Source organism: Arvicanthis niloticus, chromosome 8 (assembly GCF_011762505.2).
Source record: "Arvicanthis niloticus isolate mArvNil1 chromosome 8, mArvNil1.pat.X, whole genome shotgun sequence".
NCBI lineage: Eukaryota > Metazoa > Chordata > Mammalia > Rodentia > Muridae > Arvicanthis > Arvicanthis niloticus.
In genome coordinates this window covers 76,390,930-76,512,825 of record NC_047665.1, presented here as the reverse complement: position 1 = coordinate 76,512,825, position 121,896 = coordinate 76,390,930, and the positions used below count along the sequence as shown (strand labels likewise).

The window sequence follows — 121,896 nt, the reverse complement described above, 5'->3', positions numbered from 1 at the left end:
AGTCTGTGAACCTGCACATACAGAGGGTGTCTGCCTCTATCACTATTTACCTTACTGCTTTGAGACAGCCTCTCACTGATTCTGAAGCTGTCTGTTTAGGCTGGCCACTGAGCTCCTGGGATCTGCCTGTCTTCATACCCAGTACTGGGGATAAAGACACTGCAGCCTTGCCCAGTCTCTTATGTAGGTGCCAGAGGCTTAAACTCAGAGTCTCGTGCATACACACCAAGTGCTCTCACCCACCAAACCATTTCCTCAGGACCTATATATACCACAACTCATTGAACCACAAATGTCATAGGCTTGTTTATTACCCAGGACAATGACTGTGAGTGATTGTTTTTTAGACTCAAATAATGAGAGTCCATGACTAGGTAATTATATTTTTTAAAAAAAAATTCTACTCCTATATGTCATCATTTGGGCTTATAATTAAGTAATCACATTGGGAACTTTTTGATATTTATGTTATCTTTCTAGTATGACTATATTTCAGTGTAACCAAAAAAATTCTCATTTAATAAGAGAAAACTTTATTTTTATAGAATAATGCCACCTATAAGAAGAGACATTGGTGAACTCTAATGAAATCATCAACCTGAATCAATGTTATCAATTAATTTTATAGGATTACCAACCTTTTTTAAAAGCAGAAATATAAGAGTAGTGGAGAATCAAGGATTCCAAACCTCCAAAATCATGCCAAAGATCTTTCTAGTAACAGGAGATGGGTGTACATGAACCATGGAAAAGAGTGGATTTTTTTTTGCACCCTGTCAATTGGGTTCCACTTATGGAAACCATCAAATATTCGGTCTCCCACTGTGACAGACAATGAGATGGAACCCATCTGCTCTGAAGTGTCCTGCTAAACTGCTTAATATGAATCGAACAAACTTTTAGGTCTAACTTGTAGTGTGTAAAAGAAATAGAGGGGAAGTGAAAAAGTCAAATGGAAGTAACAGAATGCACCAAAAGAAATCAAGAAGGTGAATTATCCCAGTGGGTCATTGGTCTGGTCAGCACAGTAACCCTGCGTGTGATGGGAAAACCTTATGGATGATGCTGGCTTCCAAACAAAGAAACAATCACATTCAACGTGTGGCCCTGACTTTGACTTCATTTAGGGAGACTAGCCATAAAGAGCGCTTTGGGAACAGTTGAAGATGTTAAACATGGATGAACAGCAAAAAGGTTTTCAGAACTTGACTGACTCCAGGATTTGTGGCATATACCTGCAGTGCCAGCACATGGGGGACCGGGGCAAAGGATCAGGAGTCCCAGGTCATCCTTAGTCACACAGTGAGTTCAAGGCCAGCCTGAGCTGAGTAAAACCTTCCTCCCCAGATCTCTCCACAAAAAGCTTCACTTCTGAAAGTGAAGAGCGTTAATTTAAAAAAATATTGATAAAATACCCGTGTTTTTATTTAAACTGAAAAGGCAATCAAAATCATATTAACAAATGGTCCTTGGATGGTAGGAAAAGAGGTTTATTTTCTTATTTTGTTTCCCCAATTTTCAGTTTACTCACTGAACACATATGGTTTTGTACCACTAAAAATACACAGCGGTGGGAGCTCACTGACATTCAGTTTGAGGCCATGCTGCACCTGTAGCTGATTACTGGAGTCATTTTTAAAGACTTTTAACAAATTATTTTTAAGAGCCAGGTGTGATTGCTCTCACCTATAATCCTAGGAGTGAGAAGGCAGAGGTCGTGGAACTTCAATCGCAGCGTGGTCTACCTAGTAGGTCCACCTAGCATGGCCAAGCCTTGTAGGGCTACATAGTGAAACTTCGTCTCAAGCAGAGAAACAGAAATAAGTATACCGCCTGGAATACTCTAAGGACTCAGCTGAGGTCTTCAGAGGACACAAATTCGTCTTTGTAGCAGTCAAAGAAAATGCCTTAATCATTAATGTTATATTTTAATATGTTTATGTGTCCACAGAACTCGAAAACAAATCTTCAAGTGTGCAATACCAATCAATTGATAAATAAATAAAATTTAAACGCGAGGGAAGGTCCCGCAAGAAGTGCACAGACTACAGGAAATCCATGCGCTACAAAATCATCTCACAGCTTCAGCCAGTCCGACCTCTGGTCTGCTTTGGAGGTAAGAGCACAGAGGGCCGCTGCTGCAGATACGGGGTTTGTTTCCAAGAAATTTGCGGTGGAGAGCTCCAGCCACAATAAGCAGGGCCAGGGCCAGGCTAGTACATGACCTCGTATCCACCACTGAAGTCATCATGTTCAAAACAAACATCCCAGCTTCTTTATTTAGCAGTTGTCTGACCCTGAGCGCAGATTCTGAACTGGGAAGTCTATGATCAGACTGCTTCAGACATCCTTGAGAGTTTTAATGAAAACTCTGGAAAGCCCTGAAAGCTGTTTCTGTCTGGCACCCAAAGGCTCCATGGCTATCAGCTCTCTGTGCAGTGTTTGTTCCCCGACTTGCAAGGACTCCATCATTTAAGTACTCACTCACAACTACAAGTCACCCACCAGCGCCCCTACCCTTTCCAGGAGAGAATCTGTGCTTGGCAGCAGATGGCTTCATTCTTATTTATTTATTTATTTATTTATTTATTTATTTATTTAAAATTTCATTTGCGTAATGACTGATTGAAGCAGGGTCTGACTGGGTAGCCCCGGTTGACTTTGAACTTTCAATCCTCTTGTCTCAGCCTCTTGAGTTCTGGGATGAAAGAGTATGCTGCTACACATGGCTTTGGTTGCTTCATTGTTGCATTTTTTAAAAAAAGAAGAAAGAAAAAAGAAAAAAAAAAGGAAAGAAGCAGGTATGAGAACCTGACCTCCTGTTCCAACCATCTAATGTTCACAAATGCTTTTATCTCCCAGTTTCAGCATAACACCACAACAAACCCTGCATCCCCTTAGGACCTGATATTGAACAGAAATCTTACAGATATTTTAAAACAAGACAAAGAACACAGAAAACACTCCTCATCTGCCCCCTTCAGGTAAAGATTACATTTAATAATACTTGAAGACAACTGTTTCCATTATTGTGAGATTTTTGCTACTGAAAATAACCTGTACTATCAACTGAAACTTTTTTAAAATTTAAAATATTTGTGAATTCGATTTTTGATCCACTTTACAAAAAGTTTTACTTTGTAAACAATTCAATTTTTGATACACTTTACAAAATCCTCCCAAAGAGTCTTAGTGAAATAATGTTCTTTATGAAAATTAAAAAACATGGTTATTTACTAGGTTTCAAGAATTTATTGCTATCAAGGGATATTTTAAAATGTAATTTCAGCAAACCTTTTGCATAATTTGTGACTGGGACTCAAAACTATAAGTATAGTCTGAAACCCATTCCTTATATCAACCTGTGTCTTGCTTGAAATGATTCTTAGAGATGAGGACATTGCTTACTAGTAATAGGGAAATATTAAACTATAAAATTCATTAGCAGAAAGAAATTAATTCAGAATTGATAAGCAAATTCAGAATACAGTAATGCTAACAAAATACTTAAAATCATAATAATTTCTTAGAAATTATAGAATATAAAGAAATGTAAACTGTGACATCAAAAAGGTGGGAGTATTAAAGTATAGAATATAGTGTGTATGTGTATATACCTGTGTATGTGTGTGTATATGTGTATATACATGTGTGTGTATGTATGTAAATGTGTGTATGTGTGTGTACGTGTGTATGTGTGTTTGTATGTATGTGTACACGCACCTATGTGTGCACACACAAGAGTGAGAGTGCTTCTGGGTACACTGGAATTCATAAAGTGGGCAGAAATCCATGTTAGATATCTTTCTCAATAACTCTCCACCTTATTTTTTTTTGACAGGGTCTCTCACTGAACTTGAAGCTCACCAATTTAGCAATGCTACCTGGCCAAAAAGCCCTGGGGATCCCTCAGCCTTTCCCAACACCACAATGCAGTGCTGGAAATCTGAACTCAGGTCCTTGTGTTTGCAAACAAGTACTTTCCTGACTGGGCCATCTCCCCAGCCAAGTTGAGCATTTTTATGTGTCATAGTTATCCACTTGTTGGCCTGTTATAATTGTTATTAGATGTTCTGTGTAAGCCTCATGCTAACAACAGAACAAAAACCTATTGGAGCTTAACTGGAGATGTCACCACTGAAAACAAGCCTTTAGAATCTGAACCTGGATGCTAGTGTTTAGATCACTATTACACCCTGGTTTGGAAAAAGAACATGAAGCAATTCAGATTTACATTGCTTTCATGAAAATATAAGTTGGTAATGTCAACAGTTTTTATTATTCATTAAGGATATTTTGTGGGGAAAAGTATTTTTGTATTAATGGATACATAACATTTCAAGTCTGTAGTTAAAGTACTGTTTAGTCTATCTTTGGTTCTGTTCTTTCTTCTTGCTCTGGGACTTGAACCCATGGCTTCGCACAAACTAGACAAGCACTCTACCACTCTGCTATGCATGCTCTCTGGTTTTGACATTTGAAAGCTTTCCTTTTTCAGCTGCTTTAAAAATGTACACAACATAGCAGCACAATGTTACACCTACTTACAAACAATTACTATAGATTATTAGAGCAATATTCTTTTCAGACAAGTGGACAGTCAAAGGATATGGTGGGTATTGCCCTAGAGCGATTTTTCTCAGCATATGGCTCAGAAAAATCATTCTCTGATATCACTGTGCACCTGTTACACACACACACACCACAGAATACCTAAATGTGCCTGCTGTTTGGGACTTATGGCACGCATGGATACTGAGTGCATGTGTACATGTGTGTACGTGTGTGTGTGTGTGTGTGTGTGTGTGTGTGTTGTGTGGTCCATGTGTGCCATGTTTTGTATGTGAGGGTCAGACAACCTCAGGTGTCCATGTTTGCTTCTATGTTATTTGAGACAGTCCTTTGGTCTTCTTGTACTTGGGTTGACTGGCCCACAAACTTCCTGAGAGTTTCCTGTCTCTGCCTCCTATCTCACAGAAACACTGGATTACAGATGTGCAATACTAAGGCCAGCCTGACATGGATTCTGAAAACAGAGATTCTGGCCTTTATGCTTATGTAAGCATTACTCATTGAGTTATCTCATCCTTCCCACAGTGCAGCTTTGACCTCAACACTTGTTCTTTGTGACTTAACGCCATTCAGACCTCGAGGAAATGCTTTTACAGGTCACTGGCCTTCCACCCTCAAACTCAAGCATGATCACACTCTAATGTTGAAAAGATTTGCCCCACACAACCAAGAACACTGGAGGGAAGCATGACTTCTGACAACAGAGAAAAGCAACTCAGTGAGTGTATAAAGCCATCTGCACAGAAAGCATGAACACAGTACAGCCTTGCTGAGTGCAACATGATTCCCATCCCACTGCCCATGGTGATGGTGGTGGGGTCCATCCCATTGTCCATCTCCAGGGGGCAGGGTCCATCCCATTGCTCATCCCCCATGGTGGTAGGGTCTAGCCATTGCCCATCCTCGGAAGCAGGGGGTAATATGATTTTTCTTGCTTTTGCAATGTATGTTTCTGGAGGGAAGTGGCCAATCATTGCAAGGGCTGCACCTGGCAGCAAAGAACACCAGGTGATATTGATGCTGGGTGTAGCTTAATCAGTAGGGGTCTTACCTTGTGAGCCCAAAGCCCAGTACTGCATAAGGAGAGCATGAACATGCCTGTAATTCCGGTACTCAGAGGGAGCAACACCATCATCACTTTGAGACCAGGTTGGGATACACGAGGTCCTGTCCCCCAGAAGAATATGATATAATTTAAAACATCATCACAAGTAAATCAAAAAATATTCAAATCTAGAGAAGGAATTCATGAGTCTGATAACAATACAATTCACTGAAGCCAATTGCTCTTAAAGCAAAAATATTTTAAACTTTAATAAAACAACTAAAAAATATTTAGCATTACTTAAATTATGTGCTCATTATAATTTTCCTTTTCTCTGATAACTTGGTGTACCATTTCACAAATGATACTATAAACATAATTTTATTCTAAAATTCTCCATGTTTGTCTCATTGTCTATTCGTTGATGAAAGCTGTTTTCGGATTTTGAACACTTTCCATAGATTTTACACTTGTTTCTAACCCTTTAAAACACTAATCATGAAGGAGTGTTGGTTCTGATAATACAATTAGTTACTTTGCTCAAAGGAAGATAAAAATACATTTCATGATATAAATACATTATGAATGGTTATTTATGCCTTTCAACTTATTTCTCACTTAAGGATTTTAAGCCTAGCCTCAAATACCCAGATACTTACAGTAAGTAACAAATTTATTTGTGTCTTAATATTTTCCCAACAAAAAACCCCAATTTGCATTTAGATCTTTCCCCAGCATGTTTTATTGGTTAAGAAATATTCTATTTAGTAGTACATTAGTTTGGTGTATAACTTGTAAATATTTAGGCATATGGTGTGTGGGCATTCTATTGCTTTCTTGCCTTGGGTTCCACCAATGTTTAGCTGCAGGCCTGAGTGGTGGATAGTAAGTGAAAACAAGACAAAACAAACAAAACAGACAAAACAATGTAAGGAAGACTTCCAAGTTGACAGCGTTGCTTGTCAACAGGATATTTGCATCAAGATGAGGCCACTTGTGATCAGGGCTGTGTCTGCTCACAAAAAAAAAAAACAAAAAAAAAAACAAAAAAAAAAAAACAACAACAACAAAACATCCTTGGAGGATCTCTGGGACCATTCCAAGGCATACTGCTTCTCATTTTTAGTGGGAAGGATGGTCTTCACATTGCAGGAACCTTGGGATGTTCAGTTATTGGTCTGGCAAGTAAGCTCACAGTTAATGTGAACATGTGGTTCTTGTTACTATGGTGTTGGAGCTGCACAAGCCCGTCTTGCTCCATATGACAATGAAATGCTATTTGCTCCTCACCTATGCAAGATATCACCTGCAGAATGAAGAATGAACTGTGTTAGTGACTTTTCTACTGTTAAGCACAGAGTCCAAAGACATGCATCTGCCCATTTTCCTGCACCTCTGGAATTGCAGGGTCCAAATCCCAGCTCCACTGATGCCCACCTTGGGTAATCCTACCACATAGATCTAATGACTTCATGCCCTGAAGGGTGGCAGGGCAAGTTGTATGAGTAGTACTATAGCAGTGTGTGGGAATACAGTCAGTGCTATGTATGGACAATTGTGAGTTTTAAAAATATCCTACATCACATGACCTACAGAGTCAACTACCCTGGGCCCACTGGGGCTCACAGAGACTGAATCACCAACCAAAGAACATTCACAAGCTGGACCTACCTCCCCTCCATTTGTAGCATATGTGAAGCTTGGTCTTCATGTGGGTCCTCTAACAACTAGAACAGGGGCTGTCTCTCACTCTGTTGTTTGCCATTGGACCCCCTTCTCCTACCTGTACTGCCTGGTTGTGCCTCAGCAGGAGAGAGTGTATTTAGTCCTGCTGGGACTGGAAGTCCCAAGGTTCCGAAGAAGTAATGTTGGGGAAAGATTTGTAAGGGCAGGACTGGGAGTAGAGGAGAGAAGAGGGCCATGATTGAGGTGTAATGTAAATAAAAAGTAAATCATGAAAAGATGTACATCCTTTATTCTGTTTCTTGTCATCAGAGTCTGGAGGAATGGTGCCAGAACAAATGTCCTGGAGTGACACCTCTACTCTGCAGACATTTAGATATTGATAGGTCCACTTATCCTCAACTGAGACCATTACAATTGCCTCTTAGTTAGAGCAACACCCTTTCTCCTACCCAGAGCTCTCCTGTGCCTACTTACACTTAAAAATCACCAACGAAGTTGATGAAAATCTCTTCCCATTTTGTAGGCTGCTGTTTTGTGCTATTGACATGTCCTTTGCCTTACAGAAGATTTTTAATTTCATGAGGTTCCCTTCATTGATTGTTGATCTTAGTGCCTTGGCCATTGGTGTTCTGTTCAGGTAGTTGTCTCCTATGCAAATTCATTCAAAGTTGCTCCACACTTTCTCTTCAATCAGATTTATGGTATCGGTTTTATGTTGAGGTCTTTGATCCACTTAGATTTGGGTTTTATGGTGATAAATATGGATCTATTTGTATTCTTCTATATGCAACATCCAATTAGATCAGCACCATTTGTTAAAGATGCTGTCTTTTTTTTCCATTGTACAATTTTGGCTTCTTTGTCAAAAACCAAGTGCTCATAGGTGTGTGGGTTTACCTCTGAGTCCTCGATTCTATTCTATTGATCAACTTGTCTGTTTTTATGCCAATATTATGCAGTTGTTATTATTATTGCTTGAAAATCAGGATAGTGATACCTCCAGAAGTTCTTTCATTGTACAGGATTATTTTAGCTATCCTGGGTCTTTAGTTTTTTTTCATATGAAGTTGCGTATTATTCTTTCATGGTCTGTAAATAATTGCGTTGGATTTTGATAGGAAATGCATTGAACCTATACAGTGGTTTTGTTAAGATGGTCATTTTTACTATGTTAATCCTATAGATTCATGAGCATGAAAGATGCTCTTCTGACATCTTGAATTTTGTTCATCAGAGACTTGAAGTTCTTGTCATACAGAACTTGGTTAGCGTTACACCAAGATATTTCATATTATTTGTAGTTATTGTGAAGGGTGTTATTTCCTTAATTTCTTGCTCAGCCCATTTATCATTTGTAAGATAGGAGGGCTACTGATTTTTTTAGTTAATTTTGTATCCAGGCACTTTGTTGAAGGTGTTGTTAGCAGTAGTAGTAGTAGCTGTAGTAGTAGCTGTAGTAATCCTTTTTACAGTCCAGTTGTTATCCTCCTCCTGGTGCACCCTTTGACACTTCCTCATCCCATTCTTCCTCCCCCATCTCCAAGAGACTGTCCCCACACACTTACACCTCTTCAAGCTTCCCCACTCCTTGGGGCCTCAAGTCTCTCAAAAGTTAGGTGCATCTTCTCTCAATTGAGGCCAGACTAGGCAGTTATCTACTGTATATGTGTCATGGCCTTGGACCAGCTGTGTATGGTGCCTGGTTGGGGCTCAGTGTCTGAGAGATCTCAAGGATCCAGATTTGTTGGAACTGCTGGTCTTTCTGTGGGGTCATCTTCCTCCTTCACTTCTTCCAGCCTTTCCCTAATTCAACCACAGGGGTACCAGGCTTCAGACCACTGGTTGAGTGTAAGTATCTGCTTCTATCTCAGTCTTCTATCTTGTTGGGGCTCTTAGAGGACATGCTAGGCTCCTCCATAAGTAAGTCATAGCGTCAGTAATAGGCCTTGGAGCCTCCCCTTGAGATGAGTTCCAATTTGGGCCAGTCACTGGACCTCCTTTCCCTCAGTCTCTTCTCAATTTTTGCCCCTGCAGTTCTTTTAGACAGGAACAATTATGGGTCACAGTTTTTGACTGCAGGATGGCAACCCTATCCTTCTACTTGATGCCCTGTCTTTCTACTGGACGTTCCCTCTCGCCCCTGTGGAACATTTCATCTAAGGTCCCTCTCTTTGAGTCCTAAGAATCTCTCACCTCCCATGTCTCTGGTACATTCTAGAGGGTCCCCCACTACCCACCTCCTAAGGTTTCCTGTTTCCATTCATTCTGCTGTCCCTCAGGGCTTCACTCCTGCCTTCCCAATACCTGATCATGTTCTCCTTTTACCCCCCACCTACGTTCTCCCACCCAGCTTCCTCCCTCTCTCTGCCATCTCCTTCTTTTCCCTCCCAAGTGGTATTGAAGCATTCTCACTTGGATCCTCTGACTTGTTAACCTTCTTCAGTTCTGTGGGTTGTATCCTAGATACTTTATACTTTTTGGCTAATATCCACTTATTAGTGAGTACATACATTGCATATTCTTTTGGGTCTGAGATACCTCACTCAGGATGGTATTTTCTAGATCCATCCATTTGCCTGCAAAACACATGGAGTCCATGTTCTTAGTAGCTGAATAGTACTCCATTGTATAAAAGAACTACATTTTCTATATCCATTCTTCACTGTGGGACATCTGGGTTGTTTCCAGCTTCTGGTTATCACAAATGAGGCCATTACCAACATAGTGGAGCATGTGCCTTTGTGGCATGGTGGGGCAACTTTTAGGTATATGCCCAGGAGTGGTATAAGGTTTCCAGGTAGAACTATTTCCAGTTTTCTGAGGAACTTCCAGATTGATTTCCAGAGTGGTTGTACCAGCATCTGCTGTCACCTGAACTTTTAATCTTAGCCATTCTGACTGGTGTGAGGTGGAATCTCAGGATTGTTTTGATAGCATTTCCCTGATCACTAAGAATGTTGAACATTTCTTTAGGTGCTTCTAAGCCACTTGAGATTCCTCTGTTGTGAATTCTCTGTTTAGTTCTATACACCATTTTTTAAAATTGGGTTGTTTGGTTTTTTGGAGGTTATCTTCTTGACTTCTTTGTATATTTTGGATATTAACCCTCTATCAGATGTGGAACTAGTGAAGGTTTTTTCCCAATCTATAGGTTGCCATTGTGCTATTGACTATATCCTTTGCCTTACAGAAGCTTTTCAGTTTCATGAGGTCCCATTTATCAGTTCTTGATGTTAGAGCCTGAGCCATTGGAGTTCTGTTTAGGAAATCCATCTCCCACACCCCTATGTTCCAATGAGTTCAAGGCTCTTTCACACTTTCTATTAGATTCACTTTATCTGGTTTATGTTGAGGTCCTTGATCCACTTGGACTTGAACTGTGTCCAAGTGACAAATATGGATCTATTTTCTTTTTTTAATTTATTTTTTATTGGATATTTTATTTACATTTCAGACGCCATCCCCTTTCCCCAGTTCCCCTCCCTAGAAAACCCCTATTCCATCCCCCCTTCTCCTTTTTGCTTTTACACAATTTTTTAATGTTAATCAGAGACTTTATAAGTTTGGTAATGCTCAATAACAAGATGCCCATACAATCAGAAGTGTAACCCAATACCCAACCTAACCTAGATATATCAACTATCTTTGACTGGCGGAGGTATGTGAACATCTGCCTCCATGTTCCCCCCCACCCCACCCCACCCCACCCCTGTCACCTAGCTCCTCCTCTCCTTCTCCTGCTCCTCTCCTTACTCCTCCTCTCCCTCTCCTTAATCCTTCCACCTTAGCTCCTCCTACATATCACCCTTCCTGTTAAAATAAAACCTTTCTCTCAAAATACAATTAGAACATAACTATACCAATTTGTGTCAGTAAGGTACAAGATAGACTTAATACCCAGTCTATCATTTTATTGACTAACCAGAACCTCTGTCATCTCTCCTAACTAAAAGACTTAGTTCTAGACCTGGCTTTTTTCTTGGCTTTAGAATGAATGTCAGCTGAAAACCATCCTCTCAAACCTTTTCTCTCAAAGTAAATAGCCGGGATTGGCTATGAGACTATAAGTTTTCAACCCTGTCAGAAATCCAGAATGACTGAGTTAACAAAAATTATGAAAGAGGAAGGCTGGCTTCCTCTGGGTTCTGTGAGATTGGGGGCAGAGCTGCCGCCCGGGATCTGCTTAGTGCTCGGGCCCAGACCAGAAGGGAAAGATGATGATCTATTTTCATTTTTGTACATACTGACTGCTAGTTAGAGCAGCACCATTTATTGAAGATACTTTCTTTTGTCATTGTATATTTTTGACTTCTTTGTCAAAGATCAAGTGTCCACAAGTGTGTGGTTTTATTTCTGGGTCTTCAATTCTATTCCATTGATCAACCTGTCTGTCTCTGTACCAATACCATGGTATTTTTATTACTATTACTATTACTTTGTAGTATAACTTGAGGTCAGGGATAGTGATTCCCCCGGAAGTTCTTTTATTGTTAAGCATTGTTTGCAGATATCCTGAGTTTTTGTTTTTCCATATGAAATTGAGAATTGCTCTTTCCAAGTCTTTGGAGAATTGTGCTGGAATTTTGATGGAGATTCCTTTGAATGTGTAGATTGCTTTTGGTAGGGTGGCCATTTTTACTATGTTAATCCTACCAACCCATGAGCATGGGAGATCTCTCCATTATCTGAAGTCTTTTTTGATTTTTTTCTTGAGAGACTTGAAATTGTTTTCATAAAGTTATTTTATTTGTTTAGTTAGAGTTACCCCAAGATATTTTTATCTTATTTGTGATTATTATGAAGGGTGTTATTTCCCTATTTTCTTTCTCAGCCCATTTATCATTTGTATAAAGGAAGGCTACTGGTTTGTTTGAGTTAATTTTATATCCAGCCACTTTGCCAAAGTTGTTTATCAGTTGTACAAGTCCCTGGTGGAATTTTTGGAGTCACTTATATACACTATCATATCATTAGCAAATAATGATACCTTGACTTTATCTTTGCCAATTTATATTCCCTTGGTCTTTTTTTGTTGTCTTATTGCTCTAGCTAGAACTTTGAGTACTGTATTGAATAGATACAGGGAGAGTAGGCAGCCTTGTCTTGTCCCTGATTTTTCTGAAATTTCTTCAAGTATCTCACCATTCCGTTTGATATTGGCTGTTGGATTGCTGTATATTGCTTTTGTTAAGTTCATGTATGGGTCTTGAATTCCTGATCTCTCCAATACTTTTAACATGAAGGGGTGTTGTATTTTGTCAGATGCTTTTCCAGCATCTAAGGTGATGACCATCTGATTTTTTTTCTTTGAATTTGTTTATATACTGGATTATGTTAATGGATTCTTGTATACTGAATCAATCTTGCATCCCTGGGATGAAGCCCACTTGATCATGCTGGGTGATGGTTTTGATTTGTTTTTGGATTCAGTTTGAGAGAATTTTATTGAGTATTTTTGCATTGATACTCATAGATGAAATTGGTCTGAAGTTCTTTCTTTGTTGGGTCCTTGTGTGATTTAGATATCAGAATAATTATGGCTTCATAGAAGGAATTAGGTAGTGTTCCTTCTGTTTCTCTTTTATGAAATACATTGAGGAGTATTGGTATTAGTTCTCCTTTGAAGGTCTAGTAGAATTCTACACTAAAGCCATTTGGCCATGGGCTTTTTTTGGTTGGGAGGTCTTTTAATGACTTCTTATATTTCCTTAGTTGATGTGGGCCTGTTTGGATAGTTTATCTGCTCTTGATTTAAATTTGATACATAGCATCTGTCTAGGAAATGATCCATTTCATCTGGATTTTTCAGTTTTGTTGAGTATAGGCTTTTGTAGAAGGATCTAATGATTTTTTGAATTTCCTCAGTTTCTGTTGTTATGTCTCCCTTTTCATTTCTGATTTTGTTGATTTGGATATTGTTTCTGCACCCTTTAGTTAGTTTGGCTAGGGCTTTATCTATCTTGTTGATTTTCTCAAAGAGTCAGCTTTTGGTTTTGTTGATTCTTAGTATTGTTCTTTTTGTTTCTATGTGGTTGATTTCAGCTTCAAGTTTGTCTATTTCCTTCTCCTCCTCTTGGGTGTGTTTGCTTCTTTTTCTTCTATGGTTTTCACATTTGCTGTTAAGTTAGTGTATGATCTCTCCAATTTTTTTATGAGGCACTTAGTGCTATGAATTTTCTTCTTAGCACTGCTTTCATTGTGTCTCATAAGTTTGGGTATATTGTGCCTTCATTTTTATTGAATTCTAAAAAAGTCTTTAATTTCTTTATTTATTTCTTCCCTGACCAAATTATCATTGAATAGAGAGTTGTTCAGTTTCCATAGGTATGTGAGTTTTCTGTTGTTTTTGTTGTTATTAAAATTTAGTCTTAGTCTGTGGTGATCTGATAGGATCCATGGAATTATTTCAATCTTCTTGTGTCTGCTGAGTCTTATTTTTGGACTGATTATATTGTCAATTTTGGAGAAGGTACCATGAGGTGCTGAGAAGAAGGTATATTCTTTTAGGGTGAAATGTTCTGTAAGCGGTTCAGAACTACATGTTTTAGTTAGAATAGATGACAGAGGAGCTGGTTAGTCAACAAAAGGATAGACTGGGTATTAGGACTATCCTGTACCTCACTGGTACAAATTGGCATAATTATGTTCTAATTGTATTTTGAGAGAAAAGTTTCATTTTAACAGGAAGGGTGATGTGTAGGAGGAGCTAAGGTAGGAGGAGTACTGAGAGGAAGAAAAGGAGTAAGAAGAGGAGAAGAAGAAAGAGAGGAGAAGCTAGGTGAAGAAAGAGAGAAAGAGGGGGGAGACAGGGAGGCAGAGGTTCAAGTATCTCCACCAGTCAAAGATAGTTGTTATATCTAGGTTGGTCAGTGGGTTACACCTCTGATTGAACAATTCCAAACTTATAAAGCCTATGATTAACATTATTTTTAAAAAATGTATAAATGCAAAAAGGAAAAGGGGGCATGGGATAGGGGTTTCCTAAGGGGGGTGGGGGGGGAATGGGGAAAGGGGATGCCATCTGAAGTGTAAATAAAATATCTAATAATAAAAAAAATGTTCTGTAAGCATTGGTTAAATCCATTTGGTTTATAACCTCTATTAGTTTCACTGTATCTTTTTAGTTTCTCCTTCAATGATATGTCCATTAGTGAGAGTGGGGTGTTTAAATCTCCCACTATTATTGTGTAGGATTCAAGGTATGTTTTGAGGTTTAGTAAAACTTCTTTTATGAATGTGGGTGCCCTTACATTTGGGGCATAGAAGTTCAGAATTGAAACTTTCTCTTGGAGAATTTTTCCTTTGATGAATATGAAGTGCTCTATCCCATCACACTTGATAACTTTTGCTTGAAAGTCTGTTTTATTGTATATTAGGATGGCAACTCCCATTTAGTTCTTGAGACTGTGTGTTTGGAAGACTTGTTTCCAGTCTTTAACTATGAAGTAGTGCTTGTCTTTCTCATTTAGATGTGTTTCTAGTGTGCAACAAAATGCTGAATCCTGCTTGCATACCCAGTCTGTTAGCTTGTATCTTTTATTGGGGAATTGAGTCCATTGATATCGAGAGATACTAAAATCCGATGATTGTTAGTTCCTGTTATGTTTGTTGTTGTAGGTATTGTGTATGTGACTCTCTCCTTTTGGTTTTGTTATGAGATGATTAATATTTTGTTTTTTCTTTGCTGTAGGTATCCTCCTCGTGTTGGAGTTTTTCTTTTAGAATCCTCTGTGGGCTATATTGGTAGATAGCTATTGCTTAAATTTGGTGTTGTCATGGAATATTTTGGCTTCTCCATCTATGAGAGTTTTACAGGTTATAGTAGCCTGCACTGGCATTTGTGTTCTCTTAGAGTCTGCATGGCCTCTGTCCAGGCTCTTCTGGCTTTTAGGGTCTCTGTTGAGAAATGTTGTGTAATTCTGATAGGTCTGTATTTATATGTTACTTTTCCCTTTTCCTTTACAGCTTTTAATATTCTTTCTTTGCTCTGTGAATTTGGTGTTCTGATTATTATGCGACAAGAGAATTTTCTTAACTAGCCCCATGTATTTGGTGTTTTATATGCTTCTTGTACCTTTATGGCCATCTCTTATTTTAGGCTGGGGAAGTTTTCTTCTATGATTTTGTTAAAGATGTTTTCAGGTCCTTTGAGTTGGTAATTTTTGCTCTCTTATATTTCTATTATTCTTAGATTTGGTCTTTTCATTGTGTCCTAGATTTCCTGAATGTTTTAGGTTAGGAGTTTATTATGCTCTGAATTTTTTGACCATTGTGTCAGTATCTTCAAGGTATCTTCTACACCTTAGATTCTCTCTTCTATCTCTTGTATTCTGTTGTTGATGCTTACATTTGTAATTCCTGACCTCTTTCCTAGGTTTTCTATTTCCACAGTTTCCTCCATTTGTGTTTTCTTTATTGTTACTACTTCCATTTTTAGAGCTCGGATTGCTTTGTTTAATTCTTTCACCTGTTTGATAGTGTTTTCCTATATTTTTTAAGAGGTTCATTTGTTTCTTCTTTAAGGGCTTCTACCTGTTTACCTGTGTTTTCCCGTATTTCTTTCAGTGAGGTTTTTATACCCTCCTTAAAGAATTCTATTGTCTTATTGAGATAGAATTTTAGGTCAGCATCCTGGTTTTCAGGTGTGTTGGTGTATCCAGGATTTGCTGTGGTAGGTGAAGTGGGTTTTGATGGTGCCAGAATATATTGGCTACTGCTGTTTATAGTCTTTTGCTTTCCTCTAGCCATGTGGTTATCTCTAGTGTTAACTGGCCTGGGTTTCTGTCTGGAGCCTGCCTCTTGTGTCCCTTGGTTTTCGCAGGTCTCCTGGGAAGCCTATGAACTTGGCTGTAGCAGACCTTCTGGGATGCCTTCGGACTGTTGGGGCTGTGGCCCTGTCTGTAGCAGACCTCTTTGGGGGCCTTCAGACTGTGGGGTCTTCAGAGGCACAGACAAGCTGATGGTCTCCCCAGGTGGAAGGCCTGTTGAAGGTGTTTATCAGCTGTAGGAGTTCCCTGGTAACTTATGCATACTATTATATCATTCATGCATTCATGAATAGTGATACTTTGACTTCCTTTTTTTCCAATTTGTGTTTCCTTGATCTCCTTTAGTTGTCTTACAGCTCTCAATAAAACTTTAAGTGCTATGTGAAATAGATATTAGGAGAGTGGTCAGCCTTGTCTTGCTTTGATCTTTATGGAGTTACTTTAAGTTTCTTTCCATTTAATTTGGTATTGGCTGTTGGCGTGCTGTATATGGCCTTTGTTATGGGTAGGTATGTGCCTTGAATTCTGGATCTCTCCAAGACTTTTTATCATAAATGGGTGTTGAATTTTGTCAAGGTAGTTTTTTTTTTTTTTCAGCACAATGGAAACTCCCAGAAATCTATAAGGGTGACCCTAACTAAGAATCCTAGCAATGGGGGATAGAAAGCCTGAACTTGTACCAGGTACAGGAGCCATCCTAAAACCAGGTGAGACTTTCAGTGGAGGGATTGGGACACCAACCCAGCAACAAAAGCTTAGACCCACAATTTGTCCTGTCTACAAGATGTGTATGGGTAAAAGATAGAGCAGAATTTGAAAGAAGGGCCAACCAATGACTGAACCAGCTTGAGACCCATGCCATGATAAGAACCCACCCCTGACACTATTGATATTCTATTATACTTGCAGACAGGAGCCTCACATAACTATTATCAAAGAGGCTTCACCTAGCAACTGATGGAAACTAATGCAAATACCCACAGTCAAACATTAAGTAGAACTTGGGAAATCCTGTGAAAGAGAGGGGGTAAGGATTGAAGCAGCCAGTGGGGTCAAGATCTCCACAAAAACAAACAAATAAATAAACAACCTATAGAATTGACTAACCTGCCCACCATAGAGTATGCATGGGATGGACCTAGGCCCTCTACACATATGTAACACCTGTGCAGCTCAGTCTACGTGTGGGACTCCTAACAGCAGGAGCAGGGTCTGTCTCTGACTCCATTGCCTGCCTTTGCAACCCTTCCCCTTAACTTGTCTATCCTCAATAGAAGAAAGTGCGCCTCTTCTTACTGTATCTTGATATGCCAAGGCTGCTTGATATCCATGGGAGACCTCCCTTTTTCTGAGGAGAAGTGGGGGAATGAATGGGGATAAGATACGAATGAGGGGAGGGGAGCTGGGAGGAGAGGAGGAGGAGATGAGATGTAAAGGAAATAAATAACTCAATTAATTTAAAAAAATCACCAATGAAGATAAAAATCAGAAGAGAGCTGATGACTTTGAGTCACAGTGTGACTTTACAAGCTACTCAGTATCTGCTGCCTGCTCTGTAAGATTATGGTCCAAACACTTGGGAAACAGCCAGTATCCTCATACTTGGGACAAATGGAGACATCTCTCCACAAGCTGCAATTGCTTACCGCCATGCAGACAAATGTGTGCAAACAGTGCCTCTCTCCAATCCTGCTCTCTTCTATTCACAGGTATGAGAGGTTTGGGCTGGTGGTGGGAAGAGGGGAGGAGGATTAGATCTTACTTAGACCAGGGAAGGAGAAAAATCAGGACCTGAGCTCAATTCATTTCTTGTTACCGTACTTATTTATGTACGGTATTCTGTTTATTCTTTCAACAGAAGTCCAAAAAAATCTCTGTTGGAACCCAGAGGGCTTGGGCATAAAACTTGAAAAAGCCTGGATGTGAGAGGTGAAAACATTGTTTTTCAATCAGGCTCAAATTTCTGAAATAATGTTCTCTCTTTGCATGTTTTGGGGAAGGATGTTGGTAATATGGTTACAAAATCTTTAGCAGACACATAAAATGGTCATTCTATCATCTTTGAGCTCCCTCATGCCTGTGTACAGCTGATTTATAGATTGAGTGGATTTCGGCAATCATTACATCAGGTACTCTAAAAGTTTTTAGATGAGGTTTGTTTTCCTGTGCCTCCTTAGCAGGGTTATAAGCGAGGGCAGGATGGTGTCTCTCAAATCAAATTTGATGTCCTTTTGGGCACAGTGGTTTTCATGCAGGTTCCCCATAAATAGTTACTATTGATTGTTTTAAAACGACAAAATATAGTTTAAACTTTTGTGGGTGTTTTTCTGTATTGGGGCCAGGAGAATATGATGATCCAGAAAACAGTAATTTCTAAAAGTGAATCACCACCATTCACTTACAAAGATACAGCATTAAATCCAAACACTTTAAAATATATTGAAAACCAAGAAGGGAAAGGGGTCAAGAAGGAAGGAAGGAAGGAAGGAAGGAAGGAAGGAAGGAAGGAAGGAGGGAAGGAAGGAAGGAAGGAGAAGGGAAGGGGAGAAGAAAGGAAGGGAGAAGGGAAGAGAGGGGCAGAGGAAAGGAGGGACAGAAAGGAGGGAGGGGCAGGAGGGAGAGAAGAAGGTAAGGAAGCCTGGAGTTTTAGAAACAAGCTAAAACACTAGAAGTAACCGGACTGATCAACACAGATGCAGGTCCCAGCAGTGAGGAGGACAGTGGTTTCCAGTCTGCTTTCCAGCATCCCTGGTTGTACCAGCTTTCGTAATCCACAAGATACTTTTCTCCATCCCACCTCTCGTCACTAAGACCGTCTTGTTACCAGTTTGTTAGAGCACTGACAAAATCCTGTAAGTGCAAAGAAAGCCGCAAATACAGAGGCTAAAGTAAGATATTTATTTGTCTCAGTACCTCAAAGCTGAGAGTTACTAAGAGCCAGTGAAAGCTGTTCTCCCTTGAACAAATTCCAGACTGACCACCAGGAACTGGAGAGATGGCCCATCATTGAAAAGCACCTGCTGTTCTTGCAGAAGGCACAGGTTTGATTACCAGCACCCACATGGCAGTTTACAAAGATCTCTAACTTCTCCTCCAGGAGATTCAGTGCTGTCTTCTGGCCTCTAAGGGCACCAGAGAGTCACATAATGTACATACATACATCTGGGCAAAGTACTCAGACACATAAAATAAACATACATAAACACACACACACACACCCCTATCTGTTTTGGCTCCTAAGAATTGCTTTTACATTTTAACATAGTTGAAAAACAATGGAAAAATAATATTTGTGGCGTGGGAAGATTGCATAAAACTCAAGCTTCAGTGTCCATTTAAATAAAGATTTATGGAAACACACTAACACTCCGCCATTGACTTATGCTCAAGAGTTGGAGGGGAAGAAAGAAGGGTGTGAATGGTTAAATACAGTACTCAGGTATGAAATCCTCAAAAACAAAAGCATTAAATTTTTTAAAAGACAAATTCTGAAGAAACAAAGGGTCAGGAAGGGCTGCTGCTCAGCTCAGGTTCTCTGTTGGATACACCAAGACCAGGAAACAGCACCACTGGCTTTCAGGGTAGTCTTCCCACCTCACCTGACACAATCAACATAAACTAGTTAATTTGGCAGGAATTTCATGTTTTACTTGTCTTTTTTTTTTTCCAGTTTCTTGAAACAGGGTTACTCTTTGTAGCCCTGGCTGTCCTGGAACTCCTTCTGTAGACCAGGCTGGCCTCCAACTCAGAATCTGCCTGCCTCTGCCTCCCGAGTGCTGGGATTAAGGTCCTGTACCACAACTGCCTGACTAGTAGACATTTGTGCTGTAATACAAGAAGGACTACTCAATCCTCCCCTTCCCCCAACACAAAGGGAGGGCCACCAGGAGATTCCAGGCCAACTCAGAGGAGAAAAACTCCTGTAAGCTGCATGTGTTGCTCATATTCTTCCATTGATGGTCCTGGTCAGATACTTTACACATAGATACTGGGTGAAATTACAAAATAAAATCAGGAAGTGTAGATTGGGGGATCGTATAGAACTTTGGCACTCATTGAATTATACACACAGGAGTTAAAGTTTAAAGTCTTGTTCTCTGGAGTCCATTAGGTCCCATGTGGAGTCCTACTAGGTGGTGGTCAAGTTTTTGAAACATTACACTAAATTCCTCTTTCTTTCCTTTGTTCTTTCCCTCTTGCCTTCATTTTTTCTTCCCTCCCTCCCTCTTTCCCTCCTTCCCTCCTTCTCTCCTCCCTCCCTCTCTCCCTTCTTCCCTCTCTCCCTCCCTCCCTCCCTCCCTTCCTTCCTTCCTTCCTTCCTTCCTTCCTTCCTTCCTTCCTTCCTTCCTTCTTTCCTTCTTTCCTTTCTTCCCTCCTGCCTGCCTGCCTCCCAAGATGGGATTTGATTGCATTGCCCAGTTCTTCAACTTTCAGGCTTAAATAATTCTCAGTGTCCACAGTAGTCAAGACTATAAGCATAACCACTTTGACATAAGGAAAATTGTTTCTCAAGCTAGAATGTTGTTTTCAAAATAATTTTAGTGTTGGGGTATTGCCAGGTCTTTGAAGAACAGCAGTGTGACATTTTTCATGTGCATAATACAGCATGTACCCAAGCATACAGAAAGTTTCTAGGTACTTTGGTATCAAGAGGCTGAGATTCCTTGCAACCTATTTCAGCAACTATGAAATAAAACAAGATACACTACTTGGGCTTCAGTTTATGAATTGCTCATAATTTGTATTTTTTAAAACACATTTTAGCCATTTTTTTTTAATTGCAGTGATAAAATACTTGCATGTTTTCAAAGGGACAGGGTAAATTTGACTCATCAATAATTACTATCAAAGATGGTTATCTTGAACTCTTATTGAGTTCATGTCATCTTCCTGCTCTGGCCGACTGAGAAGCTTGAATCATGTATGAGCAGCCCACACCCACCTGTGGAAGAATGTAGTTTAATTCTATGTTCTTTACCCTTCCCCTGATCTCCAGAAATGGTTTGCAAGCTCCTGTGTTTCGTACTACAGCTATATTGTATGTTCCCTCTGCTACCACTGCCATTCTCAACTAGACTTTCTGTGGACATGTGGCCTTAAGTTTCTTTAACATCTCCACCATAAAGACAATGCTTCTAATAAAATAAAAGAAATAGAGGTATAAGTCCATAAAAAACGGGTTATCTTGCAGACACTGTGGTACATAGCTATAACCCAGTCCTCAGACGGATGTAGCAGGAGGATCCTGAGTTTGAGGCCAACCTAGTACACAATGAGACTCTGTATTTAAAAACAAAAATTAACAATTATTGCGGCTGAGAGATGGCTGAGCAGTTAAAAACCCTTGTAGCTCCTGCAGAGAACCCAGATTCAGTTCCCAGCACCCTTATGGTGGCTCACAACCATTTGTGACTCTAGCCTAGAGGATTATGATACACTTTTCTGATCTTCCCAGATACCAGGCACATACTTGGTGTCCAGACATACATGTAGGCAAATCATTCATACATATAAAATGATAAAATAAATCAATAATAATGATAAGTTCTTGTATTTATTAGCTGCTTTGTGGGGGGGGGAAGTTAATATCCATGGACACTAAGCAAGGAGAAGGTTACAGCACAGTCAGTATTTGTACAAAGAACCCCATTTTACCCCATAATGCCCACAGGAACCAACCGTACCCTTGTTATGAAAAGCTGATTGTCAGTGCCCCTGGCTCCCAGAAACACACTGCTAAAACTACTGTCTTGCTTCTGAGTTGACAAAAGACAAGCCCAACCAACTGCATTAGAACCACAGACAGTAAGCATGTCCGAGCTGTGCCCTGAAATCACAATGGTATGATATTAAAACCCTTTGGAACATAAGACAGCCTTTGAAAATTGAAGATTAAATAGATTAGAGCATCTTGGTCATTCTGTGGTGTCTGTCAGTCTTGTTAGATCAACCTATACCCTGAGTGGGATTTCCAAGACAGAGAAAAGTAACTTCAAATTAGTGAAGAGAGATTCCCTAGTGCTTTCCATGGATTAATTAGCTACACAATTGAAAAACTTTTAACTATCAATTTATGTCTCTACCTCACAAGACAATTACTAATTTCGGGAAACTTGAAGAGCCAAGCGTAAACAATTTTTAACTTTATTAAAAGGAAGGGATGGGGGCTGGCAAGCTTGCTCAATGGTTCAGAGATCGTACTGCAGAGGACACAAGTTCAATTCCCAGCACCTATGCTGAGTGGCTCACAACCACCAGAGCCCCAGTTACAGAGAATCCAATACCCTCTTCTGGCTTCTATAAGCACCCTCACTCACCAGTGTATATTCACACACACACACACACACACACACACACAAAATGCATTTTAAAAAGGAAATGAAAGAAAAAAATTTATTCAGTAAAAAACAAACCCAAGTATTACAAAAAGAAAATCTGACATATAACACACATCGGTCACGTTTAAACTTTCCAAAGATAACATGGGTAAAGGTAGAGCGAAGACCCAGCAAGGCAGTTATTCTATGTAAACTCCCCCATCCACGCATCCATAGACACATTCTTTCTTAATCAGTCACCTAAAAGCAGGAGCAAATGTAATTTGCTTTAAAAAGTCAAAGATCTCATCCAGCATGGTGTTGCCTGTCTGTAATTATAGCACTAAGGAGGCAAAAGAAGGAGGAGTCTCATGAGTTCAAAGCCAGCCTGGGCCACACATAGTCAAAACACTTCTACTGACAATAATAATAGACTAAGAAATTTTTTTAAAAAAAATTCCAAATGATGAGACACTTTTCAGTCTCTGTCCAGACAGACTATAAACACTCAACTACCAATGCTACATATTATAAAAGGAAAGGAGGCCTGTACCATTGGAGTGGGACGAGGTAGGGGAAGAGTCTTACACTAAAAGAAAACTTGAGACTATTGATCAGTGTATAGTAAGAAACATGTCTCCTTCAACCTAGTGATTGTACTGCCATGTAACTGTTTCTAGAAAAATGCTTACGCATGAATAGGAAGAGACATATACACAGATGTATAGTAATTAATAATAATAAAAACTGGAGTAGAATTGTTCATGTGGGCATGACTGAATAGAGAGTATGGAGCCTTGTGCAACAGTTTAAAAGAAGTCACAGCTACATATAGCGTACAGGAAAGCTCTCTATGATGTCACTTTGTGAAAAGACTAGCGTTTCATTCTAGTAACAAGCTATCAAGCTATTTTAAGTTCATGTGAGAGTATATGTTCTTGTATACAATGTGGTATTATTTATTAACAAACTGAAAGAAAAACTGTAATGTGTTTCTAATCATGTATGTGAAGGCACTGAGACAGGTCTAAGGCATGTACATACAGGGCGGCAACTACATTTTGGTGTGTCCTTTGCAGAGTGCAATTTGTCTAGGTGACTTGGGTTGTCTGCCATTCTTCCCTTAGGAGTTAACTTATGGGGAAAGCTCCTACTCGTCCAGAAGTTATTCATGCAATTATGTTGGAAACAACCTAGAAGGCTTGTGAGATGCCTTTCATAGTCTGCTCATAATTTCAGCTTTCCCAATTGTACTGCTGTCCTAAACCACCAACGTTGGGGCTCCACAGTCAACTTGGCTAACTGTAAAGGCATCCTGGTCATTGTTCATACACTTGCTGTCTCAGAACATCTGAGCAGAAATGGAATCTTTTATACCATTTGTTTACTCTCTGCCCATAAGTATTAACTGAGTAGGTGAGTTTTAAAACACTTTTTATCCCCTGCTAGCACTTCAATCAATAATAATTCTGAAATGTCAAGGTACCTTGGTAAAAAAAAAATATCCAAACACCAAAAGCAACTCCCCACGCACTATAAGGTGAAAACAACATTTATCTATAATTATATCATAAGTTAAATAAAATAGATGAAAGATTTTGCCAAATGTCTTTAACATCTCCCTAGCTTCAGAAATGGCAATATGTTACTTTCAGGCTTTTAAAGATACCTGAAAAATAGAGTAAGGCAAGTTTGTGGAAAACTTATTGTTTTTATTTTACACCTTAGTAAATTCGGACAAAACCAACATCAAATTAGCCAGAATTAAGTTTAGGGCTGGGGTTTTCTTTCTCTGAGCAAAGGGTCCCTGCCACATACTCCACAAGAGCTACCCTCTCCCCACCGCTGCTTCAAAGGGCAGCTTTCACGTCTGAGGCCGACAATACACCACTTCATAGACTGGGAGAGTCTAAGTAAAAGTCAATTTTGGAAAAGGTGAAATTTAATATGACGATAAAGGTGTCTGAGCTGTTATGAAAACAGATACTTCCCCTCACACACAGGCTGCAACCTGGAACATTTTCTGTGAACTGTTCGGAAGACACTTTCATTTTTAACACGGGCCCTCTACTGTCTCTCCACTGCAAAATAAACCTGAACCATTAACCGCCCCCCCCCCCAGCCCAACGGAGAAGAGATGTATTAATTTTCAATGACCTCATGTGAGACTAAGGTGTGTGTGTCAAATATATATTTGCTTAATTCTGTATCTCTTATGCGCGGGGATGGGGGTAGGGAGGTTGTGAAACTAACGTGCCAATGTATCATCAATTCCCCGGGATATTTTTTAAACGCATGTAAATACATTGAAACAGTAAAGATCACAAAATTCCTTTGTTCTGTACTACAAAGGCGTTACTGTAGTACACAGTTCCGTAAACCAGTAGAATAATATGAAATCAGAATCACATTTGCAATTGCTGCTTCGTCCCAGGGAGGGGCAGCTGGCGAGAACGTGGGTCAGAAGGGAAGGTTGCACCCCAATGCCTACCGAGCATCTTTACACAGGGACTGAGGAAGAGAATGGACTCTTTCTTCCTATGGATTGTCAACTGTACCTGCCTCTGTTGTGAAACTTGCCCGCTGAAAATCGGAGGTTGAAATTGTCAGATTTGTCCCCGGGGTTTAAGCTGCTGAGGTGGCGTCTGTGATTCAGAGCCTGCCCTCAACCTATTGAACAAGCGCAGCGCAAAAGGCAGCAACGCAATACTGCCAAGGAACATCATATAACAGAAACCCGGGAACAGCACAAAAGGCGATCGATCAAACCATAGTGCACATCTGCCTGGAGCGCAAAAATAAAAAGCCAGTCTCCTTCCTGATTTAGACTGTGCCTTGCTGAGTTTCTTGCCACTAATTGAGGAAATAGCAACTTTGAAAAATCGAGGGTGAGATTAGTTCTGGAAACCTCAGCTTTATTATATATTTTAGCCACTGCTAGACCTCATAAAAGGCGGATGTCTTAGGTAGGGCTCTCCATCAGCCCTGTGTGGCTACCGTAAAGGGAGAAAAGTCCAAATGATGCTAATTCTTTCAGATATTTTTCTTTTTTAAATCTTCTGTAGCTCTTAAAAGACACAGCCGGTACCAAGAACAGCGGGGGCCCAGCCACTGGAGCAGGCGGCTTGGTGCTCCACCTTGTGACCCTTTGAACTGTCACAATTTCTTGAAGCTTCTCCCATCCAACTCAACTGCGCAGTCTTTGGTAAATTACAAATCACATTTTAGAGAATGTGGTAGCCATTCTTTCTTCGTGCTTCATATGACTTTAGGTTCTAACCCTGGGGTGCGTGTAGATCCAAGTCTCCTCGCACTCTGTCTTTTGCACACCTGGCAACGGCAGCATGGGCACCTGAGCTCGCCTTGCCCCACCTCTGTATTGCCGCATCTCTACCTCTGCAGTGCTCTTCCCGAGAAGCAGACGCTTGCCTGGCCTTGACCTCCACAGCCTGGACTTCGCGGGCCAGCCCAGCGACACCAAAAGGGGTTTCAAGGTGCAAGAAGCTCTAACCTCCAGCTAATCGTGAGGGAAACACCTGGGGCGTCTCCGCCACCTCTTTGCTCCCGGCCTCGCTTGGGGACATTTCCGGCACAAGGAACAGCTAAGACATTGGATTTGCACCGCTACCTCTGAACTGGTGACGCGAGCCCCAGGCTCCGGGCAGCTTCTCGAATTACTCCCTTGAGCGCAAAAGGAAAGAAAGAGAGGGTCTTGTCGGGCGCTGCTAGGCGAAAGCATCCGGGAGCCATGCCCCGCTGGGAGGCTGCGGCCGCCCTGGAATCCCGGCGTGGCGGGCGGCTGCGTCTACGCGAGGGGTTAACTGCAGCTCCCGCGGCCCGGCGGGCGCGATCGCTTCCTCTCCCTCTGCCCGGGAACCTGGATATCGCGCCTGCGGGATGTTCGCGGGCTGGGCCGGGCAGTCGGGAAACATGAGAAGGTTTCGGTATTCCGGTTCCCGGGCCGCGCGCGCCCGTCTGGGTAAATAAAGCCGAGACAACGCCGGTGGCCGCGGTGAGCGCGTCGGAGCCTGCGCCGAGAACATGCGGCGGGGATGGGAGTGTGCCTAGTCCCGAGACGGAACTGCCAGCCGCTGGCTGCGGGCTCCGCGGCCACAGGTACGGCCCCGAGTCCCCTCCCCCGAGCTCTGAACCCTAGGCTCACCGAGGCTGGGGCGCCGCTGTTTCCCTGCTCTCTGCACGCCCCGGCTCTGCCCTCCCCTCCCCCACCTCAATCTGAGGTGTAGTGGGGGACGCACCCCGAGTGTAGGTCAAAGCTAGAGGGTGGGTCTGGGAAGTAGCTAGCAACCCACCTGGCAGCCCTCGCTTTGCTTTCTAATTATCCGCGGGGCAGTTCTGCAGGGATCGCGCTCTTCAGTGCTTCTAGGAGCGAATGTGGGTAAGAGTAGCGCACATGGGGTTGATATGGGGTTTGGGGGACCTCTCACGGAAGCCCGGGAAGAATTAGGAACCGCAGGTCTCAACTGCTTCGTGCCTCACGCCGGTTGCAATGGTTCAGGGCTCTCCTAGCACCGCGCCAGCAGGCGCAGAGCTGGAGCATGGCGGTGTTTGCAGGCTGTGGGAAAGGTCCTAGATGGCAAAGCTCACTAAGGCTTTGCTTGGGAAAGCGTGTTGTTGCGTTTAGGACTGGGCTGGTGGAAAGAGGTGGACTGGCATGGGGGAAGGACGATTGCACCCACAATGAGGCGTGAGTGCCAATCATTGGGATGAGGGGAGCCGCCAGGTTCCCAAACTTGCTTTGACACCGAGGCTGGGTGCGCACTCCAGGCCCATACCTGCCTGCGCAGGATTCAGGCCTAGGGCACAACGCAGCGGCCACCAGAGGTCTGACTTCACTTTTCACACCAATACTGACGGTGGCAGTTGCCTAGTTGCTGTGGCTTGTCCTAAATGTCGCGTGTAGCAACAACTGCGGTGACAAGAGGAAGGGCGGGGGGCGTTGGCGAGTGTAGGCGCTGCGTATTTGAGAGAAGCTCTCTCTGTGTATCTGTGTGTGTGTGTGTGTGTGTGTGTGTGTGTGTGTGTGTGTTGCGGGGGTTCTGGTAACGCTGTGTGAGCAGCTTGAAGCAGAACGAGCTACCCGCAGTTGCGCGCGGAGCGGGATGGGGGAGTGTCGGAGGGAGATTCTGCCTGTGGGCACGTTCTGATTCTCGCAACATATTGTGGCTGTTCTGCAGCCGCTCGACCTTGTCACGGATGTCCGCACCTGGCGGGCTAAGGCCCCTAGGCACTGCAGCTCCAGAGGTGAGCCCCGGGCTGGCCCGGAGCCTTACAGTCTTTCAAAGGTGTGCGGGTCTCTGCCATCTTGGAGGCTTCCAGCGTCTGAAATGGGCTCGAATTCCTGCGGACTGTAACCCGCAGGGACACAGGACCTGGCACCTTCGCTCGGAGTTTTCTAGCAAGATGGGGAGGGGGGGACGGGAATCTGTGACATCTTTGTCTTGAGACCATTTAATTTTCAGGTTTGGGGCTCTGTTCCTAACTTCCCATTGCCCGTATCCCACCAGAAGAATTTAACCTAAAGACGCAGGGGTCTCCGACATACGGTTCAGGATCTAGAAAACATGAAAATCCTAACACCAAGATCTAGGGCGCATTGACGCGTCCTTGTGGATGCAATTATTCATTCACGTTACTTTAAATTGTCTCTTCCTTCCAGCCTCCGGATACCCCAAAAGAGACTTTAATTTTTGTGGTGCTTAATGAAATCCCTTACTTGTTTATTCTGCTTTCTTGTCTTGGTTGTGTCTCTCTTAGAGACCGAAAGTTCCTTTGGAAATTGCTTTTCCTCAGTACGTAAATTACTCGTTTCAAGTTCCTAGAGGTGTGGGAGCTTGATTGACCAGAGCAGAAGGGTAGGGGACTGTCCCAGGAGTGCTGTATGAGTGTGTAGGTAACTAGGTATGGAAGAAGAGTGTTCCCTGGTCACTAGCAACAATACAGACTCTGCCCTCAGCTCAGCCCAGCAGCCCTACCAAGTTCAGGGCTCCTGAGTTGCAGGAACCTGGGCACTGTCGGAAGTAACGTGCTGCATCTTGATCTTCTAGAACCCGAGTCCTGCTGCGGAGCTCCTGGTGGCCGGACTCCGAGGCGCTGCGGCAAGGTCGCATGTCCCTGTCAGCCCTCACTATGAACACCATCGTCTTCAACAAGCTCGGGGGAGCCGTGCTTTTTGAAGACCGAGGCACCCCAGATCGGGAACGTGGAAGCCGGCCATACGGTGGCGTCCTGGACAATCCACACATGGGCCCGGAGGTGGGCATTTCGGATGGCCCGCCCCTCAAGGACAACCTCAGCCTGAGACACCGGAGGACAGGGTATGCTCGTGCCCCGGGGCGGGTGCGGACCCACTAGTCCGAAAGAGTAGGGGCGGAGAGAAGCGGGCGGGTGAAATGTAACAAGATCAGGAGGAGTCCACAGCTTCCCCCAAGAGAGCAGATCTGCGCCTCCTGGATCCGCATGCCTGGTTCTTAAAGGATTTACCATCTCAAAACTGGGAGGATTAATTCCTTAGAACAGTTCAAAAGAGGCTTGATAAAAAAAAAATGAGTTGGCGCCCAGTCTTCCTGTACCTTGGGGTCCCTAGTACGCCAGGACCCGGCGTAGTTTCTTGCTTCCTCTGCAGTATATGCAGCAAGAGCAGATTAAGCGCTGTGCGCTGTGACATGGTGGAGGCAAACAGATGGTTCCCAGGTTAGACCTCGGAAGCTTCCTTTTCTGTCACCCAAGGATCATACCCCGGCATGAGACTAAGTATTGGGAAGGTGGACTTCCCCAGGGTGTCTTTGGCGCACACTGCTCAGCGGGGCCCGCTGCGAGCCCGGAGAAAAAGGCTGCCGATCTGGACGCTTTCGATTCCTGGGTTTAAGAGCGTTGTCGGGGCCCGGGAACTCCGGGGCAAGCTCTCTGCTCCAATCCGGGGGTGTGCGGTGCAGAGTGTGCCCGGCCAGGTCCTCACGGTACCTAAAGCAGCCGACCCTCTCCAGAGCCACCGCACCAGCTGCTTAATTTGCAACTCAGCTGGTTGGTAAAAGAGATTAGGCTTCCTCGGGTTGTTACTACCAGTCAGCGCGGGTGGAATTGCATTTCAAAGAGTTTGAATAAGCTCACGCCCTTGAGGCAGGATCGCAGTCGCTCTAGCGGGAACTGGGGCTGGGAGCGCTCGCAGATGCGCGGCGACACCTCCCGGAGCCTCCCGGGAGCGCAGCACCCAGTGTCGGCTCCAGGGCCCGCTGCTCTGCGTGTTCCTCCTAGAAGCCTGCTTTCCTGAGGTCTTTTTACAAACCTTTAGTTGTTGGGACAATGTTTTGCGCTTTTCACGCTCTTAAAGAGAGAAAGGCCTTAGAGAGCTTTGTAGGGTCTGCTCTCTTTCCAGCTTCTCGTATTTTCAGAGCATTAAATGAAATAAACGAGAGTTCACAGAGCCTAGGCAGCCATCATCCTTTGCTTTGTTTCCGGCGTCCAGTGTGTGTTTCCTGACCACTGACGACCCACACAGCCCCAGGACCAGAACAAGAGAACTTGGAGGACTGGCCCTCCTCTGAGGCCAGGGCCACTCAATGGCCTGAAGGAGAAGAGGTCGAAAAAGTGTCAGCTCTGGATTCAGATCTGCAGTCTAGTGAATGATTTTTCCAACCACATAGCGTTCGTTCCTACACCATACACCTCTGCTTACTGGGGTCAAAATAGCTCCCCCTTTCAGTATAAATGCAAGACCTTGCATTTGGCGAGTGATTCCGTGGCCAGCTGGCTATTCAGAAAGATGCATAGGAGCGGAGCCGGTGCTCACACCGAGAAATTGTGGGGTTTCCTTTGCTTTCTTTGCCCTGACTTTGGGGTTGTTAGAGTTGAAGTGTGTAAGTGTAGACACCCTGGGTTGTTGGGCGATTGTGGGATGGAAGCTCTCTGCGGTTAATCCCGGACTGGGTGCTGACATCACAGAAATGCGATCTATCATGGAGGGCCTTCAGGCCACCCATAAGGTTCTGCTAACAAGCCCCTCTCCTCTCCTCTCCCAGGGCCCGGCAGAATGGAGGGAAGGTGAGGCACAAGCGACAGGCCCTGCAAGACATGGCGCGGCCGCTTAAGCAGTGGCTTTACAAGCACCGTGACAACCCATACCCTACAAAGACTGAGAAGATACTCTTGGCCCTAGGCTCGCAGATGACGCTAGTGCAGGTAATCCAGACTCCTCCAAAGTGGGTCTCTCCGCTAGCGGCACGGTGCTCCTGCGATTGCGCCTCATCCTTCCTAGGATGGTGCCTCAGAGTTCAGAGGCGGGTCCAAGTTTTTGCCTTCGGTTGCTACTGAGGATAAGAGCTAGGCACCGGTGGCAGGTCTAGTCGTGGAAAAGGGATTCCACCCCTATCAATCATCTCAGTGCGAATGATTGGGTCCAGTAAGAGTCCATGATGGACTGTTGCCGTTGGTTGGAGGGAATGCAAAGCCAGCTGCAGTGTGATAGGAATCTGGATTTAAGAGCAACTATAGATAAGGGGATAAGGATGGTCTACCCACTGTTAATTTCAGTCATCAGTGTGTAGTAGTTACCAGGAAGTCTACTTAGAGCACAGATTGTTGTATCCTGCTTTTCTGGGGCGGGGCCATAATGTGCATTTCTAACGAGGTCCCAGGTGATGGTGAGGACGTTTTTGAGAACCCAGGAGCCTGCAGGTGCATATTGAACCCCAAGTTAAAATTCCTGTACATGCTAAGTAAAAACAACTATTATTCAGAGTTAGGTCCGAAAACAGGAAAGGTGGGAAGGGGCTTTTAAATGCTGCTTCATCCTGACACAGCTGGAAGCCCCCGGCACTCTGCTACTGCTTTCTGTTGGTCTAGGGCAGATTGAAAGTGTCTAGTTCACGTTGCCAACCGTGCCAGCTTGTTTCTTTTCTAGTGAACGAACACTGCTTTATATTTAACTAGCTTTTTTTTTTTTTTTTTTTTTTTTTTTTTTTTTTTTTTTTTTTTTTTTTTTTTTTTTTTTTTTTTTTTTGCACGATCAGTATTTGGTCTTATCCCAGAGCAGTTACCATCAGTGTTTTACCAAGGTGAGCGGTAGCTGCAGGCAGAGACTCTCGATAACAGACCCCTATTAAATGCTTTTCTATCATACTGCAGTTTTCTTTACTAAATGTAGTGATGCAGACTTTTGGATAAACAACAGATTCAGAACGAGGAGTCCACAGGGTGAGCTGGAAAGTTCTTTATATTACAGTAGCTGGGGATTTCTTTTATATTACAGTAGCATACGCATGAAACATTTCATCAAACGTATGACAAGAGGATACTGTGCGATCCCAGATAAAACTGCACTCGATAAAATAAAAATCTCTTTCCAGAGTATTTAAGAATTACTGGAAAGTTCGACAGAGCATTTGTGTTGGCTTGTAGCAACTCTCCACAAAATTCTACCATGTATTTTTCTGCTTATTTTCAGAATAGAGTTTGAGAGAAAAACATCTGCTTTCCTTCCTATTAACAGGAAATTGTAATAATGGTGATTTGCCACAGCACTGGAGGCAAAAACCAATTTTGTATTCTTGGCTTGAGATTTATTTAGCACAGAACTGTGAACTTCGCAAAAGCAGTTTCTAAATAAGTTATTACAATCAGAAAAAAATTGACTTATGAAAATAAATGCATATGTTCCAATGTCAATTTAAACAGGCCTGTTACTTGTTCTGGACATATGCCCACTTATGGAGGAGGTGCTTGAATGCTAGCAGTGAGTTCAAAAATAAGTACAATATTTTGGTTATGATATAGCTTCACTGTTGTTCATATGTAAAATAAGTATTTGACAGGTTTTTAAAAACAGCTTTTAGTGAGAAATTTAAACTATTATATTTTAATTGTTATCTTGGGAAAACAATACAGTTATATTTTAATTTACTTATGTACTAATTTGCTAATTATAATGATAATTTTAATACAAAGAACTGCTTTCACACTTAAATTTGGTAACATTATTAGATTTTTAAAATTTATGTGAAATTTTTGTTCAAATTTTTTTTAGCCTTTTATACCACTCATAGAATAAAAACATGTAATTTTTAAGTGGAGCAAAGATTGTTTATAATAATAAATAATACATGTATAGCAATGGGTTTTTAATTATGGTCTATATGATAAATTTCTCAAGCTTTAAAGTGATAAGTGGAAAATTTTGAATGCATAAAATCACCACCCAGGGACATTATTTATAATCCAGCTCAGGTTCAGTTATTTTCAACTATGCACAATGGTATATGTAAAGAACATATGTCATATGCATATGTATACCCACACATCCACCTATCTGTTTTTATATATAGGAATTTATGTAAGTCAAACATAGATTAAACATCCAAAGCATAGTCCAACTTTAGAAACTGCATAAATTATGCAAATACTTTACACTTCTGGAGGCAAAGCTGTGATCTGAGTCAAGTTTGGATCCCTGAGAATTAGACTCTGTGTCCTGAGTCAGTCTCTCCCTGAGCCACTTTCTCCTGTGTGGCCAGCCTCCTGGAGAAGAGTGGTCTTCTCTTTGTCACAGGGTTCACCCCACAGCATGGCTCGTTCCCTGTAGCACACTATCCCTATGAATAGCTTTCTTCTGGGAAATGACATTAAAGTCACACGTAGCTTTCCAGAATGTCTCTCTGGCCATTCTAGGAAACCTTTAGCTCTGGTTGGTTTTTAGAATACTATAGGAAACATGCATAGGGAAGCCTCTTAGCTTTGTCCTATAGGATGGTGACCAAGCTCAGGTAGGACTCACCTTACTTTAATTGTCTGCAAATATGCCATGCACATATCCCTGCAGGCAGTTATGGAAAGCTGCTTTTATTTCTGAGTCCTTGGTTCATGCTGACTGCAGGGCCTCCTCTTGATTCTTCCTCGAGCTTTATAGCAACAATCTATCCTCCAAGACTATTTTATTCTTCAACAAGATGCTGTAAGTTTACACACTTATTCCGCATTTAACATTTTCCTCTGAGTGTGTGCCAGGCTTTTCCTACATAGTAATTTTAAGTTCCTTTGCCCCTCTTAGGATGCTGAGGAAAGCTGTGAAACCTGCTTTTCCTAATCTCCCATAAAGCCTAGAAAGAAAAAGGTGGAAATAATGCTTTAGTACTTTTTCTGCTCCACAGAATTCCAGAGGATATTGTTTAATACCTACAGTGTTCATCCCTTGGAAAGTGAGACAGAAATGAGTGGATGGGTCACGTGACTCTCGCTTGTTGTTACTCATTGGCCCTAACAGTTTGGCCCTAATTTGCTAGGCGTCTTTAACTCATGTTTGCATGTGGCATCATTCTTATGACATCATAAGAAGCATTTTGATCAAAATTAAGGATTTTGTGGCATGCTTTGATGTCAACAAAACAAAATATTATTCTGGGTGTAGTGCCTATCACTAACACTGCTCATGCATTATAAAAATGTGCTGTGTACCCCTTGAATAGGAATAACTTGTGTTGCTGTGTAGCAGTAGCACGTAGTATGAGATGGAAAGTTGGTGTTGTTGTAAGATCTGTAGCTCATCGAGGAATAATGTCTGGGTGTCTTGCCTCTTCTGGGACTAGAATTTCACATTCCGGGGATGTGCTCCCGTGTGCTTGGTAAAATCCAGTACTTCAAAAATTTTGCTCCCAACATTGGCATAGCTGCTTTTACTGAAAGTTGAGTATTCTAAGGCAATACTTGCAATATTCAGCAAAACCTTACATGAGACTTTACACACCATTCCAAGTGTTATATGTATGGAAAGAAGGTCATTTAAGTTAATAACTCAAACTAAGCTTCTTAACGTGGTAGGTTTAAAACTGGACAAACTCCAGTTCATTCCTCTGGGTCCATGTTGCAGTTTCTCTGTCCACATGACAAACCTAAGCACCTTTGGTGAAAATGGCAGAAAGCGGTTTTCTCTTCCAGCTTCTAGATATTCGGCTCGCTGAGCTTTCATTTTAAAATATGGGGTTTTAAAGGCACTTCTGACATTTAAATGCTGTTCCGGAGCCCACCCTTGGTGAGAAATTTTGCATGAATATGAAGGAATCAGGGGCAGGTGTAAAATGTAGAAAATTTGAGTTTATAGTTTCATTGTCAGTGACACAAGCCATTTTCATTAAGTCATGAGGAAAAGTACAGAAAAATGCAAATTCATCGATCATGCTGTTCATGGAAATCAAAATAAAACACCTCATCCTGCACCTCGCTGTTAAGTTGTACTGTACATTTCTATTGATAAAATAGAACAGCATACGCATGCTAGGATAGTGGGCATCAACTGAACTTAAAAAACAGTTTAGGAAAAGCCTTTGTGAGAGAACACAGACTATTCTGAGAATTCTCCAGTGTTACTATAATAGATTAAGTACTACAAATATAGAAGATATTAAAAGGTAGATGATCCCTAATCGTGAAAAGCCAGCTAATCTCCACGACGTTTAAATATTACTCCATTTTAATACATTAGAATCATAGTGAACTAATGTTTGTTTTTTTAACTAGAAGGCCATTCGACTCTTATTATATGAAATGTCCTGAGAATTGGGTTTTACTCTGCCCCCTGTGGGTATAAAGCAAGCTAGTGACATTCATTAGGTCTAACTGGTGCAGTCTCAATTGACTGTTGTTTAGTAAAGAAAGTAGCACAAAAACGTTCGGTGCTGAGTCCTATGAAATGTGATATAGACACAGAAGATGCCTCCTCTGTGTGAGAAGTGTAAATGGCCCAGTCACATGCAAATGGTTTTGAAGGAGCATCAGTGAGTAAGAGGCAGGCTACACAGCTATCTGCAAAGTGATTGACAGGTAGACAGTCAGTGATGGCAGGTTCACAGCTCTCAAAGATGTTAGAAAGCATATGGCCCATCTTGTGGTGAAGGCATTGCTCTTCTGTTTTGTGTTGTTTTCATGCTAAGCATCAAACCCAGAGCTTTGCACTTGCTAGGCAATTGCTCTACCACTGTGTTACATCCCAGCCACTAGATGTACATGTGAAGGTGAGAAAAAGTTGACATGAATGAACTAAGTCTACATGACATGGCATGTTTTTAGAAAATTCAGACCAAGAAACAAGGCCACTTTTCAGTATTCCATAGTCACAGGAGAGCTGGGCATGAACGGTTACTCGAGGAAGTGAATTGATTAAGTCAAAATAATGCGTCACGATTGAATTTGATAATAGTTGCTAAGATCCAGATAAAAGAACAGAATGGAGTCTAGGGAAGTTTGGGAGAATGTTTGCAAAGTACGTAAGCAATAGTCAGGGGATAGCCTGAATCTTTGGGCAGTGAGTGAGAGAATGAGAGTCGAGAGGGAAAGTTAGCGAACAAGAGACCAGATGCTCCTGCTTCCATGGTCAATGGCTGCCTTGGGTCTCAGATGATCACTTTTATTATAGGGGTTCAGGCGAGTGTGTGATGTTTGTAGATTCATGTGTGTTGATATGGCCTTGTCGAGGCCTGCACTTCACGGCACAGCTAGTATGCAGTAGCTACTCACTGTCTATCTGCCGAATAAATACTTGTGGAGGGTGCCTATGTGTAGAAAGGAAACCTGAGAATTTAAAGGTCCACTGAACACTAGCTCAGCTTGACGAGAATAGAAGTTGATGAAGACTAAGGTTTTTACTATGGCCTGGTACACAGTGCGAAAGGACAGCCATCTTGGCAGAAGGGACAATATGAATGTATCAATGTTGAATGTATGTGAATAAAAGAGGACATGCTAGACATGAAAGGGAAAATGTAATTTTGCTTTTTAAAGTAGAAATCACGGTAGTTTCATACAATATTTAGGAATCAAGCAATTCCCAAAGCTACTTATTTTGTATTTATATCCTTTATACTGTACTATAAATGCCTTAAGAGTATTTTACACAATGACTGAGAAAGAAAAAAAAGAATCTTCCAGTGAAAACATTGTCACACAAATTATTGTAGTTAATAGGAGTTTGTGTTCTGGGACAAATTCACAGAAGAAATAATTATATTTGCATAGTTTATATTTTTAAAAGCAAATATTGTTCTTTTAGCTTTTATTTCTCTGGAAAAGTTATATGCTGCTGATACCCTGATATTTTGTGAGAAAAGTACATTTTATCCTTTTGGAACTCATCAGCTCCTTGAACAAGAGTGAAAGTCATGTTTTCTTTGCTTTCAAAGATATGTGTATATTGGTCTTCACTGATGTGCGTAAGAAACAATGGACTTTCAGTTTCAAGCAGGATGCCCGTTGGCCTCCTTCTCACTGCTCCGAGTCCACTGCCTTTGGTCGGTTTGCTAGCTCCTCTGTTAAGTGTCCAATCACAATTGGCCTCCAAAGCTTGGCCCTTCACTGTCTTCATTAAGCCTCCTCGTAGCCTTCACCTCCCTCTGAGCCTGTAAGTCTCAAACCTCACCCTCCCTCTTCACCCCTGTGTTTCTCTAGTTCCTTAACTTAAAGACATTTCCCAAACAGGACACACCAGCACATTCTCAGCAGGCTCTCTTACTTTTCAAAATTTCAAGAAAAAAAGTTAGTCCACTCAGTATCATCATTAACTTCTCTACTCCTTGTGTTTGTCGAGTCTTGTATCATTTGTCCTTCTACTCCCTCTCCTCCTCTTCCTCTCTCCCCACCCCGTCTCTTTTGAGATGACGCGTCTCACTGTTCCCAAACCCAGACTCCAAAACCTGGCCTCAAGTGATTCTACCGGAGCAGGTTCCGAAGTAACTAAGACCATGGGTGCTTGCATACCAGCAACCCTGGACTTGGGTCCTTTAAGAGAAAGCAATTGCATGGCCACTATGTTTTAATGCACTGTTAATTGGAAAACTAATACCGTTTTAGGTGTCAAATTGGTTTGCTAATGCCAGACGTCGGCTGAAGAACACTGTCCGGCAGCCAGATTTAAGTTGGGCCTTAAGAATAAAGTTATACAACAAGTATGTTCAGGGCAACGCGGAGCGGCTCAGTGTGAGCAGCGACGACGACTCCTGCTCTGAAGGTTCGTTCAGGCTTTTGTTTTCCTGTTTTTGCTTCGCTATTGCAACAAGTTCGCCCTAGGTGCAGTGTTAATGACCCCACAAGAGATGGTCGTCCATAGATTGTCTTCTATTGCATGACGCAACTTCATCTTTACAGTTTTATAAAGCAACAGGAGTTATAGCCATTTCCGCTGTTTATAGATTTGTCATGTGGCGGAATATCATTTTCATCAAAATTAAATACTCTAGGGAACAATTACATAGGTTCCTGCTTCTCTTTACCTAAAAATTAATCATATATGAAAATAATCTTACATATGGCATATATTCTTCTGTTGTGTATATTTTTAATAACTAAGTGTGACAGTTGAGCAGCCGAGGAAAGTATGTACAAATACTAGGTGGTGATATTTTCCTCCCCTTAGATGGAGAAAATCCCCCAAGAAATCACATGAGCGAAGAGGGCTACAGCACCCCTGCCCACCACACTGTGATCAAAGGGGAGAGCACAGTAATAACAGCTGGCGGGAGACCAGAGTCGAGGGCAGCTGAGGACTATGTGTCACCGCCCAAGTACAAGAGCAGCTTGTTGAACCGTTACCTTAACGACTCTTTGAGACATGTCATGGCCACCAGCACCGCCATGATGGGGAAAACGAGGCGAAGGAACCATTCGGGGTCTTTTAGCTCCAACGAATTTGAAGAAGAGCTGGTGTCTCCATCATCATCAGAAACTGAAGGCACCTTTGTCTATCGCACAGGTAAGCCCATCCTCTGTTGTAATCATGGTGACCTGGGTAAGACAGATAAAAGGCTGCGACACGGAGGTTTATTGTGACAGATATAAGAAAGCTGTGGGATGTGGATTGCTATGATGCAAAACTTGATTTGTTTTAAACTGGAAAATGGGTACATTTGTTAGTAGATGTTGGCCTAGAGACTTTTTTTTCTTTAATAGTAAGGATAAGCATTTTCATTCTTACTGATAATTTTAGTCATGATGACATGATATCAGTATTTCTTTGCTGGGCATTTTGTGTGTGCAGCTGTGCATGGACCCATGTGTGCCAGATGCCTTCCTCTATGATGCTGGCTTTATTCCCTTGAGACATGGTTTCCGTCTAAACCTAAATCTAGGCTGATGCTGATAGCCAGTGAGACATAGAAATATTCATGTCTCTGACACACGAGCACTGGGTTACAGGCTCAAGCCTCATCGCGACTGACTCTTTTTATGTGGGTGCCGGGGATCAGAACTCAGGTCTTCATGCTTGTGCAGCAAGTTTTCTTGCACTCAGAGCCATTCCACCTGCCTGCTGATAAGAGTATTTAAAGGATGTATATGTTCCCTTCATCAGTAATCCATATGGTGGGGAGATGTGCTGGCCACCGTGCAAATGCTTTGCGGTCCATCTTTTCTTTTCCTTATGTACTTTGATTGCTAGACGTGATAGGAAGTGTATACAAAGTAACACGAGTGCCAGGATTTTCAGAGGGAAAACCCGCAAGCCTGGATCCTGGGGCTGTGGAAGTTTCTCTTTCCTTCCTGGAAAGTACAAGTAGGGATGATAAATAGCTTCGAAGATTTTATATTCATTCCAGAAATAGTGAGCTGGCTCTACCTGTCCAAAGCATCCAGATGGAGTAGCAGGTCGGCGAGTAGTAGTAGTCTTGACTTTAGCTCAGGGCGATTTGCATTTAAGAAGTATTTGAGCAGAGTTACTTTGGAAGAAAGGATAGGTGAGATCTACATCTCGTATATTTGCTGCTCGACTCCTAAAAACAACAGTAACAACAGTGAATGGGCGTTAATTAATATTAGATCTGCAGACAAGAAAGCACTCAACCTAGCCCAGGTGAGAAATACAACTGTGAACACACAATGCTGGCTGAACAGCACAGCTGAACCTGCAGAAGAGGTTTCAGGAGGGGCATCTCTGCCAGTGCTATAATTGTATCTACTGCCACCAATCACTGCCTCTAGTTATCCTACCATTAATCAATGTCTATAGTTATAGTGGTTATTCTAGTACCACCAATCAGTTGCTTGTAGTTATCTTACCACCAACCAGTGCCTGTAGTCATCCTACCACTACTAACCAGTGCCTGTAGTTATCCTACCACTACTAACCAGTACCTGTAGTCATCCTACCACTACTAACCAGTGCCTGTAGTCATCCTACCACCAACCAGTGCCTATAGTTATCCCACCACCACCAATTATTTTCTATAGTTATGCTATTATCATCGACAATAATGTACTGTCTCCAAGAATTTGTTGAGTACCATGTGGCCAACAACCTGGCAGGTGTGGCATCTAAATTATATTTTTAGAGAAGAATGAGGTAGAAAATTCTATGTCCCTGGAGACTTTTTCAGTCAGATTTAGTTCAAGTATTTTTTTTTTTTACTATAAAACTCATTTTTCAAGGACCAAGTCAAAAAGACCACAAGGTGGAACTTGCAGCTGAAATAAATGACCTAAGCGATCTTCTTAGAGACCAGCAAGCATATGATGGCAGAAAGAGAAGATTGCAGTCAGGGTTGCTACTTCTTCATCAACTCCCATGATAAGGATGTGGCTTGTGTATGGCAGGGCTCTTCTCTGTCTACTGGGCAGCTCTCTTTCTAATAATGGTATTTGCTTAACTCTTAGTGACTGATTAACTCACTACTGCCACTCACTGACTAACTAGCAAAGAAACACTTGGCCTTGCAACCAGGACTGCAAGTCTTTACACAGCCTAGTGCTGTTGAGGGGCCAACGTGGCAGCAGCAGAGTGTGAGGAAGGAACCCACAGTTAGCACACTAACTTCAGCCTTCACATTGGCTAAACTGAAATCTCAAGTGTCTGCAGACGTGAATAGCGGTGCATTCCTAAAGTGTCAGGACACCCTTTTAACCCAAATCAACATTTTTCAGTTTGCATCTCTAGCTCCCACATGCTAATCCCAAGCACACGGAAATACAAAAACACTGAGGGACTGGATCTAGGAAGAAGTTGAAATAATAATAATAATAATAATAAAACCCACTTAGCCAGTAATGAAAATGAAGAAACAATATATTAATATCTGACTACTATGATCTGAGCAGAAGTTGAAGCTAATTCAGAGTTTCAGAAGTATTTTCAGAGAAGGGAAAATAAATCTAAAAGAAGAACAAAAGTAAAAAGGGATAAAAATGAAAGTTAGAAAATAAATTAACCAAAAGTTTGGAGGTAGTGATAGATAAACAAAAAAAAAATGGTCACAAATTGAAATTGACAAATTCAATGACAAGGGGCGTGGTTAGAAACATGCATAGTTATTAAGCAGAAATATCTATATTTAAATTATCATGAAGGAACTGGGAGATGATTCTGTGGCTGGGGCATTTGTTACACAAGCAGGAGGATCCCCAACCCTACATGATGTCAGTTGGGTTTGGTGGCCCTCCTAAAATCTCAGCAATTGGAAGGCAGACAGAGAACCTCCAGAGAAAGGCAGCTAGTGAGACAAGCTGTGTGTGTGTTTGTGTGTGTGTGTGTGTGTTTGTGTGTGTGTGTGTGTGCTCACTGCATGTGTGTGATTGTGCATATCTGTGTTTATGTATGTGTGTGTTTGTGTGTGCACTGTTTGTGTGTATATGTGTGTGTGTATGTGTATTTGTGTGTGTGTGTGTGTGTGTGTGTGTTTATCTGTGTCTGCACTAGTGTTCTCGGCTCACAAACAAACTTCTTTATAAGTGGGACGTAAAGATATGTCTCTGAGTCCCACTGTTAGTATATAATTCAGCAGTGTAACTGCTCCCAAGAGACTGAACATTTTAACTTACTCTTGCTAAGATGACTTAATTAGACACATCTGGCCTAGACAAAACATGCAGGCCACTGGGACGGTGTGATGTGAATTAGTCATGTTTAGCTTTTCCTGTACTTGACTGAAGTGAATGTCCCCAAATAAAGGGAAACTTTTAATGGAGAGAAGAAAAAAAAAAAAAAAAAAGCTATGTTCTGATGTAGGAACTATTTGGCCTGCCTGCCATGGTTGCAGACTTGGAGCTAGGCACTGGAGTTACTGTAGAAGTACAGAAAAGGTTGTGGAGGACAAGGGCCAGCTGCCATTACTGTTGTTGTTTTTTCGTAGCTGAAGGTGGCCCTTGAAGGGATAAGATGTTCCTTTCTCCCTCATTTCCTGCATACTCAAGTGTGTCAGATTTAAGCTGGTATCTGTAGTAAGGTCCAAGTGTGTGCTAGTGAGCCCAGCAAGCCATCGGGTAAGCCTGGGATGTCACCTAGGTTCATATACTCTGGTTCTGACAAATGGTTAGTTCTGCGCTTCTAAAGTCTGTCCATCCTGCACAAGGTTCTCCTACTTTTACAGTCACCTACATAACAGGGCATGAGGGCCAGGAATCCTGTGCTTCGGCCCAGCCCACTTCTCAATGGAACTTGTGAGCATTGTGAGGAAAGATTTCAGAAGGCACCTTAACAGGCATTTTTCAATGGCTAAAATCAATTATAACAAGTCTGTATCAGTAACTTCAAGATTTGTAACTGGAGCTTTGGCCATCGAGGAGTGATGGGGCTTTGTGTGTGTGTCTCTGTGTGCACGTGAGGTTTCTTTTCGAATTGTGTATACCAGAATTTCTACTTTGGGTGCATTTTTTTTTTTTGTTACTGCTGTTGTTGTTCTAGTGTGTGTATGTATGTGCTCATGTGTGTGCACTACTGTGTGTGTGTGTGTGTGTGTGTGTGTGTGTGTGTTGTAATTTGCCGGATTCTTAGTGAAAATGTTAAGCTTTGCCATTTTGGATTATTCAGAACAGTGCTTTTCTGACGGCAACAATAGCTGATGGAATGCAGCAGGAAAAGGATAAAACAATCTACCTCTGGTCCAGCCAGTGACATTAAAGAAGATTTGAAAATTTGCCCAGTTGGGTTTTGCCTTGTAGCTTACCTATCAAATACCACCTGGGAAGGAGGTGGTAGACATGAAAATCCAAGGTAGCAGAAATTTAAGTATAAATGTAAAAACACAGAATTATATACTCTTCTGGCGTCATAATGCTTAACACTGCTTTCAGGATGTGTTCTAAGGATCCATCTTTTTTCTTCCTATGCTTCCTGCCTCCTCCTAGAGCGTCATTAAATTGCTATATTCTAGGGCTGAGATCCAACCCAGGCCTTAGGCAGCAGGGCAGCCGTCTACCACTGAGCCACACTTCTCTTCCCACTTTCTTTTAAAGACTTTTAAACTTTTTCTAGCCAGAACCCTCAGGGTTTATCTCAACACTAAGTGGACTCTAACTTCTTTGGGTAAAAAAACAATGGCTCCTTCATAGATTTTGAAAAGAGGAACTTTTTCACTTACTTATTTCAAGGCAATAATATTTCAATGAGATTTATAGACATTCTGACCATTAGGTAAAATCAGGACAATGTGATAAGATCTGTAGGTTCTTAGTAAATATTTAGTAATGAGCATATTTGCAAAACTTACAGTGCTCCTATGAGGATGCAGCCAATTGAGATTTGAATTTATATCTGCTTTATAGAATTATGTGAAAAATATAAATGGAATTATATAACGTGTCCTACCCATTTTGTAGAACTAAAAGAGGCACAGGTAGAAGAGAAAGAGACAGGGACGCAGAGTGATAGAGACAGACAGACAGACAGACAGACAGACAGACAGTCAGTCACTAAGACTCATTCTTTGCTATCTTATGGGGACCTAAGAAAGGCAGAATGAAGATGTGAGACTCTAATCCTCAGTAGCGGTGTGGCTTGTAGGTGAACCCAAGGCACCATCTTAGCTTGGAGAGTGTATGGATTTTTTTTTTTTTTTTTTTTGAGAGCTGAGTTTGATACAGATATATGTATTTTTTTCCATTGTAATACTTGAGACATAACAATACTAAATTTATACTTGTCTTAATGTAAACAAAATGTTGTGTGTTGTGGGTGTTTTTCAAAATGCAGTCTCCCCCTCTCCCTCTCTGCCCCCCCCCGTGTGTGTGTGTGTGTGTGTGTGTGTGTGTGCGCGCGCGCACGAACATCCATGGTAGGAAGCACACACGTGGCAACCAGAGAGCAGTTTTGTGAAGTTTGAGTCTCTCTTTTGCCTTTTTGTGGGTTTGGAGTTTGAATCAAGGTTACCCAGGGTACGGTGCAGGTACTTTTACCTGCTGAGCCATCTTGCCATCCATAAAGTGTGTTGAAATGCAGGCGTGTTCTTTCTCTCAATTAGGTAGTGATTCTTAGTGCCTTGCATGCATTACAAGTTCTTCCTAGCCCTGAATGGGTTTTGATAGTCTTCCTAGCACTTCAGATAGTAATATATTCACTATGTAAATGTTTCTTAAGTGAATGACTTGCTATACTTAGGATTTCGTGTGTCTGTTCTTCAAATGACAGAAATTTAAAGGTGTGTAGGTGTATGTTGGTTCCTATTTATTATCAGAACAAGAGAAAGAAAAAAAGATTCTGAATAAACATCATTTAATAAAACCCCAGACTTTTAAAGAAAGATATGTACAATTTTGAAACCAGGAAAATCTTAGATAAAATCAAGCTCCAAAGAGAAGTAAAATGAAAGTAATTGGATTTTACATCAAAGAGAAACTTTCAGGGAATTTATATGTAATAAGTGGGAGAGATTGCCTAGTTTGAAGAAAGTCCATTGATGAAGGAAACATATAGCAGAAATGTTTACTTTTATCCACTACACAGTCTTGGAGACAAGGCTTCAGACACAAAGTGAGACTGGGACCCACTCACTAAAGCTCTTCTGTCAGTCTTGGGGGTGACAAAAATCCAGAAGGGAGTTTTGCCTTTTTAACAATGACAGTTTGGGGTTGAGGGTGTAGCTTAGAGCACATAGTGTGTGTGAACACTCGGATGTCTCTGCACCCCTCACCCCGACTGATTTCAGTTACATCGTAGAAATCCGACATTTCTCCCCTTTTGTATCTTTAAGAATGAAGAGCCCATGCATTTTATGTATTTTCCTGATAAAAACAGGTTGTGAGCAGGGGACTTTGATGCTGCAGGGGCATTCTCTCTATTTAGTCCTGATTTTTCTGCAAATTTTTCAGCAAATCCAGCATGACTGGTTGGTTTCTAATGCTCAGACTTGCCCAGCAGCCGGCCAGCTCCCAGTCAGCCCTTTGAATGTGCCTGTCCATGTCAGTGTGTCTTAGACTGTCAATGTTTCCATTAAGAGACTTTCATTCCCTGAGATTTCTAAATACATCATTAGAATTCAAGCCAAATTCAAACCCTGGTGTAAAAAGGGTCTTTTCCACCTTGCTTTATGCAAAAAGAATATAGTCCAATAACTCCCACTAATTCTAAGTTTAGTTAGGTGCTTAAACTTTCTGCACACCAATGAGACTAAATAAGTGACATCAACACCACTCTGTTGCCTGAGTCTAAAGACATATAAAACACTTTTACTGCCTGTAAAACAATAAGATGTCTGTGTAATGAACATGATCCCCCATCTGTCTGACTCTCTCTCTCTCTCTCTCTCTCTCTCTCTCTCTCTCTGTGTGTGTGTGTGTGTGTGTGTGTGTCCTGTCTGTTTTCCTCTGTCTCCCTCTCTTCCTCCCTCTCTCCTTCACTTCCTCCTTCACTCCTAGTTCCTTTCTCCATCTCTGCGTGGTCAGTCACAGTTCATTTCCCCATTCTTACTCCCTTACTTCGTCTCTAAAATTCAACAGGTATTTTTCTCTCTAAACATAGCATTGGTGTTATGGAGGCTTTACTCTGGGTAAATGTGTACTTTCTGTCAGTCCTGGATATTTTGATCCTTTTAAGGCTTCATGTTTTTGTTTTCTATGATTTATTAGATTATTGATAACTGTGAGTCTCCAGGAAGGAAAGGTGGCTAATAAACTTGTTTAGCCTAAGAAGTATTTTTTTTCCTCAGAACTTTTTTTCTTGTTTTTTTGGGGAGGGGGTTGATGGAGGATGGCATGTTTCAATAGCAGTTATGTACTGATCCTGTTCTTCCCCCATGATGGCTTTGTTACAGTTTCTCTCTGTGGTACACTAAAGGGTCAGGTGGGCATGAACTTTCCTGAAGGATCCTCAAATTCCATCTCTTACTTTAGGATGAGGAAATGGCTTTGGGTGCTGTCATAGGACCCGAAAGGTGCATTTTTAGATATGAATAGCTTAGACCAATTGCTTTGGGCGATTCCAGGTACTTGGTATTTGTTTAAGAATTCTTAAATCATTAGTGTTGAAATTTTGAGAACTTAGAATGAGTGAGCATATACACATTTCTACCAACTTCATTGAACTTAAAAAAATTTATTATTATTGTGTGTGATAGGGTGTGCACGAGTACTCAAGTCAAGGTGTGTCCGCGAGTGTGTGTATGTGTGTGTGCGCTTGTGTTTGTGTGTGTAGGTCAGAGGACAGTTACGTGGACTGGATTCTATCCTTCCACATTTATGTGCTCAAGCTTTGGTTGTCAGGTATAATGGCAAATGCTTTGCTCATGGAGCCTTCTTGCTAGCCCAGGTTCTTTCTTTTAGTGACTATTGTGGAATGATCTTGTTGACATTATAAACTGTAGATTGTGATGGTCTGTCTGTCTGTCTGTCTGTCTCTGACTTTCTGTCTATGGTACCTGGGGATGATCTTCCCTTAGTAAAAGGAAATAGGAATGATTTGTAGATCATTAGTAGTTAACAGTGGTGGCCGGAGGTTTCTGTGGAGTGTACGAGTGTGCTTGCCTCTAGCAGCAATGACAGTGAGCACATGAGAGGGTATAGTAGCTTTGAAATGATGAATGAATATCATCTTCTGTCTCCCTTTGCATTTTGGGAGCCTGAGATCGATACTAGGAAAAACTCCAATACTATCAGCATCCTAGTTTGCTGGTTCCGAGGTGTGGCTTGGTCTCAGGTTTAAGCAACAACACTGCTCTTCTGTTTCCTGCAATCTTGAGACCTCTCAGTCAGACAGATGAATGATGACTTTTCCCCTGGTCGGGGAGGAGAGAGCAGCTCATGGCACCTGAGCTTCTGTAAAGGAATTTCTTTTGGGCACTTCCTCAGATCATATGGAGAATGCCGATCAGGTCTGTTTTAGTCAGGGTTTCTATTCCTGGTCAAAACATCATGACCAAGAAGCAAGTTGGGGAGGAAAGGGTTTATTCAGCTTACATTTCCACATTGCTGTTCATCACCAAAGGAAGTCAGGACTGGAACCCAAGCAGGTCAGAAAGCAGAAGCTGATGCAGAGGCCATGGAGGGATGCTACTTACTGGCTTGCTTCCCCTGACTTGCTCAGCTTGCTTTCTTATAGAACCCAGGACTTCCAGCCCAGGGATGGCACCACCCACAATGGACCCTCCAACCCTTGATCCCTAATTGAGAAAATGCCTTACAGCTGGATTTCATGAAGGCATTTCCTCAAGGAAGGCTCCTTTCTCTGTGATAACTTCAGCTTGTATCAAGTTGACACACAAAACCAGCCAGTACAAGGTCAGTTTGTGAACATTTTCTCAGATCAGATTGGGATACTCCCTCAGGTCACGTTAGGAGCACTCCATCAGGTCACATCACGTAGGAGCACTTTCTCAGGTCTGTTTGGGAGCACTCCCTTACATCAAACATGGATCTCAGATTAGAAATACTTCTTAGAGTCAGATTGGGAGCACTCCCTCAGTACTTCCAAGGGTCAGGGTCTAAGATGATGTTTAAACTTCATTAGCTCAGGACACTGGGAAGCATCTTTTCCACTGACCCTGTAACCTTGGTGTTCTTCAGTATCTTCCAGAGCTGCTGGACTGCAGATAGGGTTGAATACTGCTTCACTGCTGACATTTGGAACATTTTCAATACAGTGATAGAAGTAAACCTATCTGGTAGTAAGTGTGTGTGTGTGTGTGTGTGTGTGTGTGTGTGTGTGTGTGTGTGTTCGTGTTTGCATGTGTGTGCACTTGTACACATGTGTATCATAAAAGAAATTTTGCCTTCGAACAGTTTTCATTCAACTAAAGAAGTGGGTTGTTTGTAGCAATGCAGAGAGGAGTATATTGGGAATGAAAACAAGAACTCAAACAGAAATCAAACATTTTAAAACACTGAAAAGTGGCGGGTGACTCCTTCCGCACAGTGGAATTTTCAAGGGACAGACTGCTGTGGGTTTTCACATCGCTGCCTGTGCACTGAGAACTCCTTGTCCCTTCAGTCAAGCCAGACTCAGGCGATGGTGGACAGGCTCAGTCTGCAGGGCTGTTTGGAGCAGGAATGCCCTGTTCTGCCAAGACTGTCATTATGACCCTGAAATGTGCCCTTTTGCGAAGGCCCAGATTTCAGAGTCTGTCCTTTCAGCTTCCACAGTGATTTAGACAGCAGATGCATTAAAAAGCAACGTGGTATTTAGAATCATTTGTCACATGGCTTCAAGGCAAAAAAGAAAAAAGAAAGGAAAGAAAAAAGAAATGGCTATCTGGCCAGAGCAAAAATTCCTTAAGTGTTACTAGGCCCTATATTTCTAAATGTAAAATCCGAGGCCAGACGTTGCCGGGTGCCGGGTGCCAAGGACCTTTGCTGATGCCTTAGCCTAGAGTGAAGCGGACCACAGTGCTGCGGTGGCTGCCTGCAGTCCACGTGGCCTTCGAGAGTTACAGCGGAAGCGGAGCCTGAGGATATTATTGTTTCCCATGGTCACTTAGTTCTGGTTCCGTTTACAGGGCTTTGTTTCCTTCTCCCCTTAACTCTCCTGGGAGCTGCTAAATCTGTCTAGCGGATCACGAGGGTCCCGTGAGGGGCGCATCAGGAGTATTGTCGGTCTTATTTCAGTTGTTGCATCTCCCAGGTTCCCTTATTTTAGATCTTTTAAGAAATATGGCTACAATTTTGACTTTTTTTTTTCACGTCTTACAGGGACCATGTCTCTAACCTGTATCCTTGCCCTTTCAGATTTTTCTTAATGTATACTTTTCCTCCTTAAACTCTGCTAGGAAAATATAAATATCTGGAATCATAATGATTAACTATGCTAAAAAGATATTAGGACTATTTCACTATGATATATGATATATGATATATATGAAATATATATTTATATATATTGAATATATATATATATTCAATGTTGTGTCATCTTACTGACTCTGAAACATGATTCCTACCCTCACCTGGTAACATGTAGAGTGTAAGGCTTTCCAGGAACCCAGAGACAATCCAGGGAGCAGCAATAGCCAGAACCCAACCTGTACTCTCTTGTCCCTCGCTTTTATTAAAGTAACAGTGTACAAAGCCCAAAGAGGGACTCCACTGACACATTCCAAGTTGCATTGATATTTTTATCATAGTTTAACACCTGTAGCTTCTGCTGAACTTCCGGGGGGGGGGGGGAACCTTGCTGGGCCCAGATTTTCTCTCTAGCCAAAACCTCCTTACCTGACTGCAACAATGATCCTGTTGAGTCAGAACTGTGGCTATTGCTTTGTGTGTAATTTAAGTCCCTTTATCAACCCAGGCGTCTAGTTCCTCCACTGTGAAGGAATGTGATGACATAATCTGTAAGCTACATACCCCTAAAGTCTGTGTCTCTGGGAAAAGGATAGGGGAGAAGGAAACACACAGCTTGCGGAAAGGCCCAGCTGGATGGCTGCACTTTCCCCAGGATGAACAGAACTGGGGCTCTGAACATCAGGCCAGGAGCACATTGGAGAAGTGTTAGGTCCCATGTCAGAAAACCTTCATGCAGCAGGGAAAAGACTCCCCACCATGGGAGGATGTTGTGCCCAAGGGTGGGATAGGGGGGCTCAGAAAGTTCAGTTGTGTCTGTCATGGTGGGCTTTATTTGGTGTGTTATTTTAGATGTGTCTAGCCCACATTTATACACATCTGCGTCTATGTTTTCTCTAGTATTTTAAATATTTAAATCTAATATTTCTCTAATATTTTAAATATTTAAATTGTATAGCACTGCTTATACTCTATCTTTAGAATTTATTTTTGTAAATTATTTGAGGTAATGATCTGACTTCTGTGTTTTCTTATTTATTTATTTTCTGTTTTATTTATTTATTTATTTATTTAGACAGGACCTTAAGCAATCTCAAACTCTATACAACCAAGAATAAACTTGAACTCCAGATCCTGCCTCTTGCTCCCAAGTGCTGGCATTTAACTTGTTTTTTTCTTACCCAGTGGATAGCCAGTTGCTTCACCATAATTGACTGGACTCAGCAGAGTTCCTAACTGACTTGAAGGGCTACCTCTATTATATACCAACTTCACTAGGATGCCTACATCTAGATGATGTTGTATTTGACCACACTTAGTACACTCACTGTTTAGCCACAGACCACCTTCCCAACTCTGGTTTTATAGACCATTTTGACATTGAGAAGCATGTGTCCATTTTCATTTTTCCTCAAGACATCCTCATGTAGATTCTTAAAAATTCAATTTCCAATTGAGCTTTTGAGTAAATTTGACAAATTCCATTACAGAGTATTCTTGTTAGAAATTAATTTGATATCACATTGGATATTAGTCTGACTGTTAGCGTTACTAGTTTGCAGAATATTGTTGTCTTTAATATATCAAGGAATGTTTATTCTGGTCAACTTTTATGACATTCAATAAATTTTTTACACTTTATGTATGATGTGCATATTTCCAATGAAGCTAATTACTCATTATTCATATTTCTCCTGTACATCATGAACAGTTTCATAATTTTATCTTTCAAATTACTACTTTGGGCTTCAATCCCATCCCATTTATTAAGCATCTTGATACTGAAGTTGGTCTTTTTTATTTTAGTGTCTTATTTTCATTCTCCAGGAATGTCATCTTTTTTATCTTCTGCTACAGTGAGGAACTTAGATGTTCCTCAAAACTCTTATGTTAAAGGTGGGCTCACCAGGGTAGAGGAAATGATGGAACCTTTGGGAGATGAAGCATAGGGGAGGGAAGCTGGGCCATGAAATAGTCCCTTAAAGAGACTATTGGGATTCTGACCCTTGATGCCATGAGGTAACCTCAGTGTATTTTCTGCCGTGATGTTCTCCCTGTCCACAGGCTTCTCTTTTCTCTCTCTCTCTCTCTCTCTCTCTCTCTCTCTCTCTCTCTCCCTCCCTCCCTCCCTCCCTCCCTCCCTCTTTTTTCCCTCCCTTCCTTCCTTCTTCTCTCTCCCTCCCTCTTTCCCTTCCTCCTTCCCTCATTTTCTATTTGGTGATTGAACCCAGGCCTCATGCATGCTAAGCGCACACTCTACCAAGACACTCCTCTCACTCTCAGCCCATGTGCAACAATGGAAGGTTTAACAATGGAGGGTTTTTTAAGACTTTGCTAGAAGTCCTTCTTAACTTTTCAACACATTTACTGATTTACTTAAAGAATATTTAAAATATTAGGGGTCAGGTGACCCACTAATCGCTCATTGGGTCAAGAAGGCAGAAAAGGCATGCCCTTTTGGAGAGTTCCTTTAGCTGGTACTTCTCATGCTCCCACTTACTCCCCCTTGGTTCTGTGTGTTAATTTCTGGCCTACAGTATGTTTTGTGTTCTCTTGGAACAAGCAGCTTACAGCTTGTCCACATAGCTGGGCTGTGGTTCCCTGTCCAGATTTCTACAATAATGTCAATCTGTACCTCCTCCTCCATGAATTTCTCAACTTTTCTGATTGGACAATGATTATTTTTATTGTTTTTATGCACTGCTATGTATATATTTGATTTTGAACTTACATCCTATTATTTTAAAAGACAAATTAATCAAGCATTCCGTACACTAAGTTAAAGGGGAATCTACAATACAGATTTATAAATGCTTTTATCATAGAAAGTACTTTCTTTGTTTCAGATAGTTTTTAAAGTGAAACATTGGACACACAATTGTGCATACATATGCAATGTCAAGAAATAATACATTTAAAGTAAATGTCTGAGCTATCACAGAATTACTAATGGGAGGACAGTCAGGTGACTCAGCTGGTAAAAGCTCTTGCCCAGCAAGCCTGACACCATGATTAGAATCTCTAGAACCAAGGGACAGTTACTGGCCATGGCAGCTCAGATCTGTCACATATCCATGATGTAGCAAGAGATGAAGACAGGAGAATCATCTCAACTCTTTAGGCAATCTAGCTTGGAGAATGCAACATAGCAAGCAGGAGAGACCCTGCCTCAGCAGGGTTGAAAGACAGAAAAGAATTTCTTAAGGCCCTCTGACTCCCACATGCACATCATGGTATATACATACTGTGACACACATCCTTCACATGTACAATGACACATTTTTTTAAAAAGTAAAAGTTTTCTGGAGAGATCGATGGCATTGTTATTTATTTATTATATTTATTTATTTATTTATATGTTATTTATATGTTATTTATATGTTATTGTTTATTGCTGTTCTTCAAAAAGATACAAATTCCATCCCCAGAACCTATGTTCTGCTCACAGCTGCATACAACTCCAGCCTCAGAGACTACAACACTGTTTTTTGGTCTCTGTGGGCAGACATACACACACACACACACACACACACACACACACACACACACACACACGATGTGGCACATACACAGGCACAGAGATAAAAACAATTTTTTTAACATGATAGGCTTCATCTGCATAAACATGGTTTGCTTTGATAGCAAAGGTTTCCTACATTCCTTTTATTCTAGGAAAACTTCAAGTATAATTAATTAAATTAGGTCAGCGTGCCTGTAGTGACGGCAGTGGGGTGAAGGGCTTCTTGAAGGCTATTCTCCATAGGCATGCAGCCCTTGAAGTGTTACTGAGCATGAGGGGCTCTTCACTCTTCAGCTAAGTATTCAGCAGAACATATTAGAAATGTACTACTCTTTTTGTCTTTCCATGGAAAACTTTAAGCTCTTTAAGAGAAAAGTAGTTCAAATTTTAAGTGAAACAAGGAACGGCGAATTCCACTGCTTTTTGCCAACCTTTCAAGCAAAATGATCAATAAGCAGAGCATTAAATACCATGTGCTTCAAATGTCTTTTAGCCCTTTGTACTTGAGTTACTTTTATGATTTTAGCTAGTCCTGTAAGTTTAGCTGATGAAAGGCACACAGAAAACACAGCAGGAAGAAGAGGTCATCGTGTTTGGAAAGCACTAGATCAGTTAAAAGAGATACTCAATTTGATGTGTGCACTTGACTTGTTTTGAAAATGTCAGAAATATATTTTCATTCCCCTAGGACTTCTATTGCTCCTCTCTCCTTCCCACCTTCTGGCAATAGTGTGCATCGTGTCTGTGCAGAGCACTCCGGCTTAGATCTCCCCTGGGTGGGTTTGACTGTGACTGGTCTGAAGAAGGCTTTCACAGTAATTCTGTCTCTATGCACTGATAAGCTGACCTCGGGGTATTTTTCTGTGTGTTTTCTCTATTTATATGCCTTTTAATTAATTGACAAATAGTAATTCCATACATTTGTAAAGTACGATATGGTGTTTGGTGCATATATACATGTGGAATGATCAAATCGTGTTAACTAACGCAAATATTTATCAGTTCATTTTGGTAAGAACAGTTAAAATCTCTCAACCCTTCTGACATACATGGTACATCTATTTCTAACCATGCTGGATTCTCAGTCTTGGAATGGCTTGATCTTATGGTAATTCTAACCAGGCCTTTTCTGGAATCTCATGCTGTTTTCTCTGATGGCTGAGGTAATTTACATTTCTATCAACAGCGTACAAAAGAACCATTTTGTCCACAGTATCTCTAATGCTTTTTACCTTTATTTTTTTTATATAATAGACTCCATAACTGATATAAAGGGATTTCTTGTGGGTTTAATTTGCATTTATCTAATGCCTTGGAGACATCAAACATTTTTAGTATACCCTTGTTCTTTTGTATATTTTCTTTTGAGGATAGCCATACAAGCCTTTTATTTTATTTCATTTTATTTTATGCTTCATGGGGTGTTTTTTTCACTGTTGAGTAGTTGATGTTCTTTCTGTGCTTTGGGTGTCAGATTCTTCTCTGATATGTGATTTATACTTTTTCCTCCCTGTTCATGATTTGTCTTTCTCCTCTGTTATGTCCCTTGTTCTATGGAAATATAGCATGCTAACAACTCCACTTGCCTAATTTTCTTTCATTGCCTATGCTCTGGGGTCATATCCAAAAATCACTGTCATTAAGCCTTCCTCCTTTGTTTTCTTTTAGTGGTATTATGGTTTCCAGTCTTTAGTCCTAAAGGGTTTTTTTCCCAATGATCTCACACACCCTTTGTTGGAGATGCTGCTTACAGTGGCATACTCCAACATTTAGCCCACAAGAACAGAAAGGGACTCCCAAACCAAGCAAGGCAAGGAAAATGCCAGAGCTTGGCTTTAATAATCACATGCATGTTGCCATGAAGAAATAGCTTGGCATCCATCAGCCAAAGAATGAGATAGCCAAGGACATGAAGCAGTGTGTGTTACCTTATTAAAAATGTGGTGGTTGTGAGTCTGGTTGCAAACCAAAAGAAAGTTCTGTGCCTATGTATTTGTTTTCTACTTTCATATAATAGGTGACCATAAATGTTATAACTCAACTCTGGTGTATGATGTCACAGTCCTGTAGGTCAGAAACCTGGTGCACAACTGCTGGAGTCTCCGCTCAGGGTCTCACAGGCTAACATCAGGATGTCAGTCATTCAGCTCCTACTGGTACCACAAACAAAGAACCCACTTGCAGATTTACTCAAGCCATGGGAAGAATGTATTTCTTTGTGGTTATAGGATTGAGGTAACCATTTTCTCACCTTTCTGGTTCTAGAGAATTCTTTTGCCTCTTCTCTGGCTTCTTGCTTTTTTCAAAGACCACCATCCAATGGACTCCCTGCCAAGCAGTAATTTCTCCGACTCCCTTTTCCTCTTTAACCAGCAAAACCTTTGTGTTTAAGGGTTGCTGCCACTGTACTGCACCCACCTATATGATCAAGAAGAATCTCTCTGTTTTGGGTCGGCTAGTTGGTGACCTTAATCCAATCTACAAAGTCTATTCCCCATATACAATACAATATACTCATGCAGAACCAAGGATAAAAGTTCTGTAGGTCAATGTTTTACCTTCTTTAATGTAGACCACATAACAAGATTTTGCAAGGTTTTTCACATCCCTGCTCCAATGTATAGATGATAAATATAGTACTAACAGCAACTGAAGCCTTTTATTATAAATTATCAAAAATATACAGCTTACATACTTTTGGTATGAGCTGTCCACAAGAGCCTGTCTAGATACGGAAGTTCACATTTCTATTTCACTTATTTGTGTTCGTTTATCTGTATGTAAGCCCCCGTCTCTCACTCTCCTGGATTCTGTACATACCTTGTTTACTTTCTTAAAAGTTAGATATTATCTCATAACGTGGGGTAGGCAAAGGACACATGAACGTGCAGTTGAGCATCAGGCCATTAGTGGCAGCCTCTGAGGAAGCTGCTAGGTAGGCACGGAGGCTGGACAAATGCTGACTGTCGAGAGCAGAGCAGTAACTGCTGCACAGAGTTATCAAAGTTGTCATGCATCCAGGCATGCCTGGCGAGGTATGAAGTGCTTTAGTACATGTGTTACATCTACCTTAGTCCACACAATGACTCTGTAACACATATCACTGCCCTCATTTTTAGGATGGGAACATACTTAAGTAACAGGTTACACATGTGAGGGCTGCTGCAGCAGAGCGGTAGTCTAACTCAGGCCATTTAACTTTAAAACCTGGAGAACGTCACCAAGAGGGAAATGTAGAGGTGCTATCATAGTGGAGATGTCACCACGATGAAGATTTATCCTTGTGGAATCTTCTCACCCCCTTCTCTAAGTCTATTTCTGCCTCCTGGGTCCTTTTGCTCTCTCCACCAAAGACTTTATATCCTAGTGATGTGCTCAGCACTATGCTATCATAGTGGCTCGTTTGCCCCTCCAGAGTTGATGATCTTCTGTGTCTCTATTGAAACCTACAGACTTCCATTCTGGGAACTGCTGATGGCAGCAAGGTCTGAGAGCACTGGCAAAGCATTTGCAAGAGGGTATTGGAGTGGCAGAGATCTCAGTGTCAGTGAATATTCACAAGAACCACCGGGCACTGAATTTCCCACTGATTTTCTTACTCAGCTCCCACCACCCCAGTGAGTGGGCATCATTACTGCCCTCATTTCCCATAGAAAGCTGTCCTGGCCCAAGCTGTTGCTTCAGTTCGAGGGTCAGGGTCTAGCAAGAGAGAGAGAGTGGGGTTGGAGGGGCAAGAGACATGAAGAATGGAGACAAGACAGAAGGTCTGATCAAGTCTCTAGTCTCATTTATTGAAAGGAACTCCTGGGTATTTATAAGCACAAGCAGGGAAACACAGCTGAAGTCACTTTACCACATGCACCTTGCAGCTGGGGGCATTAAACAACAAAACAAGATATGTGAGAAAAACAAGATGTTTATCAGAGTGTGCTCAGTTGTTGTAGGCTATTGACAACAAGTCTCTTGTCAGGGTATATGGCCTGAGATGGCTGCAAAGATGATAGCCGCTTTCTGCTAGGAGTCGGCTCCCGACAGAAAGCCATGAATCTCCAGGAGATGAAGAGGGTATTTCATTGGACTCCTTGGCTACTGTGTGCATCATTCTTGAAGATTAGAATCATCCCTGAGAGTTCCTTCATTTCTGCCCTCACCTTTAGCCTTTAGAATTTATTTCCCTCTGCCCTCTGGTTGGCTGGTCCTTTTCTTTGAGAGCCTCATGTGAGCATGGGAGACTGAAGACAATGCGGTAGAGTCAGCTTAGGACAGACAGTCGGTGGCATTCTGGCCTTAGAATTCCAGGGAGAAAGAAAAAGAGTCTTTGCTGAAAGGACTGGGAATTTGGGGACATGTAAAAGCAGAGGGAGGCAAGTACCTGAAGCAACAGTTTGGCAGAGAGCTATTTAGTCCAAACCTGAGGAAAGCAAGGAAGAAAATAAAGCAAGGTGGCCTGCCATCTGGGACCAGAGTATCGGACTCCTTAGAAGAGGAACTGCTTATCTACAAGGGACAGCAAGTCTGCTAAAGGACAGGCTTGCAGGGGTTTTCCTTCCTCTCAGAGTGGTCACAGGATGTGCAGATCAGGCCTGGAGAGACCAGACTTGGAGCCTGGGGCCAAGGGCAACACTTACCGCCTTGTTTGTAGATTGGACTTAAACCTTTCATGCCCTTCTCTATGAATCCACAGACTGTGAATGCATGCCTTGATTTTCAAAATAGATTCCCAGGTTTTAAAAAGAGGTTACATTTTAAGGACAGTACAGATAGTGTTTTTAAGTAACCCCGAGGTGAAGTCCTTTATCCTATGAACAGCTTTTGTCAACTTGAGTGTTTTGCAAGCTTCAGTTCTTAAGATTGGGATCTTTTCTTAAATTTAGGGTAAAGCTGCATGGTTAGCTGTCATCTCTGAGTCTGTCCCCATGTCAGTGGTAACGCCTACTGAAATTTAACATCCCGGTTTAAGTGTGACAATGAGTGAGATGTGACTGCTATAGTTTAAAAGTCACAACAGTGTTGTCTTTATGTGTGTTGTGTGCACTAAACTTAATCTTCCTATATCGATGAAGATGGTTAGTTTAACAAAAGGATTAATTTTTTTTAAATTTTAATGCTGTCTCCAATGTTGGGACTCAATAGCGTTCCTTGGAATTGACTTTCACTCTTGGTCTATAATTAAAGCCAACGTTTTATTTTTAATTTAAAAGCTTGTCCTTGAACTAAAATAACACAGAACATTTTAAAGCATGGCTCCAAGCAGCTGTAGATACATTTCATTTAAACCACAGAGATGGCAGTTAGATTTCTCAGTGTCAGGCAGACTGCAAATTATAACTACAGCCAAATCAGCAGCGAGTGAACATCTGGATGCTGTAGGATGAGTGGGGCTGGTTCAGACTTTAGGAGTCGTCCCTGCCTTTGGGCACTGCCCACAGATGACTTAATCCTAGCATGAGGTCAAGCAGCATGCCCTTTGCCATGTTGGGCAGCGTGTGAGGCCTCCACTGCTCCTTACTGCATCTTGCACAGATGTTGTGCTCACCTCCAGAGGAGGAAGCCATGTGGAGAAAGCTACCAGACAGAAGTTGTAAAGTAAAGCCAGAACACACTGAAACGCCAAGGCTTGGGTGTGTGATAAAAATGCCATTTCAAGTGAAGGTGATTGTTTACCATGGCAGGAAAAAAGGATTACAATCTATGATTGAACTGTAGAAATATTTTTACTAAGTTCGTTTTCATACTTACTATTCTGGTATTTGATTAGCAAATCTCATGCCAGATTAGGTCTAATAATATCTTACGTTGTGTTGCACTGTGTCCCGCAGAGCACACGAACATCTGTTATTCTATTTGATCCTCATTATGACTCTATGACTCTATGAGGTAAAAGTCATAATTATTCCCATGTTCTACAGGGTGGGAGGGAGTGACCTGCTGCAGCTACTTAATGGCGGAGCCAGAAAGAGAAATGAACTCTATCAGTGCCTGACCAGGTTCATTCCGTCCAAATTTATGGTGTTTTCCATCCAGGTTAAATGAACTAAAAAAACCTAATAATGATTTGCAGAGAACTCTTGAAAATAGTAACTGAGTTTATCTGAAGCTTTTTTTTTTTTTTTTAAATAGTCTGCTGTAAAGTTTTGTAAGAGGTTCTAGAAAAATGCACGCTGTTTCCCATCTGCTCCAGCTTGTGTAACACAACTGTGTCAGGGACATCTCCTGGGCTGGCATGGCTGGTGGAGGTCGGGTGTTGTTACAGCCTATGTATGGCACCTATACTTACTAAGGCACATTCATCTAGGCTTGTGGTTGTTCTGTACACGAACTCCTGTTCTGCAGCACGTTGTTCCAGACACAAAATGGACCTCTTTCTCCAAGTGTCTGCAGCATGCACACAGTATAGTGTGTGCATAGTGGGGTGGGTGGAAAATGTGGAGAACATAAACGAGGGCCTTCCGGTCATATTACTTCCTGACTCACCAGAGACAGCACTTCCTCTTCCTCCTGCCTGCCATTCTTTCTCACACGGTTGGGAGTCAGCAGTCTCCCACAGCATAAGCACATCTCTCCTTCCTTCTTTTTTCTACCCTGCTACCTATTCCAAGGGCCTGGTTTAGTCAGAGTGGCTGGTCTAGAGGTCTGTGAGTGTCCATGTTTGTGGATCTGCTCATTTCCTTCAACTGGCTAATAAAGAGATAGGGGTAGTAAAAATAAAATAAAATAAAATAAATCAGCCCAGGCAGAAATAACTATGATTTATCCATACCAGTCCACTTGGTCTTTACCCTTTATAAAAAATAAAGTATTCATTATAAAGAAAAGCAAAACTATGTTACAGAAGGAGAGAATGGTATAAAAACATGACATGGCCAGAAAATGGTATTTTTTAGTGGATATTTATTTTTAAAGTTAAATATAATATTTTAATTCTTGGGGATTTTATACATTCCTGCATTGTACTTTTTTCATATGTATCCACCCTCTTCCCTCTAATTCTTCCTAGGTCCACTCCTAACCTCTCTTACCTTTTGTTTCTTTAATCTGAGTCCCGTTTGTGCTGCCCATATACCCATGTGTGGGGAGCCATCTGCTGGATCACAGGTGACCTACCAGGGACAATATCCCAAAGAAAACTTACTCTCCCTTCTGTAGTAGCCGTCAGCTGTCAATAGCTCCTCAGCTGGGAGCAGGGTCCAGTGTATGAGCCCTTCTTCTCCCTATGCTGAAATGCTGATTGGCTTGATCTTGCCCAATTCCTGTGAAGGCAATATCCAGAAGACATTATTTCACTCTAGTCTTTTCTGTCCATAGCACAAAGAATCTTCTCTTGTGAGTTCTGAGAGCTACATTGATATCTGAGTATAGAGAAATGACATTAGAAGGCAGTGTGATACTGTGCCCATTTAGCAAAATAGTAATAGTAGGTTCAGCCCTGGATCCTATGAGATCCCCAAATATGAGTTCTTTACCACATTTACAGTACCAGTGCTTCCTCCTGCAGAGTGGGCTATAAATCCATATAGTAGGTAGTTGGTCACCTCCATATATCAGTACCACTATTGCACATGTTGCCAGACTGGTCATTATTGTAGCTCACAAGACTCCCAGCTGAGTAGCACCATCAGGTACTATGGAAGCTGGCCAGCAAGGAAAAGCTTTCTGGTAAGTACCAAGTTAATTTCTCTTTGTCCTGTGGCCAATTTATGTGGTATCTTCAGCAATATGAGCTGATAATCATGTTCTGGTAGGCAACTAGGGCCAATCAAGGTGACCTATATTCTTTGAGATGGGTCTCTTGGACACACTTGACCAACACCTCAAAGGCATGTATTCCATACTGGCACTGGGCTTTTGTTTGGCAACTTATGCCTTCTGAGAAGTATCTCCTGTGTAGGTAACACCAAGTAAGCTTTTTTTTTAATATTAGTATACATATACACACACACATACATATAGATGCACACACGTGCGCACACACACACACACACACACACACACACACACACACACACAGATTGTGGGCTTCCTGCCAGCTCTACTTCTGACAATGAAACAATAGACAGGCAAGAATGAAAACTCGGTTCAGCTCAACTTTGTCAGCCAAGCTGGATCAAACTTCTGCAATCTGACACAAGGCAGTTTATTTTAGACATATTTAAGTACAGTACAATCTTGGGGGAGGGGAAATGTTTCCTGGTAAAAAAAAATTATCCCAATTCTATGTGCACCATAAAGTTTAAGTCGTGACTACATCAAAACCCTTTTACTTAGTACATGTGACCTCTACTATGAAGATGGGTTCTAATAACTTAGGAATTTAAGGTCTGGTATGGTTTCTGACCAAGATAGTGTCAAGCTCAGCAGAGTATAAAGTCATATCCCCTAAGGATGATTCCATTGAAAAAAAGGTAAAAATAAAGTATAGGGAGGGAGAGTCTGAGATAAACATTATGGGTAATTTGAAGGGCTGGCTTTACAGATATCAAAGGTAACCAGGGTATTTAACAACACCCATCCCAGGCCTTCTGGGTGGAAAATAGGTATTCATTTCCTCCGTTGAGGAAAACAACCCTTCGTGATTAACATTCCTGGGTTCTCCAGTGCTTATCCTGAGCACTCTGCCTTCCACAGGTTGCTTTTCAAAGTGCTGGGCTTGCTCACCCCACCCTTCCATCTCTCTTTCCACGTAACTATTCTCCCCATCATCCTCCTTTCCCCTTTCTTAGTTCTGTGGTGGATATTGATTTTAATTACAGATAGTTTAAGTGTGAGATGTTGTTCTCAGTCACCTTCCTTTCTCAGCAATGAGCGTCTGTTCTAAGTAAGACCTGGTCTGTAGCTTCAGGGTGATCTAGCAGCTGTGGTTTCAGTTTTAGCAGAGACTGGGCATCACAGAAAGATTACTATCGTCCTATTTGAATAACATACTTGACTAGCATCTATAGAATTTCTGAAAGAAGCATTTAAAGCCCCAAGGTGACTTACTGGTCCAAATGTATCTTTAAAAAAAACTGTGAGACTTGTTATCTAACCTTGTATTTCCACCTCCACCTTCCCAATCCCTACTAATAAGGGGTACGAAAATAAGTTATGGGGGGCTTTGTTCCGGCATTACAATGCACTGAGGTAGCATAGTTCACAATGACACAGTTAGACATTATGAAGGGTTAGAGGACTGAAAATAATAAAGCAACTAAAAGGAAGCATGTACTAATTAATCAGATATAATCAGAGCAGGCTACATGCATGTGTTGCTACCATGCAGCACCCTAGAAATATATACAACTATCACTTCCATGCTACACTGACAAGAAACCTGGAAGACATGGTTTAAGGGAGAAGGATTGATTTGGACATGTGTTTTCAGGGTATTTCAGTGCTTTGTGGAGAAGATGTGGCAGAATGTCTGTAGAGCAGAGGCTTGTTCCCATGAAGCAAACGGGACGCAGAGAAGGTAGCTAGAACCAAGAAGAGGCATGGCATTCCACGGTCCAACCCTGATGATCTACCTCTGCTGGCTAGGCACCACCTCCTAAATGCCCCGTAGTATTCTCATAGTGCGATGAGCTGGGGGCCAAGTCATAGCATGAGAAGAACATTCCAGATTATATTTATAAGTAATATTAATCCAAACCTTTAAAAGAACAAAATCAAGGTCAATAACATGGAAAGAAGAAAGGAAGGACAGAGCCAGGGAGAGAGGAAAGGAAAGAGGCAGCAATTGGGAAACTAGGGACAGACAAGCATCACACAACTGCTGACTCTGAATTTGAGAAGGTGGAAATCGCTGAACTGGAATTTGGGTCCTGGCCTCACTGTCCCTGCTTTGCAGTGTGGTCTGGTGCCCTTGAGGCTTCAGTGTGTGCACTGGATGTAATAGATGCTAAATCAACATGGTGATTTGCAGTGCACTTGGCCTGCTCTAGTGTACTTAGCAAGATCAGATTTATCGCTCCTCTCTCTTCTTAGGGAGAGTCATACAGGGTCAAGGGTTCTTGCCTCTCTTTATACAACTCAAGTACTACTGAGTATTTGCATTTTGGGTAATTTAGAAAATTATTTGTCATTTTTTTTTCTGGAAAATATGGATGTCTTCATCATGAAGGATGGGTTAGATAAATCTGCCTTGATATGGGAGTTAGAAGATCCTACCGGGTGTGGTGAGACATGCCTGTAATCCTGGCACTCAGGAGACTGAGGCAGAAGAACTGAGAGTTCAAGAGCAGCCTAAGCTATGTCTTCAAACCCTCTCTGAGAAAATTAACAGAACAGTTGGAAGATCTGATTTTAAGACCAAATGAGCCATAACAAAACACAAGAGATAAATGCAATTACCTGCCAGTTTAACCCATGATGGTAGCTCATTAATAGAAAAAAAAAAAAAAAAAACCAGATGAAACACAAGGAGAAGGAATCCAGAGGTGGGGAAAAGTTACAGCCTCTTAGTGGTGAAGAGAAAATACATGTGAAGAGTTGACTCAATTAATATAATAAACTAGGGAAGAAAGGGGAAATAGGAACTTAAGCAAAAGACATTTTTAGAAGTTGGTCCTACACGTGAAGGATCAGAATGCTTATGTACAAAGAAGTAACTACAGAGAAATGGGACTGGATGATCTCCTGAAGGAAACAGTAGACTTCATGCCAAGGAGCTCTGGGCAAGTCTTTCTCTGTTGTACCAAAATATAATGTTGTAGTGCAATAAATGCCACATTTTACTTTAACACTATTCTTTATTTACTGGGTATTGGGCACTTGTTCATAAGTGTTATCCAGTTTTCTCCCAGAGTACATAGGGAAGTTTATAAGGAGAAAAATCACGATGAGATGTAGCTTGATTCGGCACTACTGGGAGGGTCTTTGAAGCCGGGCTGACGCCATCCAGAACCTCTCTCCCCAACTCTCCAACCTTGTTGTCCCTTAGAACCAGCTCCTGCAAGTTGTCCTCTAACCCCTACACCCTCACCTTGGCCATGCTGTCCTCTCCCATAAATAAATAAATAAATAAATGAAACCATCGAAGATGAAAAAAACATCAGGTCTTCAATCATTCATGCTGAGCACAAGCGTGTCTGGTTTCACAGAACTGCTGTACGTGGAAACGATGGAGCTTCCTGTGTGTTCTACTTGATAAGACAACTCTTGTATGGTTCTGTGTGCCTGAGGTGTCTAGAGTAGTCAAAGTCATAGAAACGAGAGAACGTGCTGCAGGGCCTAGAGACAGGAGCTATGGAGAGATAACGTCTAACGGATGTGTGTTGTGTGTAGTTTTAAAAAGCACACTTGCTCCTTGCCTGGTCAGAATCCCCTCTCTCTGCGTTCCCTGCTGGGACCTGGAAACCCCACCTTATCCTTCATCCAGCAATTTGCTTCTGCCATCTTTATTGGCACAATCAAGAAACAATTAGGGAACAGAATTTTAGTTATCAGCTCCTCCCCCTACATCTCACCTTTTCTGTCCAATAAAAAAAAATTAAAAACCTCTTCTCCCAGAATAAATTGAAAAAAAAAAAATCATGACAAGTAAATCACACAGTATGAGGTACAAATGACATCCGTCAATTTTGTCAATTTAGATAAAGCAACCTACCATCTATCCTAACTTAAAAGGCTTACAATTCTGTACCTGAGTTATGTCCTGGTTTTAGCTTATATACCATCTGAAACCCATCCTCTCAAATCTACACCATCAATGCCAAACAGCTTGGGTTGGGTATGAGACTACAACCAGTCTTCAACCCCACCAGAAATCCGAGAACAACTTAAATATTACCTGAACATATAGGAAGCACTAAACATGACTTCCAAAACTAAGCCAACGTAGACAGCCGACTATCTGGACAATCCTCCAATATTTTAGAATCCAAGAGCATTTGACTCTGGCCTCTTGGTCAAGGATCATCTATCTGACAGACTTATTATGCAGAAAATTGAAGAGCTACTGTCCCTGCCTCAACAAGGCCAGGGATAAACTATTCTGCAACATGTGTCCTTCTCTAGACAGAATTGTCTGTAGATAAAATAGGCGACTTCTGCCCAGTGGCTGCCCTGCCACGAAAGCAACCTCCTGAAGGTAATGACGCTCAACAACCTCTCCGAACCATGAAGGGGATAGGAAGTAGCAAACACGTAGGTCTTGGGACCGATGGCTTGTAGCCTCTGCAGGTGGCTGCGAAGGCTAAGAAGGAAGTTCTTCACCCAGCAGTTGTGTTATCTGGCTAGTTTTAAAGTATTAAGGCTGTCTGGTGTTTTCCATCCTCGACTCAGGTGGGAGTAGAAAGCAGGCGGCCATATTCAGAGGCAGATGCTCACATCTAACCACTGAGCTGATCAAGGGGTTCCCAATGGAGAAGTTAGAGAGAAGACTGAAGGAGCTGAAAGAGTTGGTGGCCCCATGAGGCGAGCAACAATACCAACCAACCAGAGCTCCCCAGGGACTAAACCACCAGCCTGGAAGCAATAGGGAGGGACCCATGACTCCATCTGTATATGTAGGGGAGGATGGCCTTGTCAGGCATAGGTGGGAGAGGAGATCCTTGGTCCCATGAAGGCTGAATACCGAGTTGAGGGGGGGGTGAATTTGAGGGTGGGGAGGTGGGAGTAGGGGGGTAGGTGGGGACACATCCTCATAGAAGCAGGAGGAGGGGGGATGGGATAGGAGGTTCCTGGGTGGTGGTGGGGATGGGGTAAGGGGATAATCTAAATATAATATCCAATAAAAATAAATAAATAAATAAATAAATATTTTTTTAAAAAAGAAGAAAGAAAGAAAGAAAGAAAGGAAGGAAGGAAGAAAGAAAGAAAGCAAGCAAGCAGGCGGCCAGGGCGGAACAAGAGCAGCGGTAGCTCCAGGCATTCTCAGGAGGGATGGTTTGTTGGGCAGCTTAGCAGAGCAAACAGGAGGAACAAACAGGCGGGATAGAAGTGGCACCATAGGCGGTGTGATTTTGGAGCTAAGTCATGAGTGGCCACAGCACTGGGCAAGGAGACCAGGCAAGGAGTGTGTTTTTAAAATTACACTAAATGTGGACATTCAGTTTGAGAAACTGAAAATCTTCCTGAGACGGATGGTGGATAATGCTAGTGTTCTCAAGCTACTCACTTGAAAGATTAAAAAATGGTTAAAACGATAAATGTGTTGAGTATGTTTTACCCTGGAAAGGGGAGAGGGAACTTTCATCAAAACTCTTCCTGAGAAGGAAGGTGTTAGTTGTACCTCTGATTCAGGCTTCTCATTCATATTCAACAGGTTAAAAATGTTCACCACAGTTTGCATTGTGTCTAGATATCAAGAATAAAGTGACTACTTTGTTTCCCCTGTATGTAGCCGCAGTACTTGGGGTATTTCCGCAGTACTTGGGGTATTTCCGTATCATGTAAGATGGCGGCCATAGCATGTCAATCTCTGCCTACTCCCAATAATGATTTTTAACTTTGAAGTACTGAGTTCCAGTTTTCTGTTACCACTTGCTAACTGCAACACATTAGCAAATTCATCTGGTTCCCCTAGTTTGTTTTTATATATGTATATAAAAATAAAAAATGCAAATTTCACAAAACTGCTGTGGGTCAAACAAGGTCAGGCCCTTGAGAGCAGGTGCCCCGTTCCTTCTCCTCCTGCTATGGATACTTCCCACAATTGTAAACGCTGGATTCTCCCCTGTGGCTCTCAGCCATCTGTAAATCTGCTCACCACACAGTTTCTGCATACACTCTAAGTGTGGAAAGAAAAAATATATTCTTTGAACAATGAGTGAATCCCTTTGCTGACATTTCACCAAGATACATTCCAAACCTGAGGCTTTTTGTAAGGCTAAGAAAATATTGGTCACCTTTTTGTAAAAAAAAAAGAAAGAAAGAAAGAAAGAAAGAAAGAAAGAAAGAAAGAAAGAAAGAAAGAAAGAAAGGATGTTTATGTATCCCAGTCCTTTCTCAATGAGCTGGAAGCAAGTACACTGGGGGTTGTTACTTTGTGTTGTTTCAATTCTGGGAAAAATGAAACCAGAAAATAGAGGAGATTTTCAGATTTTTGTTAGGAAACCTTTCTTTCTCTTGTTTTTCCTTTGTTCTTTTCTTTGTTTTGTTTTTGTTTTGTGATGACTACGCCAGCATTGCTTAATACTGGGAAAGTCATAGACCTCCAGCTGCATCCAGATCTCCAGCAGACTAATTCTGGTTAGTGATTCATGGCTCTTTCTTCTGAATTAATGGGCTTCAGAGAGTGAACTTCAGTCTATTTCCTGTTTGAGACACAATGCTGACTCATGACAATCCAAATGAATGGGAAATAATTTGCATACATCGGATTTTTGTGTTTTCTTCTGTGAGTGAACGTCCATATCAAGTTATGGTTTGAAGTTTTATGGCCTGGTCCAGTTGGACGGTTTACTTTTACTTTGTAAGAACACTGCCAGCTAGGGGGCTCTTAAAAAGAACTTACTTTGAGTTTTGAGTATCAACTGACTCTTCTGCCCCTTGTCAAGGTGAACAATGACTCCTCTGCCTGTTTCCGTGTTTCCTCTCCAATCACCTTATGCTCAGCTGTAAAACTGAGTTTTTCCAGAGAAGCAGCTTTGACCCTGCTGGCTGGCCTATGGTTGGCGTTCTCCCATGTCTGGGCTTTGGGAGAAGAATCTGCATACCCTCATTTCCCTAAAATCTGGTGCTTTCACTATAGTTAGAATCTGAGGAATCTTCTAGGTCTTGGAAGACTGCGGATCACTGTTACATTAAAAGGAAATGATGCATTCTCTCGCAGAGATGGGCATGAAGACCATGTTCTTGTCTTCCACAAGTGGTGCAGATTTGTTTTCTGATATCAAAGGCAGACACACAGGAAAACACATTCCTTCTTTTATACATAGGCATAGGTGATCCTTTATAGTCTTATATTTATATATACAATATTTCATATTGCTGTCATCATCTTATAAGTACCTATTATGTAAATTCATCTATTGTGGACCTCAAAGCAAAATCATGGGGGAAGACAACGTGGGAATGTGCTGGAGAGCCTTCTGAAAAGCCTCCGTGGTTGAAATCTAACAGCTGTTGCTCCATTGTAGCAGGACTACCACCTTATTAGCTTAATTTACAGAATGCTTATCTAAGCAAAATTTGCAAGTTAAGGTAAAAGTCAAAGGCACCAAAATGAATCATCAAAAGAAATGAGTCTTGAACTCAGAGCTCCACAGATGTTGCCTGCATCACCAGAGTGCTGTAGTGACTGTGACACCCTCCTCCCAAAGAAGGAGATAGTTAACTCTATAGTACGCAAGTGTCATGCAGGAGTGTAGTCCCAGGGGTCAGTGATTGTCTCTTTGTAATGTTATAATTAAAATAAGCAACCAAGGAAATGATGATGTCTCTCATTTGTTACTCTTCAGGTACTCTCTGACTCCCTGCTAGCTTGGCAGTTCTCAACTTGTGGTTGTAACCCCTTTGGGGCGGGGGTGGGGGGGTGGGGGAGCTAGCAATTCTTTCACAAAGATCACCTAAGACCATTGGAAAACACAGATATTTACATTACAATTCATAACAGTAGCAAAGTCACAGTTACGAAGAAACAACAAAAATAATTTTCTGGTGAGGGACTGTATCAAAGTGTCGCAGCCTTAGGAAGGTTGAGAGCCACTGTCTTAGCTGTTAGCAATAGCAGCGTGACAAAAAAGTCTGCTGATTGACAGGTTTGTTGATTGATCCCTGAGGACTAGAGGTGCTTCCACCTTCTCCTCCTCCTCCTCTGTTTGGAGAGGGAAGCTTGTCTAGCTTTGGTGTGCGAATCCGACCACAGGCAATGTAAATATGATCGGCTAGAGCAAATTCTCATCTAATTAGGAACAGAGTCTGGGCAAAGGAAATGCTTTGTGTTACTGTAAAAGCAAAAATCTGCCCTTAGTGTCAGATACGGCAGTAAGACCTGGAACATTTGCCTTCTTCTGCCTAGTGCACACATGCTTCCAGCCGCCTCTGGAAGTCATTTACTCGATTCTTATTTCATATGCATGTTCTGTTCTGGGGTTTGGTGCAGAACTTGATGGAAAGTTATTTTCTTTAAGTGACAGCTTGTTTACAGAAATTCCTTGAAATCTGCATGGTTATTGAAAAGAGTGAAATGAATGTTGCCTGCAGCTGCCTGCCGCGGAGCTCTGCCACACCTTCCAAAGCGCTCCCATGCCTTGCCAGGAAATCATCTAACATCCGTAAAGGTCATGGAGACGGCTCCCTTTGTGATATGAAGAATTTATGTTTCTATTGCAAAAAAAAACATGGTGTGAATCATTTTGGTGGTTTTTTTTTTAGGTTGAGGGTACATAGTAAATTATTCCAAAATAATGGGGCCCAAATGTCTTTCCTTCCAGAAGTTTCTGTAATATCTATTTATCTGAGGGCAGATGACTGCTCTGAATAACCAGCCACATACTTTGTCATGTTAACTCCAAGTAAACACAGCTGAGCGTAAGCAGTTGGGCTACAAAGGATTCTTGAGCTTTGCCAATAACATATGACCTTGCAGAATGTTGATTTAAAAAAAAAAAAAAAAAAACTACAATCTGCTTTCAATGGAAAAAAAGAATTATTTTTTGCTTTAAATTAACAAGTGATGACTAGAAGTTTGTTGTATTCTAACTTTTAGATGCAAGGCAAATGAACATGGGCACAGGCACCCAGCAGAGCCTTCCTCCTGGGAAAGCTGTTTCCAGTCTGGTAGCAGAAAATGGCCAGGATGCTAGGCAGAGGCCAGCTAAGTAGAGTTTGTCTTAGGGAAAGGGGGCGGAACCATCGTCTCTTGTTTCCTTCAAGTCTTTGTGCTTTTCAACAGATGGAAATTGTGGTTCCAATGGGCACTAGCAAGTGAGAGCTACTGATTCATCCATTAGTTTTTAAAAGTGTGTGTGTGTGTGTGTGTGTGTGTGTGTGTGTGTGTGTGTGTGTGTGTGTGTGATAATGTGTTTCTGGAAGTCAGAGGACAGCTTTCCAGAGTTGTTTTTCTCCATCAAACAGGTATGTCCTGGGGGTGGAGCCCAGGTTGTCAGGCTTGGCTGCAACACATTTACAGACTGCCCTGTCTCACAGACCTGGTTCTGTTCTTGTAGAAGTACCTGGCCTCAGTGGGAAAGGAACTGCTAGTTTCTGGCAGAAATTTCCATCATTCAAGATGTTGGCATTTTATTTTAAAAATCACATGTTGAATGGTATTAGGTGAGCACATGGACAAATGTTCAGTTCTTTATGCTGATATGTTAGTTCACAGTTAAACCCTTTATTATCTACTTGTTCATTACTCTGTTCACCCACCTTTACTGGATTTCCACCGAGAAAAATGCCTTAAGGAGAGTCTTTAGAAATACGCTACTAGCCGAGCGAGCATCACAGTTTGGCTTAGTACCATCATAGACCTCTAATGGTCTGTCCACACCTGCACTTGAAGATCACAATACATCAAACTCTGGAGGTACAGGAATCAAACTCTGTGTCTAGCCTGCTTTAGAGGGAAACCTAGCCTTCTTCCTCCCCTCTCTAACCAGAGAATGGCATTACCAGTAATCCGTTCTCCCAAGGCACGGTCTTGAGAAATAATTTAGATTTTTTTTTTACCTCCTCCTCCCAGGTCCACTTGGTCATTTCACAGTTCCCCAGTCTAACTCCAGCCTGCCTTTCTATCTGCACTGCTACTTCCAGGTACCACTTCTTCCTTTCTCCCTTAGATCCCCGTGAGGATCCTCCCTGACTCCTCGTTCTTACATCACAGCAAGAGGAATCTTCCTAATGATCAGATAGGATCCCATTTAGCTATCATGCTGTATCCTCATACCTTTCAAAAGAGAGTCCATATTCCTTATATTGCATACAAAGCTAGACCCTTTGGCTTACATAAATACCTCCTGATTCACTCCCAGCTGCCTCTTCCCTCATCTATAGTTCAGAGAGATTATCAAAGGAATCATAACACTGCACTTTCTCTTCCCATGGAATGTGCTGTTATATTATTCACCTTAGTAACTCCCTTCTTCTGTAACTTTGCTATGTCTTGGCACTTGCATAGTGACATCACTGGCTGGGTTCATGGCATGAGGAAAGGAGACTGCTTGCTGTGGGGGGTACTGTGGTATGTCTGTCCCTTTGCTACAAGCTCATCATCCTCAGATGGCTCTCATTGCTCCATCCACACCTTCATGGCATTACCGTAAGCTCCTGCCATTTCTTCTGGGATTGAGTCTGTCATAGCATCTGGTATAGCACCTGCACTCAGTAAGTGTTTGCTACACAGTGTCTGGTGTAGGTGTCTGCTGAGTGAGCCAATGAATGTGTGGGTGGATAAATGAAGACAACATAAAGTTCTTCTGTACTTGAAAGAAGAGTTGGTGTCCAGCCCTGTTGTTATTGACAACTGAGATCTGGACCTGCCAGCTCCGAACTTTTCTGAGTTTTATTTTCCACAATGGGGAATTTTCCCCTCAGTGATAAAAACTGAGCTTAGGAACTTGTTCATTCCAGGCAAGCACTCTGTCATTGTGAACCCTCAACCCAAAAATATGTTAAATCATCTCAGTGTGCACAAAACCAAATTAAATAAATCATGTGGTTATGATGTGCAATGATTCACGAATGTTGCTATTATCATCAAAAATCATATTAATGTGTCCTGGCCCTTAAGTATTCCAAAAAAGATAAAGAAAAGGCAAAATTTTATGTACAAAATATAGAATATTTTTCTGACACTCAATAAAAGATTATTTGTTTTTCACTCAGGCAAATTCAGATTCATTAAAATATGGTTATATATTTTCTACCAAAGCACCATAGTTGGAAGAAATTCCAAGGGAAGCCAAACATTCTATCTATTAGACAAAGTGAGACAAAAACAATGTGGACTGTCTGTTCATAAGGTATTAGGAGCCCTGAATAATTTGCACATTTCTGCTCCAGTCAGAAGATCCTAGGAGCTTAACATGAAACAACAGTACAAGTAACACTGTTAGCTGCATGCGTTCACATAGGTGGTCTGCATCCGTGAAAAGTGGATGCAGAACTGAAACAGATCCTCAGGAAATCTGGGAGAAGCAGCTTTGTTAAAATGGGAACTTTCAAATCTCTCTCTCTCTCTCTCTCTCTCTCTCTCTCTCTCTCTCTCTCTCTCTTTCTCTCTCTCTTCCCCTCCTTTTCTTCTTCCCTCCCTCCCTTGTAAGGGAGGTCTTCATACTTAAAAGTTGCTGCAAGAAATTCAGAGTAAAACATTCCTGGGTATATAGCTCAGAAGCAGAGCTTACCAACACTCCATAGGCCCTGGGTCCAATCCCTGGTGTTTTGTTTTTAAGCACAACCTTCTAACAGAGTGACTGTGTTATGCATGTGCAAGCTTCTGGTGCAAAGGCCACTACAGGCGTGAACCCAGATATGAACAGCAGATTGGCAGCTGCCCTATGCCTGTTATACACACCCATCCTCGCTGTCACTGAAGATTCCTTCCCAGTGGACTGCGTATTGCGGCCGCTCACCAACTGATGTGACCTTCTCCAGGCTGTTGCAAAACTGAAGCTCCCATAATTATGCATTGTGCCCTTTTGAGAATTTTCCACACTGGAGCTGCCTAGACATAACATGGCTTAGACAATTCAGACACAAACTATGAAAAACTGTTGTGTTTCTCATTATTTGTCTCGTTTCAAGGTAAGTCTTCAACAGTCTTCAACTTTTGCTACAGAAACAAGCAAAGGAAACAATAGAATTGCCTTTTATCATTATTGAGTGCTTAGCAGCTTACAGAAATCATTTCTGATTCTTACACCTTTGTGCATTTTTTAAAAAGTGAGACCAGAACAACTAAGCCACCTAACTCACAGGCCAGCCGATAAGCAGTGGCACTGGGGTGGCTTCCTGGCCCTCTCTGTTCTCCTTTTTTGGTGTACCTCACTGTTTCAGGAGTAAAGTTCTGTAAATGCACAGGCCTAAGCATTGTTTACTATAGGTAAACAGGTTTGTCCCATTTGAGATAAGCCAAGTAGAACCTGGGATCTCATTAGGAAGTGCCTTTAGAAATCTGAGTCATTATTTTCTTTCTCTGAAAAAAGAAATTAGCAGAGTTTCCACTAGGGTATTTCTTCAATCAATTCTAACCTGTAGCTCCCAGTTCATAAGTGCAGTAGTCACGGCTTCTCCAAGCAGAATGTATTCTGAGACCCTCAGTAGCTGAAAGCATGGGCCATATATATATGTGTATGTGTGTGTGTGTGTGTGTGTGTGTGTGTGTGTATGTATGTATACATACATATATACACATATATACATATATACAGACACATATACATATATACATATATATACAGATATATCAATGATAAAGCTCAATTTCTAATTGCACAGTAAGAGATTAATCAACTAACTAATAATAAAACTTAAATAATTATAACAACATAGTGATAAAACATTATTTCACCTTAAAAAAATACTTAGTCTTTAAATGTTTGTGAGTGCCTATGTATATGACTGCAGTCTACTTGTATGTGGTGTATGTGTACGTATGTGTGCACCTGTGCAGAGCCAAGAGGAGAATATCACATGCACTCCTCTAACCTTATATCTTTGAGACAGAGTATTGCATTGAACCTGGAGCAAGGCTGGCAGCCAGCAAATTCTGGGGACCCTCTTTTCTGCCCTCTACAGTACTGGGGTGGCGATTGTGTGTGTGCAGCTATGTCCAGCTTCCTTTCCTGTGAGTTCAGAGGTCATACTTTCTCCATACTTTCTCCAGGAGCATTCTTCCCAGTGACCATCTCCATCCCCCACTTCCCCCTTTTCTCTGAAAGCCCCCTTGGCAGTTTCTCTACATGACATATTTAAATCCTTGGTGTCAGTGCTCTTGCACTACATTATAATGTCAAATAACGGTTCCTGGATCACACCACTGTGTTCCTGGGTGATCTGACACCACTGTGTGTTGGTGGCAGGTAAAGAGAGTGCAGATATCCTAGGAATGGGGATTGTGCCACCTCAGGTGCAATGTGGTGAGATCACATACTGTTCAGAAAACTATATACTCTGACCTACAAGTGTTTATTTCTGGAGTTTTCTAATTAATTTTGAAAGAGTGAGTTTGACTGGACCAGTAGACTGAAACCATGGACAACAGGAGACCACTAACAATTGTAACTCATTGATGGATGCTTTCAATACGTACCCCATAGAAACTCCTGTTAAGTTCTTCCTGTCCTTCTTCATGTTTTATGTATCTTCCCAACCAATTTGTGTACTAAGCTGTATCTTCTAAGATGACTTTTATAAACCTGTGGAAATGCATTGTAAATCAGCGGAATGAGGTATCTAGTTACCTAAGTCTTGGGAAAGATGAGAGCATGTTTTCCCCAGGAAAGGCTCACTGTCCATCTTCTCTCTCCTGCTCCTATTGTATTATGCTGACACTGATTAGATGAGCTGAAGAGATGCCCTGGGGTCTGAACAATGGCTCACATCCATGGTATTTTTTAATGCCTGTGTGGGACTCCTACTGTGGGTGGCCTGGGAAGGAACCTTTCTCCTGTATCTGGTAGATGCCTTAGCCCATGTGTAAACACTTTGCAGCACAGTGGCACACTCCTGCGGCATGGCAACTAGGGATACGTTTAACTGGACAGGCATTTAAACTAATAGAGACCACTATGAACAATGGTGCTCGTGGATGTCTTTAGGTTTAGGGATCCTCATAGTTCTTGGTTTCTTCCAAGCTATTCAGTCCTTGAGTTCTGGCTTATCTGTACAGACAACTCTTGGCTTTCATCCTCTAACTGAGGAGCACATGACTAATATAACCATATTCTACTAGGAAGGGGCATATGCCTGCCAATGTTTTGGAATCTTACAAAGAATGTCTGACATTCCTGGCTATTGGTACACACAAGCACAAGGACATTTGCTTGTAAATCTATAACAAAAGTGTGTTGTCTGTTTACTCCTGTGTGGGAGAGCCAGGCTCATTTGTGTAATGCTTGACTCAAGAAAGTGGCTGCTATTGGCCCCACATTGCACATTCACTAGTTCTGGATGTCTTATGAGGATGCAGGGATTTGAGATTATGAAATTTGATTTTTCAAACCACTCTTCAATGTATCTGGAGTATATTCTACCAACAGACCCCAAATGTCTGAGTGGGTAGATCTTATTTGTCCTGAAAATATAACATTTCTGACTCTTTATGTGTCTCTGTCTCTCTCTCCATCAATTCTAATTTATTCTGCCCATATGCTCTTAACTGTGTGCCATCCACTGAAGCATATCCAACCTACCAAGAAAATTAACACACACCCTTAAAAATTGACTCTTCATCTCCCAGAAGCTATCAATTAGCTCTATAGCTAGGGGTGGCACTTCGTGCCAACTTCCCCTCTCCATTGTTGGGATTTTTTTCTGGCTTAAACATGCATAAGCCGTGTGTGTACTGCCACAGCTGTGTGGTTATTTTGTAATGTTTTATAATGTGTTGCACCAACACAGAAATGCCCTCACAGATTAGATTGTTAGAGTTGTTGTATAGAGCTGTATTAGTCAGAGTTCTCTAGAATAATAGAACTTATACAATGGGAATGTATTTATACATAGAAAGGGGATTTATTAGAATGACTTATAGGCTAAGTCTATAAGTGGTCTACCTAATCCAACAATGGCTTGCTGTGGATAAAAGGTCCAAGAATCCAGTAGATGCTCAATCCATGAGGCTGGATGTCTCAATTGGTCTTCAGTATATGATGGGATTCTGAAGAAGTAGGCTCTAAAGCCAGTTGAAGGAATAGACTTACTAGGGGTGAGAGCAAGCAGGCAAAGAGCAAAACCTTCCTCCTTCTCTGTCCCTATGTTGGCTTCTAGCAGAAGGTGTGATCCAGATTAGAGGTGGCTCTTCCCACCTCAGAGATCTAAGTTAGAAATGGATTGTCCCACGTCAAACTAAGCAAAAATTTTTTAACATTTGTGTTTCTCCATTTTGGGGTTTTAAATTTAATTCCGGATGTAGCCAAGTTGACAACCAAACATAGCCATCACTGGAGCCCTGATGAATTAGACTTGCATCTGATTTCTGGTAGACCACTGGAAGAGATGCTGTGAGCATAGGATGGCTCCACTTGCTCTGGTGGAGGAATGAACTTGTCCACCTTTGAACCAGCCCTCCACGAGTCACTCTCAGATCTCAGTCTCTGTCTCTGGAATCTTTAATAGGGCCTTTGCTAGATTCATTCTCAAAAATTTAGTCACAGACTACAAAGAAAACAAGTACTTTTTTTATTGACACAAGGTGGAATTGGCATTGGCATCTAGTGACGGTTGTCTTGCTATACCATCTCATGGCAAAATCCAGGAGGGCAAGAGAATGTCAGGGAGCAGAATAAAGGAATAAACACATCTTTTCTGCAGAATTCCATACCAACAGTGACTAACCCACTGACCCATCCATGAGGACAGAGGCCTTGAGACCTGATCATACCTACCACAAGATCATACTCAGCTGCGGTGGAAATACATATAGCTGGAAGAGAGATGTAGGAAGGCATAGCTTGTATCTTCAGTGAGGGTCAAATGACTCCCCCAGTTCCCCTCCCTTTATGAGAGAAGGTCAGCAGTGCAGATATTGAAAGTCTCTTGATCTCTTTCCCTTCAGAGACCAGATAAACCCAGCTACCTCTCAGGGATGCCATAGAAATGACAGATTAAAAATAGCCCTGTTGGAGATGGGGAGATGGCTCAGTGGTGCTCGCTGTACCAACACAAGAACCTGAGTTTGAATCTGCAGTTCTCCCATTAAAAAGCCGCATGTTGCTGAGTATGCCTGTAATCTCAGTGCGATAAGCACTGGAGACAGGAGGATCTGTGAGGCTTGCTGACCACTTGCCTAGCTCCAGGGGTTCTCAAGAGTAATAGAACATCCACACACACTTGTGGCCATGTATACCCACATGTGGACATTGAATATACCACACCCACAACAAATAAAAATAAAACATAACATTTTAAAACTAGTAAAAAAAAAAAAAAAAAGAAAGAAAGAAAAGAAAGCAAAAAGAAAAAAAACTGTTTACTGAGCCTTTGTGTCAGTAGAAAAAGAAACCTCTTGATTAAGTACTCTGTAGGCTAATGATAGCTTCAATTTTTTGATTCTGAAGTTTCTATCACTAATAACTCCCTGTTTAAGATGTCATAGAATAGGGAAATTATAATAATAGAGCAAAGGTATACAACTGGAATGGATTGCTTGCCTCCGAGGGAGCATGTTCTCTGTTTCCATTCTGCCTGTGTCTAAGCAAAGGCAAGTGGGTCCCTTTCCTCCCCTACAAGGACAACCTTACAGAACCATTAACAACCGTACAGAATGCTATAATCAAAACTCACACTAAAGTAAAATCAAGAACACAGCACGCTGTACTCAGCCATAGACTAGTTGATGTTTGTCAAAGTCCTGGGAATCAAATAGTGATTTTTACAATATCAAAGAAAGAAGTGCTGCCTGCCACACTTGAGTGAAGGCCCAGACACTTCTGTGTGGTTTAACTAAAAGTAGTGTGCATCCCTGCACTAGTGTCCCACTGGGCCAGCCTCTTCCTTCTGTGTCAGAACTCCCGAGATGTTTCCTCCAAGTCAGAACCATCAGTTCCAGAAGGACCCAGGGATCTGTCCTTTGGAGACAACCCCCTCCCAGCCCACCCCCAACACACAGGCTGCTGGAGTTTTATTCTGTTCTTTACAAAATTCCCCCTAAAATAGACTAGAGCCCTAAAGAATGGTAGAAGAGACTTAGGGACACTCTGGGCATCTCCATGGATGTGGGGCAGCCCCGTGCTTCTGAAAAGTAGCCACAGTGCGGCTCAAAATGGCAGGAATCATAACACCATGGCCGTAACTCCACCACATCTGCTTCAGCATCCTGCTCTTGGTACATACCTTGTCTTTTAAGCAATCTTAAGAATGAGATGTCACCCTGTTTTACAGGTAAGAAACTCAGGCACCATGTGGGAGCAACCCACCTCATATCACCTGCTTAGTGAGTCTAATCATTATTTTCCTATGATCGTTCAGATCTTCTGCCTTACTCAAATTATTGCAAAGAATATGGTTTGTTACCTATAAAACGTGCTTTCTGAGTCAGCAAGATGGATCAGTGAATAAAGGTGTTTGCCTGATGACCTGAGTTCAGTCTCTAGCATACACATGGTGGGAGGCAAGACTTGTCTGCTACAAGTAACCCTCTGACCTCCACATGTGTGCATGTAAACACACACACACACACACACACACACACACACAAATAAAACTAAAAATAAGTGTAATAACATCTAAAACAATGTTTTTGCCTCTTTAAGATGAGCTTTTTAGGTTAAAGCAATTTACTTCCTATATTTTTTTCCTAGAAATTCCCTGAATTCTAAATTTAGATGAAAATAGTGAAGTGAGCTCTGTGTCCCACTGGAATTCAATAGATGATGTTATTTTTATTCAAATTCATTTTTAATCAATTTAAAACATAAAGATTGCACATGCTTATAGGATACTATGTGATAATTGTACATTTAGAAAGCAGACAGTGCATATTTTAGTTAAAATTCATTTTTATTTTGTAACTGGCAAACAAAAATATAACAATTATATCTTTTTGGAGTACCATGAAGTCTTTGTGTTATAAATCAGTATGAAGGAACACAGTCAAATATTGCTGCAGCATCTGTCACCAGCTGCTGGATGTGGCTGCCTTTAGCCAGAATTCAGTCCCAGAGCAAGACATCTGCCATACGTGTGCAGGAGTGGCTCATTCCATAGGTGTGCAGGGGTGGCTCATTCCATAGGTGTGCAGGGGTGGCTCATTCCATAGGCATGCAGGAGTGGCTCATTCCATAGGTGTGCAGGGGTGGCTCTCTGCCATACGTGTGCAGGGGTGGCTCTCAAAATGAGATAAAGGTGGCTCATCTCTTCTTTTCTGGGGCTTTCATTTCTGCCTGGCTTGGAATGTACATCCCTGGGCAAGATTTAGAATGGATTCTTCTGCTATGAAAAACTCATGGTAAGAAGGATTTACCAGTGTTCTTTTGGTCAAAATGGGTCTCAGAGGCCCCTTAGAGGCTGTCTGTCCTCTGGCCACAGCTACCACACAAGGTCCAGGCAGGCACCTCACCTTCATGCATGGCTTCTTTTCCCTTTCACCCTTCAGTGTTATTGGAAGCAATCTGAGGAAGGAAATCTACATAGCACCTGTAAACGAAAGGTCAGAACACAGGAGTCAGTCCTCACCTTCTGCTTAAAGACAAGTTCTCTGTGTTGTTTGCTCTTCTGTGTAACTGGCTGGCTGGCCCTCAAGCTTCTGGTAATTCTCCTGTCTCCATACCTCCTATCTAGCCTTAGGGGAAGTGGGATTGTAGATCTGTGCTCCTGGGCCATTTTTTTTTTGCGTGAGAATTCTAATTTGGACCTTCATCTTTGCATGGCAGGTGCTTTTACCATCTGAAGTCCTTCATCCTTCATGTTTCATTTGAAGTATGCCTTCACTCATATTTAAGTTTTACAGGGTGTTTTGAGATATATATATGTATGTATACGTATATGTATATGTATATGTATATATGTATATACGTATATACATATATATACATATATACATACGTATATATATACGTGTGTGTGTGTGTGTGTGTGTGTGTGTGTGTGTTAAAGGTCCAAATGCTAGAACACAGAACACTGTTAGGCTAACTTCACTTTTAAGGTTCAAGTTTATCAAGAATACTGCAGTGCATTTGGAGTGTAGGAAGGCTGGTGCTAGAGTCCATCTTGTGTCTGCAACATGTTTTTTTTTTCTTTTGTAATAAATATAGCAGTTAAACTGTAAATATAGAGCAACTGTCAATTGCTATTTTCCTGAAAGAGCCAAGATGATTGGGCATGTCATCTTTTTTTATTGTGTCATTTCTGGTACTAATACAGTCAGACAGATTTAACCCCAAGGTCCTGCAGTCTTAAGTATCGTCTCTGGAGATGGAGATGTGTGGAATTTGAACACCCTGGCAACAGTGTGAGCCAACTCAGAGATACACTGCAGTTCATATATCAGAGAAAAAAAATACTTTTGATGGTTTTTCAGAGATACTGAAGAGTTTTAAAATGTATTGAGGGAGCCAGACGTTCCAGCCCATTTCCAGATTATTACAAGTGAATATTTTTCCACTTAAAAGACCTTTATTTTTCTAAAGAAAGCCATATTAGAAGTTTGTAGCCTAATGTCATTCAGCTGTGTATTTGTTAAACACTGCCCTTCTGCTTTTGCAGTGGGCAGCTATAAGCTTGTTCTTGTGGGGAACAGTGCCGGGGAAGAACAAAGAAGACTGGAGACCAGTGGCAATACAAGGGACCAAAATTAAGAGCATGTCAGTTTCAGAACCTGTTGCCCAATTTGTATGCAGAGTGGATGCTTGTATAGACAATGAGTGCTCCTGCAACATGTAGTCACACAGAAGCAAGCCATGCAAATCTAGGAAGTCATCTTCTGAGACTTGGCTGGAAACGTGGCTTTCATGCAGGAAGCATTTTGGGTAGCATCTCCAAAACGCCCTTTGAGAAAATGAAGTAACAAAACCCATCAGACACTCAAGGTCAGCAGCTCTTTAATGTGGCTCCAGGGCTCTTTGTCCTGGCGTGCTGTGGTGTTCTGGCACACAAGAGCAACAACAACGCCATCTTTGTCTTTGATGATGATAGATTCCATACACTTAATTCATTAATCTGAGTTGGTGGGCTTTGCTGGAGTTAAATATTCTCTCTTTACACAGTGGTTTTCATATTAATCTCTTAACAGTACTGCTTTTCTCAGTGACTGCATTCAACCCCCATTTTTATAGATGTAAAAGAATAAAGTGAGATAGGAAGTTAGTATTTTTTACGAGGACCCTTGTACTATGTGTGCATGTGCATGTGTGCGTGTGTGTTCAGACCCTCTTCTGATGTTTTACAAAATGTTGTCATGCAGTTTTTATAACCACCCCACAAATCTGTGAACCATTTTCTCAATGAGAAAGTAGAAATGCAGAAAGTCACACAGCTGGCAATCCTTCAGATAGCAAGAAGAGAGCAGACCTGTGTTATCAGGTGAGTCCAGACTTTACCTCTGTGTTACCCTGTGTCACTATGACCTCCTTTAGACCACCTTCATAGCTGATACAAGAAGCCAGAAAAAGTGAGTATTCATCATCTCAGACCCTCTGCCTGGTCACCCCCTCAGCTCCCCCCTCCCACAGACAGCACTCTACTCTTCAAAACAAAGTTTCAGACTGGAAGCTCTCAGCTTAGCAAGGGCGGAGCAATTTTGGAAGAGGAGACTATGCACAATAACTTCACATTAAGAACACTCCAAATGCTCAGTGGAAAAGACACTGAGAGTGAACCAAAACTTTATCACTGGGTGACACTCTGTTTATTTTAAGAAGCTACTTTTAGGTTATAAATCCCATTCCCTGCATGTTCAATCCATCAGTCCAGATCTGTGAGCATGGAATGGCTGTACATCTTAGAAGAATAAAGGCAACCAGGAATGAAGAGCCAGAGTATCTGTACATCTCACCAACACAGAAGCACAGGGGAGTGAATGAAGAATCACATGTGCTCTGCCCAATAGGGGAAATCCACTAAGGCCAGTGTTCCCCAGTGAGTAAGGGGCTGCATAGCATATTTACAGGGATATCACGGCATCGGTGCTTCCAAACAGAGAAAGATGCTGTACATTCTTCTTAATGGAAATCCTGTAGAGCCTAGATAAAGAATTCTTCACCACGGATCCCGCAGTAACGGGTGTGGCTTCTATATTTTATATTCTAACATGACCCAAAATTGTGCATTGACAAAAAGGCAGCTGAGGAGGGGATTCTACAGATCCAGGACATCTGGGCATCATTAGCCTTAGCTGGAGCCAGCCCACATGAGAGGTAGCAGGAAGGAAAAGAATGTTGGGCCAGATGTGGAAGCCATGCTAAGGGAAATACTGGCTCAATTTTTGGAAAGATTTTTCCTCCAACTCTTAAATGATTTTGGAAGCCACCTAATAGTGGCCCTGAGATGAATAATTTAGCTAGAATATTGCAAAGAAGGGGAAAGGCTGTAGGCCTATCCATAAAGATGAGATTGGTTTCATTTTCTAATTCTCTCTATGTTGAAGGTTTCCAATGGGCTCCACCCCACCACTGGCTCACTGAACAGACACCTCATGACTCTTAGAGAGGCAACAGACCCACTAGTGAGCCAGTATCACTTTTGAATTCAAGGCTTAGAGGAGCGCTCACTCAGGAGGGACTCTCAGAAGCACTTTAGTCTGTAAGCATGGGCATCCCATTGTTGGGGTTTTCCTTTCTCTTCCCTTTTGGTCAGAAGTCATTTTAAGTGATTTACTTTGACTCTGCAGAAACTCTAGCTGTTCCCAGGAGAAGATAGTCATTAAAAGTCCTGAGATAGTGGCTGTCCCGCAGTGATGTAGAAGCAATTCCTCCCAAGAGAGAGGAAAGTGATCCCAGAGCTAGCATGGCTCTTAAAACATCACTCTAATTAAAGCCCGGACATGCTGTGGAGGCTTGTTTACACTTCCTTTTCTGAGACTTGGAGAGATGCCTTGATCACAGATCAAACCACAGGGAGAGAAAGAAAGCCTTTGTTGGTGTCCTTCTTTCCCGGGTCTACAATTATAGAAAAAAAGAGTTGAATGGTTTGTGTGTGTGTGTGTGTGTATGTGTGTGTGTGTGTATATGTGTCTGTGTGTGTGTGTGTGTGTGTGTGTGTGTGTGTGTGTGTGTGTGTCTATGTGTCTGTGTGTGACAAGTGGAAGCTTGGTGAGGAAGAGGGCTCCAATACATGCACTGATGAAGCTGGAGAGATGGCTCGGCGGTTAAGAGCACTGACCAATCTTCCAGAGGACCTAGGTTCGATTTCAGGCACCTACATCATAGCACACAACTGCCTGTAAATCCAGTTCCAGAGTATCTGAGGCTTTCTTCTGGCCTCTTCAGGTTCCAACACACACACAATACACAAACATACATGGAAGAAAAACGCAAATACGCACAAAAAAAGATACTTTTAAAAATGCATGTACTGAATATCCTGTTTAAAATGGATGAGCACTAATTGCCTAGAGAGCCATCTCTCTTGCCCTCACTTGCTTTCTGTTGCTCTGATAAACATCATGACCAAAAGCAATCTGGAAAGGAAATGGTGTATTTAACCCTACAGATTATATAGTCCATCACCAAGAGAAGACAAAGTAGGAAATCAAGGCGAGGCAGGAACTGAAATAGAGACTTTGAAGGAACACTGGTTCCTTACCTTGTGTCAACAGCTTACTCAACTAGCTTCCCATACACTCTGAGACTGCCTACGTAAGGGTGACACCACTCACAGTGGGCTGGATACTCCCACATCAGTCAATAACCAAGAAAACAAACTTTGGGCATACACATCCATAGGCCAACCCGGTGCACTTAACTCCCCAGCCGAGGTCCCCTCTTCCCAGATGAGTTTAGTTTCTGTCAAGTTGACAAAACTAACTAGTGCACAAATGTCACTCTTAGGCCTAAATGTTCCATTTTAGTCTATTGCACACCATTTCCCAGTTTTTACACAGTGAACTTTTATTACTGTCTTTTTTAAAATATATGAATGCTGAGTTCATTTATTTTTGTCCACAATAAATGGAATAAAAGTACCACCTGACTCAACCTATTAGCGGTAAGAGAAAAAAAAAAAAACGATAGTAAGTTTTTTATTTACGCATTTATACATTTATTTATGCATACAAAATTATTTCTTTCTCTGGGAATAACCCAGAAGAGAACCATCAGCAGACCTAGTCTGGAAAATCTCAGATTACAGTAGGGAAATGTCCTGACTCGAGCTGCAGCTAGAGCTTGCCTTTCATGCTAGTGTTCACATGTGCCAATTGTATAATCTGATAATGCAAAACCTTCATTCAGAGATCAATGGACACTATGACACAGTTGTTCCTATTGCATTACTTTCCTATTAGGGAAAAATAAGAAAAGCTCTTTTTTTTTTTTAATTACACTTACTTATTTGTGTGTATGTTGGGAGGGGGCGGGGAGCATGAATGCTATGGTGTGAGTGTGGAGGTCAGAGAATAAGCCATGCTAATTTGTGCTCTTCTGGGTTCTAACTCAGGCTGTCAGGCTTGGTGCCAAGCACTTTACCCCCTGAGCCATGTTGCTGGCCCAATAGCTTTTGTTTTAAAGGAGAAAAAATATGAAGCCAGCATAGAAATATCTGTGTGCTGGGAGGGACAACCAGGTATCCTGAGGTGGGGAAATAAACATTCTAAGGGTCACAGTGGGATGAGACACATGGGTGGTGGCCGCTGCCTTCTATAAGGTCCTTCTATAAGGTCACAGAGGGTTTCTGTCCTCCACGTTTGCTGCGCCTTCTTGTCTTCAGTCTTCCCATTCTTGTGAAAACCAGAAGCTGTATCTGGTGTCCCTTGTCTCTGGGGTGCACACAAACTAAACCTTGGCTATGCTCGGCTGCTCTCACCGGCCATGGCTGCCAAACTGAGCATCCTGGTGGAAGCCTGGTAATCAGACATGGCGATTTATGACTTGCTTTAGGGCATGTACATAAGCTCCAAGGTTGGCTAGGTGTGATGGGGGAGTTGAGTACTGTCTTCTGTCTGACACCTTAGAATACGAGCTATGTCTTCCTCTCACCACCCGACTGGTCCACTGACCTGTTTTGCTTTCCTCTGGACAGAACAACTTCAGCGATTCTCCCTCGTTCTACTCCCTGTATCCCACAGTTTTCTATCTTTTACACGTTCCATCTTAATTTAGGGAAACGTTTGTTATGTGATTTCAAGTTGTTTAATTTGAAAAATAGTCGCATGCATAATCTCCCTTAATTTTATTCACATTGTAGTGGCACAAGTAGTCTTTTGTGAAATGTTTAACAAAACATTTCCAATTTTAGGATTTATTTCGTCAGCTTGAAAAGCACATCACGGAGAGGAAAGACACTACTTTCTAGGCCTACAGATATTATATTAGGAATCTAACTCTAAATCAGTGTGCTTCTGAGTGGCAATCATGAGCCCCACACTGACAAAGTGAGACAACCCGAGTTTGCTGCGCCCCTGACATTTCCATGGGATTGTTTCTCTGCTTGACTTTCTAAGGAGACACTCATCCAAACTGAGGATAGCCCTTCTTTAAGTTTCAACATGCTTTGAGTTTTACAGCATCCAAGATTTTCCTAACTACCCACATCTTTCTTCTTTCCTTTTCTTTTTTTGGTCTTAAAACACGCTCTTTTGGCTGGCTCAGTAAGCAGCTCCTGCCAACCAGTTGCTTTTATGGTAATTGACAGCATAGCTGATTTTTGGAACCTTAGAATGTAAAAAGGCATTTTAGCCCAGACTTTGGGGAGGCTCAGCCAAGCTACTTGCAGAGTGAGATATGCTGAGCAAATGTCGGTGGTCAGACCCGGCTCTGTGTAGGCTCATAAACTCTGCCAGGGAGCCTTGCAGCATCGCTGTAGCACAGGCCTGCTTTCTCCTCACTCTCAGCTGTACGGATTCTGCATCTTCCCTTCTCTGGTCTGGAGCCCCTGGTACTCCTACCAGAAAGGAGCTCCTGACATCAGCTGTAAAAGGGTGGACAAAAGTTACCTGAGTGTCATGAACATCAGTAACTCCTTAAACACTGACTGTGGGCTGCAAGACAATTAGTTCAACCAGAAAAGAGGAAGCAAGTGTTTGCCTTGGGGGGTGGGGGGCAGTAGGGAAAAACTGTAGCCTTTAGTAGCAGCATTCAGTGTAATTTGTGATTGCAAACTTGCTCAGGTTGTATTGGTCTCTAAAATGGCTGGGACATCTCCCCAGACTCCATCTCAACACAGTAAATAGAAGGCCCCAAACTAGCAGATCTTTAGAGTTCTTGTTGTCCAGAAAGTGTACAAATATCTCCAAGAAGTTTATGAACTTCCTTTTGTGGTTCACATGGGAACTAGATTCACCACTCCTCAGGGATGGTCCAGATCGCAACATCCTAGTCACACTGGGAAACCCCCAATAATAGCCACTCAAAGAAAAGCTTCCAGGTATGACATTCATCTTCTGCACCTGGTCTGAAATCCTTAAGAGCACACCTTGGGATAGTTTAGCCTTGACAGAAACACAAGCTGTTTCCCAGCTATTGCAGTTTATGCAGCTCCATCTCAGTCTTACAACGCCAACTATACCCACAATCCTTAAAGTGTGAAGTTTAGCCTTGGGACTCGTACATCAGACCTGGTTCTAGGATTTGTGGAAGTAGGGGCTAGGAAGAGGCCTCACTGGATAAAAGCACTGTCATGCAAGTAGAAGAACCCTAGTTCAAATTCTCAGGACTCATGTAATAGCCAGGCATATAGCTATTATAATATAGCATCTGCAATACTAGTGCTCTAACAGGGAGGAAAGAGGCAGAGACAGAAGAAACCTTGGAACCAAGAGAAACCCTTAAGCCAGGTGTACAGGACAGTGAAAAAGCTGTTTCGCTTCAAATAAGGCAAAATCAATACCAGAGGTCAGAGGTTGCCTTGTGACCGTTCCCTCTATGCATCATGAACACACATTCACACCCACAAATGTAAGTAAGTGTGTGTAACTCATTGTGTATACACACACAGGAGGGAGAGAGAGAGAGAGAGAGAGAGAGAGAGAGAGAGAGAGAGAGAGAGAGAGTGTGGAGGGGATTCTGAAACTAATTAGAATGCCCAAACAAGGACATGAATGGGTTTTTACATATCAGAGATGTTTTCATAGGCACATTCATCTCTAAGTAAGCAGAATTTCAGAATTTCACAGCCTGTTGCAGGAATCTCTGTTCTCAGTGGTTGTGCTTTAAGGAACCAGCCACTGTAGGTGCCATCAGTATCTGGCTGCTCTGGGGCTACAGAACATAGGCTTCCTTCTCATCTTGAGGATTCCACATCTTCAGGATTTTGCATCACATTACTTCTCTGATAGCTGCAAGCTTCCTGCTTGTCCCCAGTCACCACTCAGCTGACTTGTCGGGTAGGAAGCGATGTATATTCCCTTCCCTTCAACAGCGGCAAACGGTTCCGCCGTAAACCTGAGCAGCAGCCTGTAGTCTTTTCTACGTTCAGTTCTCTTATTCACCTAATGTTTGCACTTCATGGATCTTAGTCTGCTTTCGACAGATCTTTTTTTTTTTTTTTTAGATCTTTTATTTACACTTCAGATGCCATCCCCTTTCCCCAGTCCCCGCCTTAGGAAACCCCTATCCCATGCCCCCTTTTCCTTTTTGCATTTATACATTTTTTTAAAAAATGTTAATCATAGGCTTTATAAGTTTGGTATTGTTCAATCAGAGGTGTAACCCACTACCCAACCTAGATATAACAACTATCTTTTACTGGTGGAGATACGTGAACATCTGCCTCCCTGTCTCCCCCCTCTTTCTCTCTTTCATCACCTAGCTTCTCCTCTCCTTCTTCTTCTCCTCTTCTTACTCCTTTTCTTCCTCTCAGTACTCCTCCCACCTTAGCTCCTCCTACACATCACCCTTCCTGTTAAAAATGAAATTTTTCTCTCAAAATACAATTAGAGCATAATTATGCCAATTTGTACCCGTGAGGTACAAGATAGTTCTCATACCCAGTCCATCCTTTTGTTGACAGATCTTTTTATTGACGGAACACCCCTGAGCCTATTGTTTCACTTTTGTCAACAGCTGTGGGAAAAATTGAGCAAAGGCCAAAATATTAATTTCTTGTTTCTATTTGTCTCTGTCTCTGCCTGTCTCCCCTCCCTCATTTCTCCCCCTCCCCCTTCTCTGTAAAATTCCCAGTGTTGCTGACTTACCCTCTGAAAGGCTTGACTTGTTCTCTGGTTCCCATAGCATCTTGTACCTGTCACTACTGAGTGAAAACAGATAACAGGGGAGACTTCGTGGATACCGAAGAGACATGGGACCCTGTACAGAGTCACTAAAGCTGAAAAACTTGGGCTAGTGATGCTGAGGCGGCTCCGTGGCTAAAGCAGTTACCATCCTGCCTGACAAGCGGGCTTTAGATCCTGGGGTCCAAGTGGTGGAAAAAAGTAAATTTCTGTTCTCTGACCTCAATACATATGCCCCATTAATAAATAAATATAATTTTTAAAAATGTTATAAAGCAACACTGAAGAGACTTAACTCATAAAAGAATCATCTATAAATCAGGATTGTTGGAGTTCTGTGGGCCAAAAATTATTGCTGTTTTACTCCATTTACGTGAGTGAGTTTCAACCCCAAATTATCCAACACAGCAGGGTGGGGTTCTGACTGTCCAGGCTAACCTAGCATGGTCAGAAGACCCCAGGCTAATGGCACTCCAGACCCAAGCATTTCTCCCAAGCTGTATTAAATGCTACCTGAATGTTCAGTGGAAAGAAACTGAGGGCTAACATGAGCCCAGTATAGCAGGTCATCTCATGTATTCTTCACAGCGGCCTTGAAGTGCCTTTTCATTAAGTACTTTTGATTTCCTGGGTTTTTTTTTCTTTCAAGTTTGCTGATTCCTCAGATTGTGAGTAGCTCAGAGCAAGCTATCTTCCAATAGAGAGCTTCCTTGTTAGCAGGCTTCTGGATTCTCTGTCTGCGGAGGACCTTCAGTCTGGCCACCATTCACATTTTCTTGTGGCTATTTTCTTCATCCTGGGAACTGTTGCCCAGGTTAGACTACATTGTAACCTACTTCTCCTTCTGAGCTTTCCTGGGCTCTTACTCTTAGAACTATGGATTAGGAATTAAATTGCACTCCTTGGCGGACCTGAGCACATCAGAGACGATGCAAAAGGCTTAGAAAAATACTGAACAGGAAGACAAGAAGGCAAAGAAAAAGACTGATGGAGGCCAAGAAAGGACAGTTTTGCAGAGGCCATAGGAAGAGGTGGACTTTGAATCCATTGTGTACATTTTCTGCTTCCTTTCTGTCCTAAGAGGCTTCTGTATTGTTTACTGTCTCCTCCTGTTGCTGCAGACAGTGGTGGTGGTGGCGGCTGGGGTGACGAAAGCGTATCCATTACCTCGATTCAGAGTGTGCTGAGCTTACAGGGAGACCTTGCCCATTCCCACTCCTGATCTGCTCATTTTTATCCCCAGTGAATCAACTTTTGTGTTTCCCAGGCTATAGTCCTTAAACCAACGGAATGAATTGACATCCAATTCATTCATTCATTGTTTTTATGGTGTTGGAATTGATTAGTTATCAGGGAGCAGATGTGCCTATCTCTGGCATAAGCCTGCTGTCTCCCTTGCTTCTCATGACAGCAGGAAAAGGAGTTTTGGAGACTGAAGACTGATTTCTTCTGATGGACCAGGAGCTCCATATAATGTCGGCTTTAGGTCTGTTACTCCTGTATTGACTATTCAGACTATCAGTCTCACCTGCCCCCCCACCCCCAGGCTGGACTCTCAGGAAATTGCAGAATATGAAGGTTAGGGGAGCCCCAGCAGCTTCTAGGAAAGTCCTTGTTCTGGAGTTGAGGAAAAATATATCTACCTTGTGGGATATGGTAATGTGCTGATGGTTGCTGACAGGTGAGACATGAACAAGAACATTGGTCAGTATCTTTACTATGCCCCTTGTACAGGCCTTCCCCTCCAAGGCTTGGCTTCTTAATTACCTTAATAACTTATGGGATGTCTGTAAAAAATAGTTTCAGTCATTTTTCCAGATAAAATTTTATTCTTGGCATTAATGAAGAAATCCCTAAGATTAAACAGGACTGAAGGAGTGGCTCAGTGTTGAGAGTAGTGTCTGCTCTTTCAGTCTTTCAGAGGACTTACATTTGGTTCCCAGCACCCACATCAGGTGACTCACAGCTGCCTGTATCTCCAGCTGCCTTCTTCCGGCCTCCAAAGGCAACTGCATTCATGGGGGGGGGGGGGGGGGGAGAGAGACAGACAGAGACAGAGACAGAGAGAATAAATCTTAAAAGACAAAGTCCAAGAAAGAGACAAGTGACTGAATTTGTGCTTCTCTTTACAGACACCCCAGACATTGGATCTACTAAGGGTGACAGGTGAGCAAAACGAATTTCATTTGCCACTGGTGCTTGGCTGGGATGCTGTCTCCAGGGCACATGATGATGAGTCTGATCCTTCCTCTTCTCTCTTGCACACATGCAGTGCTGCTAACAGAAGGGGGACAAGCAAGGATGACACATACTGGAAGGAGATCAATGCAGCCATGGCCTTAACAAATCTCGCCCAGGGAAAAGATGACGTGCAGGGGACGACCACCAGTTGCATCATCCAGAAGTCTTCCCACATAGCTGAAGTAAAGACAGTCAAGCTGCCAATGGTGCAGCGCTTCTAGAGTGACCAGAGAGTGCTGAGCTTGTCAGTGGGTTTCTTTTTTTTCTTTTTTTTTTTTTTAAACCTAAATCCTCATCCTAAGAGCCAAAGCAGGGGTGAAGAGGACTCCCATTTAAACCTTCTGAGTTCAACTATCCTAAATATATCAGTTGCTTCTATAAAAAGACATATAAGTTATAAAAATTCATTTTAATCAAAAATATTAACTTATTTTATGTTACTGAAACTATGCATAAAGCGTCTGCATTACCATTACAGTAAGTGCCTTGCTCCCTGAGGTAAGCTCCAACGTGGGCACAGTGGAGATCTGTGCCTCAAACCGTCAACTCCAGTACTTGCTAGACTGCATCATTCCAGACTGGTTCGGGACTGGAGCCAATCGCTGAAAGCCCCTGAAACAAATTCAGTCATTCACACGTTCAAACTTGGAAATCTGTTCAGCCCAGATGTGGCAATCTTTTATTTTCTTTTTTTGTTTGTTTGTTTGTTTGTTTGTTTGTTTTATTTTTACTGCCTACAGGACTGGAAACTGTTCTTTGTGCTTTCCAGGGTGATGGTGAGAATCTGATATGTTAGCGATTCCAAAATGAAAGGTGCAACAGGACCACGTGACGTGGACCACGTGACGCATACGTTTAAGAAGAGCCGCTTTCGAACTAGTTTAACATTGCAATGAGTGTATTGTAGTCAGGAATTGTTTTCCCAAGTACTGTTGGAAAGTATCCCAATGCCCTTTACAACTAATTGGGATTTTTTTTTCCCTGAAGGTTTAAAAAGAGCCTTATTATATAAATCTTTGAATTTCTTTCTTGTGTAAAACTAAAGCTAAAGTTTAGTTTTAAATTGTAATCTTATTTGCATTAGAGTTCAGGGTTCCTCTCTGATGGAAGCTGCTTTTCATATGGAGTGACTGACAGCTTTTTATTTGGTTCCTTTCAAATCCCAATTCAGATGGACAATTGTATTGCAATGAGAATGAGACAACGAAGAAAAAATAATCTGTGTGTAGATAGATATACATATACATGCAGAAAAAAATGATTTTTTAGAATTTAAAACGTATGGGTAGGTAGCAAAATATGAACAGTCTCTGATTTTTGCCAAGTAGGACATTCAAGTAAAAATGAAGTGAAGCCTTGCATTGAAAGAAAGTCTTGTTTCTAAATGTCACTACCACAGAGTGAGAGTAATCTCCATCAAGGAAGAAGAGTGTCTTTTCCATCAAACAATAATATCCTCCCCAGCTTGGGAAGACTGAAAACCAAAGGAATGTAGAGATGCCCCATAGAAAAGGAAATCTGGAGATGCCCGATAGAACAGAACAAACGTTCAACAGCAAACTAAAAAGAGTAGGCTATTGGGGGGGGGGCATTTTTTCTGGGTATGTAATGGATTTTGTAATTGTTTTAGTCTGGAAAGCATTTTTGCAAGTGTGAATGACATCTGGTTTCACAGCACAGGCTGACTTTTTTTTTTTTTTATTTTACAAAATGCTTTTAATGTCGAAGGTTAATCTGGTTGCTGAGCAGACATGACAGCCTACATGGCCATCGTAAGACACTTTCTCCTGTATCATAGCATAGTGGGGTGGGGGTTATCTTGTGTAATGAAGATAATTTGATATGAAAATATTTTGTATGTATATTTTTACTTTGTCTTAAGTGCCGTTGGCAGTTGCAGTAAGCCCTAGGTGAGATGTGTAAGTGCTGACTGTATGAGTGGATGAAGTATTGGGTTCTTCTGGTGCATCCTTGACACTCTGAGATCCAGGATGCAAAATAGGAGTCACTACAAAACAAGCCTGCCCCATGTGTGCAAGGCCAGGAGAAACAAGAACGAATACTTCACTCTTTTTCATACTATTATAAGTTATTCTGGTATTAAATATTTTAATAAAAGTGTTCTTGTTTTAACATGTTGCAATTAGATAAGTGAACTCTGGGTTGTATTTCATTTGAAATTGTTATGTTTTATGTTTTCTATCCTTTGGGGGGAAAGTCAGCTAATTTGTTGTGTATTATGAACACAAACTAATGACAAGATATTATCCACATAATTTCTTTAAACTACCAAAGCTTGGAGTCTGGCCTATACACACATTTAAAAAAAAAAAGGTAATTAACATATCCTGGGCAATGTCTCCAAATCCAATCATTTTAATTTATTATTTTTCTTGTGTTGCTATTGTTTTATCTGGAAATCAGAGGTCCCTCCCCCACCCCCTACCCCCATTCCTTAGAGCACCTTGAACAATGCCAAGCCGGCAGAGAGCTCCACTGACATGTAATGTATATTGAAGAGAAAGAGACTCACTCTTATTTTACAGTTGTATTTTAATAAGATTAAAATCTGTCAAGAGTTTTTGACAGATTTAAAATAAAAGCTCATTTCTAGACTTCAGTGATCATATGGGTTTTGTTTGCCTTTGAAAGCTGGCCAGGGCGAGGGGTCGGGAGACAGGAACGGGCTTGAGTGTGGGTCATGGACTGGGAGTGCTGCAGTTGGACCCTGTGTGAATTCTATCACTTTAGGCCACCAACTCACCTGTTAAGACCCACAGACAGGAACACAACATAGACTGTTCAAATACTGGGTTCTACTAAATTCTCTTTTTCCATAGATAATACAATAAGCATTCCTCTTCCGTATTTGCACATTTTAATTGCCTTAAAAAGAACCTTTTTATTAGCATACCAAATCATGGGTATTGTACCTATCTTTACATTTTGTTCATACAGAGCCCCTGTCAACTACTGGTGTGTTCTGTACAGGAGAGAAGCTTGGGCTTGGAAACCAGGCAGAACTGCACTGCAGTGCTAACTATGCACACACACACACACACACACACACACACAACTGCAAGTCTTCAGGTGATCTTCATGCAAAGTATGAGGAAGGAGCTAGACCTTGTAGACTCTGAGGGATTGAAATAACGGATGATACACAAAACGCAGGGGCCAGCAAGATGGATTGGTGGAAAAGAACATTTGCTGACAAGCTTGACAAACCTTTGCTCTCCAAAACCTACATGGTAGAAAGAATCAGCTCCTGTCAGCTGTCCTCTGATCTCCACACTCATGGAGTGAAATAAGTGTAAAAAAAAAATTAAAACACCTACTACAGTGACTGAGAAATAGATGCTCAATAAATGGAAAATACTATCTCATACTATAATTTCCATGTGATGTGTGTATAGGAGCTGGAAGCGTGGGTGGAACAAGGGTAGGAGACACAAATACCTTGACAGAAATCTTGAAGTGTGGGAAGATTTCTGACTTGAAAGACTGTGGTGGGGAAGTGAGGTCCAGAGTTAGAGCTTGGGGGGCAGTATGTTCACTTCCGCATTTGTGGACTTCTGCAGCAAAGCATGACGTAGGGCAAAGAGAGGAAAAGCAAACACACCCACCAAAGACAGTGCGCTTGGTGGTGTCCCTTACTCAGATGACAAGAACTGCTTTTGCTCCTGTCCTCTCCTCTCACTGCTCAGGGTGCCTATGCTCAGGCCATTGCCTGTGTTCCTTGGATGCTCTCAATAACAGTGTTGAGCACACAGTGCCAACAGCCATCATCCTCTGTTAAAACTTGCCCAGCTCAAATGGCATAGGAAGCAGACTAAGAAACAGGAAGAATGAGCCAAGCAGTCTCCCATGGGGATGAAGGCATCGTGGGGCGGGTGGAGTGGAGGAACAAGCAACTGGGGAAGAATTACCACCAGGCAAGCCCACCCTGGAGTTTCATCAGTGTGATCTGGTCTCTGCTGTTCACCAAATAGCAGGTGAAACTCTGCAAGCCGCACCCAAGTGTTCACGGGGATGTGGTTACAAGTGTGTGCCACTGGACCACAAGGCACAAGAGCAGTCTTTCCCTAGCTGTGATTACAAGTGTGTATGGACATCATAACCATCCTTTCTGGCTATATAGGTTGTGGCTTTCATGGAGCGTACAGGGTTGCTTGTTTTAGTAGACACATGTTATGGTAATAGGTAGGTTCTCCTGTGTACAAAGTGATTTTTAGATCGGGAATTCTTTTCAGCAGGACCAGAAAATGGCAGGTGCTTGTTATTCCACAGGGATACTAGCACTGAGACCTGTCTTGGTTTGGGGAAAACAGACAACAGCAAAATCCTATATTTTCTAAGGTAAAAAGACTGCCAAGATTGGAGAAAAACAGACCAATAGCTCCCACAGAAATCTATAGGAATCCATCCCATATAAAATGCTCGATAAGAACCCATCCTGTGTAAAGAAGTACAGGGCTTTGAAAACAAATGTTAGTCTATAGTCAGTTTCTGCAAATTTTGCTTTTACTACATCTAATATAGTTATTCAGTTCTGGCTTTAATTTTAATTAATATACAATAGTTATACAGATTATTGGTAGAGTATGATATCTATTGATGTGTTCAGAATAATAGAGTAAGGGCAATCAGCATATCCCTCCAAAGACTTGTCTCTTTGTGGCAAGCACTCCAGGTCCTCTTATCTAGATAAAGTATTTAGGTATTTCGAAGTTTACAGTAAGTACATTATTACCAACTGCAATGGAGCTCTCACACTCATTCTTGTCTATCGTTATCTTTGAATCATATACCTCTGTTTTCTCTCTGCTCCCTCCATACTGCCAATGCTACAATAATAATTATAAGGCAAACATGGGAATACATGTCTTCAACACACCAATTTCAATTCATTCAGACATCTATCTAATGCATCACATTGAATAGCTATTCTGAGTACATGCTATCTGTTTCAATCTACTTTGTTTGAGGGGATTCCATACAGATTTTCATGACTATCCCAACTTACCCCCAGCAGTATGGATAGATTCCCTTACTTTCACATGTTTGCCAGTACCGACTACCTTATGGTTTCTACAATAGCAAATTTCTTCTGGATGGAGCTGACGTCTCCCATGGTAACCCCTAGTAACTGATGACAGGCTTTTCTTTTTTGATTCTTCTGTGGTCTCTTGAAAAACATCATATCCATTACCCGAGGAAGATTCGAACATCTACTCCTTCCTCCTAATGCCCTAACAACAAACCAAAGTAGACTCCTACCACCATTCCCGCTGGGAATCAATGGGTCTTCTGGATATGGGTGAGGGCTTACTGGGCTCGTGAGGGCTTACTGGCAGGAGCCCAAAGCAGCTTCACTGGAAAGTCTTTACCCAGCATGGGTGATAGTCTCCTCAGACTACTTAGGAGTCCCTTTTTTTATTCTTCCCAGCCTATATACTGTAGTCTTTCACTCATACCCAAAGGTCATGTACAAGTAGGACACAATTTCATCAATGTCTGGGGGAGGAGTGGTCAGATATTCATGAGAGCATCCAGTGATCCTCCTCCAAAATCCCCAGTTCCCTATTTGTAGAGATGAATGTAATCAGTTTGTGTTCTCACGTGGAGTGGAGTCCTCTAGCCTGTACATCCTGTACTGTGATACCAGGTCAGCTGCAGTTTGCACAAATCCATAGATCATGTCTTCCTCCTGCTGACCAGTTACTATGAAGGTGGTTTCTTAGTTTGATGTAACCTCATTATTCTATTGCTCTTGTAGCCTAATTTTGGGGAGTCCTGTCAGGAAAAACATCTCTACCTAGCCCTGTGTCATGAGGTGTTCCTTCTATTAGTTCTGTGGTCTGAGATCTTATGCTCCATTTTAAAAACTGGTTTTAGTTGATTTTTATACATTGTCAGAGATTCAGTGATTGGTTAGTTGACTTTAAATAAAAGTTTAAACTCTAGTGTTTTACAAGATTGTAGGTATAACTATATCAGTAGTAGAAAATTTTATATAGTTTCAAAGCCAGGAGATAGAAGCTCCTGCATCCTGCTCTCCAGGGTCACAGTCCCATGTCTGAATACGACCATGTCCACATGGTCTTTCCTAGGCTTCCGGAACAGTCTTCTTTTTACCTTGTGCTCTTTACTGTGTGGGCTGCCTCACCCCACTTCTCCATGCCCATGTTTATCTTTCCATATGAATGTGTAGATTTTATTTCTTAAAAAAATAAGTGAATAATATTTTATTTTTGGATCTTTTAAAGTCTGTTACCAAATGCCCTTTGGTAGGCTTTGGGTTATTGGTACTCAGTTTGATTCCACACTAAGATTAGGAGCTTGCCCCCAGAAGATGAATTAATATGCTGTTTTTCTCCATTACAAAACTTTCCTCTGAGACAAAAAGTCAGGAAACCGAGTGACCTTGAGACATCTTGTATACTCTGAGCAAGGCTGTCATAACACTGGCTGCATGGGCAGCCTTGTGCTTCTGTGCCTTCTGACTAGATATTCACACAGTGAACTAATGGGCCAAAGCACAGGTGCACTGAGGTTCTTGAGAAGTTGTGACAAATTATTATTTTACAATTCTACTGATTTACCTTTTCAACCATAAGGTGTTCCTGATTTTCCTCCTTTCAGTCAGAACATTGAAGGGAGTGAAATTTCCCAGGTTCCACAGTGCAATGAGTCATTAGTGGGAATTTGCTTGTACTTGTGCAGATGGCTGGCCCCAGATGAGGTTATTAGCATGTTTTCTGTGAACTGTTTATTCATGTTTTTTTCTTCTTTTGTCTTTAATTGTCCTTTTGAAGGTATTTAAAAAATATATTCAAAAATCAGTACCTTGTCTGAAATGAAATGGGAGTGTATTTATGTTGTTTTAAATTTTAAACTTCTTTTAGCATCCACATATACATCCAGTTTGTGTGGAGTGTATCACACAACTGTGCCCCCAGACTGCAAAGACCACAGAACCACGCTGCTAAGAACCATGGCTGTCCTTGCCTGCTCACTGACACTGCAGCCTTGGACGTGACTGTCATGTTGCCTCTGTGCATCCATCTGGGACATACAGCTCACAGCTGGAACTGTTCCTTCTCACTGGGGAATTATAGCACATGAAATGTCTTGAATAAAAAATGTCCCCACAGGCTCATGTATCTAACCTTTCGGTTTCAGTTAGTCACACCGCTTCAGGGTTGTGAAACCTTGAGACTCAGGACCTAACTTTGTTTTGCTTTGGAACTTGATGAGGGCCATTTGCCAGGCCATCTGTGTGACTATGCATGTAGAGTCATCCTTTGGAACCTGACACGCTACCTGGTATTGTTTCTCTTTATTGTCTCCTCACTTCATGTTTAATAGTTCTCTTTTGTATCTTTAGTTGATTTTTACTACTCTGTAATCTGTCTAATTTTAAAATTATATAGCCTGATAGTATCGTGGTCTTTAGCAATGACCTCCTTCTTCACAGTTTCAGCCTTGACTTCTAGAGCCGGAATTCGCCAAGTCAGTAAAGATGGAGTGGTCCTGGAGAACTGATAACCTGTCCTTCATGTTCACCGTCTCACAGGCAGTTAAGCTTAAATGTGTACTATAAAATCTCTTCAACCAACAAGCCCAACCGTAATCACTAAAGCCTTAACGATCTCTGCCTTTTGGATATCCTAACTCCCCAAAGGACTGTCAATTTAACCATAACTACCTAACAACCGCCAAGCCAGACTTTACGAGCCGCTGTCGAGAGTCCAGCTATTTAAGGCTGATTTTAAAAATCATTGGCATTTCATGGCATTTGCTTGATCGCTAGTGCTGTAAATAACCACAAATCAGAAAAATTTATTTTCCTGTAAAGTGTGGGTAAATATCGCCATGTCATCTTTCTCCACGTGGTTAGCTCATTGCCTGCTCATTCTTCCAAGGTTGCCCAAGCCAAACAGGAGAAAAACAAGGTCAGCTCTCAAGAGGCTGCAGGATTTCTAGGGAGAAAAGCCTAAAGGCAGGAGGTCAGGACAGGTCCCTGGATCTCCTGAAGCTAGAGTCACAGTTAGGAACTGCTCAAGAAGGCTTGGGGAACTGAGGTCCAGTCTGCTTACAGCTTTTCGAGAAAGGTAGCTGAAGCTGGGCAGTAGTGACGGACGCCTTTAATCTCAGCACTTGGGAGGCAGAGGCAGGCGGATTTCTGAGTTCGAGGCCAGCCTGATCTACAGAGTGAGTTCCAAGACAGCCAGGGTCATACAAAGAAACCCTGTCTCAAGAAACAAAAAAACAAACAAAAAAAAGGTTGCTGAGTGTGAAGACCAGCAAGCACTCTTAACCATAAAGCCATCTCCACCCTCTCCAAACTTCATTCTTGCTGTACCATGTGTTAGGACTTTGTCTTTTGTACACCTACCTAATACTCAACTTTGCTTCTTTGTTTGTTGTTTGTTTTTTGGTTTTGGTTTGGTTTTTTTGTTTTGGGGGTGGGGGATTTTTGTTTTCTGTGTTTTGTGGTTTTGTTTATTTGTTTGTTTTCCCCCAGCAACTTAATCTTTCTACTTTGAATACCTTTGAAAAAAAAAAAAAAAAACCTCAGACTATGTGGTTAGGCACACACAGCCATGGATGACATGCCAACGGCTTTCTCCGAGATCCTGGGGCTAGGTCTCCTTGCAGGGCGATGGCCAGCAGGAGGTCTCTACTATTCTCAGAGTCTGTTTCCTTTATTAGACATGGTAAAACAGATATGAGTAGGTCAATATGGTTACGCCCTCTGAGACTTACCAGGACTCGCTGGCTGATGGCTGTTGCACACAGTCTTTCTGGCATACCATAACACAACCCACTCACTGCCAACCAGGCAGAAACTGGGGAGTTGTCAGCATTTTGAATGACCTTGGCCTTGAAGAAACACAGACAGATCTCTCAAATGGACATGGCAAGTCACCAGCTAGTGACTGTAGACCTCCAACCTAGCCCCAAATCCTTAAACCGAGATAAAGAATTTGCTTGTGGTCCTTTGCCACAGGTGGAGACAGGAATCAGATGTTGAGAGACCTGGGTGGGTAGAAAATGCTGGGCAGACAGAAAGAATGGGGCATCCCAGTTTTCCCAATTTTTTTCCTAAAATGCTATAGATACAGACAGATGGATGTACATGCCAGTACAAAAATGAAGTCATCCAGAATAGAAAAGGCAGTAGGCAGGCTTGGGCTCCTTGTGTAAGAGAGGTGGAGACTGGGGAATGCCTCAGTCATCCAGGAAACTGGTCATCTTGGGAAATGATTTGTGTCAAAATGCTTTCAAGAAAATGGTTTGAAGTAGCTCAATAGTCTTTCCAGGGACTCCTTCAACTCAACACTCTGAATCAGGGACCTGTGCCTCCGGTTCACCAGTTTATTTTCACAATTCTCAGAGACTAGCAAGTGTCACAAAGATGGAAGAAAACCCTGATGTGGCTGACATGTGTCACATTAGTTTACCTTGTTGCAATTTTTTTTAAATGTGCAGGATGACTCCTGCAGACATTGACTCTCATTGCACTTATCTGCTGAGAAGCTTGCTAAGGCCTCTTGGGAGAGACCTTCTCACCAGTGGGTGAAGCTGCTTGTGACGGGCAGAACCATAGTCCAGTTGGGCTGGGAAAAGCAGCAACTGGGCGTGCCTTATCATTTAGGGGCTGGAGAAAGGGCTCTGAAGTTAAGAGCACTTGCTGCTCTTGCAGAGGACCTGAGTTCACTTTGCAGCACTCACAGGAGTGTCTACCAGCCACCTGTAGCCTCAGCTTCAGAGGATCTGAAACCTTCTTCTGGCCTTTTTGTCCGCCAGTACTAATGTGTGCATGCAAGCACGAACACACATGTGTGTTCATATGGGCACACACATACGTATGCACAAACAAATATTTAAAAATTGCATTTAAGTCATAAGGAGAGAAAATATCATTAGGAAGGAAGTATGTTTTCCCAAACGTGGTCGTTGTATATATGCTCTGCATGGCTGAGGCAAATTCAAGAGAAGCGATTTTGTTTACTATTCTTCTGCTTTCTGTTGCTGAGATGAAACACCTGATACATAGGAAAAGAAGAAGTCAAATGATCCTTTGCAGAGGATATGCCATTCATTATACAGAAGAGATCTCCAAAGCTCTCCGGATCAGTAGCCTTTAAATACACCAATAAAAAATAGTCTGAGAAAAAGATTTTAGACATACTCCCACTTATAATAGCCTCAAAAAGAAAAGAAAATCCAAGAATAAACCTAACCCAGGAAGTGGAAGACACCTACAATGAAAACTTAAAATCTCTGAAGAAAGCAATTAAAGAAAATATGAGAATATGCAAAGACATCCTGTATTCATGGATTGGCAGAATCGATATTGTGAAGATGACAATTCTGCACAAGGTAATTTACAATTAATGCAATCCCAAGCAAAATCCCCATAATGTTCTTCACAAAAATAGGGGTGGGGAATCCTAAAATTCATATGGAAGCACAGCAGGCCCCAGAGAGCCACAGAAATCCTGGGCCAACAGAGCAATGCCAGAGGGGTCACCACACCAAGATGTGGTGCAGAGCTGTGGGGATAAAAACAGCACTGTATGGACACAAAACCATGTAGATCAATGAAAAAGAATAGAAGACTCAGACTCAACCTCACAGAAGATGCCCAAAATACACACTGGAGGAAAGACATCTTCAAGAAATGGTGCTGGAAAGACCATCTATCTACATGCAGAAGAGTCTGTGTAGGAACACAGTCAAAAGAATGACCCACAGTGAACAATGCCTTAGGGAACTGTGAAGGAGGCTCCAGAAAAAAAGGCAGAGGGCCTTTTACTTCAAGTGCAGTTTGATCCCTGGATAGTTGTTGGAAGTGATTCGGGCTTCCTGTGACAAACATTTACACTCAATTTATGACACATTTATTCTTCTTGGATGTCAGATCATAGCTATAGAACACAATCTGCTCAGTGTATCTTGAATCTGAATACAGCTTTCTGCCTTGCTTTCATGCTTTCCTACCAATATATAATAAATCTATATATAACCTATATAGAAATATAATATATGTATATATTATATAATCTATACTGTGTACTGGCAGTTGTGTTTAAATTGATCTGTCCTGAGAAAGTCCTGGAAAAGGCTGCTCTACTAATATTTAGTATGTGCTTACTGATGTTTATTTACATGTTTTTCTGACCATGTTTTTCTGAACTCAACCTTCCTGGGATCATTGCTTTCTTTGTTACATTTGTGTATGAAAATTCACTGAAACTAAAATAAGGTTGTCTACAGCACTAGACTGCAATCTACCCCTTTCTTCTAGCTGCTCAGATCCCAGGCCTAGCAAGGAAGATTTGCACAGGCTCAGCTGGAAAGTCATCAACCCCATATAAAAATCAACTCCAAACGGATCAAAAATGTCAGGGTTAAACCTGAAGTTACTGGAAAAAAAAAACGTGGGCGATACCTGAAGGACTCTATGACTAGGATTCCCTTCTCAAGAATTAAAGCCAACAGTTGACAAATGAAACTTTATTGAACTAAAAAGCTTTTGTACGTTAAAGGAACCAGTAAATCAAGGTAGCTAAGAGGAAGCTCACAGAGAATCTTTGCCAGGTATACATCTGATAGGAGATTGATATTTAGAATATACAAAGAACTCAAAAACCAAAAACTACAATTTTTTAAAAACTGATCTTGACAGAATGCTCAGAAGAAGAAATAAAAATGGCTAAGAAGTATCTCAAAAATGCATTCATTATTCTTAATAATTAGAGAAATGCAAATTGAAACTATTGTGTGATTTCACCTGATCCCAGTCAAAATGGCTACAATTGAGAAAATATGTGACAGCAAGTGCTGGCAACAATGTGGGTAAATGACGAGTCTTCATTGGCAAACTGGTGAGGCCACTATGGGAATCAGTGTGGAGAATCCTCAAAATATTAAAAATAATCTAACATTTCCCAGCTATATTAGTCCTTGGCATATGATACACAGAGATACCTGTTTTCTCATCTTGATTGATGTTCTATTCAAAATACCCAGGAAATGGAAGCATCAGCTCTTTAATGAATAAGGAAAATGTGCACATGCACAATAGAATTCTATTGAACTGTAAAGATAAATGAAATAAAGAGATTTTCAGGAAAATAAATTGCTGAGTGAAGCAACCCAGACAAAGAAACACCACATGCTCTCTTTGTGGCTCATACTTCTGAATCTTTAGATTTTAGTACTGTATTGACTAGTTTTACGTCAGCTTGACACAAGCTAGAGTCATCTGAGAGGACAGATTCTTAACTGAGAAAATGTCTCCATAAGATCAAGATGTAGAACATTTAATTAATGATTGATAGGAGAGGGTCCTGCCCATTGTGGGCAGGGCCACACCTGGCTGGTGATCCTGGGCTCTATATGAAAGCAAGTTGAACAATCCATGAGGAATTAGACAGTAAGCAGACTCCTCCATAGCCTCTGTATCAGGTCCTTCCTTCAGGTTTCTGCCCTGCTTGAGTTCCTGCCCTGACTTCCTTTGATAATGAAGCACTATATGGAAGTGTAAACAGAACAAACTTTTTCCTCCCCAAGTTATTGTTGGTAAAGGTGTTTCATCACAACAATAGAGACCTTAACCAAGACAAATACATAAAGTGAGTAACTGAAGAAGCCAGAAAAGATAGAAAAAGATAATGGAGGAAAGGGGAAGGGAAAGGAGCTCTAGAGATGGGGAGAGTGGGACATGGGTGCTATCAAGGGAAGAGGGAAAATGGAAGGACATACTGGGAAGGGAGAGTTGATACATGGGATAAGGGGGAGGGTAGAGTACACAAAAATGCTTAAAATGTAGCCTTACTTCACTATATGTACATACACACATTTTGACCAATATCTAAGAGTAAGAATTTCAAAAGAAGAAATAGAACCAACCATATAACTCAGTTGTAACCAACTGCCAAGCCCAGTGACCTGAATTTGATCCCTGGAAACACATGGTGAAAGGAGAGAACCAGCTCCCACAAGTTGTCCTCCTATCTCCAGTCTGTACTGTAGCACACCCATACCAACACCCTGAACACCTCCACACACACTGTTTTTTATTGTGTTTACAGTTTAAGAGATTTCAGTTCATGGTTGGATGGCTCCATGGATCTGAGCTTGAGGTGAGACAGAATACCATAGCAGTAAGAACATGGTAAAAGATAGCCACTCACCTCATGGTGGCAAGAAAACAGGAAAAAAAAAAAAGACAGAAGAAAGGAACCAATGCTACCTTGCTCTTTTAAAGTCACACCCTATGACCCATCTCCTCCAACTGAACTCTACTTTCCATGGTCCCATCATATCTAAAAATCTACTCAACTCTGACCCATGAGTGAATTAAATCATCAAATTGGACATCGCTCTCATAATCAAATTGTCTCTGGAAATGGACACACAGATACATGAAGAGATGTGTTCTCCTAATCCCAGAGGCAGATATCTCTCAATCTAACAAAATCAAGATTCACTTTTATGGTAAAAAATGAGAGAGGGTTGTACTTTTCTTCTCCTGGACATCACAGGACCTAATATGGGGGAGACCACTCTGGGATCACTCCTTAATGGTACCTATGAGACGTGGGACATCTCTCAAAGATAAACTGGATGCCACATTGGACTGTATGTAACCTTTGAGTCATAAACTACCTTGCATGTGGCCTCAATTTTCTGCACATATCTCCAGATCTATAAATAATTTTTTCTCATAGTCAAATGAAGAACATTTTTTAAAATCAAGCTATATGTTCAATTTTACAGTGAGTCTCTGAGGCCAGCAGGAGCTAAAGAGGAGAAATTTTGGGGATCACAAAATTGGGGTTGCTCTGGACTGGAGAAAACTCTTCTCATGCTAATTTTAGAAGGTATCGGGCAACTTTCACTTGAGAAGTGAGAATTTGTTTTGCCTTTTTTTTTTTTTCAATTCCCTTACTGGCTCCATTCATTCTTACCCAAACACATGGAATCAGTTACTGATTTTGCTCAACACAATGAACTCAGTAAGAAAGAAATCAGGTGCTAGTCTAACCAGCAACTTTCCCCAACCCTCAAACACACTAGTTGCAAGTAGGGTACTCTGCCACAAGATGGTGCAGTCTTGTAACTCTGATGTTAAAACTAGTATCATCTTTTAAAGTTCCATGGGCTCCTTCCACAATACGTAGTCCTTGAGAATTATAAGGAATCTCATAATAAATTGTTGACAAAAAGTTTCAACTACTCAACTACAATTGCCAGTTCCATTATCCTTTTTTTATTGGATATTTTACTTATTTATCTTTCAAGTGTTATTCCCTTTCCACATTCCCCCTGCCCCCAAACCCCTTATCACATCCCCCTCCTCTTACTTCTTTGAGGGTGTGCCCCCACCCATCCACCTATTACTGCCTCCCTACTCTCAAATTCCCCAACACTAGGGCATCCTGCCTTCCAGGGACCAAGGCCCTCCTCTCCCACTGATGCCTGACAAGGCCATCCTCAACTACCTACACAGGTGGAGCCATGAGTCCCTCCCTATGTGCTCCCAGGCTGGAGGTTTAGACCCTGGGAGCTCTGGTTGGTTGGTATTGTTGCTCTCCCCCATGGGGCTGCCAGTCCCTTCAGCTCCTTCAGTCTTCTTTCTAACTCCTCCATTGGGGACCCTGTGATCAGATCAATGGTTAGCTGTGAGCATCTGCCTCTGTTTATGTCAGGCACTGGGAGAGCCACTCAGGAGACAGGTATGTCAGGCTCCTGTCAGCATACACTTCCTGGCATCCACAACAGTGTCTGCATTTGGTGACTGCACATGAGATGGATCCCCAGGTGGGGTCATTTCCAGAGAGTTCCTCCTCCAGTCTCTGCTCCACACTTTGTCCCCGTACTTGCTCCTGTGAATATGTTGTTCCTCCTTCTAAGGACCAAAGCACCCACACTTTGGTCTTCCTTCTTTTTGAGCTTCATGTGGTCTGTGAGTTGTATCTTGGGTATTGTGAGCTTTTAGGCTAATATCCACTTATCAGTAAGTGTAGACTATGTGTATTCTCTTATGATTGTGTTACTGGCCCAAGGAACTTTAAAGCAATATCATCATAAAATAAAAAAGGAAAAAGTATATCCCTGCACATCACAAATTTATTTAAATCATACTGTTTTTATTTTAAAAATATTTTTAAATTTTTTTATTTTAAAAAAAAATTTTTTTAAAAAAATTGGATGCCAAGGAACTTTCTGCTGAGTGTCTATGGCACCCTACAACTAGGCATACTTATGCCTAGGTGAAAAGGAATGATCCACTTACTGGCATTTGGCATGATCCAGACCAGGTATCTAATATGGGGAAGAGGGTATGTTTGTGGTTTTTTCTGCAGGATGCTGAAGGAGCATGGTGGCTGCCAGAATGATTGGTGAGACATGCTGTTGCTGAGACAAAGAAGGATGCTGACCTGTGAGCTTGCTGAGTGCCCTGACAAGAGTGACTGGGATTGGACATATATTCCTGAACCACCTTTGCTTGCCTATATCCCAGATGGGACAAGCTGCGTTGCCTCAAGTTTTTAGACCTTGTGGGATAAAGAATTAAAAAGAGAAATTATAATGATTCTTGTATTTTTCTTCAAGGTGACCAGTTATTAGGACTCAATCATGTACTGGTCTAGAAATCAATCCAATATTGGAAATAACAGTCTTCATTTGGAAGGTGGGATCTGGACAGTTTCAGAAACATATTTGGAAGTTAGCTGCAGTTCTCTATGATGTTATGATAGCAAGAGATAAAGGTAGGGCAGGTACTGAATTTCAAACAAGTGTAGGTACATGTGTTGAGACTCTTTTAATTGTCAAGTTAAAATTACTTTTGTCTCTTCTACAGTATTTCTTGTAAGTTGCATTGACTGTATACTTTCTGATTGTGTTAGTGTGTTGAAACCTGGCATGTCTGTTATGGGGGTCTATCAACCAGCTTTTGTCTTACTGACCTGAGTATTAGAAAACCTTGACTTTCTGAAAAAAGGTTGAAAGTTCTGGAAAAAGTGAGTTAGGCTTAAAGCAGAAGCAAGAGGGTATTAGGCTTGATTATTGCTGGTATAACAGCTTTAATTACATTAATTGCTAGCATCACTGCTTCTGCAATAACTTTGACACAAAAAGTTAAGACAGCTACTTTTGATAATCATTTAGCAAAAAAAAATGTTACTAAAGAGTATACAAGAAGATTTATATAGATGTTTGGAACAACAGATTGATGCTCTATATCCAATTCAGATTATCAGATGGAGGTTCATGGTTTAAGAGTTAGGAGCCATCTTGAGTGTCATGACAAATACCATTGAAGTTGTATCATTTCTAAAATTTACAATGATAGTCATCATAATTAGATAAAAGTTTAAAGATACTTGTAGGGTATTTGGCATAATTCTAACACCTCTCTGGATGTTTTAACTTTGCATAGTGAGATTATGAATTTAAAGAATGCTGCTTTGTTTAGCTGTGATGCTGCAAATAATGCTGATAAAATTATCCATGGCTTGAGGTCAGTATTTCCATTTAGGTCAAACCTCAGGAATGGCACATATAGCTTGATCAGGCTAGCCCTTTTTGTCCTGGGAATACTTTTATTCTGCCCATCATGTTAAAGCTTGTTTCCAACAACATCAACATGTTGGCAGCCAAAGTACATGGCTTGAAACTGAAAATGAACCCCCCAGACAGAGTTATTAATTTAACAGACTGGCAAACCAAGGACAGGTAAGATCCTGCACAGAACCTTACCAACCTAAGACAGAAGTGCATTGCTTTTGATAATGCATATTCCATGATGGGTAAAGAAGGCATTCTTGTCAGAACCACCTAAGACAGGCTCAGGCTTGTTTATGAAATAAAAAGGGGGGAAATGTAAAGACCTTTGGGGGCTTCCTGGCAGGAATCTGACGTTGGCCAAGGACAAGGAAATGGGCTGCTTGGAAAGAATCTGACATTGTCCAAGAACAAGGAAATGGACTCCAGGCAGGAATCTGACATTAGGCTAGAACAAAGAAGTAATTTCAGACAAGAATCTAAATCCTAGGTTAGAACAAAGAAGTAATTTCAGGCAGGAATCTAAATCTTAAGCTAGAACAAAAAAGTAGGCTTCAGGCATGGAAAGGACTTTGGGCTAGGACACGGAAGTAAGCTCAGATATTTTGGTCATCCTGATAAGCTCTTAGAAATAGTGATCATGGGAGTGATTACAGGACTCTGTTTATTTTCCTGCTTGTTCTTTGACTATCTGGGCTTAATGTCTTGCTTGTTCCTTGACTATTTACATTTACTGTATTGCTAGTTCCTCAACCTAGAACTGACCTTAAGATTTTCATGTAATTTAAACAGTATAAAAGCAAAAAAGAAGGAGGGATGAGATCGGGGGTTAATTGGGGGTGGGGGTGGGGAAAGAGGATAACATCTGAAATGTAAATAAATAAGATATCGAATAAAACAGAACAAAACAAAAACAAAACTAGTATCATTCAAACCGAATCCTGAGCAGCTATGCCAGAATGACCTGAGATGATTTTTCAAATACAGATTTATTTTTTTGCCTTTGTTTCAGACTTACTCAATAAGTTCTCTGGAGACTGGATTTGTGGAATGTCTGTTTAACAGTTTTCAGATAAGTGTCACATATGGCCATCAACATTCTTGATATAAACACACATTTAAATGTTGCTAAAAATTCAACAGTTTCTAATGAGTACTGACTTGATTCCTCCATGTCCTATAACCAATGTGGTGTCTTCAGCAATAGAGTCTTATCTTCAAGTTCTGGTGGGCTGCCAAGAGCAATAACAATAGCTTAAAGAGATTATAGGGAGTCTCTGGGATATCTCTGATCAGTCACTCAAAGGGATTGTCCTGTACTTAGCACTTGGATTTTTATCTGGCAACCTATGAATTCTGAGAGCATCATCCTCTATGTAGGGTAACTCTAATTAACCTGTTTCATGTGAACACACACACATACACACACACACACACACATGAGGCATGCACGCACATACACAGATGAAGCTTTCATGTTTCCATATGCCTTTTTCAAACATCCTAGAAATTAGCTATCTCTTCTTCCACCCAATGATTTCTCCCTGCTACCTGTCTGTCATAACACTTGAAGTGTTACTCAAGCTTCTTGAAGTGAGGATAGCAGCATTCAACTGTCTTACACAGATGTGAGCATTGTAAACTGTAATGATGACCTCGTGGCAAAATATGCCTATGAGTGAAATGGTGGCAAAAAATGTTATGAGGGGAACCAACCACTGTTTAATTGGATTTAAGACCACTACATAGGAGGAAGCATATTGTTGATACTGCAAAGCTGGCCAAGAACCTATGGTTAGGGAGATCACCAGCTCTAGGAGTGGCCCTGCTACTATTAATTTTCTAAATGAACATAGTATGAAATGGCCTCTAAATCCATATGTCTCTAGCTATAGACTACATGAAATAACCTCCAAATCCATAAGCCTCTACCTATACACTATATGAAATAACTTCCAAATCCATATGTCTCTACCTACAGACTACTGCAGCTTTCATATCTCAGCTCATCAGAGAAGTGATAATGTTAACACAGAAGTTCACAACTGGTCAAAGGGCAGAAAGTAGGTGACTGCAGTGCTCTGCTAAAAATGAGACATCTATGTCACCTTCCTCCCCATAGCTCAGGGACCATCATAGAAGAAGGGATAGAAAGAGGTCAGAAGGGACCTGGCTAAAAGAGTATCTTCTGTATAGAACAGGACCATTGCACTCACAGGCTCACAGAGACTGTCTTCTGTATATAACCAGGCCACTGCACTCACAGACTCACAGTGACTCTCTATATAACAGGGTCACTGCACTCACAGGCTCACAGAGACTCTGTAAATAACAGGGCCACTACACTCACAGACTCACAGTGACTCTGCATATAACAGGGCCACTACACTCACAGACTCACAGTGACTCTGTATATAACAGGGCCACTGCACTCACAAACTCACAGTGACTCTCTATATAACAGGGCCACTACACTCACAGACAAACAGTAACTGTCTTCTGTATATAAAAGGACCACTGCAGTCACAGGCTCACAATGACTGTCTTCTGTATACAACAGGGCCATTGCACTCACAGGCTCACAGCACTGTAGCTACTTGCTACTTATACAAGCCAGGAAATATTCTATCATGGAATGAGAAGGAGGTTATGAAGTCCCCACCTTTGACTGAGTAGCTATGGACAGTTGATGGATTCTTGCAGGGAGAGTCAGTTGTTTTAAAGGTGTGGATCCCGGTAGGTCAACTATGCTCCAGTGCACAAACCCACACCCAGAAGTATATGGACAAAACAAATTAAAGTTTATGGTCTAGTAATTAAAAATAAACCAGAGTATAAGAATTCAAGGATACTAATATGGGGTAGATATGAAGGAGTTAAGAGGAAGAGTGGGTCCATATGATCAAAATATGTTGTATAAAATTCTCAAAAGATAAAAAAAGTATTTTTAAAAGAAAATATTTCTTCAACTATTTCTTCAACCAAGGCTCTGTAATAATTTTCTCAACTTGTATTTTCCAAAATGTAGGACTCAGTTTATGAAGTTGATCTCCAGAATGATGTTCTCTCAGAATATTTTTTCAACTTCTCTCAATTATGGAAATATTTGTGTATTAATATATGGCAGTGGTTCTCAATCTTCCTAATGCTGTGACCCTTTAATACAATTCCTCAGGTTGTAGTGATTCCCTAATCATAAAATTATTTTCATTTCTATTTTATAACTGTAATTTTGCTACTGTTATGAATCATAATGTAAATGAATGATATGCAGATGGTCTTAGGTGACCCCTATTAAGGGGTCATTTGATTTCCCTCGAGGGTTGTGATCAATAGATTGATAATCACTGGTATATGGTATATGTTCTTATATGTGTCTGTGCTTGCATGTGTGTAGATGCACTTATGTGTGTGCACATGTAGAAGCCTGACACCCAACTCTCTTCATTTCATGGAGTTGGAGTCACTCGAGAGCTCTCCAATCCATCTTGTCTAGGTAGCCAGTCCTCCAGAGGGAGCCCTGGCTCTGACTCCTAAGTGCTGAGATTGCAGGTGGCTGCCATACTCACCCAGCTTTTTCACATGGCTTCTGGGGATCTGAACTCTAGTCCTCGTGTTTGCAGCAATCTCCCTGGCCTCACTGGGAAGTTTTCTCAAGCCCGTTTTACATGTTCAGATCTTTTATCCCACCTTGTAAGTCACTGCAGGCCTTTGTTACTCTACTTCTGTCTTTGAAAGTTCTCTTTTATCATATTCCACAGCGCTAGCTTTTCTACAGAAGGTGCTGCCCACAGATGACTTCCCTTTCAGCGCTTAATGCTTTATAAAGATGTTTTCTCTGTGTCCTTTAAATATTAACTGTTGATCATTTTCCCCTCCTCCTCCTCCCCTTCCTCCTTCTCCTTCTCCCCTTCCTCCTCCTCCTCCTCCTCCTTTTCCTCTTCTTTCTCTTTATGAAATTTCTTCAAATTTCCTAGATCCTCAAAAAAGTCAGAGTTCAATCAGAAAAACACAGACACATTTTGAGTGGGGACGTTTTAAACAGAGAACTGTGCAAAGAGGTGTTCAGGAGGTGACATGTGGGGAGGTGAAAGGAACATTTTTTAAATTCTTTTTAAACTTAGAATATTGTTATGCCCAAAATTTTTTATTTATATCTCAATTTCATACAAACAAACTGCAATGTTTGGAGGAAAATAGAGGTGCAGGACCCATCTCTGCTGCCTTTACCCAAAACATTTTACTCTAAAACTGTGCTCTTCACACAGTCTCACCTCATCACCTACACCAAGTATCTCAGACTCAACAACCTACCTAACCACAGTCTACATTCTGACAAGATTCCTGAGACTTCCATGTAGGTCAGTAACAGAACACTTCTTTAGCACGCACAAGACACTGTGTTCAGTCCCGTGCACCAAAAGGAAAATGAGTTTTTACCAGATCACCAACAGTTCATATGAACACTGAAGTATATGAAGCACAGGGCAAGGTGACAGGTAAGGCCTGTGGAAGCCAGATGAGACTAATTACCCACAAGCCCTTGCTCCTTTCTGTAGGTACCTATAGAAATCACAGCCAGCCTCTATTCTGAAACAACACCATACATAGTGTTTCATTCTGGCTCTGGGACATTTCATATCACTCCAACCTTCTTCTTCCTCCTCCTCCTCCTCCTCCTCCTCCTCCTCCTCCTCCTCCTCCTCCTCCTCTTCTTCTTCTTCTTCTTCTTCTTCTTCTTCTTCTTCTTCTTCTTCTTCTTCTTCTTCTTCTTCTTCTTCTTCTTCTTCTTCTTGGATATGTTCTTTATTTACATTTCAAATGTTATCCCCTTTCCAGGTCTCCCCTTCAGAAACTCCCTATCTCATCCCCCATCTCCCTGCATCTATGAGGGTGCTCCTTCAGCCACCCACCACTCCTCCTTCCCACCCTGGCATTCCTCTACCCTAGGGCATTGAACCCCCACAGGACCAAGGGCCACTCCTCCCACTGATGTCCAATAAGGCCATCCTTTGCCACATACTCAGCCAGAGCCATGGGTCCCTCCATGTGTATTCTTTGGTTGGTGGTACAGCCTCCAGGAGCTCTGGGGAGTCTGGCTAGTTGACACTAGAAAGGGGCATTCTTAGCAGAACCCAGGAGCTAGGTCACCTGAAGAAGCTGGGACTCTACCAGACCAGCAAAGGGTGTTGATAACTTGGAGGGAGAGGTTTTCCTTGGCGAACTGGAGCCACAGAGGAAGTGTGGCTCTTGTTGGAAGAGCCTTCTGAAGCAAAGACAACCTCATGGCTTCTCCCTTCCCCCAAGTGCCCCAATTCTGAGCAGTGTCTTCTAGGATGAAGAAAAAAACTTTGAACAAGGTGCACATACCTTTAATGGCTGTGCTTGGAAGGCAAAGGCAGGCAGATCTCTAAGTTTAAGCCTAGCCTATGTAGGAAGTTCTAGACCAGCCAGGAATATAGATCTCGTCTCAAAAGAGAAGGAAGAAGAGAAGAAAAAGAAGTGAGAGGAGTCGGAGAAGGAGAAGAAGTAAGAGGAGGAAAGAAAGAGAAGAAGAAAGGAAGGAAAAAAGGAAGGAAGGAAGGAAGGAAGGAAGGAAGGAAGGAAGGAAGGAAGGAAGGATATAAAGCTAATTGTTTTTCTATTTCTAACTTTGTCATTAAGTTTCCACTTTGGGTGGCGGATAATTGAATAAAATATAACTGGTAGCAAAAGTGAAAAATCCATTGTGAAGCCACAGCTCCTGTTCTGACTGGCTATTCAAATTGCATAAACTTTTATTGAGTCATATAGTTATCAGATCGAGGGTTTTGTGTGTGATTTTCAACTGTTTTATAATCAAATTTAAAGTAACATTTTTTTTCTAAATTACAAGGACACCCTCCCCCCATGCTCTTCTGAAGACACCACAGAGATCAGGCTGGCAGGGTCCCCTCTTGTGGCATAAGCAAAAGGACATGAACTCTCCTCTCTCTAACCATTCCTGTCTCAGTATCCTCCTGGGTCTGGGCTGCTCCATCACCCCCAGATTGTTTTTTACTGGCAAAACAGCAATCATGTCCAGCACGGACGAATGCCCAGTGAGGCACCTAGAGCCTTCTGTTCTCTGTTATATAAACTTTGTGTCACAAGAAACAAGAAGTTAAGAAGTCTGAAAATACACTCTGGAATTCCTTCCTGATGTTATTTCCAATAACATGTGACACATCTTCTCTCAAACATGACCATTGTGAATGAAGCGTGCCTCACAGTGATAGTGGGTAACACTTCAGTGGCCAGCTGGTCCCCTAGAGTCAGGAGGCTATTTAAGACACAGGCAGGCACAAATTCAGCACTGGTCGTGTGCAGTCGTCCTTCGTGGAGTGGGCTGCCTTTGAAGGAGGCCCTGCTCACAGCCACAAAGAGCACAAACAGAACTCTCCCTGAGCAAATGTAGCCAAGTGAGGTTTGGTCTGTATCAGAAAGTCTCCAGAGAGCCTGAAACACACTTTAAGCTGTTTTGTAGAGATCCTGTCCCAGGCACCTTTAAAGCTCCTACTTTCCATTATGCTGTGAACACTAAGGAAAACATTTTTTTTTTCATGAACATTTTTAAACCAATCTCCAACAGAGCACTGGCTTGTTCTGCCTTCCCACTGAAATACTGCACTCATTATGTGAGGATCTGTGGGGTGTCTTACAAACAGATTTGAGCTTTCGGGGCCCTACTCTAGATCTTTTTCTAGGAACAAAATGGAATGCAAATTCTCAGCATCACTGGTTATGTGAAATGTTCTTTGGTACTGTTTAGCATGCATGTGCACACACACACACACACACACAAATACGTTTTAGAATGACAGTATTAATAAGGTACATATGGGCTGACTACTGGGATTCCTTTGTCTCTTTAACATGTCATATTTAGTTGCCACAGGTCCTGCTATAGGACCACAGGCACTGAAAAGTCAGGTGACAGGGCTGCTCTTGCCCTGGTCATGTTGCCCTTCAAATGTGAATAGATGGGCAAGCAGCAAGTTATTAAAATGGCTTCCACCTGTGCTGAGAGATACGGAGACCTGCCTAGAACCCGGAAGGTTGGGATGGGATGGGAAGACTTTGATAAGTTTGGAACAGAGTTGTGAGGTATGCTAAAATCCAATGTGTCTTTGAGGAAGTGTTTGAATCAGACCTATGTGACAAGAAAAAGCCAGTCATGTGAAAGCTGAGGGGAAGGCTAAGGTTGTCAGAATCCTGGTCAGTGCTCAAGTTGTTGAGCGTTCTAGGAACCAAAGGAAGAGCCAGCCAGGATGTAGCATGGTGGTTCACCTTCACTGTCAGCTTGGTTGGACTCAGAAACATCCAGGAAGTTAGTGATGTGCATCAGAGGCTGTGTCTCAAAGCAAAAGGCCATCACTGGAGATGGACCGTTTCATCCCACTGGCTAGGGCCTCAGAAAGGATCCAAGGCAAAAGCAGAACAAGAATCGTAGATGAAAATTTTCCCTTCTCATGTTTCTGTTTACTGTCCAGCAAGAATTTCCTGGGCCACACATTCCCACCACCAACTGTGAACTAAATGCTGTGAAACTGAACCAAAATTAACCCTTCGCCTCTTGTTTCTATTGACATTTGGTCACAATGACACAGCAATACTGACTACACAGCATGCATGAGGACAGAGAGGAAGGATGTGAGGTTGTAGGGATGGGCAAACCATGGCACATATGTTATCTTAGACACCGTAAGGACAACTGGATCCAGACCTAGAAAATGTTGTTTGGTAATGAAAACCGTATTGGCCAGAGTCCTACAGGTCCCTTTGGAAAAGGCTGTAATAAAGTAATTTCTGAAAAAGCAAGGTCAAGAACTAACATGGATGGCTTAGGGTTCAGATTCTGTGAAAAACAAGAAGACTCTTGGGAAGAAAGGCTATGAAGAGTAACCACTCACAGAGGGTCATGGGATAGGATGCAGCATGGCTTACCCTGAGGGAGGAGGAGGGGATGGTTTTCATGTCTTCACTCTCTTACCCACTCTCTTAGCTCCTCCTAGTGCCTCTCTTTGGATGAGCCCAAGCCAGTAGAGGGAAGCCACATCACAGAGTCTCCAGTGGTCCTGCCTCCCAGGCCAAGGTTTGGCAGACAGATGTGGTTTGGAGAGACTGGGTATGAGGGAAAATGACTTGGCGCAAATCTCTTCACATCACACCTTTGACCAAACACTAATGGGTCAAATAGAAAACATTTGCTAACACCCATTCAGGCTGTTTCCAGTCAAATACCTACCAAGGCCCCCATAAGGACAATTGTGGTGGGGCCCCCAAGCTCACACTTGTGTTTGAAAGAGTGGGATTTTTTTTCCTTAGAAATAAATGTTTGGCCTTCTATGACAATTGATGGTATCTAAAATTGATCACGTATTTATTATACATAAGTAATGTTACTAAAATAAGTCAGAACAATGTTGTAGGTTTACGGGGGCTTTTTTCGGCTTGGCCCTGGAAGGGCCATGTTAGTGTTGAAGGGGGTTCTCCCATGATTTGATGGGTCCTATTATGAACCTGATCTGGACCACCTTCTCAGGTAATTTCACTGAGTCCTCAAACATCCCAGTTTATCCATATGTTATTCTTTACCTGCCCCCTATTGCACTGTGGGTAAGGGTGGAAATTCACAACCCACAGTACTTAAGAACATACAACATACTATGCCCCTGCCAGTCCTGCACACTTTCAGTAAGGCTACATAGATTGTTGGCTTCTTCATCTTCCAGAGAGTTGATAGGACTGCAGGTGGGACACCTGGAATCTGAAATTCAAAATGTGAAACTCTTTGATCACTGGCATGATAAAAAAATTACACACCATGACAAGGGTTTATGTCAAAGATGGTTACAAATGTTGCACATACTTCCCCTAAGACTGTGTGTATTGGTTACTTTTCTGTTGCTGTTATAAAATATCCTGACCAAAAGCAGCTTACAGGAGAAAGAGTCTATTGTGGCTATTGCAGAGGGTTAGAGTCCATCATGGTGAAGACACAGCACAGGCATCAGGAGACAGAAACGGAGAGCTTGCATCTCAACCACACAGGAAGCAGAGAGCACAGGAAATGATCTAAAGCTACTAACCCTCAAAGTCCAGAGTCCCTGCAACAAGGTCACATCTCCTAAAGGTTCCATAGCCTCCCCAAACAGCGCCACCAACTGGTGATGTGTGATACTGTTCCTGGAGAGACTTGGGCAAACATCTACTCACCCCAGAGAAAGAACCGACATGGTTAACCAATTAGTTTTATTGGAGTTATTTACAGCAATATGGGTCAGGCATTGCTTACAGGAGCAAAAATGACTCAAGGGCAGCAATACCACCAAAGCGCCACACCAACATGGGTAACAGTTCACAAAAACTGGAAACCTGGGGCACACTGCACAGCCTACATGTATTTCGGTAGGCGGGAGAGTGTCCTTTCCAAGTGTCTCTTGTATTAGCTGGTCTCTGCTTCTTCCAGGCAGCTCAACAAGTCTGAAAAGTTTCGCAGCTTGGCCTGTGAGAGTCTTCTTTGCAGCTTGGCTTTCTGAAAGTGACTCGGCAGCCTTCACTGCTTATATTCTCTTGAGGAGGGAGGGACCCAGAGAATTTGGTTAGACTTCCTGTCTTAAAGAGCTTTCCTTCAGAAAGGAAGGATTCTAGTAAGGCTTAACATCAGAGACACCATTTTGTCTCAGTGCCCTAGAGATTTTGCTTACACGATAGCAATGAGTTTTGATTCCTCACACAGACACACTTCTGGGAAGACAAGACCATCATCTTATGCAGTTCCAACTTTGTACCAGGTCACATCAGACAGCATGCTCCTAGGCCCTTATATGGAAACATTTAGTCCTCACCCAATCAACCCTATCTTATACCCTGTGAAGTAAGCTTCAGTAACTCTCTCTGGGCTTGTATTCTCTTCCCACCCTGAGTGCAGCCTAGTGGATTCAATGAAAGCTTGTTTCACAGCACCTGCCCGGTTTCTACCTGAGTATTCTCTTTATTGCTACACAACAGCTGGGTACCAAGTGTTCAAATCCAAGAAACTATGGGAGACATTTTTTTGTTCAAACCACTACACAGTGAATTTCATGTTTAGACTTAAGTCTTGTATTCATTATTTGTTTTGTTTCTATGATAAAATACCCTGACAATAGCAATTTAATGGAGAAGGAACTTAGTTTGGCTCAGAGTTTAAGGGTACAGACTATCATGACAGAGGAGTCATGGCAGTAGCATTTGAGGTGGGTAGTCTTAGTGTGTCTGCAGTCAGGAGGCAGAGATGAATGGTACTATTCAGCTTGCCTCCTCCTTTTTCTTCAGTCTAGGAGTCCAGCCCATGGGATGTTGCTGCCTGTGTTAAGGTTGATCTTTCCACTTCAATGAACATAATTTAGATAATCCCTCACAGACATTCCCATGGGATTCTAGGTCTTGTAAAGTTGACAATCAATATTGATCATCACAGTCCCAAGATATCATCACATATACACACTAAGAGGAGAGAGAAGAAAGGAGAAAAATCACAAAATAATCTTTAAAGCTCAACAAACCAAACGTGTGTTGTCCTAATGGTTTTGGATGTGGCATACTGACTTGCAGCATGGATCCCATTGTGTTGTCACAAGAATTGAATCAGTGTTATCCTCTGACAGTTCAGGGAAGTGCCTAGCCTAATGTGAGCAATAAGATCCTTGTCCCTGTGTGGAGCCACAAGATTCTATGTGGTCCTCTGGGGCCTCATTCAGGTCAACTATGTAACCATGTTGTGGCTGTATCTTCTCCACCAGAGCTTCTGTCTCCTGAGTACTTCCTTCATCTCACAAATAGATATAGAAAGTTCATCCTGTGCTTAGCCTACCTGGGGACAGAAAAGAGGTAGTACACTAAATTCATCTTACGTACCTCTAAATTGTGTTTTCCTATATCTGACCTTGCTCTACGAATGTCAGTGAAAGAGTGCCACAAATTAGCAGTGTGCCTTGCACAAGCATTGAAGAGATACGATGATGTAACGTAAAGGGCAAAGCATAAAATGCCAGGGAAAGCAAGAAGAGCAGCTCTAGAAAGAGCAGGATCTGTGGTCAGAAGGCCTCATTTGGTAGGCATCTTGAGATATAAGTCATGGAACGTTGGTGTCATAAGAGCTTACAGTAAGAGGATAGAGTCCAAAATATATCTAAGGAATTCAGGGGCTACTGGGCATTGTATGCCCCTGAAGTGGGACTCAGCAAACCAAGGAAACTCCTCCACTTCAGTGCCATCCAAACCCATCGTTATCCATGTCCATCTGATGGATTATTCTCGTGCGCTACATTTCCTGTTTCTCTCCCTCCAGCACCTCTGAAATACACATTGTTTTTTATCATCACAACCACAGCTGATAGTAACTGGTCACCTCACGTTTTGAAATCCAAGACCTTGTCGGATAAAGAATCAGACTTTGTATGGGACCACAGAGAAGATGGCAAGGAAATGGCGAGAACTCAGACAAGGCTGCTGCTTGGGGTCTGGGGAGGACTCTGGAAGGCAAAGTGTCTTGGGCCTCAGAGAATGACAGCATGCTAGAAGTAAGAACAACCTCATGTGGGACTGTGTTCTGCCAGCAGGCTTATTTGCTTTCCCGAGGCCAACAGCTAGCTTTTCAAAAATTCTGTGAGATGCTAGATAATCACAGCCATAATTTAAAATTAAGCTGTACAAATTCATAACTGGAAATTATATTAAAAATGAAGTAGTTTAGAAGACTGCTTCCAGAACCCAGAACCTATCACATAAAATGATGAATATAGCCACGCCCCCTCTGGAATGCTTTAAATCATCTCTAGGGGACTTACAATGCATAATGCAAAGTAAACACCATGTAAACATATGTCTTATTGTATTGTTTAGGAGACAACAACAGGAAGAAAGCTTGTTCAAGTCCACTACAAATGTCAGTGTTTTTATTTTTTCATTCATTTATTTACTTGTTTATTTGTTTCTTTATATTTTTTATTCTGAGTTGGCTGGATCCACAGGTGAGAAGATCCAATATTCATTCTTATAGCTTCCTGGTTGTTTACTCCCAGTTGACTATAAGCTCTGGTGTTACGATTCTTTCCGTAACTGTACCTGTGCCATGTCAGGTTAAGCAAAGTACTATGAGAGCGAGGGGCTACTACACAGCCAGTGGAGAACCTGCCAGCAGCAGGTAGAAGGGATCAAACCAGCAACACTGAGAAGCACCACCAGTCAAAACGTCATTTGTCAACTACAGTTTCCTTTTGAAATTATTTGTATTACAGATGAGCAAACTATGACGGGAAGGAAGCCTGCCCCTTATTTCTGTGAAACTCATGAACCTAGATTGACTGACTTGTTGTTGTTTAAGGATTAAGAGAAAAGAAAATGACATTGCTTGACATGTAAAATTCTATTACATTCAAATTTTCAGCATCCCCAAATATATTGTTATTATTAGTATATGGTGTATGTGTCTGTCTCTGTGTGGTATGATGTGTGGTAGTGGTGGCATGTATGTGTGTACACACATGGTGTGTATCTGGGAATACATGCCACCACTCACATTTAGAGGTCAAAGGACAACTTTACATACTCAGTTCCTCCTTCCACCTTTACTTGGGTTCTGGGGATCAAACTTGGGTCACCAGGCTATGAGACAAGCGCTATTACCTACTGAGCCATCCTGCCAACACTCAAATGAAGCCTTATTGAAACAAGGCCATTCTGACATATTGTCTCCTGCTAACTTCTGCTACAACAACAGCGCTAAGTAGTTGCAAACAGGGACCATATGGCCTGAAAAGCTGAAATATTTACTATGTGGTTCTTTAAGACAGAAATAGTTTTTCTGATCTGGTCTAGATTTAAGAGAATGAGAAAAAAATGCTAAGAATGAGAAGATTCTTAAACGTTGAAATTAAAGTCATGCTGTGTCTTGTAGTGTTTCATTATGAATAGCAGACAGACTGGAGGGAGAACCCAAGAGCTTTTATCCAAGTCAACAAAGAAATCTGTCTCATTACTGACAAATTGGGGAGGCTCTGACAGTTTCTCATGGCTTCACTTTGTAATTAAGACAAATGGAACTACAATTAGAGTCCTGTGATATGAATGTGCTTTGCTCCGTTAGTACACAGACATTTATTCACAACCATTCTGTGATGACATTTGCTGGCAAGGGCTCTGTGAAATCAATACTGGGGAAAAGTCAGCAGGCAGGTTGCAGAGAACAATGCCAAGAGCCCATCTTTCCAGATGACCAGTGGAATCTCCCCGGTAAATGTCTTTGAAATTCTGGATTCTACTATTACCTTCCTGGAGAGATTTGTCCGGCAAATCCTGTTTGTTCAGTCCTCCCCGGCAGTTGGCATCATCCATCTCCATCTCTGGGCCTCAGCCTGCAGCCCCATGCTACCCAGTTTTGCTAGCATTTCTGGGGTAGCTAGCACCATTTCACGTGAGCAAGAGGCATCTGATGCTTGGATATTTGGATGTGGGATGACATGAGTGACTGCTGCACCTGTGTGCAGAGGTGCAGGCGTACAGGCCAACAGCCTGCTGCAATCTCCTTCCGCCAGAGCAATGGCCCTCAGGGAAAGGGTAGAAATCTGTTTCTTGCTTTCATTTCCCAGTTTCTTTTCTTTGGGGTTTATATTTAAGGACCAGGATACACAATAAAGCACACAAAGAGGCCTTTAGAAAGTTGTTGCCCAGGCCCAGAAGATGAGAAAGACCCACAGAGACGCCAAATTTACACCTCGGGCTAGTTGCCAGCGCAAACATATACTGATAATTAAAAACTAAATAAGCAAAATGAACAGCTAGAAACACAGCACACTCTGAAGCATAGGTCAACCCTCATTTCCAGAGTTACCATTCTATCAGACTCAAATGTCTAGCTACTAACAACAAATCATGAGGCACACCTAGTATCAGAAGAGTACGGCTCCCTGGGAGAGAAAACATTGAACATAACTGTCCATGAGGACTAGGAGATGGCGGAGTCGCTAAGCAAGCATCCAAAAGCATCTGTGTTTAAAGAGCAAAGTAAGGTGTGGACAATGTCTGGGACACGGTGTAGCAAAAAGACAGAAAGGTTAATCCCAAACAAAGGAATCCTGGAACTTGGGGTTGCACTGGCTGGAATAAAACATTCTAAAGACAAGGCAGAGGCAGATCAAACAGGTGAGATGATCAATGAACTCACAAGACAACAGAGATGGTGAATGTAACACACACACACACACACACACACACACACACAAGCCCAAGGAAATAATGGAAAGATATCAAGCACATCAATACATAGTGTGATGCTCTCAGGAAGAGCAGAAGGAGATGACAAGAGAGGCAAAAGGGGTGGTGGTGGAAGACAAAGAAGGTGGAGGAGGAGGAGAAAAGAGTATGGGGATAGGAAGAAGAAAAGTATAGTGGTTTGAATAAAATGGTTCCCATAGGCCCATAGGAAGTGGCACTATTAGGAGATGTGGTCTTGTTGGAGGAAGTGTGTCACTGTGGGGGCAGGCTTTAAGGTCTCAAATGCTCAAGCTATGCCCAGTGTGGCACAATCTCCTTCGTGTTGCCTGCTGATCTGGATATAGCTTCTTCTTAGCTTCTTCTCCAGCACCATGTCTGTCTGTCTGCCACCATATCCCACCACGACAATAATGGACTGAACCTCTGAAACTGTAAGCAAGCTCCAATTAAATGTTTTCCTTTATAAGAGTTGTTTTGGTCATGGTGTCTCTTCATAGCAGTAGAAACTCTAAGATGGAAAAGAAGGAGGAGGAAAAGGGGAGAGGGAGAAGAGTGAATGAAGAAAGAAATGGAGAGGAGAGGAGAGAAGAGGAGAGGAGAGGAGAGGAGAGGAGAGGAGAGGAGAGGAGAGGAGAGGAGAGGAGAGGAGAGGAGAGGCTGCTCCTAGGAATGGTGGAAGACAAAGTTTATTGTCAATGTGTGAAAGAGCATAGCTGGAGAAGTTTAGGGTATGGGGTAGGGTATGTCAGCCATACCCACCAGTAAGAGCTAGGGACTGAGGAATGCTGGGAGAGCCTGGCAGCTATGTCCACTTTGATATGTTGTATAGGTGCCTTAGTTTTTTTGAACTAGGTTTGTAACCTAATGAAGGGGGTGCAAAGAAGAAGGAAAGGAGGAAAGGAAAGAGAAGAGAGGAAAGGTGGAAGGAGGGAGAGGAGGGGAAGAAAGAGAAGGAGGGAAGAAGAAACAGAGGGAGGAAGAGAGGGAAGAGCAGAAGAACAGTGGCACAGGCACTATAGTCAAGGGACTGAGGTGCGAGAGTCATGAGTGGAAGGCCAACTTGAGTTTTGTATGCAGAGAAAGGTTGTTTCCAAATAAGTAAGTAAATAGCTAACTGCTGGGGATAGAGGTGAGCACGCACTCTGCTTCAGCCAACTCGTTTGTGGAAGTACACAGGCACTCAGATTTCCTTTCACTCCTGACCCCAGATCTCAGGCGGCACCCTGCTCTCAGATGACCGCACTGCATTTTCTTCAGTCTGCTGGCCTCTCCATTGCTCTAGAAAACTACTCCATACATCCCCTCCCCCCCCACACACACACACACCCCGGTGCCTCCTCCCTCACAGTGAACAGTCTTGATTATTCCCCATATGAAAACAGAAGCAGCCACAGCAGTCTTCCACAAGTTCCAGCCACCACACCCATCTGCAAAACCTCTTTGCTTTCTGGGTTTCACTAATCCGTCTGCCTGAGGCCAGCCACTTTACTGCGTTCATGCTAGGGAGATTGTGATAATCACCTGGCAACAGGATTTTTCTCTCTGCCTTCCTCTGTGCCACTGGACAAGTAGTTTGGAAGCCAGAAAAATGGACACATGGAAACAAGGACCTGCTGTCAAATGCTTCCACGGTGGATTTGGACTTGGGAAGGCAGAGAATCGTCCCCATATCTTAGCAGGTCTCTGAAAAGGAGAAATCATTCCAAGACTTCAAGAACTCTACAAATGAGGACAAAGAGGAGATGACTTGATTTTGAATAGGGTATTTTACTATGCATGGTAGTACATGCCTGTACTCTCAATATTCAAGAGGCTGAGTCAAGAGGACCCTGAATTCAAGGTCAGCCTGGGCTATTTAACAAGACTATGCATTTGAAAAAAAATGATAAAGGAAAAAAGAAAAAGAAGAGCAGAAAATTAAATGTGTATTTTAATGATTTATTTTTAGTGTTCATGTGTGTTTGTGCCCACGCCAAGTAGCGTAGGAGCTTCAGAGAGGTTTGAGAACACAA

The 121,896-nt window shown here is 41.9% G+C and overlaps 1 protein-coding gene and 1 long non-coding RNA gene across 4 annotated transcripts; one reads left to right on the top strand and one right to left on the bottom strand.

Moving 5' to 3' along the window:
• Positions 1-1,482: 1,482 nt before the first annotated feature.
• On the bottom strand, positions 1,483-27,029 carry LOC143443387 (uncharacterized). Of its 2 annotated transcripts, none has more exons than XR_013112340.1 (3): positions 26,699-27,029; positions 5,624-5,739; positions 1,483-2,738 (listed from the first exon to the last, which is right to left on the bottom strand). It is a non-coding gene; the product is annotated as an uncharacterized LOC143443387 (long non-coding RNA). The 2 variants fall into 2 exon arrangements; XR_013112341.1 differs by lacking the exon at positions 26,699-27,029 and adding an exon at positions 24,880-26,077.
• Positions 26,361-91,637, top strand: Mkx (mohawk homeobox). 2 transcript variants are annotated; one of them, XM_034509647.2, is made up of 7 exons: positions 26,361-26,504; positions 28,454-28,723; positions 30,425-30,584; positions 37,236-37,392; positions 37,798-38,133; positions 88,909-88,942; positions 89,049-91,637. In XM_034509647.2, exons 2-7 carry the CDS (start codon positions 28,515-28,517, stop codon positions 89,236-89,238), a joined length of 1,086 nt encoding a protein of 361 aa, XP_034365538.1. In that variant the 5' UTR covers positions 26,361-26,504; positions 28,454-28,514; the 3' UTR covers positions 89,239-91,637. The 2 variants fall into 2 exon arrangements, with proteins under 2 accessions (XP_034365538.1, XP_076795778.1); XM_076939663.1 differs by lacking the exon at positions 26,361-26,504 and adding an exon at positions 27,472-27,650.
• The last annotated feature ends 30,259 nt before the right edge of the window (positions 91,638-121,896 follow it).

Coding starts and splice junctions, on each gene's coding strand:
- Mkx (XM_034509647.2), top strand. CDS start 28,515: ATGTCCCTGTCAGCCCTCACTATGAACACCATCGTCTTCAACAAGCTC. Junction 30,585..37,235: donor CGCAGATGACGCTAGTGCAG/GTAATCCAGACT, acceptor ATACCGTTTTAG/GTGTCAAATTGGTTTGCTAA. Junction 88,943..89,048: donor GGATCTACTAAGGGTGACAG/GTGAGCAAAACG, acceptor GCACACATGCAG/TGCTGCTAACAGAAGGGGGA.